We start from the raw sequence: 136,790 nt of genomic DNA on the forward strand, positions 1-136,790 counted from the left end.
GATCCGTTTCAAGGCTCTCACAAGCAGCCCCAAATGCATCAGTTTAACCCCAATGCATTCTGAATGTATGTGGATACATTCAGAATGCATTTGCAAGCAGCGTTTTTGTGTCCATATGGCCTTGCGGAGCCAAACTGATCTGTACTGACTTACAATGTAAGTAAATGGGGATGGATCCCTTTGTATTGACAAAAAATCGTGCAATTGTAAACGGATCCGTCCCCCATTGACTTTCAATGTAAGTCAGGACGGATCCGTATTGGGACTTAGAAATTCAAATCTAATACAAATGAATCGATTCTAAACGGATGCATTGTTTTGTATTATCGGTGCCGATCCGTCCTGTACAAGTACAGGACAGATCCGCACGAACGCAAGTGTGAAAGTAGCCTTAGGGGGGATGTTTACATGGGATTGTGCGTTGGAAGTGGCTGGGGAGGAGGTGATGTTTTTTACATGGGACTGTATGGTGAAGGGAGGATTATAACTGCAGGGGGCACTGCAGATCCAGTGGACATTATAGGCAGTCTTATTACTACTGGGGGCTCTATAGGAGGGTCTTATAGATCCGCCTTGTTTCTACTAAGCGCACTATGGGGGCCGTATTACTACTAAGGGGTCTGTAGGGAGCTTTATTGCCACTGGGGTAACAATAGGGGGTCTTATTTCTACTGGGGACTCTGTGAGGGTATTATTAATATGGGAGGGCTCTTCTAATAATGGGGGCATTGTTGAGGAGCATTATCACGGTTGGGGCAGTGTTACTAATGAGGGCATTCTAGAAGGGAATTACTATTGGTGGGACTATGAGGAGCACTATTACTATGGGGGGCAGTAATGTTTCTTCAGGATAGTATTTGGGGGTATTGGGGGGGGCAGGGGCGTAAATAAAGGCTCATGGGCCCCAGTGCAAGAGTTCAGCTTGGACCCCACTTCCCTCAGTGCTTTGTGTGTCTTTTTATGTGGCACAAGGGTCTTTGGGACTGCTACCTCTGCACCCCCTATAGCTACACTCCTGGGGGGCACAGCAAGCAGCAGGATAACACTGTGGGGACTCCAGTTGGGGGATAATGATAGAATGTGAGGAAGCTAAGATGTCTGTGTGTCACACTCTGCAGAGACGAGGCGGCTGAGAGAAATTGTCCAGACCGAGTGGAGAAGATGATGAGAGAGAAGATCTACAGAGAAGATGTTGACAGAGAGGAGACATCACCTGGAGGCCCTGGATGTGACAGGTAAGTGCTGCTGTATAGCAAGTACAGAAAAGTGCGGGGGGGGGCAACATATTTATTGGGGCTTGTACCCCGGATCCTTTGAGATGATGCACGAAAAAGCGTGCAAACAGTTTGCTGAAGACAAGCAGACTAAGGACATGGATTACTGGAACCATGTCTTGTGGTCTGATGAGACCAACATAAACTTATTTGGTTCAGATGGTGTCAAGCGTGTGTGGCAACAACCAGGTGAAGAGTACAAGGACAAGTGTGTCTTGCCTACAGTCAGGCATGGTGGTGGGAGTGCTATGGTTTGGGACTGCATGAATGCTGCGAGGAGCTACAGTTCATTGAGGGAATCATGAATGCCAACATATACTGTGACATACTGAAGCAGAGCATGTCTGGCCGAGTATGTCTCCAGACCTAAACCCTATTGAGCATCTGTGGGGCATCCTCAAATTGAAGGTGTAGGAGTGCAAGGTCTCTAACATCCACCAGCTCCGTGATGCTGTCATGAGGAGTGGAAGAGGAATCCAGTGACAACCTGTGAAGCCCTAGTGAACTCCAAGCAAAAGAGAGTTAACGCAGTGCTGGAAAATAATTGTGGCCACACAAAATATTGACACTTTGGGCACAATTTGGCCATTTTCCCTTAGGGGTGTACTCACTTTTGTTGCCAGCAGTTTAGCAATTAAAGGCTGTGAGTTGAGTTATTTTCAGGGCACACCAGATGTATACTGTTATACAAGATATACACTGACTACTTTGTGGAAGGCTGAAATCTGTTTCGTTTTTCATACACATTGTTGTTCACGTCTTCAGGAGAGGTAAATAATCTGCAACAATGCTCCACAAGGGCTCCTCGAGCGGCGGTCACATACTTCCGGCTCCTTGAGTCGGCGTGCGTTCCAGCGTGGAACGCACGCCGATACACATTCCTGGTCAAAGCAATTTTTTCATTTTTTTTTGTCTCTTTTCTTTTTCTCTTCCCACCTCCCTCCCGAGGCGGCAGGGGGGCAGGGTCCGGCCCGCGGGTTCCCCCCTCCACAAGGCCTCCCCCGTCCTGTCTTTTGCTTGGGGCACCGCTGCAGCCTGGCGTGCGTTCCAGCATGGAGCGAGCGCCGGAAATCCGCCACCAGGCATGGGCTCCGGGTCACGTGGTCGGCGTGCGCTCCAGCTTGGAGCGCACGCCAGAATCCCTCTGCCAGGCCTGGGCCTGGTCACGTGTTCAGCGTGCGTTCCAGCTTGGAGCGCACGCCGGAATCCCTCCGCCAGGCCTGGGCCCTGGTCACGTGTTCCACTCTGGAACGCATGCCGGAATCTTCATTCAGGCCCGGCGGACTTAATCGACATGGCGGCTCCAGTGCGGTGGCTCCAGCGTTGGTAAATTCTGTCCCCACTGGGTCCCTCCCCTTCTGGAAACACACGCCGATTCTTGCCCCACACCCAGGTCTCCCGCCCCACTTACTACTCAGGACGGGTGGTCCCCGTCCCCCAGTCTGCCAGTCCACATGGTCACCCCCCTGCACATTCCATTACGAACCAGGCCAGAGTGGTACGCACGTCAAAACAGGCCATACGAAGTTAGTAGGGGTATCTAGCCCCTGGGCAACAACGGCCCACGTCTACAAACAGCCGCCCAAAAAAAAAGAAAAAAAAAACCCTCAGCAGGATTATCCAACAACAAGCCATCTCATACGCACTCCTGCCGTGCCATGCAGCGCTAGGTGGGAGGATGACAAAGTCATCCTCGGTCCCTCATTTAGGGGGAGGGCTCCTGGGTCCCCGCTGGGCTGGAAGGGCGCTAGTTTCAGTGCGGTGATCAAAGAGAGCTGGGGGTCTCACCACGAGTAGGCTAGGTCATTATCACACGCCATACCGATCAGCGGTCACTAAACGCTCACTGCAGTCATCTATTCTATGGTGGCGACAGTGCCATGTGTTATATGTACAGTACAGACCAAAAGTTTGGACACACCTTCTCATTTAAAGAGTTTTCTTTATTTTCATGACTATGAAAATTGTAGATTCACACTGAAGGCATCAAAACTGTGAATTAACACATGTGGAATTATATAAATAACAAAAAAGTGTGAAATAACTGAAAATATGTCATATTCTAGGTTCTTCAAAATAGCCACCATTTGCTTTGATTACTGCGTTGCACACTCTTGGCATTCTCTTGATGAGCTTCAAGAGGTAGTCATCTGAAATGGTCTTCCAACAGTCTTGAAGGAGTTCCCAGAGATGCTTTGCACTTGTTAGCCCTTTTGCCTTCACTCTGCGGTCCAGCTCACCCTAAACCATCTCGATTGGGTTCAGGTCCGGTGACTGTGGAAGCCAGGTCATCTGGCGCAGCACCCTTATCACTCTCCTTCATGGTTAAATAGCCCTTACTCAGCCTGGAGGTGTGTTTGGGGTCATTGTCCTGTTGAAAAATAAATTTTGGTCCAAATAAATGCAGATGGAATAGCATGCCGCTGCAAGATGCTGTGGTAGCCATGCTGGTTCAGTATGCCTTCAATATTGAATAAATCCTCGACAGTGTCACCAGCAAAGCACCCCCACACCATCACACCTCCTCCTCCATGCTTCACGGTGGGAACTAGGCATGTAGAGTCCATCCGTTCACCTTTTCCGCATCGCACAAAGACGCGGTGGTTGGAACCAAAGATCTCAAATTTGGACTCATCAGACCAAAGCACAGCTTTCCACTGGTCTAATGTCCATTCCTTGTGTTCTTTAGCCCAAACAAGTCTCTTCTGCTTGTTGCCTGTCCTTAGCAGTGGTTTCCTAGCAGATATTCTACAATGAAGACCTGATTCACACAGTCTCCTCTTAACAGTTGTTCTAGAGATGTGTCTGCTGCTAGAACTCTGTGTGGCATTGACCTGGTCTCTAATCTGAGCTGCTGTTAACTTGCGATTTCTGAGGCTGGTGACTCGGATGAACTTATCCTCTGCAGCAGAGGTGACTCTTGGTCTTCCTTTCCTGGGGCGGTCCTCATGTGAGCCAGTTTCTTTGTAGCGCTTGATGGTTTTTGTGACTGCACTTGGGGACACTTTCAAAGTTTTCCCAATTTTTCGGACTGACTGACCTTCATTTCTTAAAGTAATGATGGCCACTCGTTTTTCTTTACTTAGCTGCTTTTTTCTTGCCATAATACAAATTCTAACAGTCTATTCAGTAGGACTATCGGCTGTGTATCCACCTGACTTCTCCACAACCCAACTGATGGTCCCAACCTCATTTATAAGGCAAGAAATCCCACTTATTAAACCTGACAGGGAACACCTGTGAAGTGAAAACCATTTCAGGTGACTACCTCTTGAAGCTCATCAAGAGAATGCCAAGAGTGTGCAAAGCAGTAATCAAAGCAAAAGGTGGCTACTTTAAAGAATCTAGAATATGATATATTTTCAGTTATTTCACACTTTTTTGTTATGTATATAATTCCACATGTGTTAATTCATAGTTTTGATGCCTTCAGTGTGAATCTACAATTTTCATAGTCATGAAAATAAAGAAAACTCTTTGTAATGAGAAGGTGTGTCCAAACTTTTGGTCTGTACTGTATGTGCTTTCACATTATATGCTGTTGTCTCCTCTACTGGTTCGCCCAGGCTCTCATCTACCTCTGTCTCCTGGATCGCCCAGGCTCACACCTATTTCTGCCTCCTGGATCGCCCAGGCTCATACCTACCTCTGCCTCCTGGATCGCCAAGGCACGCACCTACCTCTGTCCCCTGGTTTGCCCAGTCTCATACCTACCTCTGCCTCCTGGATCGCCCAGGCACGCACCTACCTCTGTCTCCTGGTTCGCCCAGGCTCACACCTACCTCTGTCTCCTGGTTCACCCGGGCCTTTCATCCTCCTCAGTTATGTTCTCTTTTCCTTCGAACCTTATGTATTTGTCCTCTCAGAAACGTGTCCTGACCGTTCACTTGCACGACATTTTGGACCAAGGTCAGGTGACCCAAGACATCAGTACAGGTAGTAGCCTCTAAGCCCAGGTACGTTACCCGACTCAAGCCTTCTCGTAGGCACCAGTCGTACTACATTCCGATCACATATAGTTATTCGGGACCATTTCTTTCTTTACAGGTTAAGCATGTCACATGCTTCAGACGTGGAGGACACCATGTCACTCCCTGGAACGTCCGTCTCAGGCCAGCCGGGCAACACGTCCCTGAGAAGCTGGACGGTTCCCAGGCTCATCGCCGAACTCAATAAGAGGGGCATCCCTCACCCGGCCTCTGCCCGCAAAGCAGAATTGTACAAGCGGTCGATGACCACCCGGGTCTGTCAGGCGTCCAGCAGGGCACCACGGACACTCAACAGTCATTGAGGCACCTGCAAGCCACCATTGACTCCTTGGTCGGCATGGTGACTGATGCTCAGTCCAGGGTTTCGGTACTGGAGTCACGGGCCCCGGCCCCCCCCAGGCGCCCTACCCTCCGGCCGAGTCCGTTGTTCCTCAGACGGCCTCTGTAGGTATGGCCATTTTCACTCCCCGGGTGGCCCCGGCTCATTTCATCCCGGATGGTATTAAAAAGGATATTCTGGCGGGAAAGGATGTGAACCTGGCGTCCATCCTTATCGCCTCACAAGACCTCCCTGAGAACAGGGTCATCAACTGTGGTGACGTCTCCCTTGTCCTGAGGGCCAAGGATGCAAGGCTGAACCGAAAGCTCACCATCCCGGAATTTGTTTTGGCATTTAGCCTGTTCAGGGATATCGTGTGCTCAGCCCAGCCTAGAAGAAGGGAGGAATTAGATTCCTACCTCTATCTGGTCACCGATCTGGGGCATAAGTACGGTGGCGCGTCATTCTATGACTATCACCGCTCCTTCTCGGCTAAGGCTGCGACTGCCCTGGCTCAATTCCAGTTCGTCACCAACTGGGCAAATCTAGATATGGAGTTGTTCTGCCACCACTTCGCGGGTCTCAGGGCCTCATCTTGCTCAGGGTGCCAGTCCAGCTTCCATTCCTTGGACTGGTGTCCGAACGCTGTCAACCCTGTCCAGGATAGGTCCCTGCCCGGTCCTTCAGGTCTCCAACTGGGTGCCCCCGGAGTGGACAAACTGGGCAGGCCCATCATGTACCTGGGCAAGAGCCAGATCTGCAACAATTTTAACATAAACGGTTGCGGCTTCAATAGTTGCAGGGCCCTCCATATCTGCTCGCTGTGTTTCAGGGCTCACCCGCGTCCCGCCTGTCCCAAGAGGTTTGCGAGGCAACTATGACTATCCAACATTGACCTCGACCTCCTTGGAATCCTTCTGCAGGGCCACCCCGACAGGGGGTTTGTGCAATTCTTGCTGTCCGGCTTTGCAGAGGGCTTTCACATGGGCCTCATCGCCCTGTCGCAGACAGGTCGGCTTCTGAGGACTCGGCAGAGGTTGAGGAGTTGCTCCAGTCAGAAGTCGAGAAGGGTTTCCTAATCGGGCCACTTGAGTCAATACCGTTTCCTTCCTGGCGCATCAACCCCATTGGCCTGGTGTCCAAGAAAAATTCAAATAAAGAGGTTAATATATTACTTGTCCGCGCCTCATGCCTCTGCCGTCCCCAGTCTCAACTTGCTCATTCCATCCGAGGAGTTCTCCATTAAATATTCCTCTATAGACGAGGCGATTAAAGACATAGTAAAATCCAGCAGGGGTTCCTGGTTGGCAAAGGCGGACATCTCGGACGCCTTCAAGCTCCTCCCTGTTAAACTGCACTTATGGGGTTACTACGGGCTTAGATGGGCCAATCGCTATTATTTCACGAACAGGCTCACGTTTGGGTCAAAGAGTAGCTCATGGTTGTTCGACCAATTTGCCAAGGCCCTGCACTGGATCCTCGTCCACCATGGCGGATTTCCCACGGTCATCCACTACCTCGATGACTTCTTGATCATCGAGGGTCCACAAGGAGGCTCTGGCAACCTGGCTACTCTTCTCCAAATTTTTTCCAGCCTGCAGGTCCCGATAGCCCATGCAAAAACTGAGGGCTCCGCCCATAGGGTGACATTCCTTGGCGTCACCCTGGATTCCATCCGGATGGAGGCCAGCCTCCCGGAGGAAAAACTGGCGAGTTGCCGTGTGGAAATTTCCCACGCCATGTCCGTGGGCTATCTGTCCAGGGTTGAGCTCCAATCCCTGCTGGGGCGTTTCAACTTCGCCTCCAGAATTATGCCCCAGGGCACGGCTTTCACCTCCAGGTTGCTCCAGCTGTTGCCTTCGGCTCCTGACCAGAGCAGCATCGTCCACTTGGACAGCCATGCCAGGGCGGACTTGGCCATGTGGTCCCTGTTCCTATCCTCATGGAACGGGATCTCTCTTTTCGTACCATCATGGGCACCGTCATATCCCACCGTTTTCTCGGACGCTGCCGCATCCCAGGGGTATGTCGCTATTTTTGGGTCCCATTGGATGGATGGCCAGTGGCCCGTAGAAATCCAGTCAGTCGCCGAAAATCTGAGCTCGTCTTCCCTCCTGGAGCTTTACCCCATTGTGGCGGCGGCCCAAGTGTGGGGTCATCGGTGGGCAAACACACCGGTGATGTTCATCACTGATAACCAAGCGTTGGTGGACATCATCACAAGAGGTCGGGCTAAATCCCCCAGGATCATGTCCCTCCTGCGCAGACTGGTTTGGCTCTCTCTCACTCATAATTTCCATGTGTTCTGCAGCCACATCCCGGGGGTCGAGAACGTGGCGACAGATGCCCTGTTCCGATTTAATTTCCCCCTCTTTTTTCAGGTGCTGCCAGGAGCGGACCCCTCGGGGTTCCCCCTTCCGGTCTTCCAGTCTCTAGTGATGGACTAGAGTCCCTCCTTGCTCACGCCAGGAACCTGGTTCAGCATTCCCTCTCCTCCAGGCACAACACAGCCAGCTAGGTCAGGGGAAGCGCTTCCCCCTCATCATAGTCTAAGCCTCTCCCATAAGTGGAAGGCTGAAAAGTCAGCCTGAATTTGTGGGAGGGGCATCTTACCTTCTTAAGCTCCAGCCCCCAGCTCCTCAGGGCGCTTCTGTTCATACCCACCCACCCCCCCTGTTCTCAAACACTCCCCTTAGGGTACGCCCACTACTAGGCTTACCCTCGCTCCTGGCTTCTGGCACAACACAGCCAGCTAGGTCAGGGGAAGCTCTTCCCCCTCATCATAGTCTAAGCCTCTCCCATAAATATTATATGAAAGTGTCAGATCTTCAGTGCTGTCCCATGAAAAGATATTATAAAATATGTACAAAAATGTGATCGGTGTACTCACTTTTGTGAGATACTATAAGATTTCTAACAGGAATGTTTTTAGGAATCTGTCCTCAGACTGGTTCATTGTTTCCAGTGGCAACTAGCAGAATAAAGAATTTAACTGAGCTCTACAGGCTCAGGACCAACACAAGACAAGTAATGTAATTTATTTGTAGCAACTATTAATACATTTCTATCTGTATATACACTAAAATGAAGTTACAGATAGTGATGATTACTTTGTCCCTTATTCATGATTTTATGTGAATTACAGATATCTTTGACATTCATATGGACAAATAGTGCAGTGTTTTAGATTACCGAAAAGACGTTACTAGACCTTACTATTGCTAATAGGCTTTAAAAGCCACATGAACCGTTTGCACACTTTTCTGTTTACTTCACAATCCATTAGCAGAATGTCTTCCAACCTGTACATTGCTAACGGTTATTTAAACTTAAATTAACTGATCATTGTTTGGAGAAATACACCCCCCAATCTTAACCAGTGGAATGTGTTTACTCATGTACTCCCCCTCCACAAAATGAACCATCATATGTAAAGTAGCTGCACAACCCATGATGCTTAAATCATATTCTCGTGATATAAACTTTGTTCATTCTTTTGTACCAACAATAATACAAAAGAAATCCATGGATAATAAATCCTTACAGCAAGAAAATGAGGACTGCAAAAAGATTTCCAAACTAAGCAAAACATTTTGGAAACATAATCGGGACCACTTGTGAAGTCTAAACATAACAGTGGTTGAAATAATGGGTGCATTCTGCATGAAAAGGGTGACAGCAGGCGGCACAGGCCAGTCCTAACAATTGTACCTCTGAATTTCTGAAACTCTTTCAGACACACAGCCAAGAGGTTACATATTCCCCAAAGAGTCAGCCTGGAAAGTCAGGCTCAGATTGCAGCAGTAGCTTGTATTCTCCACCCATTCCAGCTCTCAGTCTATTTAACACAGCACAGTTTATGTTTCCTGGCTTTTAGTTCAGAGCAGTGGGAGTTTGCAACCTGCACGAACTCCTCTCAGAATGAATCGCATTGTGCGGCTTGCCTTGACTCTTACACTGCTGACCACATTAGTAACTTCAGCAAGGTATCCCTATCAGAAAGTTTTACAGCACAGCAGGATCAGGGGCAGACAGCATGGGTAAGATTTGTTCTATGTCTACTCTGGTAGAAATTGTATTAACTGCTACCAGAGGCTGCTATGATTGATTAACTGCACTCATATGGAGAATATGTTATTGATAATGACTCTTATGGAATATTTCAATATTGTACTGTAGATTATTCAATGATGTAAAGTATTCATGCTTTTTCCTACCACAGTGTTGTAATATTACTTACTTCCAACTCTTTGTTCATACCATAGGCCCAATGTGTGTGCAGTCCAAAAGGTCATGGGGTCCAACAAGCAGTATTATACTAACTGCAAGCAGTGGTACCAAAGAAAGATATGTGGCAAGTCAACGTAAGTCATCTCATGCAGTGTATTGTCTCTGATCAGTCTGGGTGCACACAAGGGTGCTGTGCTCCTGACAGACTAGTATGTGTATTGTGGGGGAGATGGCTACTGTTTGCTGAGTGCTCAGTGCTAAGGAATTTGGAGACATGCATCCACAAACAACATGTTCATGCTAAAAGCCTCACTGAGGGTCCAACATTGACCTGGTGATAAAAGAGGAGTGAGAGAAGAATGCTACAAATAACACTCTCCTTTGTTTTATTTTAAGGAGTATTCTGATTGTAAAAAATTAGCCCTGTCTACAGGATAGGGGATAACTATTAGATTGGTATGGGTTCCAGTTGTACCCTGTCTTCCGTGGAGTCTTCTAGAATGAACAGAGCAGCATGCACCGGCCGCTCTATTCATTTGTATTTGAGTTCTGCAGATAGCCGAGTACAGCACTCCCATAGAAATAAATGGAGCAGCTCCATTCAATTTGGTGGCCTCCACAGGGTACAGCATCCCCCTTCTCGATATCACAAGGAGTCCCAGTTTGTAGACCCCCACTGATTTAATAGTTATGCCCTATTTTTGGGTAGGGGATAACTTTATATAACCGGTATACCCTTTTAAGCCAGCACCTCCTTGCGGCACAGACTACTGTTACACTGTATACACTAAAGTCTATATATGCAGTGCATCCATAAATTGTGCAGCATTCCAAAGCATTGCTGTCATGATGGCATTTCTCAAATTCCCATAAGGACTGCAAATGGTTTCACATTTTCATGGCTTGTCACAACTGCGTGTCCATCACATGTCCTGGACAGATTTGTATACTATGGAAGCAACCAATGACTGCAGAATTCTTAAAAATTGAGAGAAACGGATAGTGAAAATATATTGGAAAAATTCCATAGCTTTTCATACAAAGAACAACATTTATCTGCTAACACCAGAATTCCGCTATAAAGGTTATTGTGAAGAATTGCATAAATAACAAATCTGTAGTTTTACTGTTCTGTATTACCCAAACCTCTGCTTTCAAATGTTATGTAATGGCACAGAACAGCAGTGGGGAAATCATTGATATTATACGTTATTATTGTATCATAAGTATGAGAGGTTATTTTTCAATATTGTAAAATGCATACATTTATGAAAATACCAATACACCAGATTTACCTGAACGGTAATTTCCATGCAACCCACTAGACATCTTAGAAAGTTGGGACATGGCATGTACTTACTACATGTGCCCTTACCACTTTGCTGTTCCTTAAATGCGAATAACGAACAATACAATGTATAAACAGCCGCATATTAAGCCCCTTACTGATAAACACATCTGGTCACGTGCCCTTCTGTCAGCAGCCATGTTGGGTGGCACTGCTCAGAGTGGAACTTCAGGGCTAAAGCTGTAATAAATATATAATTAACTTATGTATTGCGCTGTTTATAGCATATTTGCTCGGTATATTAAACTGACAACCATTGTGCAACACACCCATATAACCTAACAAGTTGCAACCTAATTAGTTTTAATAGCACATTTTTAGGTTGTATGAGACTGTAAAGCCATTGCTATTTTCTTAACCGTTATTGTTAATAGGTGCAATACTAGACACAGCCCATGAACAAGAGTGGCACTGTTTTAGGAAGAAATCAGGCATGTTTTTAATCTCCTACATCCCCTTGCAGCCCTTGTTCTTGCTTTTATTAGTGATCTACATGGGTTCTCTACATGTGTTCACACTGATAAAAGTGATAAAACATGTTGATGTCAAACTATAGAACCAAGAAATATGTTATATGTCTTTTTTTCTATTCTCCATTGCTCCTTGAAACCTTATAGACTTGATGTCTATAAACAGACAGAGTCAGTTATAGTTAGAAGCCATTTGACTAACTGGTATTCCTTGAGGTTGGGAGGAAACATGAGAACTTAGAGCAAACCCATGAAATTTTAAAGACAGGAAACAAAAACTCCATGTATTTGCCACCCAGAGTTGAAAATGATCCTAAATGACTTGGGGTCAGGTTGCTTTACTGTTGTCTCAAACTGCTGCTTTCATAAACTGAACCATATTCATACAATCACATTGACTTCTGATTGCAAAATCCGACTCATTGCTTTTGCCAGTTTGTGCTATGTATGAAATAACAAGACAAGGGATGCAGAAATAGCAATGCTCTGACATGTTTGTATTAGAATCATTACTAGAGCACCCTCATGATACAGCAGGACAGCCAGGCGGAGAACTCAAACAATAAACTTTCCATGTCTCATGCATACAGTATGCCCGTATAAAAAACTACCATATGCACAATGTACTGGACTGCATTGTGAACTTACATACTCTTTTACTGCATCTTCCCTTACAGTACACACTGTTTGGACACTGTATGACTTTTGATGCACCTTTTTTGTTTTTGTTTCAACACCAGCAATCCTTGTGAACAGTTTAGGGAAGAGAACTGGTACTCATGTAATACCTATACACAGGCTTTACATAGCTCTGTCTGTTTGATTGCAGTTTGTCAGTATCTACTAACCTCTGTTGGAAAAGTTGGGACCCATATAGCATAAAAATCCTGTCACATTTTTATATGGGGGACACAGAGTGAATACAAAATGTTTGCATGTCAAAAGACACTGTGTGGTGCTACACATGGGTATTAAAATTTCCATAATAACGTTACCACTGTATTATGGCTTTACAACAACAGGGCAGTCAGACATTTCAGATTCCATGTAATTTCCATGCACATTTCAGTATAATTCAAGCTACATTAAATGTATTTCCCACTACTATGTACTTTAATGTCAATCATTAAAAATGGGGAAAAAATTCTAAAACTGGTATCATATTGTAGGTGGGTCTAAATTGGCAGCAGGTGGGCCAACACATGTAGGTGGGGTCAGCAAACTATCATTCAAAGCCATATTGGTAAAAGAATAGTGATGGATCAGGAACAATTTTTGGCACGAAGGACAAGTTGGATGCCCCACAGGTCATTAATGCAGCACTCTTTTAAAAACACACGATGATATGGATAATTTGTTTGGACTTTGCGCACAAATCTCCGGTGCACTAAAAGGTACACTTCAGTATTAAAATGCGCCCAGCACAACCAATTCCGTAGTTATTATTCAGTTCTTTCTGTATAAGGGATGAAGTAGTTCTTTAGCCCAGGAAGAGTCAGACACAATGCTGGTTCAAGCTGGAGTCAGTGTAAAAAGCCTTCCAATAGACCCCAGACTCCTTCTTTATTAAGGCAATAGAACGACGCCCAGTGGGAGATGGCTTTACAACTTCAGCCAGTCAGCCCAGAAAGTGCAGGTACATAACAAAAGGACAGGGGAGGGCATCAACATGGCCGAACAGTGCAAAGCACACACCTCATCCCTGTAAAAGGAAACATGAGTCATGTCCATTGTCTGATCAGCCAGGTGGCCGCCCACCCCCCATCACTGTCAGCATGGACCCCATTCAAGACTGCTCAGAGTGACCAATAGCTAGTGAAGATCATTCTACTGGTTCTTATAGATTTGGGACATTGTTATGGACATTGTCAGTATATGGTACGAGTATACTGACAAGGCAGATATGCATGTCTTAAAAGCAGATATGTATCCAGAAAGGGATAGCGAAGGTATAATATATATCTCTCATTATGCAGACTTCACTTCTCTATAATGTGTATAGACATTTGAAGGCAAAAAGCCTAGCGCATTGCACTTAGTGCTCACAAACCGTCAAACGCCCCCCTACACACTGAGAACGTCTCCAAGCCCATAAGAAGGTTTTCATACTGACGTTTTACCCCTAGTCCCGATTCAACCCAAGTACCCTCTACTAGAGCATTCCTCGGTTAAATCCGACACAGGGAGACAGATGACAATGTATAAAACACACATCCTAAGATAAAATGTCTGCATAATTCCATATAATAAAATTTCCACAACACTTCAGGGCAATAAACATCCATTTCATCAGTTTCTTAAAAGACATACAGTTAGGTCCATAAATATTGGGACATCAACACAATTCTAACATTTTTTTTGCTCTATACACCACCACAATGGATTTGAAATGAAACAAACAAGATGTGCTTTAACTGCAGACTGTCAGCTTTAATTTGAGGGTATTTACATCCAAATCAGCTGAACGGTGTAGGAATTACAACAGTTTGCATATGTGCCTCCTACTTGTTATGGGACCAAAAGTAATGGGGCAATTGGCTTCTCAGCTGTTCCATGGCCAGGTGTGTGTTATTTCCTCATTATCCCAATTACAATGAGCAGATAAAAGGTCCAGAGTTCATTTCAAGTGTGCTATTTGCATTTGGAATCTGTTGCTGTCAACTCTCAAGATGAGATCCAAAGAGCTGTCACTATCAGTGAAGCAAACCATCATTAGGCTGAAAAAAAACAAAACAAACCCATCAGAGAGATAGCAAAAACATTTGGCGTGGCCAAAACAACTGTTTGGAACATTCTTAAAAAGAAGGAACGCACCGGTGAGCTCAGCAACACCAAAAGACTCGGAAGACCACGGAAAAGAACCGTGGTGGATGACCAAAGAATTCTTTCCCTGGTGAAGAAAACACCCTTCAAAACAGTTGGCCAGATCAAGAACACTCTCCAGGAGGTGGGTGTATGTGTGTCAAAGTCAACAATCAAGAGAAGACTTCACCAGAGTGAATACAGAGGGTTCACTACAAGATGTAAACCATTGGTGAGCCTCAAAAACAGGAAGGCTAGATTAGAGTTCGCCAAACGAGATCTAAAAAAGCCTTCACAGTTCTGAAAAAACATCCTATGGACAGATGAGACAAAGATCAACTTGTACCAGAGTGATGGGCAGAGAAGAGTATGGAGAAGGAAAGAAACTTCTTATGATCCTAAGCATACCACCTCATCGGTGAAGCATGGTGGTGGTAGTGTCATGGCGTGGGCATGTATGGCTGCCAATGGAACTGGTTCTCTTGTATTTATTGATGATGTGACAGCTGACACAATCAGCAGGATGAATTATGAAGTGGTTCGGGCAATATTATCTGCTCATATTCAGCCAAATGCTTCAGAACTCATTGGACGGCGCTTCACAGTGCAGATGGACAATGGCCCAAAGCATACTGCAAAAGCAACCAAATAGTTTTTTAACGGAAATAAGTGGAATGTTATGCAATGGCCAAGTCAATCACCTGACCTGAATCTGATTGAGCATGCATTTCACTTGCTGAAGACAAAACTGAAGGGAAAATGCCCCAAGAACAAGCAGGAACTGAAGACACTTGCAGTAGAGGCCTGGCAGAGCATCACCAGGGATGAAACCCAGCGTCTGGTGATGTGTATGCGTTCCAGACTTTAGGATATAATTGACTGCAAAGGATTTGCAACCAAGTATTAAAAAGTGAAAGTTTGATTTATGATTATTATTCCGTCCCATTACTTTTGGTTCCTTAACAAGTGGGAGGCACATATGCAAACTGTTGTAATTCCTACACCGTTCACCTGATTTAAAGCACATCTTGTTTGTTTCATTTCAAACCCATTGTGGTGGTGTATAGAGCCCAAAATGTTAGAATTGTGTCAATATCCCAATACTTATGAACCTGGCTGTTTATGCCTGGAGTACCAGAATTATATATCAATGAAAATCTGCCCTACAATGAGTTCTATTTCACATGCACCTAGTAGTAAATATCACTCTATATGTAGCGCAAATCTGGTAACCAATAGGAGGAGTGCTGTTATATCATGTGACCAGGCAGAGGTTGTGATCATTCTTATTGCAGTTGTATATAACTAATGTAATTAATGTCTGTATGGATGAAGAGCGGTATACTGTATGTGATGACACATATTGTACTGGGGTATGGGTCTTCAGAATGCTGAGCTGCTGAATAGTTTTTTGAGAGCAACCAGCCTCATGACCTGACTGGCCCACCTGGATTTCTTCACCCCCATTGTCAATGATTTAATGGAAAGTAATGATAAATACACATTTTGTTAGGGGCTTTACTTTAGATTTCCAAAATCGTTATTTAGTTTATTTAGCTCCTTGATGGTGTCTATCCAAAGAGCTGATCACAATTTTTACATAATGGAAAATGTCTAGGATTTCCTATGGCACTTGAGGCCCACGGATTTTACAGATATAGTTCCCCCTGTTGCCAAAATATATTTGTGTTGTCTGTACCTGAATGTTTTTATTATGTTTTATTATTATTTATTATTTATGGTTTTTTTGGCCAGCATTGACTTCTATTATGACGGAATGAAATACGAAACGCCTCTTATAGGTTTCTATGGTGCATGCCATGTCATAGAATTATGTAATGGTGCTTGGTAGCGGAATTCATAACGGGATTCTTAGATAACCCGAACCTGAAATACGCCGACCTTATAAACACAAGTTTGCTCATCCCTAGTCTTGGGATATATACTATACATAAAGATCATAACGTTCAGTCAGAGCAACCACAAATCATCATAAACAAATAAAGAGGTATTCTAGCTTTATAAACTTTTTTACACTGGGGCAATACATGCTTTCCTAAGTGGCATGTGATCCTGCAGTGACATGCTACTTGGGAACATGTCACCACTGAGACCAATGTTTGGCGGCAGTGACACACGTGACCCTGTTCAGATGTGCACAGGTCTGGGACTGGAAGCATCACTGCAAGAAGCCTCTGAGCTATAGGCTGAGCAGCGGGAGCAGGGGAGTGGATTTCTTTGTTTAGGTAAAGCACAGTACTGGCCAAATGTAAAAAGTGGCCAGAAGCTGGAATACCCCTTAAAGCATTAAAGGGGTATTCCCATTTTAGACAATGGGGGCATATCGCTAGGATGGGTCCCACCACTGGGACCCACACCTATATCGAGAACAGAGCAGGGAGCGCTGTGGCTGGAGGACCCCAGATTTCCAGGGGGCCGTCCACCACCAAGTGCTAATCCCCACCTCTCCCATAGAGGTGAATGGGAGCGTGCCACGCATGCGCGGCCCATGCTCCTATTCATTTCTATGGGGCAGACGGCAATAGCCAAGCCAGCGCTCGGCTATTTTCGGCGGCCCCATAGAAAAGAATGGAGGGCGGCAGTGCTCTCCTTCACTTTCGGGGCCCCGTTCTCGATATAGGTGCGGGTCCCAGAAGTGGGACCTGCACCTATAAGACAATGGGGACATATCCTAGCGATATGCCCCCATTGTCTGAGATGAGAGAACCCCTTTAAGCAAACAAGTTTCAACTAGGACGAACATTTACCCTAACATAATATAAATGGTTACATTTCTGCCTCATGTTACAATTATAGAGAGAAACACAGCATGGTGGCTCAGTGGTTAGCACTGGTGCCTTGCAGCACTGGGGCCCTAGATTCGAATCCTACCATGGACAACATCTGCATGGAGTTTGTATGTTCTCCCTGTGTTTTGCGTGGGTTTCCTCCCACACTCCCAAGATCATTGGGGACAGCGTGATGCTTATGTCTATAAAGCGCTGCAGAATATAGTAACGCTATATAAGCGCATAAATAAATAAGACATTTGACTTGGATGTATCCAATAATATGCTCTGTATTTCAGTAATATACGTTTGATTCCAGTCATCTAATACAAGAAAGGACCATTTTGGGTGCTGGCACATAGCACAGTTGTGATGCAGTTTTTGCATCAACAAACATATTCACAAGACAGTCAAGCCCCCTGTCACCTGGTCCAGGAGGTCATGATGATGTAATCACGACGATCTTGCACCTTAGCACTGCCTCATAGGCCTCAGGCCCATTACTGTTCTGGGGCTCTCTGCTGTGGACCTGTGTCTTAATTATTTCAAGTAACAGTGGCAGCTGCAATGTCTCCACACAATAACATCCACATGGCTTTGATACAGTGACAGTCACAGCTTCCCCACAAAGGGAAAGAGAGAACAAGCAATATAACTGTCATATACAGGATTCTAATGCAATGACTGCTATATTCCCACATAAAGTCAGTAAGAAATAAAACCGTGCAGCTCACCAACATATGGTACAATATTCAGATTAGGTGTTCACATATGTAGTTCTCGTATTTACACGAATAATCACTGGTCTTCTAAATGTGCATTTAATCACCACTTCATAAGTTGCTAGGAGAAACTCCACTCTTTCAATCCTGCTCCAATCCTCCTTATGATGAAAATAGGAATAGCAAATGCAATAGTGAAGCAGCACCAGAACTTGGCCACAAGGGCAATATTTATTATACTCACAGGACAAAAAGATTAAAATCACATTGTCTGAAACCCTCCCAGGTTCGGGATGGCCCAACTCAAGTTTCACATCTGCTTCTTCAGGGGCATAAAATGCATAAAACTCATCCACTCTTAAATATTCACCCCCCTATTTTCTGTTTAACAAGATAGGTTTATACAATATAATAAAACAGTCACATAAAATGTACATCCAAGGATATTATATAACAAAAATAAATCCCCCACAACCATATTAATAATGTATATGGCAAATCATTCCATATACTACTTTTGACCTATAAATCGTTCTTTTTGTATTATTCTGATCACATGACCTAAACCCACTTATAGTAGATAGGATGCCCCACTCAGTGATGTACGACCTCCATAAAGGGAGAACCCTTTTCAACCACGTCATTATGGTCACATGATAGCAACTAGCTAATCATCAACAGAATTCCCACAGCAGAGTTCGTAACAGCAGATATCTAGTTAGACACAGTTCCAGATTCAAACCTATATTCACATACTGAGGGTGACGTGTGACAAGTGTACATATCCCCAAAAAACTCTGTTTAATAACATTAACTTGATTTTAACCTTACCACTTATTTTAACCAGTTCCAGTGCCTGAAACTTCAAACCTTTTGGGGAGCACCTATGGTGATATTTAAAATGGACACTATGGGGCGATTTATCCAACTGTTATAAGGTAGAACTGGCTTAGTTGCCCATAGCAACTAATCAGATTACTCCTTTCATTTTGCAAAGGAGCTGTCCAAACAGGTGGAATCTCAATGGTAACTATGGGCAACTAAGCCAGTTCTACTTTACACCCGCTTGATAAATCACCCCCTATGTGTCTTTGATCCTATCTTGTTTCTTGCTTTCAGTTTATGCAAGGTCCATCCCACGTACTGGAAAGTGGAGACAGCCCCCTCATGTGCACATGTAGTGTGACCGATGACTTGATGCTCACTACCACTGCTGTTAGATTTCACTTGGTTTTATTTTGTATTCTCTCCCCACATGTGCAGTTTCTGCAGCCTTTACTAAAACTGAACCACGTGAATTGACTTTTCTTAATCTGTTCATAATTGGGTCTTAAACAGCTGTGGACAATTTTATCTTTAATATTTAGAGCCCTTGAGTAAATAATCATTGGATTTTCAGGCAACACTTCTATCACAGGGTTATTCTTAGACACTGACCATTTTTTCTTCAGAATCCTTTCTAGTTGGCAACTATTTGAGCTTTACTGTTCTAAAGGAATATTTAAAATGCTCTCCGTTATTCTCACCCTTTCCACCTCCTTCCGTATCACTAATTTGTTTTTCCACATTAGAAATAATTAATTCCAGCTCTCCCTCCTAATAATTCCTTTCCATAAATCTATCTTTTAAATTACGACCCTGTTCTAGAAAAGCCTCCCCATCCTCACAATTCTTGAAGACCCTCTGAAACTGTTCTTTCGAAATATTTTTCAAATGATGACTTGTAATTAGAGATATTTTGAAGATTTGCTGCTTTGCCAAACTTCAACAAGAAATTCTATTTGTTACAAATTACTTCATCACAAATCAGTTTAAATTGTATGGAGCAGCGGGCGCAATGACGGGGAACTGCTGACTCACTTCCTCAGTAAAGGCAAAGCTCCACTCATTATAAATTGAATAATAATAAGTTAATTATTTAAATAAATCATCTAAAGCTAAGCTCATTCCCTATCCATATCAGTAGACAGTCATCGATGCAGTGCCACCTTAAAAAAGGCCATTCTCACCATTCTTTTTCCAAATTTTCCAATCTTGCATATTTTTGTAAAACTGGGGGTGAATTTTGACCCCATCGAAGTCCTAAGCTGAAATAAAATATATCATTGTACCAAAAATTATGTGAAGGAGAAAAATGTAAACATTCTACTAAAAACATTTTGTACTGCAAAAGAAGAAAGAAATAGGTAAAATCTAACAGCAATGGTAGTGAGCTCCAAGTCATCAGTCATATTACATGTGAAGATGCAGGGGTTGTCTACATGCTGGAGAGCCCTTGCAGTCTCTAGTATGTGGGGCGTACCTTGTGTAAGCGGAAAACAAGAATTGAGGAGCACATTTAAATTTAAAGGTATAAAAGTAGTATATGGAATGATAGATCATATACATTATTAATATAGTGTGGGGGGATTTATTTTTGCTAAATTATTTCCTTGGATGTAAGTTTTGTGTGATTTTTGTATTTTACAAACATGTTTTAAACAGAAAGTAGAAGGCTGGATATTTTAGAGTGGATAAATTGTTGTTTTTATGCCCCTGATGAAGCAGATATGAAACTTGAGTTGGGCCATCCAGAAACTGGGAGTGTTTCATACAATTTGATTTTAATCTTTTTATCCTGTGAGTATAATAAATCTTGCCCTTGTTGTCGAGTTCTGGTAGTGCTCGACCAGTAGCAATTTATGAAGTGGCGATAAACTTCATATTAAGACCATTGATTATTTTAAATATCAGATCTACATATCATATTTCCCATGCAATGACAGCCGCAGGCTACAACCCCTCCACTCCATCATGGTCATATACTTTACCGCTTGTTTTTCCTTTTCCAATTCCTATCTGAGAACTGTAGGACATTCAGAGCTTGAAACTGTCCAGTTTGACTCCAGAACTATGGGAACTATGGAATCTATAAAAATACTTTCCCTTTTTATTGAATTTGCTTCTACTTTCTCAATTTACCTTGTACAAGAGGTTTGTGAGAGCACTGATAAAAATATCTCAATAGAAATATCTTTTTTATTTGCAATGTCCCTTTGGAATTGAATTTTTTAAACAAAACCATATTTTCCATTGAAGAAGCAGTTTGATTAATTGCTCAGAAGCTCGTGGGCTGCCAGAATCATTCATTGCTTCATTACTGAAGTAAATCTTGGAACAAAAGGGCACATTTAGTGCATATTTTTATGTGAATCACTTCCAGATGAAGTGGTGACTATATCAAATAAAATTACCATGAATAGACAGATAACAATGTATGGCAACCACATCCTCCCATGCAACCCCACTCCTGCAGCTAGTCAAGATCACTCTTTCAATCCAGTCCAAGCAGCCGCAACAACTGTTTCCTACACTTATGTACTGCATATACAGTAACTATATATATGTCATTATAATACTGTTGTGGGAGACCTGGCAATAAAATCTTTTAGTCCTCCTCCCAGGCTTTCCCCTTCTGAGTTTGGGCCACATAACAGCTGCTTGGCTCATTGGCTATAACACATGTTTAATTACATGCAAATACAAAAGTATTCAGATCCAGGTGCTAATTTGAAAAATGTAGAATGTGACACAACCCCTTTAACTAATATTTACTGCCCAATCCGTGGCAAAGTCACCATGCAGATGCTTTAGCTTGAATCTGTCAGTGGCAAATTTTGCTGAAAAGGTGATTGTGCAGTACATTTGTTTCTTTTTCTCTACATAACGTTGGTAAGTGTTACGTTGTTTTTGTAGGTTTTTTTTTTCAGAAAAAAGAGAAAAAACTTCTTGGCCTTAAAGTTACAATATTCTATTTACGTAGAGAGTCTTTGGGTAGGGAACAGTGTGCCATCTGTACACTCTTGCAAAAATCACTGTACTTCTGATTGGCCTTGACTATTGCCTAAGGATAAAATGTAGAGTTAAAATTACATCTTACTGTCTGTATGCCTATGAATGGAACCCAAATATTCAGACAGAACAGTGTGAGCAGAATTCCAAAGTAGCTTGGGTCATTCTACAAAGGGTGACCTTATTCATTGCCTTATTTAGTTATTGTTCATTTATTTATTTTTTATGGCATCAATACTGCACATACACTTATTGTTTTCCTTTGACTAAATCATTCACAGTTGGTGCCAGTTCTCAGGCTCAACTATACCCATTCCTACCTTGGACACTCATCTGTTAAAGGAGTTGTCAGATATTGATGCCATGTCCTCTGAACAGGTCATCCATATCAAAAGGCATGCAGGTAACATTGTAGAAGACACAGCCCTCGCACAAGTAATGTGGCCCCCTTCAAAGATCTAATTGGCGGGGGTGCCAGGAGTCAGACTCCCACCTATCAGCTTTTTGTAGGGGCTGTGGAGCTTTTGCGAGCACTGCGTTTTCTTCAATGTTTACCTGCATTCTTGCTCTCTCCTCGTCTACATTTCCATGTCAGAATGACATACGTGAATTAAAACATCCTTATATTATCCGTGAAGGACATGTGGTAGGGCCTGTCAGCTTTTACTCTCCGTGTGTCATCCTTAATCCACGGACATTGCACAGATGAAAATTTATTTCATGAGCATTTTCTATCTGGCTTCCATGAAAAATAGACGCAACATGGATATCATCCGTGTTGTCTCTGTGATTTTCCATGGACCCACAGACTTCAATGGAAATATGCTGTCCAGGGCACGGTTGAAAGTAGTGCATGCATCTATGTTTTTTTGCGAACACATGGCATGGCGAAAAATCCCAGAAACGTTGACAAACATATTAAAATAAATGGATCGATGGATGTGGACGAAGCCTTATAAAGGTGGCAGAAGTGTTATTACAGGTGTTTGTCCCATTCGCTTGAATGAGAAAGTAATCAGTAATAAAACTGCACAACTGCGACAATCTAGATGATGTGCGAGATGCAGTGGCCTCTACAAACAGCTGGTCAGCAGGGTTGCCTGGAGTTGGCCCTCCGCCAATATGATATTGATGACCTGTCCTGAAATTAGGCCATCAATATCTGTAGCCCGGAAAACCCATTTAATTACTTTTTGCTTTATAATAGACACCCTTAGAGATGGCCTTGCGGTTTGTCCAGCGGTCGTTTCACGGCAAACTTTGCGTGCTTGCGATTCGCCTAACATGCGAACATATAGAGATATTCGCGGCCACCATATTCTTTTACATTGTCAAGAACTTTGACCCATGACACATCCATCAGGTGGTACAGGACAGCCAATTGAGACATTTCAGCACATGGACACCTTATAAATAAACCTGATATGGCCGCCATTCAGTGTTTTGCCAGTGTAGGGAGAGGTTGCTGTGTGGAGCAGGGGCAGGCTGTTAGGGAAACCAAACACTAGCTAATTGTGCCACAAAAGTCCTTTTAAGGACTAGTATAGGTGTGCTATTGATAGGTGTGATTCACAGAGGTGTGCAATATACTTATAATTTACTTTTATAATGAGTCAAAAACACATAGATCTATATAGTGATCACCTGGAAGTCAGGGGCCTAGGGGCTAGGGGCTTACTAGGGCCATTTTTATATAGGGTAAGGTTCCGGACGGAGTCGCTCTTATCAGGGCCAGAATAGCACCCCCTGTAGGGCAACATCAGGGACAGTTCTTTGCCCACCCTGTCCTTCAATACCACATCATCATCTAGCCCAGGGATAGGTGTTTTTGCTTTCCCTCCTAGATTCATCGATGTGCACTGGAACCCCCTGGATCGTGATAGGATATATGGTTTCTGATTTGGTGCCGCCGAGTTCGTGATTTGGTGCCGCCGAGCACTTGTTATTGCCTACCACCTCTATGCTTTTTGCCTAACTTTAATAATTTCATTTATTTTCATTTTGAAGGATATCTATTCCATTCACACGTCCGCAAAATGGGTCCGCATCCGTTCCACAATTTTTCGGAACAGGTGCAGACCCATTAATTTTCAATGGGGCCGGAATGTGCTGTCCGCATCTGTATTTGCGGATCCGCACTTCCGCATCCATGCTTCCGTTTCCGCCAAAAAATAGAACATGTCCTATTCTTGTCCACAATTGCAGACAAGATTAGGCATTTTCTATTATAGTGCCGGTGTTGTGCGGTCTGCAAATTGCAGAATGCACATTGCCAGTGTCCGTGTTTTGCGGATCCGCAAAGCACTTACGGACGTGTGAATGGACCCTCGTAGTAACATTATTAAAGGTTACGTTTTACCTTCATTTATATTCTAATGGATTGCCTTCCCTGTACAATATTATAATACACTTAGAAAGTATATTATAGTGCATTTGTATTGTGCGGCAGTTGTGTGCGGTTCTGCTGCGATACTGCAGGTATAAAGAGGGACAAGCGTTATTGGAACAAATCATTTCTATTGGTGTGATATATCAGTTGTCCCCCCAAAAAAACTGATTGAAACTGGGTGTTATATACCATTATACTTTCTTTATAGTGCATTTGGGTACTGTATAGTGAATTTGCGCATGCGCGTACGCGAAAATTATATTGCCGATATTTTGCATTGAAAAAAATTATGAATGGAGATCGAATAATACATCTGGTATGTCACTGTCCATGTTGTGGGACTATTTGTTCACTTCACGTAATTATTTCTTGGCTGCAAATATGAGCTGAAGGTTTTTCAGGTTCGCCTGCCGTTAAAATGAATGAGACCCGCCGCAAACTTGCAGTTCACGAACATTTGATCGTGTTCGTGCGATCGTGTTCGCGAACCGTCCCGGAAGATGTTCGTCCATCACTAGACACCCTTATATGTTAAAATAGTAAGTAACAATGATATCCTAAAATAGCACTAAACTAACATAACATCATTCATAGAGTTGCACAAATGGATTCACTCATAGTTTTTTTCTCTTCTTTTTGCATTCTTCCATCTTACTAGAGACATCTTTATGTTTATCATTCTTAATTACGTTTGAAATCTTGAACTTGTCTCTAGGGTCCATTGTCTTGAAATGTGGAAAAGATTTTCAAAATGAGTTACACATGTTTGCATCTTTTGCACAATCTTCTAGAATATACAGTTTGAAGCCAAGCTACATCATGTCCAATAAATCACTATGAGACATCTCATTTATTATTGTGGTATTACACCTTAGGGAAGTGGTAGGTCATCCATAATGTGTCACTTAACAAAGGTTTACAAAAATGTACCTATGTCATGAATTATAGGGCAACTGGTTTTCATCCAGACTAAAATTTACATATAGTTATTGATTCTCTTTGTAGGGGGACTCGCTACTAGTTGGATTTCTGCAAGGAGAATCATAAACTTTTCATGAGCCTGTTTAAATGGCATCTCAGACAGACAATCAGAACCCTGATCTGATGTTTTTGCTCTTCGTCAGTCCAATCTGTGCACACATGAGTGCCTCTGACTTGGCGGATAACTCAAACCATGTTTCAAGGCTCTTAAAAAGAAACCTGTCTCCATGAAATGCAGTGCAATCTGCAGGCAGTAGGCTATAGAGCAGAAGCAACTGAGCATAGTGATATATAGTTTTATAGGGCCATCTAAGGGCGGTATAACTCTGAGAGGGGGCCATCTACGGTGGCAACATTTAGTGAGGTGGTCCACTGAAAGGGGACATAACTCACATCACTGTGTGTGTGGCTATCTAAAGGGGCATACCTATAAAGTGGGTATCAATGCATTTAGGTGCCACCTATGGGGGCAAACTATGAGGTGGGCATAATTGTGTGTGCGGGCCACATAAGGATGCATTACTAAGATGGAATCATCACTGTGTGTGAGAGTTCATAACTGTGTTTGGGGGCACTTAAGGGGCATAGCTTTGTGAGGGGGGCATTTAGGGGGTATAAATGTGTGTGGGTTATATAACAGGGCATAAGTATTGTGTGTGGGTGGGCCCAGGGGTGTATCTATCACAAGGCAAACAAGGCATTTGCCTAGGGCGGCACTTGAAAAGGGGGCGGCAAAATGCCATGTTTGCTTAGTGATAGTTACACAATATGCTAAATATATTTTTTGCCCCTTGTCCGATCCTTCATTATGCGAGCGGCAGCGCCGGCGCCGCATAGTGAAGGAGTTGAAAAACTTACTTCCTCCCCCACCTGACTTCCTCCTGACCTCCCCTGCCTTTTGCGTCCTCACATTGCCGTTGTGACGTCACACGGAGGTGGAGTCACGGGCCGGCAACGCTAGGGTGAGCCTTATCTCCTCCAAGTGCAGAGCGGATCCTGCACACTGTCACCGTGAACACTGAGGCCAGGCCCCGGCCACCAATGCACTGATCACTGAGCCTGCTGTCTTTAAAAACTGTAAGTACTTAAATTACAGTAATTCACAAAAAATCTATTACTTAGTTGTTTTTTGGGGTAAGGGGGTTGGGACCCGTTGGGTGGTTAGAGGGGGGAGAATTAGGGAGGGATTAATACTGTACTAACTCTAGCTGCACATAGTTTTTTTAACAAGGAAGGGGTGGGTCAAATTTATATTAGGGGGGTGCCCGTGTTTAGTCTCGCCTAGGGCAGCACAAAACCAAGATACACCACTGGGTGGGCCATCTAAGGGGGAATAACTTTATGAAGGGGGAATCACTGTGTGTGAGGAGCCACATAAGGGGGCATAACTCTATAAGGGCAGTATCACTTTGTGCATATTGGTGCAATTAAGAGGCATAACTCTGTGTGGAGCCACTTCAGGGGGAATCTTACTGTATGAGGGGCACTTAGAGAGGGCCACTTGAGGCGACATCATACTGTGTGAGAGTCACTTACAGATGCGTTATATTGTGTGAAAACATGGATCATATTCTTTGAGGGTGCAATAAAGGGTACATCATACTGTGTGAGAAGGTGTTTAGAGGACATCACTTGTGTTGGGGGCACTTAAGGGGGGCTCATTTTGTGTCAAGGGCACTTGCATCTCACTGTGACAGGAACACTAAAGGAGCATTATACTGTGTGTGGTCACCAAGGGATCACCCTGCTGTGAGGGGGCGCCTAGAAGCCATGATACTGTGAGGGGGGCAGAAAAGGTGTCCTACTCTGTTGGGGGAGCTAAAGGGATTTCATACTTTCCGAGGGGAACCAAGGGGCACGATTATTGTTAGGTGGCCCTAAGGGCACATTCTTCCTGTTTGTGAACGCACTAAGGGATAAGGTGGGCTTAGAGGTGTGACTTACTGTAAAGAAAAAACTGCTGCATCACTACACACCACTCATGTTGTCTCTCCTTACATTTATTTTTTATTTTTTTTGCGGCTCGGACCTTAACCGTACAGGTATGTGGACCTTAGTATTTGATTACCCCAGACTGTAGTTTAGATATGTTTACCTTACAAATGTGAGTACCTTTACAAATACTTTAATCTTTTATTCCTCTTGATTTGCAGCCTGTATTAAAGCATATAGTTGAATTCACAATTCTCCAGGATCCGAGCCAAAATTTACCGGCATTCCTTGCTATATACATAGAGGATGTTTTGGGTAAATTGTTTGTAAAGGGATATTTCTTTAGACAAGCATTGCTAACATGCAGTATGTAATCATGGATATTTGTCTATCTATCTATCCATCTATAGTATGTATTGTAAAACAGTGTTCAAATATGAACATATATTCAGGTCTATAAAAAATGTCATATTGCTTTCATGATGTTTTATGCAGTTTAATTATTCTTAGGAAAGATATTAGATCAAATTTTTTTCCGTTGTAGATTTTGCTGTAGTCAATGCTCACGTAAATGTGTATGCATTTTACTGTATGTTTAAAGAGTATTATTTCTTCAGAAGAAAATGCACCATCATTTATCATCTGTCTATCAGGTTGCCCTTTCTGCTTGGAAACTTGAAATTATAAAAATGCATGTGTATTAGGCATGCTATAGATTTACACTGGGTCCTGTAGAGCTGAGCTGTCCACCTAGACAATGAAGAGGATTTCTTTATGCAAGCATTTTCCACATGAAATCTTCAATGTCTAGACTAAATGAGTCTGGATTTGTATTTGAGTGTCTATTGTGAAAGTGTGACACATACATTTTTCTGTCTCTACCACAATGACTCAGATTCTAAGAATACTGGTTACGTAATATTTTCATCATTTATGCTAAATGATAAAATCCAATGATATATCAAGCATGATTGTATTCACTTGTATTAACAATTTTCAAAAAATGTTGTACCCATAACATTCAGAGACATATTCCTGTTTAGTTTTAAATAACATTTATACTAAATATATTGTGAGGAACAAATTCCATTAATTTGAAAGGGAACTGCCAGTAGAAATGCTGAATGCCTTTCAGCTATTTACTCTGTCCAATTCTTAGCTGGGAGGGAATGGTATGCTCATGAACAAATTGCTCTACTTAAAGAGGACCTGTCATTCCTCCTAACGTGTCTGTTTTAGTAAATAATGTATTCCACGTCAAATGACAATTCTGTAACATATATTCTTATGACTCTGTTGTACAATTCTTCTACTATTCCTACTAGAAGATTATGAATAAATGTACAATTTGGTGTTGCCAGTTGGAGGTGTGTCCCTTCACAGTCTGTCACTATCCAATCCATTCTGCCAGTGTCAGACTGTACAGAGACGGCCCCAGCTGGTAACACTCAGTTGTACGTTTATTCATAAACATCTAGCAGGAAAAATAAAGAAATGGCACAACTTAGAATTATACGACTAGATACTTTATAATTGCTATTTTGTTAAAATTGTAAGTAGTTATAAAAGCATACATGTCAGAAACAATTGAGCAAATAAATTAATGAATGCACCTTAAAGGGATATTCTGGTTGTAACAAATTATGCTGAATTCACAGGATAGAGGATAACTACTAGATTAGTGGGAGTCCGATCAATAGAACCCACACTGATCATGAGAATGGGGACCCCATACCCTGAAGGACCCCCCAAATGAATTTAGCAGCTACCCCTTAAGGACCCCCCAAATGATGTAGCAGCTACTTGAGCATAAGCACTTCTGCTCCATTAATCTTTATAAGACTGCCATTCATAGCCAAGTTCTTGTACTCAGCTATCACCCCAAATCCCTTAGAGGGAGGGGCTGCAGAATATGAGGCCCCCATCCTTGTGATCATGAGGGTCCTATTTGGTCATCTCTAGAGATGAGCAAATTTCTGATTCTACCGAATCATTCAAAAAATGTACTTCAAGTTTGAGCCATTTCTTCCTAAATCAAAAGGAAAAACTGTTCCATCATGCAGCAAACTAACTGACTGCTGCCGTTTCTGCTACTTGTTGTAGCAGAAACAGCAGTAGAAGGGTGACTTAATTGTGGTGATGGAGTGGAACGGTGCCACATTTAGATTACAAAACAATTTTTACAGCCAGCTGTCCATTACTAGTAATACCACAGAACAGAATTTCATTTTGGTGAAGGTGCAGAACTGCACCACCATTGCCACAACTAAATGGGATGTCAGTGCCTGCAGAGTCAGAAACATGGCCAGGTGGGAGTTGTGCTTGCACACAAGCTAATTGTTGGTCACCAATAGTTTTATCATGGCCACACATTCTGTTATGGATGTCTCACGATGGAGAGGAGGACAAGGAGGAATCTGAGCAGATGAAATAGCTAATGACAAGGACATTGTACTTCTTGGGGATGTGGCCAGAATGGGAGAAAGAGAACAGAACTGTTCCACTTGCTGGCCAGGTCTATTTTCCCACTGGATCCAGAGATGCTGCCTTATTGGTGTCTATGTATTTGTTTGAATGCCAACAGCTTATTTTTATCCACCAGAACATTGCAGTGGCTTTATGTGCTGGCCTTGTGGTGAAAAACTAAAACTCACACAAAGTTATTGTCAGCTGAGCTTGGCCTAGGTTTGGCACATTTGAGCCTGCACCCACAGTATGAGCGACATCACCAGTTTCCGAGCTTACCACAATAGAAGAAGATATGGCCTTGGCAGTTTCTTTGGAGATTTTTGGCATATACAGCTTCTGCTCTTTATTCTTGCCATGTCCATAAAACCCCTCCTCTTATATCACCTACTCCTCTGCACCTTGACCTGGCTTCCAGGTCCTGTCAAACACACAGTCATTTCACACACAATGCCAATCACCCAAAAAGATTAAGAACTTTGAAGTAAGATGCAAATCACATACTTTTATAGCCCAGAGTAAAATAAATGGATATTGGAATCTGTTCATTGCAGTGAGGTCCTTTGTATCTTTCAGAGTCCCCAGCGATTCCTGTAGCAGGTCCAATGTAGTCCTTTAAGACGCATATTGCTCTATTCCACGTTATACACACTACCAGGTTAGCCACACTACCTCGCTTCACTTTCACAAATCTGTTATAATCTAATCAGAGATCGGCAGAGAAAATAGTGCAAACTGCTTCTGCCATGAAAGATGAGAATTATTTATTATACTCACATTTAAAATGCCAAAAAAACGGAAAAAACTGAAGCTCATAAACATCCAATTTATGAAAAAATACTTTGCTACATTAAATAATGTATATAGTACCATTAAAAAAGGAGGGTAGGGAACAGGAAAAACACCATACCGGCATAATACAGACCACTAAATGAGTGGGGTAACGCCATCCCTGCACTCAGACCCTATTATCCTTAGGTGAGTCTCTTGCATTTACGTACTGTGTAGAGTATCAGTCTGTTTATAGGACCCCAGGCTTTATTGTGATTTAGATGGCATATACTCTAGCCATCAGGTGTTTTACACCATAGTGTGTCTTTCATGAGGACTTTTGCAGTCTCTGGCTGTATTGCCATTTGCTGTTTTTTATGTCATTTATTTTTGTGGGCTCATCTTTAAAATCCATTATCATATAACGCAACTGATGAATTTTCTGACTGTATGCACTTTACTTGGATTTAGTAGTCTATATTATGCCGGGATGGTGTTTTTCATGTTCCCTACCCTCCTTTTATAATGGTAATATATACATTATTTAATATGTAACAATAATTATTTTTTTTTTTCATAAATTGGATGTTTATGAGCTTAATTTTTTTTTTCTTTTTGTTTTTTGCTATTTATTTGGTGAGCTCATCCAAGTCACATGTATATTTGGTAGTCCCTATATGTAGCCGCAACACATTAGTGGTCACTGTCTTGGCAGGGACATCCATGGTTGAATTAGTTTTTATACATTTAAAATGACATAATGCTCATAAAATACACCAGTAAAACTGCACTGCTCTGCTTGACCCCTGTTAAAAGCTGTGAATTTTTTAAACCAGTTCATAAGGTCATCTTCTTTGTATGCAATAATAATCTTGCGTCTAGCAGAAGCAAGGGAAATCTGTGGCCAGCTGTTGCTGCTACTGCTGGCCAGATGTGTGGTGTTAACTGTCCTGCTATTGCTGTTTGCACTAATACAGCCACCCACATTCTCAATTGCGGATGTGAAGGCACAGGTCTTTCATTTTCCATTCTGTCATTTACCAGACATTTTATTATGAGGCCTATATAAACAATAACAAGTCACAGATTTAGTACACTGATTATTAAACAGCAACAAAATTGCAAAAGTTTTTTCCTGTAATTAACAGAGGAGTAATCAAACGTCCCCACAAACACACAGGAAACTCTTGTTGACAATTTGCAATGGTATTGTCACGACAGAGGGTAGGGATAAGTGCAGCCCTAACCGTACAACTTGGCGGCAGTCCCTCGCTTAGATACGTGCAGGGGCTAAGAAGATAGAGAAGTACTGTAACAGAGTCAGGCAAGCCAAAGTCAAAGCCAGGAGGTCACGCAGGTACACAGGGAGCAATACAATAACGAGGTCAAAACACAACCCGGAGTCAGAAGCCAAGAGGTCACGTCAATTCCAGGGAGGTTACACTGTCGAGATCAAAATCTGAGCTGAGGTCCAAACACACACAGAAAGGCACAATACAAAATGCTGGTGAGGGTAGCAAGACCAATCACAGGCAACCTGTGGCCAGCAGGCTGCCTGTTTAAATAACCCTTACAGGTGAGTCACGTGACGTGGCGCTGCGGATGAAGAGCACGTGGCTGGCTCCCCTTGACAGGTATATTGACGCAGGAAATGCATTGAGTTAAACTAGTAGATTGACCCAGGAAAATGCATTGAATTAAACTGGTATAGTGATGCACTAGAATATGCTTTATTAAACTGGTGTGCAGTAAATGTGTAGAACTGCACAATTATAAACACAAAAAAACTAAATTGCAACTAGTTTTTAGAAAGAAAAAGGCACAATTGAGCAAATATATGCTGCTGCTGGGAATAGGCCTAAAACACCTACAGTATGACCTGTAAAGGTCACAGGCACAGGTCTTTAACACAGAAAAAAAAAGATCTCAGCTTTCCACTTTCTAACAGTTGTGCTTACTGTAACACACACTCCAAACCAATGACCCTAACTGATGAAACCGTGATTTTTCTATCTATTATTATGCGGACAGCAGAAGCACGGAGCAGTAACATGATTGATAATGCTCCATGTCTCTCTGTGATCTCTTTACTACGAAATCACGGTGACAACTTTATCTCACTGTGATTTCGTAGTAAAGAGATCACAGAGAGGCACGGAGCATTATCAGTCATGTTACTGCTCCGTGCTTCTGCTGTCCGCATCGGGTCTTGGCTATCATTCACGGAGCGGATGTCACGCATGGCATCCGCTCGTGTGAAACAGCCCTAATTCAAATATTGCAACTAAAATGGCAGCACTTCCTGCACTCATTTCCGTACAGTAAATGGAAACTCTGGATGATTTTCGTCTTAAATGATCACAAATAATTATTTGTCACCTGTTTTATAAAAGAAATGCTAGTCTACAATAATCCCCTAAATATTCCCACCCCCAACTGTTCTTGAGTTTGGCTGTCAGAATACATTTGAATTTGAATTAATAATTGCTTACTGTAGTTGCTAATACATGATTAAACTGTTGCATGTAGCAATACTTACAGGAATATAAAGATGAGGGGCACTCTACACCCAGAAGTCCATGAACTGTGATAGATAAGAAATACACCTTTATTAAGCGATAGCAATATTAAAATGCCATATCATAGACTATAAAAATAAATATTAAAATGCATATAAAAATAAACATACCATTTAAAACAACAGCTGACATGCAGTATGACGGCCCCCCCTTTTAGGGATAATTGGTCCTGGCTATATGCAATCAATTGTTACAATATGCAATCACGGACGTCCACTCCTGCACTTTGAGCTTTTTTGTTAAAGGGACACCTGCTCAAAAGTCCAGATGCAATGATCCAATGTGATCCGATATGTCCCAAATCAATCATATATATATCTTATGTCCCAAATCAATCATATATATACCACAAGAACAGTGAGATACATGCAAGCCAGGACTATTGGAAGCATCAGAAACTTATCGCTGGACTAGAAATAATAGATTTATGCACTTCCCAGTCTGGAACCTAGGACTGGTTACGATCCTCCCTGCGTGTGACATACCGCTCCGCCTCTGTCACGGGGGAAGCCACGTGGAGGTGTATTTGACCACGTGGGATGTCGCATACGTCTTTACAGGTCAGAGGAGCAGTATACAACGCAGACGACTGCAGCACCGTGGAGTGGTAAAGTACCGAACCTCTAGTCGTGACAAAGTTTGATTGTATGCACCTAGCAGATTGATTTATGTACTCAGCACCGCATGATTATTGACTGTGTACTATAATAGTACGGATATGAGAGTGTCATGGTCCGACATGTGGAGTGGCAAAGCATTGAACCATTGACCTTTATGTATCCAGCTTGTACCCAGCACGTTTGTGTACTCAGCATATCTAATAATAGGACATGTTCTATCTTTCATCGGAACGGAAATACGGAAACAGAATGCATACGGAGTACATTCAGTTTTTTTTTTTGCGGAACCATTTAAATGAATGGTTCCGTATACGGTCCGTATACGGAACGCAAAAAACGTCCTGTAAACGGAAAAAAAAAAACGGTTGTGTGAAAGAGGCCTAAAAGAGATAGAATAATTCTCATTCATTCCACCAGACATACTTAGTTTTTACTGTTATTGTTTTGAGTATTTTTACTAATCAAACACAAACAATTCTATATCGGTGTTTAGACCAGATGGTACCAATGTATTCATATTGGAGATCCATTTAGTTTCTGATCTGGACATATCGTTAATGAAGTCTCCTCCCCTTCTATTTTTCTTCACCACTTCTAACACACAGAATTTTGATTCTATGAATGTACCCTCATGTTTTTCCTTATAGTGATGCGATAATGGATGTCCCTCAAATTTTCTTTCAACATTATACACGTTCCCCTATTCTTTTTTTCAGCTGTCGTTTTGTGCGCCCAATATAAATGTTATTGCAGGGGTATGTTCTAGCGTATATTACTCCCCATCTCGCGCAGGAGATTAGTTCCTCAATGTATTGTGTATACGATCCCTCTGTATTCTTTATTTGCATCTGGACGCTGCTTCTTTGCGATTTTCAGCACCCTACACATTTTTTACATGGAGGAAAAAACCTTTTAATTGGCTTTCTCTCTTTTGATCTTTGACCTGCATAGTACTAATGGCTGTACATTTATTGGTAGATGCAATTGCATGCGGGAAATTTTTTGCTTGGTATCGAGGGAATGAGTTCTCCTACTTTTTTTATCCTCCTTTAAAGTGCCTCAATACTTACAAACTATTTTCTTAAAGTGCGATAGTTGACTGTTATATGGTATGATGATCGGTGGTATTGTGAAATCCTCCTCTATTTTTTCTTTTTTTCTTTCCCTATCTTCCAGTAACATTTGTCTGTTGATGTGGCCTATTTCTGTTGCATTAATTTCTCCTAATACCTATAAACGCTTCAAACTTATTAAAAAATACAGTTGGTGCAAACTTTAATCCCTTTTTTAGGATACAAATCCTAGTCATTACATGGTTACTTAAATTATAGATTTTTTCACCTAGGGCCTCCTCTGTACACTTCTCTTTTATATGCTGTCTTTTCTTTTTGTTGAGTTTCCCTCCCCAACACCCCCTTTTTGGTTTCCATTTCTTTGCGCCTGAAAAACAACAACTTTTTTTTACTGTCTTTTTGATAATGGATTTCCTTCTACCTCCCTTCTCTTTAGGGCTTTTCTCATTCCTGTTTTCGCCTATCTTTAATTCTTTCTTTGTCCCTCTCACAGTTGTCTCTATGATCACCCATTATGTTTCGTATTTTTCCTATCTACTTTATCCTCTTTTTTTTTTGTTGGCCATTGGTTTGATTTAGTGGACTGAAACGATTTCTAGTGGGTATTTCTGAGTTATGTATTATTACTATTGGTGATATTGGGGCTTTGGGGTCAGGGCCATCTATTCAATCATGTTCACTATGAGTTGAAAAAATTGATGCCTGGTTTTCTTGGTCACTTTTTATATCAGGTACAGTACATACTCATCTAATGTTTCAAACGAGTTGACACTCTCCACAACCTCATTCTCCCCATTTTGTGTCTTCACATTAATCTCGATGGGTAAAAAGTCTCTATTAAATGTCCTCATTTTCTTTTCTTTGATTTCTTTCTCTTTTGCAAGCATTATTCTCCTTATATTTACTACTAGGGGTTTTATACCTAAATGGTCCTTCCAAGGTCTTAGTTTTTCAAAAAGCTCTTGAATCTCTTTATTTAAATGCATTAACCTCTGTTTCCTTTTGTGGATGATGAATACAATTACCCTTTTTGAGAAGTCATGGAACATTTGTTCCCACTCTCTAGTGATGTCCCTGTTCCCCATATCCCCATAGTGTTTTTTCTACTTTTAAACCTTTTGGTATGACATCCCATTCTAAGTATTTATCCAATGTAGTTATTTCCCAAAGGTCCCTCATCTCCATATTTAGTGAATATTCCAATAGTTTCAATGTGTTTGTATTAAATGGAAGATGTGAGTTATAATCCCTATTGTTGGGGTTAACCAATTGATGCCTCCTATATGATCCAAATATGGTTTGAACCCTTTGGATTTGCTCTTTTCTGTCCCACCATAATTCAGACATCTCGTTTAGTATAAAGAGGAGAGGACGAGTCAGAAGTTGCTAGTCTTGGAAATTGCAGTATGATATGATACACCAAAGAGTCCAAAAATAATTTACTGATAACTCCAAATCTTCTGGGATCCTTATTTTTTCATTGCACAGGTATGGGGTTATTGCAGGTAAAGGTTAAGTGCCTAGACTATGGAGTCGCGCCCCAGCAGGTGGCGCGGCTGCTGTTAGTACAGGTTTGTGGTTCGCGCTCGCACGGAGCAGCCAGTGACGTCACTTCTACAACTACTGATGGTTGCAGATACCACAATGCCTATCTACTCATTTCATACAGTACGCTGTCCTTCGTAAGGAAGCTACTTAGTCTTACTCGGCACTTTCCTTATATGTGCTTATTGTGAATCACTTACAGGAATATGATGCATCTTTGACCAAGGACTGAACTTTACTTGACATATTGAAGTAATTTGTTGACACAACTAAAACAGAGTTTTGCCGAGGCATTCTCAACAGAGCTTGGAAAATTCTACTAAGCATTAGGTTAGTTTGCAGTAAACAGACTTTAAGCATGAATAATTCCCTAATATGTAAACTTCAGCAGGGTTTATCTTTCCACCAAATTGTAACAATGTGCTGTAGGCTGTATGCTGGCATTGGTTTACCTTTTAAGTGCCCGTGTACAATGCTGCTTTGCTGAGGGTCCAGAAATCAGACTCCAACCTATCTAGCAGTTATTACCCATCCAGTGGATAGGTCATATTTTTCTATCACGGGAATGCCCCTTTAACAGTTACATTTAGTGCTATTTTGTCTAAAATGTTTGGCATTCCTTTACTTAGTGACTATTATAATAGCAGAAGGTGACTTCTTTTATGGGTTCCTCAAAACAGAGAACAACACATCTAAACATTCTCAGGATATGTTAACAGTGTCACATTGGTGGTATTGGATTCCTGGCACTCCAAAAGGATAGGTGTATGAAGGGGCCAGCAAAAATTTGTGAGACACAGCACTGCACATTTTGTAGTTTCTATGCCTGGTAGTGCAGCTCTTGATAACTCAGTCTCATTCATGTAAATTAGGCCGAATGCACACGAGAGGCAGAGTGCCTGCATGCAATCCATGGCGATAACACCAAATCCACACGGGTGCCACAGGTTGCATGCTTGACGGCCAACAGAAGGTTCACCCAGGTGGGCAGTAAAAGTTATGTACCTTCCCTGCCCATGTTTGCTAGACAACGTGTCTGTGGTGAGATGTATCTTGGCACCAACACTGTGTGTGACGCTGAAACGTGGCCATATAGCTTCGGGATGCACTTCTGGGAGAAATATTTCCTTCCGGGGACCTTCCATTGCGGTATGCCAAAGGCCACAAATTTCCTAAAGGCCTCAGAGTCCACCAGTTTATATGGCAGTAGTTGGCGGGCTAGCAGTTCCGACAAGCCAGAGGTCAGCTGTTGGGCAAAAGGGTTATACGGCGTCATCACCTTTTTACACTCGAACATTTGGGCCACGGAAGCCTGCCTTTTGCCAGATGAACACGACAACGGCACAGTGGAAGGTGGAGGAAAAATTGGAGGTGAGAGAATAAGGAGAAGAGGCAGGACATGGAGCACCGGAGAGTGTGGCTTTGTGGGTTCTGACGGTGTTGCTCCCACTGGGCTCTGTAATTTGAGGCCAGGTGCCTTCTTAAGGTGGTCATCCCTAGTTGAGTGGGCTTACCGCGACTTATGCGTTGACAGCACAGGTTGCAGATGGCAACACTATTGTCAGCAACTGACAAATTAAAAAAAGCCCACACTGCAGAGCGGCTTGTTCCAGATACATTAGCAGTCTGCTTTTTGCCTCCTGTGCACTGTAAGTTTTGCCTGCTTCTCCTCCTTCTCAGGTTGTGCATATAAAGTAGATGTCCTGATATTTATCACTGTTTTCATTTGCAAATAACCACTCACATTTCTGTCTTGACAGTGTAATTGTCTATGAATGCTGCCCTGGATATGAGAAGGTACCTGGAGAGAGAGGCTGTCCAGCAGGTAAAATGGAAAGAAATCATTTTCCGTCTGAATAATGTATTGGTAGTTCTGTCCTAGTCAAGATTTCAGAGGAGAAGAATTTAGGGATTCTAACATGATTCTAGTGTGGTACTGCCATGACCAGGCAGCAGACAGTCGAATGCTTGACTGCATAGCGGGGTATAACCAATAGGACGATGGAGACTGAGATCCAGCTGTATAGAGTTCCAATGAGACCAAATCTGGAGAACGATGTTCAGTTTTGGAGACCCACCTTCCCCAAAAAATTGTTAACCTCTTAATATTTAAAAATAAATAAATGAAAACATTGCAAAAATGTATTTTTTGTTTTCATCACTATATTCTGACCCCCAAAACGTTTTTTTATTTATGTCAACGGAGCTCTGTGTGAGCTCATTTTATGAGGGTTGAGCTGTAGTTTTTATTGATACTACTATTGATTTTAGAGTGTGGTTTTTTTTCTGTTATGGTGCTCAAATAAGTTTATATTTTCATAGTTCAGTCATTTTGGGACATGGTGGCACCAATAAGACCACGCAACAAAAAAACTTTTTGCTACTGGGCAAAAACCATTGTCCTATACTAAATTGAGTGTGCGGATTACAAATCTGAAGCCAGAATTGTGGTAACACATCACAAAATGTTGCTATGCATACTATGCCTCAATGAATTAAGCACTTGGAAAGCATTGAATAATTTTTAACAGAACGAGTTTTACTCCAACAATTACCTGATCTACATCAAAGATTGCGTAGTAAACAGTGTATGAAAGTATAATGGAATAACAAAATTTTAAAAAGTCTTGTTTTTCAGTTTAAAAGTTTTACTTGAGCAAGGCCCAGTACTGTTAAAAGTGCTTCATGCATCTCCTTTTGCATTTGTGAACAGTCATATTATCCTATTGCAAAAACCAACAGTAGTCCCCCATCATGTTGGGATTCTAGCAGAATTGATACCTGTTCTCCATTGTAGAAATATCTTTATGGAACCGCTCCCCATATTCATCACTTACGTGTCCCAAATTGGTTGGGAAACAGTAAAGATGAGAATGTAAGAAATGCACTTTGAATGACATTCGGCAGCCAAGTTGTTCATATGCTGTAAGCATGTTGTCTACTAATTCAGCATAGTTTGCAGCTTGTCTGTTCCCAAGGAAGTTCTGCACTACTAGCACAAATGCATCCCAAGCTGCAGGACGCACTCGCTTTGTCAGATTCTTGCGCTGATCACAAGTAGTACATTTGACACATATGTAGCAGAAATTGTCTGGATTGTTAATACTTTTGCATTTATCCATCTTAAGTTTCAAAACTGATAGCACTATAACAGATCACTTTATCAAAATCTGTCCAGCTTGCCTTATATACTTACTGCTGACATCAGCCTGAGTGCGTACGAACAGGTCTGGACATGTCCATTGGAATATCTCTAATATAATGCATTAATATTATAACTGAATAGGCTTTGCATGTATAACTTAACCCTTTAAGGACCCTCCACTGTACATGTACAGTGGGAGTCCGGTCTCCAAGCATGGCGCCCACTCACATGTGCAGCGAGCGCCATAGCCGCCAGGTTTCTGCTATTTTAAATAGCAGAGACCCGGGGCACATGTATGAAATCAGCCATAAGGCTGATTGCATACATTTTCCCTTTCAGATGCCGTGATCAAATGTGACCACGGCATCCGCGCAGTCCGGAAGTGGAAGTTGCGCACTTTCGCTCTGGTAACAGTGTTCCCCAGCTGAGATCGGGGAACCTATTACATTGATCTAATAGGCTGAAGCCTTAAGCAGGCTTTGGTGCCTATTAGATGACTATACTATTGCACTAGGTGGCAGCATTGTATTGGTATAGTGCAGTGATGGCGAACCTTTTACAGACCGAGTGCCCAAACTGCAACATAAACCCACTTATTTATCGCAAAGTGCCAACACAGCAATTTACCTTGAATACAACAGTCTAATATAGAATATCTTCCATGTACTTTATCATTTATCTACAATAGCCTGCCTACATTCCATGTGCTGCCTGTGCTGTTCATAGCGCACCCTGCGCTGATGACTGACAGGAGAAGTCTAAGGCATATTGGTACACCATAGACTTTTTCCAGGGTGTGGGTGCCCATAGAGAGGGCTCTGAGTGCCACCTCTGGCACCTGTGCCATAGGTTCACCATCACTGGTATAGTGCAAATGAAGTGTTCAATGGTGTCTATATAGACATCAATGAACACAATAGGGAATCTAATGATTTCCAGTTATTGTCACCCAAGGTGACTTAAAAAAAAGTAGAAAAAAAAGTTTTTGCAAATATAAAATAAAAATAAAAAAGTAAAAGTTCAAATCACCCCCCTTTCCTTAAAATAAAAATACTTAAACAATAAAAAAATAAACATAATGGGCATTGCTGTGTGCAAAAATGCCCATACTATTAAAATATAACAATATTAATGGCATACAACAAATGGCGTAACGGGAAAAAATATAAAAGCAGCCAATTTGCCATTTTTTGTCACTTCAACTAACCAATAATTTTTTTTAATGAAAAGTGATCATAAAGTTGCACACACTTCAAATTGGTATCACTGAAAAGAACAGATCGTCCCACAAAAAATTAGCCCTCACACAGTCCCATGCACATAACTTCAAAAAAGTTATAGGGGTCAGAATATGGTTATAAAAATTTCAAAGGTTTAAAAAAAAATCTGTATAATAACGCAAGAAAAAAAGTGTGGTATTGTTGTAACGCTGTAACCGTACTGACCTGAAGAATGAAGATAACAGGTCAATTTTACTGTATAGTGTACAGTGTAAAAAATAAAAACCTTTATCAGAATTGCGTTTTTTCCCAATTCTACCCTATTTAGAATTTTTTTCCCGCTTCCTACTACATGGTATGCACCCATAAACGGTACCAGGCAGATTCCGAGTTCATATTTGGAATCAGCGCTCTCATTTTAGTATAAATAACATTTTTTTCTCTCAGAAGCAAAATCATTGTTGCGTGGTTTAATTTTTTATTTTTTTTTATATGGTGAAAAAGGGGTGATTTTAAAAATTTAAATTAAAATTGCAAACTTTTATTTTAAAGTCCCCCTAAAGGAATTCAGCATGGGATCATCTTATTACTTCTCTTATAGACAGCAATGAATTAACCATTGTTAACAAAAAAAGGCTTCACTCCTTGCTATTCCAACAATAGTTATTATCTGGGATTTGGGTGCAGGGAGGAGTCTTAAACTGGAGACAGTAACACACGTGTAGATGGTACCTGTTTTTATAATGACTGAATTAGCATTGCAGTGTAAGGGAGATTAGTTACGGTATGTCCCTATGGCGAACTGCCACAGGCAGGGCTCCATAGGAACATTGCTATGGCAGGTCTCAGATCCTTGACTGGGTCCCCTCCATTTCAGCGCAGGGAAGCCATTCAAACCCAGGGAGCGCAGTGCTCCCGGGAAAAGAGTTCTCAGATGTTGTAGTGGTAATTGACTATGGCATCTAAGGGGTTAAATGTTTGTAATCTGTGTTGTTGCAAAACATAGATTTTGTCTCCGGATGTCTGCTGTGTAAAGTAGCAGAAAACTGGTGGCTATGGCGTCCCCTCAGCATGTGAGTAGGCACCATCTTTAAAGACTCAACATCTTCTGTACATGTGTGGCAGACTGTCAGTAAGGATTTAAAGAAGGACCACAAAAATGGTGGAAGGTCTTAAAGGGCTTGTGCAAGAATGAGGGAAGGGGGGGGGGGTTGGCAAACCACCCAACTTTACTGGACCTGCAAAGGAAAGATGACTTAGGCTACTTTCACACTAGCGTTCGGCTGTCCGCTCGTGAGCTCCGTTTGAAGGGGCTCACGAGCGGACCCGAACGCTTCCGTGCAGCCCTGATGCAGTCTGAATGGATGCGGATCCGCTCAGACTGCATCAGTCTGGCGGCGTTCAGCCTCCGCTCCGCTCGCCTCCGCACGGACAGGCGGACAGCTGAACGCTGCTTGCCGCGTTCGGGTGTCCGCCTGGCCGTGCGGAGGCGTGCGGATCCGTCCAGACTTACAATGTAAGTCAATGGGGACGGATCCGTTTGAAGATGCCACAATATGGCTCAATCTTCAAGCGGATCCGTCCCCCATTGACTTTACATTGAAAGTCTGGACGGATCCGTACGAGGCTATTTTCACACTTAGCTTTTATATGCCAATATAATGCAGACGGATCCGTTCTGAACGGAGCCTCCGTCTGCATTATTATGATCGGATCCGATCGAACGCTAGTGTGAAAGTAGCCTTACCTGCTTTCCAGCACTGGCTCCCTGCTCGTTCTTCTTCAGGCCTTTGATGTTCTGCTTGGCTCCCTCAATGCATACATCTGGTTTGACATCACCGCAGTCAATCATTGGCCATGGCTGAGACCAGATGCCCTTGCGTAATTTGACAATTTGTCATGACGTAAGTAGAGACGGTCACAGTCATGGCCAGTGATTGGCTGCAGCAATGTCAAACTGGATGTTGACATTGAGGGAGCCTAGCTGGGCATAGCACGCCTGGAGAAAAAAGAAAAAAAAATCGCTACAAAGCTAATCATTACTAGACACTGGAAATTCCCACAGCAACCTCACATTAACAAAGTCATTATGGTGGTTAATAAATGCTACGTGTGCATATGAAAAGATCTTTTCTATACATCACAATTGTAAAAAAATCCTTAACCGTTGGGAACTCTGGATTAATAGCACATGCTACTCTACAAAACTCCTTTCCTACTTGAAGCCATGTTTAAATGTGTTTTTTCATGTTTTGTTTAAATCCATGTATGATGTATCTCCCTCACATTTCGCATTCATTCAGGGATCTAGAAATGCCACTTGGGAAAGTCTGCCAATATTATTATGCTCATAGTCGAAGGTGAAAATCTTTGTTTGTGAATATCTATGTATTTATCCCCTTCAACACCTGTATTTTGATGTGCTGCTGTACTGTGAGCATGATTATTTTTTTGTATAGTATTATCCTTACTTTTTTAATTAAACGTTTAGCCAGCCATATCAACATTGTAGAATTCAATCCTGAATTGTAAGTGCTGTCATTGTAAATCCTTGTCAAGAAACACATAAGAAATTAAAGAAGGATGCTTATCGCCTTACTTACTGTCTAAGGATATGCTGCATTTGTAAGACAACACTTTCCCACAGAAGGCTCATGAGGCTGTAAATCTTTTGAAAAGTTGGGTCTGGGAAATTTTCAGGCAACCAGGTCACGCTTGGCAGAATTTCATTTTTGTCTTTTTCTGATGTTGTAAAGCTGAAACACCAGTCAGCCCAATCAAGAGCTTGTCTCATCCCCGAAAACCCTTTAATGTGTCAGTTGCCCTGGCTGCCAAGAGTCTAGTAGAACAGCTGATTTTTCTGGGGAAGATTCAGCTGGCTAGGAATCTTCTCATCAGGGAGAAATGTATTATTGTATGTCAGTCATTCGTATAAATGATCAACCATGTAATATACATACGTAATATCAGTAGTAGTGTTGTGCGAATCAAAGCCAAATTAATTGATTTCGATACAAATTTCAGGAATAATTATATTTGCTGCGAAGACAAATTTCCTCTCGCTTCGTGGTAACAAATATATTTTTCCTGAAATGGCAGCAAAAAAATATAAAAAAAATAAATACATACCGAACTTCATTAATTTTCTCCTGGAGAGACCATTACCGTCATCTTGATAGAAGATACTACACAAAATCTTCAGTGATGGTATCACTGTGCCCAGCCAGTGTGATGACATGATAACGTCATCATGTCAACGCACGAGATTTCACACAGTGTCTTCAATCAAGATGGCCATGACGGACTCTTCATGAGCAAATGTTTTTATTTTTTTATTTAACTAAGCCCCGTAAGGCCTTAATTTTAATCTCAGATGTCACGATCAGCGATGAATGTGGCATCTGAGGGATTCAATGACAGCGGTGGTGCTTTTTCCCTTCCCAGTCATTGCGCCTGCTACATACAAAGGAATGTGTTTCGTGACAAAGTAGCAGCAGAATTAAATTTATCGTAACTTTGCTCATCACTAGTCAGTAGGTGGGGACGGACATGGACAGTGAGCCCTAACTGGAATCCCACCCACTTTCCCTTCCTACTTGCAGTGCAAGCGGTAAGTCTCAAGTCTGCAACTGGTCGATGTTCCTTACTCTGCTAGGGTGCAAGACAAACAACACCAAGGGACAAAAACAAGACACAAAGACGTACAGAAATGGATCAGAACCAGGAGGACAACAAAGTACCAAATCGAGAGACAAAGTAGTCAAATACGAGATTAAAACCAGATGGGAAACTCAGTTAGAGAGTGGACAAAAGGAGAATCCGAGGTCAAAGCACTATTAATCCAAAATACACTAACAGGAGCAAGGAACACAGCTAACTAGCTGTATTGCCAGGAGGAGATTTAAAGAGGACAGAGCGCCATCTTGGAGTCCCCAGTGCAGAGCATCGCGCTGGGGACTCCAAGATGGCGCTCGGTCCGGATGTCTAGAAGCTCAAGTTCTCATGAATCTGAGCTCCTTTTCCCTGGCTAAGAGCGGGGTGCTGTGATTCGATGCGCTCGCTGCCAGGGAGAGCATAACGTGCCCACCAGAACTTAGAGAACAATGCCTACTATAACTTTAGAGAGCATAGCTGGCGAACGGGCGTCCATTTGAAAAAAAAAAGTGACATCAGTGAGAGCAGGCCCATAAGGTCGCATAAGAATTTAACACACTATTTTCTGATGAAAGGTCCTCTTTAAATAGAGTGCCGAGTCCTTGGATCAGAACCTGATAGGTCCATGGACTCAGCGCAGCCGGTTTGTCACTCAGCCCACCACCCAATCTCTCCCAGTGCATACACGCTGCAGGGAAAAACTGAGAATTGCACTCTGTTGCTAGGGAAGTGACCGCGCCACCAGGGGATGTGGCCTGGCAGCGCGTCTCACACAGCTCTGCCACGCTGGAGCCCGGACAGGTAAGTTCATAACACATATGAGTCGGTTTCCCCAAGTGGGAGACAGCCCCTTCTATGCTGTAAATATAGACATGCATTGTCCTGATCAAACTGTTCCTTTAATCCAACTAAATACATGAAATACATTTCAGTTGCATGCTTATTCACCTGACAGCCATCTCTCCCAACTCTTCCAAAACATGCCTACTGGAATCAGCTGAACGCATAAGTTAACACTCCTGTTTTCTGAGATTTCTGAGTTGTGTTATCTAATCTAAGCAAACACCTTCAATTGCTTTTCAGTGGATTTTGTCTCAAGATAACACGATGAGTAAAGAAATTTGAGTTAAGAGCTGGAGTGCTAACCCTGCTCCATCTGGTATGTGCTGCTATCAGACACCTCTGGTGAGAGGTCTTCAACCAACATTTGCTTAATGTATATGCCCAGCCTTTCAGCAAAGCATCATTTGATTCTAGCACTTAATTGATAAGATAATGTGACTGACATTTTAAAAACATGTTGCAAAATATTGTGCAACCTAACCATTGCATAACATAAAGGACTTTCATAAATATACATATATATGTGGTTAAAGCATTGCTTAGGAGCTACATTTCATAAATAGCTTGAACTAATATTGATGTTGGAATGAAAAGCATTTTAGTGAAATGCAAAACAACTTTCCTCTTTTGGGGGGCATAAAGGGCCTATATGTAAATCTTGGAGCCTGAGGTGAGCAGAGTAAGATCAAAGCAAGCAGACTGAAAACACCATATCACCTATGTTCTCTCAAATTGTTCCTTTTATGTTTTCCACAGCTCTACCTCTTTCAAATATTTATGATACACTGGGAATTGTTGGAGCAGCTACAACACAGTTATATTCAGACAGAGCCAACTTGAGACCCGAAATTGAGGGTCCTGGAAGTTTTACTATTTTTGCACCAAGTAACGAGGCCTGGGCAGCTCTGCCAGCTGTAAGTACAGAAGTCTGTCTCTAGCAAGGATAAAGTATGATTACTATGCAGTAATGAAGAGCAGAAAGATTTCAAAAAACACAAAACATCTGTAGAATCCATATATGACATATTTGTATGTCTTGCAGGAAATATTAGATGCTTTAGTGAGTAATGTTAACATCGAGCTTCTGAATGCATTACGATATCACATGGTGGACAAACGACTTCTCACAGATGAAATGAAGCATGGAGGCACTGTGCAATCAATGTACCAGAACCTGGATATTCATATACATCACTATCCAAATGGAGTAAGTGTTCTTATAACAAAAAAGCTGCATAAATGAAGTTTAACGCTCATTATCAGGAGTGTTTAATATTAAAACTGACCTAGCAACCAAAACTTTCAGCTTTCATTTAAAAATAAATGCTAAATATAAAAAAACACAAAAAAGTAAAAAAAAAACATCCCAGCAATTCCTACCCTAATGTCTCTTGCACACGACCGTATGTCCTTTGCAGTCTGCAAAAAACTGATCCGCAAAAAATACGGATGACGTCCGTGTGCATTCTTTACTTTGTGGAACGGTACTATCCTTGTCCGTAATGTGGACAAGAATAGGACGTTCTATTTTTATTTTTTTACAGAATGGAAATACGGAAACGGAATGCACACGGAGTACCATTCTTTTTTTCACGGACCCATTGAAATGAATGGTTCCGTATACGGTCTGCAAAAAAAACTGAACTGACACGGAAAGAAAATACATTTGTGTACAAGAGGCCTAAGAGACATCTTCTTTGAGTATCCCAAGAGATCAGCCATGTCTTCCCTCCTGCTCCTCACAATCCTGTGTCTGGATGTAAGACAATTGGCTGTAGTAGGTCTTCCCCTCTACCTTGTCTATAGAAGGACAAAAAGATAATTTAAGAGTTGAACCTTTAGCTAAGACCACCTCTCAGCTGATTACCAGGAAAAAACGATTTGTCTTCTGTTCACTTATAAATAGGACAATGACTATCGACATCAGTCAGTGAACAAGAAGGCAATTATTTGGCACTCACACATTGCTTTTGTAACTACTAAAAGGAATATTTAATAAATAGGGTAGTAATATTTTGGTTAGACCACATATAGCTGTACAAACTAGTGACAGCTGCGGGCCACCATTTTTTTTTTTTTGCACCATTAGGAGAGTTGAGGGTCTGTGCTGTGTACTTAAGAAAGCGAACCACAAAAATATGAAAAATTAACTTGTTGATCTTATGTATCACCTTATTTGTATGGTGAAACCAATGTACTTTTATTATCTTACTTATGAAATTTTGTAATTGACTGTCAACTATAAAATGAATGCTTGAAATATTGCATGAATCTTTTGAACAAATGCAATAGGTTCTTCACTGGCCATATGTTTCACATTTATTCCATATGGGTCAGAAGAGGGGTATTTTTCCAAAAGAAGGTTAGCTGGAAAAAAAGAGGCTTAACTGGTAACTGGTAGGATGAAAGATCAGGAGTAATATTAGAAAGTCTTATTCACTGGGCTATGTGAGCAGACTTCCAGCAGATATAAGGCTTCTATTTAAAACCCAGATTTTCATATTCCAATAACCTATGAACAGCAATATCCAGCGGCCTGAAAATTGGCCTGCAGAAAGACATTGGTGAGGTGAACTTCTGGGATAGCTCCAGGCAACTGTTCAGACACATTTAAACAGAGTAATTCAATAATGAAAGAGGATATTTTCCAGGTTTTCTAATAACACGAGCCAAGGAAAACTAAAGGCTGTCTGAAAAGATAGAAGTTAGTTACACATTTCAATGTAGTAAAGTTTAGGTTTTGATAAATAAAATGCAGAAAGTTTTCAGAGCCTCTCACTTTATTGCACATTTTATCATGTTGTGGCCTTGTGCGAAAATGAAATTAAAAAAAATCTGTTTTTCCCATCCATCTGTTCGAAATGTTTGAAATCTTTGCTAATTTATTGAAAAATTAAAACTAAAATATTGCACTGACATAAGTATTCAGCCCCTTTACTCGGTTGAAACACCTTTAGCTGCAATTACAGCCTCCAATCTTCTTGAATATAATGGCACAAGGTTTGCACTCTTGAATTTGAGGATTTTCTGCCATTCTTCTCTGCATATCCGCTCAGGCTTTGTCAGGTTGGATGGGAACCCTCAATGGACAACCAAATTCTGGTCCCTCCAGAGATATTCAATTGGGTTCAAGTCAGGGCTCTTGCTGGAACACTCAGTTGTTCCTAAACCACTCCTGTGTTGTTTTAGCTGTGTGCTTAGGGTCATTGTCTCCAAATTTCAGCCCAGTCTAGGCTCTAGAGCGCTCTGGATCAGCATTTCATTAAGAATATCTCTGTACTTTGTTCCATTAAGCTTCCCCTCAAACCCCTCTCCAGCATGTTGCTGCCACCTCCATGCTTCCCTGTAGGGATGGTATTGGGCAGGTGATGAGCAATGCCTAGTTTCCTCCAGACACGACACTTAGAGTGGCCAGAAAGAGGCTTCTTTCTGGCCACTCTGTCATAAAGCCCAGATTGCTGAAGTGCTGCAGTGATGGTTGACCTTCTAGAAGTTTCTCCTATCTGCAGACAGGATCTTTGGAGCTCAGCAAGAGTGACCATAAGTTTCTTGGTCACCAATCTTACCAAAGCCCTTCTCCTCTGATCACTTTGTTTGGCAGGGCAGCCAGATTTAAGAAGTCTTGGCTGTTCCAAACTTCATTCATTTAAGAATTATAGACCACACTGTGCTCTTGGGAACTTTCAGTGCAGCAGAAAATTGTTTATACCCTTCCCCAGATCTGTGCCTCCACTCATTCCTGCCTCGGAGGTCTACAGGAAGTTATTTTCTCCTCGTGGCTTAATTTTTGCTGTGATATGCTTTTTTCAGTTATGAGACTTCATATAGACTGGTGTGTGTATTTTCAAATCATGTCCAATCAACTGATTTTAGAACCAGTGGATTGCAATCAAGGTGTAGAAACATCTCAAAGATGATCAAGAGAAATGGGAGACCTCCCAGAGTTAAATTTCAAGTGTCATAACAAGGGTCTCGGAATACTTATGATTAGGGATGAGCTGACGAAGTGGAATTCAATCTGAATTTCAGGAAAAATTTGATTTGCATCGAAGCCGAATTTCTGCACGCTTCGTGGTAATATATCGCATTTTTTCCTAAAATGGCTGCTACACGTTTGAGGACATGGGGCAAGGAACTCTAGAAAGGTGGGATCAACCATAATGCCATGCATGCAGCCAATCAGCAGCCAGACAGCCCTGTGATGTCACAGCACTATAAATAGTGTCAGCCATTTAAGATTCTGCCATTTACCAAAGTACTTAGTGCAGGGAGAGACGTCTGCAAGCGCTAGGGACAGTGATTGGAAAGACTTGATTGTGGTGAAAAAACTATTTATAAGTGCAGGGAAAGGATAGGGAGGAATCATTCCACAACATTTATGTAGCTACAGACTGGTTGATAGGAACAATCCTGTTACCCCTTGCTGCACTGACTGGGGATCCAAATTGCCATTATACAGCTTTGTCATCCCAGCAAACCGTTCTTGTTATTGGGGTGCAAGTTTGATACAGCCATTAACAGGGTTTATTACAAGGAAATATTTCTACAGTATGAATTATTTGCTCTTGTGCGGTGCAGTTATATGTTGTAGAGCCCTTTTTGCTGTGTATTAGTGGCAAAAGAAAAATATATTTGACCTTTTGTGGTGCAGTGATATATTCTACAGCCCTGTTTGCTGTGTATTTGTGGCAAAATAAAAATATATTTGCCGTTCAGCGTTGCCCTTATCTGTTAAAAGCCTTTTGTGTTGTGTAAAAATAGAAAGTAGGGCCTAATTGCCATTAAGCGGTGCAGTGATATATTCTATAGCCCTGTTTGCCCTGTATTAGTGACGAAATAAAAAATATTTGATCTAACATTTGATTATTTGATCTAACAGTATGTCAGACAGAGAACTGCCAGGCCCTGCACAGGGGAGTGGCAGAGGCCTAAATGTCTCTGGCACAGGCAGAGGTCGCAGCAGAGTAAGGAGGCGTAGTAGCAAGGGGTCACAGTGAGAGGCCTGAGCTCCCGGTGTCATCAAGCGGTCGCGTCTTGACCAGTAACCCAGCGGTTCTTGAATGGTTGACTCGGTCATTAACTTCGTCCCAAGTGACATCAGACACCCCCAGCCAAGAGTCGGTGGGTTCCTCTGCCACGATGCTCAGTTGGCATGGCCCAGGAGCAAGCGTTGTGCCCCGACCTGTCCTTAACCTTCCTCTGTCATTTTAAGTTCCCTCACTGTGAGAAGTATTATATGCCATATGCTCGGCTCCACTTTACAGCAAGGAAGAGCTACTAGAGGAGAGTCAACAGCTACTGCCCAGCCAAGATCTGGAGGCGACATCCACCACTTCCTCCGCTAGGGGGGAAAGTAGTGATGAGGAGAGTGGCGTGGGAGCTGGTGTTGCAAGCAGGCTCCTGACCCAGAGACGGTTGAGGAGGACATCAGTGACGTGCAGACAGTACTCGAGGATGGCAGCTTGCCCGTGAGCCAGCGGTGAAGCCAGCAAGTCGCTAGCGTGGGCGGCAGGGTGGCAACAGTGGGAGGTCGATAGACAAATGTGCCCAGGGTAGACCACCCACTTCACAGGAGCCTACCTGCCCGGAAAGTAGAGGTGCAGGGGTTCAAGGAGGCAGAGGCAGAGGCAGTAGCAGTCAGTCAGTGCGTAGTGTTGGCGGTGTGGCAGTTTTTTGTTAAGCCGACGGAGGAGGTGAATGTGGCCATATGTAGAATCTGTGGGCAGAGGTAGAAGCATGGCCAGGGTGCCGATGTTGGCACTATGGCCCTGCGTCAACATATGCAGCATCGCCATGAAGTGGCCTGGGAGAACTGTGGCTCTGATGTGGTGGTCAAGCATGCAGCAGCAACCACTGCAGTACCAGCCCTACACACACATGTAGAACAGAAGGTGGGCCAGTCCTTGAGTCTGTCGGTGTCTGCAGCGCCGATGCGTGGAGCTGTAACTACAGTGTGGGACAATACATGTCCTTTACGGCCCACTGTGTCCATGTGATTCCTGCACAGCCACACCAGCAACTTGGCCAGGTGATGCCGCTTGCACCTCCACGTTGCCATGCCTTTGGCCCAGCGACAATGTCCGCCTCTGCCTCTTCCTCCTCCACTGTGTCCTCCTCAGCCTCCACTGCAGGGACAATTCATAGTGCCCCTCCAGCATACCATATGTGGAGGGCACGGCGGTGTCGCGCTGTTCTGCACCTCATTTGCCTGGGCGAACAGAGTCGCACAGGGAAGGAACTGCTCCATGTCCTTCAGCAAGAAATCAAATCCTGGCTTTCTCTGCAGTAATTGAAAATGGGAACTATGGTGACAGACAACAGGAAGAACATGGTGTCGGAGCTGCGTCAAGAAGGGCTGAGCCCTGCGCCCTGCATGGCACATGTGTTCAATCTGGTTGTCAAGTGGTTCCTGAAGTCTTCCACCCGTCTGACATCCTAAAAATGCGCAGGAAACTTTGCATGCACTTCAGCCATTTGTACACCACAAAGCACACCCTCCTTGAGCTGCAGCGGCAGAACAGCATCTCTCAACATAGGCTGATATGCAACATTTCCATGCATTGGAATTCAACCCTCCATATGTGGGACCGACTGTATGAACAGAGAAAGGCCATTAGCGATTTCCTGATGATCCAAGCGGACAGCAGTACTCCCCTGTGTAATTTTTATGTCAGCCAGTGGCAGCTCATGTGTGACACCTGCCATTTGCTTAGGCCCTTTGAGGAGGACACTATTTGTCAGTCACCAGGACTACGGGATGAACAACGTCATTCCACTGCTTCATGTTCCGGGTCAGATGCTGGTAAATCTGGCTGGTCAGGGGACTGGAGACAAAGCGTCTAGATCTCATGGCCACATGAGCCCTGTGGGGCTGAACTGGAGGAGGAGGACATTGGAGCACAAGCTATGTGTAGCTAAATGGGTGGTTTTGCTACACAGGTGACAGGAGTGGAGGAGCTTCTAGAGGAGCTACAGGGTGATGACTGATAAGGAAGATGAGGTAGAGGACCCAGACACACCGTGGCAGTATGCAGTGGAGATGGCGGCAGGGAGTCCCTCCGAGTCACTTGTGCAAATAGCTGACTGCATATTCACTTGTTTGGGTAGTAACAGCTGAATTTTTACCATTAGGCAGAGGGATGACTTCTGGCTTTACACCTTGTTGGACCCTTGCTACCGGTCCAAAATGGGGGCCTTTATTACACCCGCTGAGAGGGAGGACAAACTGAACTACTATAGACACATCCTATGTAATCAGTTGGCAGCTGCCTATCTGCGCCATCATCCATCCTCTCGCAGGTCTGACCTAGCAGCCATGGCAGTGGAATGTAAGCGCAGAGGGCACCCCCGGTGGGGTGGCAGTAGCAGTACTAGCTCTATCAGCAGAAGCCTAAGTCTACAGTCGCTGATGAACAGCTTTCTTCACCTGCCTAGTGTGAAGACGTTGACGTTGAGCAGAACCTGAACCAGTAGGTGGTGGCATACTTGTAGTGCACCCTGCCAGCCGCCAACTGCGTGGAATCAGCTGACAGTGTAAAAGGAGTGCACTTCTTCTTGGCGCTAACATCAACCTGTAAGGCTGAGTTTATACTTGAGTTATTTGGTCAGTTTTGGCCCCATGACTGCCCAAATAAATGAAGTGTGCAGTGATTCTATGAACGATGCCAGTCATCTGCTTGTCATACATACAGTATTATTTCACTAATAAAGCAGACTCCCTATGCGTGTTACTGCAAGGAACAGTGTTCTACACCACTATAAAGGCTCTCTGCAGCCAGGAAATAAATGTTTTTTAATTAATTTCACCGCGAATACCCATATTTTTCACCCTATAAGACGCACCTGCCCATACGACGCACCTAGGTTTTAGAGGAGGAAAATAAGAAAAGAAAAAAATTTGTACCAAAGGTGTGTTAAAATAATGTTGACACATTATGGGGGGGGGGGGGGGTCTGCTACTGACACAATATTATGGGGGGGATCTGCTGTGGTACTTATGGGGGATCTGCTGTGATGTACTGTTATGGGGGGAATCTGCTGTGACACACTGTTATGGGGGAATCTGCTGTGATTCACTGTTATGGGGGAGAATCTGCTGTGACATACTGTTATGGGTGGGAATCTGCTGTTATGGTTTGTTATGAGGGGATCTGTTGTGGCGCACTGTTATGGGGGGGATCTGCTGCTGACACACTTGTGGGAGGGGGATGTAATGGGCTTTTGGGGTCACTTTATTAGGGGGACACTTTTGTCAGTAGTTTAGCTGCACTCCAGAGAATTTTTCACAGCAGCACAGTCACCAGGGGACACAGGTACACAGGAGCAGGCAGGTGGGAAGACATAAGGGCAGAGCAGCCATGTGTGACAGGAAAGCCTGCTCCGGCCCATCATCTCCCTGCTACTGTGCATCTGCCGACTCAGACACATGCTCTCCTACCTCCAGCTGCAGTACATTCCTTCAGCTCCCCCCCCCCTGATGAACTCTCCAGCAGCACATTCCTCTAGCCCCAGTCGAACTGACTCTGCAGACAGAGTAAGGGCTCATTCCCAAGAACGTAAGGGCTCCATGATCGCGTACTCATTCACTTAAATGGGGTCCGCAATCCGCATCCTATGATCCGCACTGCAAAAAAAGTAGTGCATGCACTACTTTTTTGAGGTGCGAAGGCACGGCCAGAAGCACCACGGAAGCACTTCGTAGTGCTTCCGTGGTGTTCCGATCCGTGCTTCCGCACCGCATCTCCAGATTTACAGACCAATTCAAGTGAATGGGTTCACATCCGTGATGCGGAATGCACACGGCTGGTGACCCGTGTATTGGAGAACCGCCGTATGCGGTCCATAGCATGGGCACGGATCCCTTACGTTCGTGGGCATAAGCAAGTCAGTCAAAAGACAGATGTCCGATACATCGCAGGCTGCTATCCCTATTCTGCACAGCCTGCAATGTGCTGGCAACATGCAATGCACCTGCCATTTTTTTTCCCCTGCACTGCATTTGCCCCATAAGATGCATTAACATTTTCCCCCACTTTGGGACAACTGTCTTGGTGCGACTTATGGGGCGAAAATTAAGGTATATTCGATCTAACTGAAATTTTTTTATTTTTTTATTGTCGAACAGGCGTATTGAATTTTTTTTTAAATTCACTCATCTCTACCTATTTTTATTTTTCCTCTTTAACTCCTTCAAGACCAAGCCAGTTTTCACCATAAGGACCTAGCCACATTTTGCTAATCTGACATGTTTCACTTTCTGTGGTAATAACTCTGGAACGCCTTTACTTATATAAGCGATTCTGAGACAGTTTTCTCGTGACATATTGTACTTCATATTAGTGATACATTTGAGTCAATATGTTTCACCTTTATTTTGTAAAATTCCAAAATTTACAGAAAATTTTTTCCAATATTTTTTTATTTTTATGTCTCTGCTTTTAAAGCAGATTGTGATACCTCATACAATAGTTGCTTACTGTACATTTCCCAGTTGTCTACTTCATGTTTCACCTTCATTTTGTAAACTTCATTTTATTTTTTAGGACGTTAGAAGGCTTACAAGTTTAGAACCAATTCTTAAAATTTTTATGAAAGTTTCCAAAACCCACTTTTTAAAGACCAGTTCATTATGAAGTCACTTTCTGGAGCTTACATAGTAGAAACCACACATAAATGGCCCCATTTTAGAAACTACACCGCTCAAGTTATTCAAAACTGATTTTGCAAACGTTGTTAACCCTTTAGGTGTTCCACAGGAATGAAAGGAAAATGGAAGTGAAATTTCAAAATTTCACTTATTTTGCAGATTTTCCATTTAAATTAATTTCCCCTGTAACACAGCAAGGTTTAACAGCCAAAGAAAACTGAATATTTATTACCCTGATTCTGCAGTTTACAGAAACACCCCATATGTGGTCGTAAACTGCTGTATGGGTACATGGCAGGGCGCAGAGGGAAAGGAGCACCATATGGATTTTGGAAGGTAGATATCAGTGGGATAATTTTAAGTTGCCATGTCACATTTGAAGAACCCCTAGAAAATAAACTCCCAAAAAAGTGATCCCGTTTTGTAAACTATGGAATGAGGTAGCAGTTTTATTGGTACTATTTTGGGGTACATATGATTTTTGATTGCTCGATTGTACGCTTTTTGTGAGGTAAGGTAACCATAAAATGGCTGTTGTGGCACAGTTTTCATTTTTTGTTTTTTATAGAGTTCTCCTGACAGGATAGATCATGTGTTGCTTTTATAGAGCAGGTTGATACGGATGCGACAATACCAAATATGTGTATTTTGTTGTTGTTTCAGTTTTACATAATAAAGCATTTTTGAAAGCAAAAATAATTATTTTATTTTTCTGCCGATCGTCTTATGCAGGGGCTTTTTTTTGCAGGAAGAGCTGACATTTTTCTTGGTACCATTTTTGGGTACATAGGATTTTTTGATCATTCAATATGACACATCAACTGAGGGGATATATCATGTGATATTTTTATAGAGCAGGTTTTTACGTAAGTGTCAATACCTAATATGTCTACTTTTTAAAATTTATTTCAGTTTTACACTATATATAAAAACATTTTTGAAGAAAAAAAATTATGTTTTAGTGTCTCCATTTTCTGAAATCCATATTTTTTTTTGCGTTTGTGCGATTGTCCTATGTAGGGGCTCTTTTTTTGGAAGAGATGACCGTTTGATTCGTACTACTTCGGAGTACATATGTCTTTTTATTTATTTTTTTAATTTAATTTTTTTACAAGGTTCACCGTTTTTGTGATTATGTGACATTTTTATAGAGAATGTCGTTACGGATGCAGCAATACCTAACATTCTGTATTGTACTGAATTGAACTGTCAGCGTCTTACACAGTAAGGTCCCTTTCACACGAGCGTGATTTCTGCGTGGGTGCCATGCGTGACGTGAACGCATATCACCCGCACTGAATCCGGCACCATTCATTTCAATGGGGCTGTGTACATGAGCGTTTTTTTTCACGCATCACTTTTGCAATGCTTTGAAATCGCAGCATGTTCTATATTCTACGTTTGTAACGCAGGACAGGCCCCATAGAAGTGAATGGGGCTGCGTGAAAAACGCATTGCATCCGCAAGCAAGTGCGGGTGCGATGCGTTTTTCACTGATGGTTGCTAAGAGACGTTGTTTGTAAACCTTCAGTTTTTTATCACGCGCGTGAAAAACGCATCAAAACGCATTGCACCCGCGCGGAAAAAACTGAACAGCTAAACGCAATCGCAGACAAAACTGACTTGTTTTAGTGCCAAAATCGCAGCATTTTCACTGAACGCACCCTGAACGCATCCGGATCAAATCCGTCACGCCCGTGTGAAACCAGCCTAAGACCCTGACAGTTGCCTAGGAGACCCAGCCCTCAGGCTGGATTTCCTGTTCTTCCATGGCTGGCAGACTCCGTTGCCTGTGGAAGGCATTGGGGCTGCCATGGCAATCATCGTACTCCTGTGAGCACAGCACGGGGGGGGGGGTCGATGGAATCTGAGGGAGCCCCCTCCCTCTGTAAACCATGCACATGCCACTGCCAACGCTGACCGCGGGATGTGAAAGGGTTAATCTGCGATGTCGGCAGATGCAGCAGGTGCCTTGCTATCAGTATCATCCAGACCCGTGCTGCGGATTGGGCGGGTGCAGCTCCTGCACCCGCCCGATCATATTGTATTACATGCATGTGAGGATGCGGCAAGAAGCCACATTCCCTCATGTATATCTACATGAAAATGCATTAAGGGGTTAATAAATTTGATTACATTTATTAAGTTATGATTTTTTTTTTCTCGCTACAGTGGATTGAGTGCAGGAAAACCATTTTTTTTTTATTTTAGCACCATTTAATCCACAACATAACAAAATGTGAAAAAAGTGAGAGTCTGAAGACTTTCCGAATGCATTATAGATTGATCCCTACTCCCCTTAATTTGAGCATAAGAGAAAAAGTGATAAAGATAAACTTGGTGTCCAGCTAGAAAGTTTCCTCTAATGTTATACTTCCGGTTGGATGGCATACTTTCAAGTTTAGTTCCATGTTTGGTTGCCAGAAGTGTCATCATTCAACCTAAGCCAGTCTGATAATTTTGACACATCTTTAGACTTCCTGTCTAGGTTTACACTGTTTACATTTTAGTAAATCTGCCCCAATGGCTTGTTAAATCCAAAATGCATCATTTTCTGATGATTTCATTCTTATTTTCTAACTACTATTTCCTTGTCTACAGATTGTCACAGTAAATTGTGCTAGGCTTATTAAGGCAGACCATCATGCTACAAATGGTGTAGTCCATGTAATTGATAAAGTAATCACAGCAGTCACAAATAACCTTGACCAAGTGGTTGAAACTGAAGAAAGTCTGGAAACATTGAGGGTATGTTCATTTTTATGAGGCATTGCCAGTTACATTTCATAAAACAATATTTGTGGCTTCCTTAACCTCATAAAAGAACTTTACAATTGCCCTAAAGAACAATTATAAGCTATGGCACCATAATCAGTTTCATTTTGCTGACAGTGGTTGTAGATTTTGAGTATTCTGACCACACTAAAGCCTGTTCCATGAATGGACACGTCATACTAATAATTAGTCTGTGGTAGTTCAGCATGAGAACTCATGGGCGCTGTCTGAATGAAAAGCCAAGGAAAGTCCTGGCATCTGGCTTTCACAACTATATCAAACTGTAGTAAAGATGAAAAATGAACATCCTGGTGCAGACGTCCTGTGCATATGCAGAGTGGAGTATTAGCAAATGCTTTACTAAGATCATAAACCACACCTTAATGTGATAATGAACAATGAGCAGTCTGTCTTTTGTCTTGGAACTTGAAAGAAGAATTTTGAGCTAATTATGTAATATAATGTTACATTTGTAGACCGCTGTGGCAGCTTCAGGCCTTGAGACACTGCTACAGTCGGAAGATAAACAGTACACTCTACTTGCTCCCACCAATGAAGCTTTCGAAAAAGTTCCAAAGGAAACTCTGGCCAGAATTCTTGGAGATCCAGAAGCACTTAAAGGCAAGATACCTTCATTTTTTCGCATTAAATAAGCTACTTGATATATTTCTGTTTTTGCATTCCCCCCCAAAATAAATAAAAGCTAATCAATAAATTATATGTAGCCCAAAATGGTACCACCAAAGGCTTAAATTCATCCCACAAAAAAAGAATCCTTCATATGGCCGCAAAATATACTGTAAATAAAAAAAGTTTGGTGTCTTGAAAAGCTGCAACACAAAAATGATGTGGTTCCATGAAACCAGTTTTTTTTTTTATACAAAAGTACTGAAACTTAATAGTATACATATTTGCCACTGCCCCATTTGTAGTTGTTATTGCATTTTTTTTATTTACTCCCAAATATTAAATAAAAGCTAATCAGTAAATTATATGTACAGCACAATGGTGCTGTTGCAATTGAAACTGGCACACAAAAAATGAATACAAAAAAAAATCTGGCTATGAAATTTGACAATGAAAAAGCAACCTTATAATACTCGCAGACTTTTGTGGAGCATTTAAGCCCTGGCCTGGTCATGCTTCAAACTTGTCTGAGAATGCCCACTTATGTGCAGAGCTTACTTAAGCCCCATCCATTTTTTGGGTGGGACCACAAGCATTTTTTCAGGATTGTACCTGAAAATATGGGACTGTTGGCAATAATGTATTACTAGTACATGTAGTGATCACTGTCCTATGTATTTAAGAATAACCTAATCTCTTCACCTTGGTTCCTCTACAAGTCTTCCCATACTTATCAGAGACTCTGGAAAAAAATGACTAGGCTACATGCTCTCTGAATTGTGAAATGGGTAGCAGGTCCACAAACTCTACTAACCTACATGTTTAGCTCCTCTAACATGGATTTATTTTTATTTTTATAATGTATATAAATTCACCTTTCTGTTTTTCTAGACCTTTTACATCACCACCTCTTACACTCTGCCCAGTGCTCAGAAGCAATTATTGCTGGTTCTTCCATTGAAACCATTGAAGGAACTCCACTTGAAGTTGGTTGTCTTGGTGATGAGCTCACTCTTAATGGAAAAGCAATCATTTCTAAGAAAGATATTTTGGCTACTAATGGAGTTGTTCACTTTATTGATGAATTGTTGATTCCAGATTCAGGTATAGTTAATAAGCTAATATATATTTTTGCAAATGATGTTCAATGTAGTCTGACAATGATTATTTCCTAAAGGGAATGTGTCATCAGAAAATGACCTACTGTTTAAATCAGTTTTTATGTTTAATATATTTTTTAAGAATTCTTGATGATATTGTTTTTAGGTTTCCATGCATTCCATATATTTAAACAAAAAAAAAGTATAACCTTGCAGTTTTTGAACTGGCCACTATGTTTAATAATTGGTGACACTTCTTGGTTTATACAGATCACTTTACTGCAGCTAACACATTGTAATCTTGCCTGTAATGAGATCACAGATATGACAGAATCCTCCATCTACAATGGGTAATAGTCAGAGCTTATCTATTCTTCCTTGTACAATGACCTATGCACAGGTCACAGAGCATGCCCATAAAACTCCCCCATGGAAGTCAATAGGGTCCCCACCTGACTATTGTGTCTATGGACCAAGGAGCTGCCGTAAAGCAATTTTTTTTAATGCATTCTAATTGCTGTTAGAACAGCTCAAGCAGGATAGTTCAGCTCAGGCAAGCTCTAACTGTTCAGGAAATATAATGAAATAATCTGCAATCAGAAAATAGAAACTGATTAGAAAAAATGGATATGTGCACTATCTGGTTTTAGACAAGTTTCCTTTAACAGAGGACCAGAGGACCAATGAACATATTATGCCATGGTATACATTATCACTAAAAATTAGTATTAGAAAAGTGTTATGACCGAATATTTGCTTTAATACTCTACACTTCCTTAACCCCTTAAGGACTCAGCCCTGTTTCACCTTTAGGACTTAACCATTTTTTGCAAATCTGACCAGTGTCAGTTTAAGGCCTCATGCACACGACAGTATTTTTTCACGGTCCGCAAAAACGGGGTCCGTAGGTCCGTGATCCGTGACCGTTTTTTCATCCGTGGGTCTTCCTTGATTTTTGGAGGATCCACGGACATGAAAAAAAAGTCGTTTTGGTGTCCGCCTGGCCGTGCGGAGCCAAACGGATCCGTCCTGAATTACAATGCAAGTCAATGGGGACGGATCCGTTTGACGTTGATACAATATGGTGCCATTTCAAACGGATCCGTCCCCATTGACTTTCAATGTAAAGTCTGGAGTTCTTTTATACCATCGGATTGGAGTTTTCTCCAATCCAATGGTATATTTTAACTTGAAGCGTCCCCATCACCATGGGAACGCCTCTATGTTAGAATATACTGTCGGATATGAGCTACATCGTGAAACTCAGATCCGACAGTATATTCTAACACAGAGGCGTCCCCATGGTGATGGGGACGCTTCAGGTTAGAATATACTGGAAAACTGTGTACATGACTGCCCCCTGCTGCCTCCCTCCCTTGTAGTTAACTCATTGGTGTCCAGTGGACCCCCCCTCCCTCCCCTGTAGTTAACTCGTTGGTGGCGAGTGGGCCCTCTCCCCTCCCTCCCCCTCCTAATTAAAATCACCCCCCCTATCATTGGTGGCAGTGGAGAGTACCGATCGGAGTCCCAGTGTAATCGCTGGGGCTCCGATCGGTAACCATGGCAACCGGGACGCTACTGCATTGCGGCGATCGCCGATCCGGGGGGTCACATGACCCCCCGGGGTTGTGACAGGATGCCTGCTGAATGATTTCAGCAGACATCCTGTTCCGATTAATTTCAGCGGACATCCTGTTCCGATTAACCCCCGCCTCACCGCAATGTCGTTTTAAAGTTAGGACGTTCCGGTACGTCCTGGGTCCTTAAGGACTCGGCAAACATGGCATACCGGTATGTCCTAAGTCCCTAAGGGGTTAACTAGCTGAAAATGTGTGTGAGTACATTATCATATTCTAAGGATCATTAAACGCTGCAGTGTGGCTCATACTAAGATATATAATATTATATTTAAAGAGTAAATGAACTTTTAAACAACTGTATTTAGAAATGTTGCAAATGTGGGAAAACATTTTTTCTAATATACAGTGCAGACCAAAAGTTTGGACACACCTTCTCATTCAAAGAGTTTTCTTTATTTTCATGACTATGAAAATTGTAGATTCACACTGAAGGCATCAAAACTATGAATTAACACATGTGGAATTATATACATAACAAAAAAGTGTGAAACAACTGAAAATATGTCATATTCTAGGTTTTTCAAAGTAGCCACCTTTTGCTTTGATTACTGCTTTGCACACTCTTGGCATTCTCTTGATGAGCTTCAAGAGGTAGTCACCTGAAATGGTCTTCCAACAGTCTTGAAGGAGTTCCCAGAGATGCTTAGCATTTGTTGGCCCTTTTGCCTTAACTCTGCGGTCCAGCTCACCCCCAACCATCTCGATTGGGTTCAGGTCCGGTGACTGTGGGGGCCAGGTCATCTGGCGCAGCACCCCATCACTCTCCTTCATGGTCAAATAGCCCTTACACAGCCTGGAGGTGTGTTTGTGGTCATTGTCCTGTTGAAAAATAAATGATGGTCCAACTAAAAGCAAACCGGATGGAATAGCATGCCGCTGCAAGATGGTGTGGTAGCCATGCTGGTTCAGTATGCCTTCAATTTTGATTAAATCCTCAACAGTGTCACCAGTAAAGCACCCCCACACCATCACACCTCCTCCTCCATGTTTCACGGTGGGAACCAGGCATGTAGAGTCCATCCGTTCACCTTTTCTGCGTCGCACAAAGACACGGTGGTTGGAACCAAAGATCTCAAATTTGGACTCATCAGACCAAAGCACAGATTTCCACTGGTCTAATGTCCATTCCTTGTGTTCTTTAGCCCAAACAAGTCTCTTCTGCTTGTTGCCTGTCCTTAGCAGTGGTTTCCTAGCAGATATTCTACCATGAAGGCCTGATTCACACAGTCTCCTCTTAACAGTTGTTCTAGAGATGTGTCTGCTGCTAGAACTCTGTGTGGCATTGACCTGGTCTCTAATCTGAGCTGCTGTTAACCTGCGATTTCTGAGGCTGGTGACTCGGATGAATTTATCCTCCGCAGCAGAAGTGACTCTTGGTCTTCCTTTCCGGCGGCGGTCCGCATGTGAGCCAGTTTCTTTGTAGCGCTTGATGGTTTTTGTGACTGCACTTGGGGACACTTTCAAAGTTTTCCCAATTTTTCGGACTGACTGACCTTCATTTCTTAAAGTAATGATGGCCACTCATTTTTCTTTACTTAGCTGCTTTTTTCTTGCCATGATACAAATTCTAACAGTCTATTCAGTAGTACTATCAGCTGTGTATCCACCTGACTTCTTCACAACGCAACTGATGGTCCCAACCCCATTTATAAGGCAAGAAATCCCACTTATTAAACCTGACAGGGCACACCTGTGAAGTGAAAACCATTTCAGGTGACTACCTCTTGAAGTTCATCAAGAGAATGCCAAGAGTGTGCAAAGCAGTAATCAAAGCAAAAGGTGGCTACTTTGAAGAACCTAGAATATGACATATTTTCAGTTGTTTCACACTTTTTTGTTATGTATATAATTCCACATGTGTTAATTCATAGTTTTGATGCTTTCAGTGTGAATCTACAATTTTCATAGTCATGAAAATAAAGAAAACTCAGAATGAGAAGGTGTGTCTAAACTTTTGGTCTGTACTGTACTTTATTAATGGATTTTGCCTTTTTAATAAAGAAATAGGCAGCTGAGCCTGTCTGAGCCTACTCTGCTACCTGAAAAGCTCTGAATAGCACATTATTACAGGACGGCTTTCAGCTCAGGCAGGAGCCCGCTCAGCTAAATCCTGGCATAGCACATTGTTAAGTGCTGTGCCAGGATTTAGCTAAGATCAAGGAGCAAAGGCATGAGAATCAATCCATATGTTGTGGCCCAATTCCACCAGCACAGTGGAATCTGTACACAGGTGACCCACTGACATGTCAGTGGTGTACAAATGTTGTGATTCTAAAAATCACAAATGTTTAGGAGACCCAAAGTTCAGCTGCCCATTTCTTTAGTTAAAAAAAAGGATTTTTTTTTTTGCTGAAAGGAGTTATCCCATCTTAGACAATGGCGGCATATCGCTAGGATATGCCCCCATTGTCTGATAGGTGCAGGTCCCACCTCTGGGACCCGCAACTTCAAGGAGAACGGAGCAGAGAAAGTTGAGGAGGGCGCACTGCGCATGCACATGGGCAGCCACCCTCCATTCATTTCTATGGAGCATCTGAAAATAGCCGAGCGCTGACTCAGCTATTTCCGTCGGCCCCATAGAAATGAATGGGAGCGGTGGCCGCCCATGTGCGGTGCGCTCCCATTCACTTCAATGGGAGAGGCGGGGAGCTGCGCCTGGTGATGGACGGATCCCAGGGTCCTCCAGCCACAACTCTCTCCGGCTCCGTTCTCCTTGTAGGTGCAGGTCCCAGAGGTGGGACCGCACCTATCAGACAATGGGGGCATATCCTAGTGATATGCCCCCATTGTCTAAGATGGGATAACCCCTTTAACCCCTTAAGGACGTAGGGCATACTGGTACGCCCTATTTCCCGAGTCCTTAAGGCCGGTACGTCCTAACTTTAAATAGAGATTCCGGCGCCACGGGGGTTAATCGCAACGGGATTCCAGGGGGGGGGTCACAATTCCAGGGGGGGGTCATGTAACCTGCGGTTTGCTGCGCTTTCTGCAGTTTCTGATACCCGCGGTCCCTGACTAAAATGCCTAAAATGTCAATTTTGCACCCCCCTCTGCACCCCTGCATGATTTAATGCCGGCGGGCAGTGCGGCAGGCGGGCGGTGCGGCAGGCGGCCGGGCTCACGATCCCCTGCCGCCTCCTCTTGAAAATTTGTTGGCGTCTAGTGGTTATACCAGGGTGTCAGCACATTGCATCTGTGCAGATGTCAGCTGTTTAACCCTTTCCATACCTCGGTCCGTACGGACCGCTGTATGGAAAAGTTTAACTGTCAGGGTCAGGGAGCTCCCTCCCTCTCCCATCGGGGGGCTGCTGTGCCTTTGCAGCCCCCCAATGGAGAGAGAGAGAGAGAGCCCCCTGCCAGCCCCGTCCTCACCCTTCCCCGTCTGCGAAGTTGTGGCAGATGGGTAAGGTTCCCATGGCAACAGGACGTCTTCTCAGGCATCCTGCTGTGCATGGTGCTGAACAGATCTATGCATATAGGCATAGATCTGTTCAGACAAAGTGTAAAGTAAAATACAGTACAGTACCGTACCCTATATAGAGTACTGTTCTGTATTATACAGACAACAGACCCACTGGATCTTCAAGAACAAAGTGGGTCTGGGTCAAAAAAATGTATTTTTGGGGTTTTAAAAATGAAGTCATTGTATAAAACTTACATAAATTAAAAAAATTGTATACATATTAGATATCACCGCGTCCGTGACAACCTGCCCTATAAAATTACCACATGATCTAACCTGTCAGATGAATGTTGTAAATAACAAAAAAAACAAACGTGCCAAAAAAGCTATTTCTTGTTACCTTGCCGCACAAAAAGTGTAATATAGAGCAACCAAAAATCATATGTACCTTAAACTAGTACCAACAATACTGCCACCCTATCACGTAGTTTCTAAAATGGGGTCACTTTTTGGGAGTTTCTACTCTAGGGGTGCACCAGGGGGGCTTCAAATGGGACATGGTGTAAAAAAAAACAGTCCAGCAAAACCTGCCTTCCAAAAACCGTATGGCATTCCTTTCCTTCTGCGCCCTGCCGTGTGCCCGTACAATGGTTTACAACAACATATGGGGTGTTTCTGTAAACTACAGAATCAGGGCCATAAATATTGAGTTTGGTATCGCTGTTAACCCTTGCTTTGTAACTGGAAAAAAATTATTAAAATGGAAAATCTGCGAAAATAGTGAAATTTTGAAATTGAATCTCTATTTTCCATTAATTCTTGTGCAACACCTAAAGGGTTAACATTTGTAAAATCAGTTTTACCTTGAGGGGTGTGGTTTCTTAGATGGGGTCACTTTTATGGAGTTTCTACTCTAGGGGCGCATCAGGGGGGCTTCAAATGGGACATTGTGTCAAAAAAACCAGTCCAGCAAAACCTACCTTCGAAAAACCATATATCATTCCTTTCCTTCTGCGCCCTGCCGGGTGCCCGTACAGCAGTTTATGACCACATATGGTGTGTTTCTGTAAACTACAGAATCAGGGTCATAAATATTGAGTTTGGCTTGACTGTTAACCCTTGCTTTGTAACTGGAAAAAAAATATTAAAATCGAAAATCTGCCCAAAAATTTGAAATTGTATCTCTATTTTCCATTAATTCTTGTGGAACACCTAAAGGGTTAATGACGTTTGTACAATCATTTTTGAATACCTTAAGGGATATAGTTTCTTAGATGGGGTCACTTTTATGGAATTTCTACTCTAGGGATGCATCAGGGGGGCTTCAAATGGGACATGGTGTCCAAAAAATCAGTCCAGCAAAACCTGCCTTTCAAAAAACGTATGGCATTCCTTTCCTTCTGCGCCCTGCCGTGTGCCCGTACAGCGGTTTACGACCACATATGGGGTGTTCCTGTAAACTACAGAATCGGGGCCATAAATATTGAGTTTGTTTTGGCTATATTTCTTGCTTTGTAACTGGAAAAAAAATATTTGTATCTCTATTTTCCATTAATTCTTGTGGAACACCTAAAGGGTTAACAAAGTTTGTAAAACAGTTTTGAATACCTTGAGGGGTGTAGTTTATAGAATGCGGTCATTTTTGGGTGGTTTCTATTATGCAAGCCTTGCAAAGTGACTTCAGACCTGAACTGGTCCCTAAAAATTGTTTTTTTGACATTTTCTGAAAAGCCTTGTAACATCCCCAAAAAATAAAATATCATTCCCAAAATGATCCAAACATGAAGTAGACATATGGGGAATGTAAAGTAATAACTATTTTTGATGTATTACTATGTATTATAGAAGTAGAGAAATTGAAACTTGGAAAATTGCCATAAAAACAAATTGGTAAATTTGGTATTTTTTTTAAATAAAAATTATTATTTTTTTACTTCATTTAACCAGTGTCATGAAATACAATATGTGACGAAAAAACTGTCTTAGAATGGCCTGGATAAGTCAAAGTTTTTTTTTCAAGTTATCAGCACTTAAAGTGACACTGGTCAGATTTGCAAAAAATTGCCAAGTCCTTAAGGTGAAATAGGGCTGAGTCCTTAAGGGGTTAAGGTGAAATAGGGCTGAGTCCTTAAGGGGTTAAAAAGTGCTAAAATGATATGTAATACTAGAGCGCAATGGATGCTTAGTGGTCCCACTGCCAACCAGTGGCTTAGAAGCCATATGTAGCTCACAACCGCCAACTGTGTGGTTCCTAGGCTTGACAACCAGTTCAATTTTAGATATTTTAGATATATTTTATACTAACATGATTTGCACCATTTATTTTGTAACATTTAAGAATTAGTTGAACTATAGATTTTCTGTTATTATTTCTATAACCTGAAAATTTGCATTTTTCTTTTACAGCTAAAACAGTATCTGAATTGGGCAAAGACTCTGTTGTTTCTACAGCTATTGACCTCTTCCTGCAAGCTGGACTTAACTCTCATCTTGCTGTTAATGAACGAGTGACAGTGATAGCTCCACACAACAATGCATTTAAAGGTTTGTTTCCCTTGGTTTGTGGCTCTTAATTTACATTATATTGTTTCATGCTGCTGACTGAAACATTGTGGCTTAAACAAAAGTCTGCCATCAGAAAATTCACAGATAAACCAAGCACAGTGCCTTTTGTAGGGTTAGCTTAGCCGAATGTAATAATATCTTTCACTTAAGACTCAATACAGTCATTTATGACTTGTGTGATAAGCTTCAGTTTTTGGACTGCCATGAGGTTCCGGTAGAGACAGGGGACTAGACGCATTGCAGTGGTGGTAGTGGTAGTAGTAGTAGCACTTGTAGCCATGGTGATTTTGGAAGGGGCTGTGGTATCTGTAACATCAGTGACACTTATGACATCTCTTAGTCTGATAAAAGTGTCTGGGAGGGTTATGACTATGATAATGTTTGTTGGCTAGGACCTGGGAGCCTAATTATAGTTTTAAGAAGGAGGTGACATCAGAGAAGGAGGGTGATGGCAATAAACGGCAGAGGCAACAGACGTCTAAAAAAAAAAAACACTGCTAGTGTCAGATCTACTTCTATCTGATGCAGCTGATACTATGGGCACAGGCTCAAACATGTCAGACCTACGCCAAGCTTGACTGCTGCCAGCTCTATGCGAGTATCTCCTGTAAGGCAGTTTTTCTCCAAAGTTCCAGCAGTCAAAACCAGTTGGGTGAAAATAGGTCATAGGCATTCAAACTGAAAAATAGGTACCATAGCTCTATTACAGCATATGAGGTGGCAGTGGGAAAATAGAACTGGCCAGTATTCAGAACAAGCAGTACAATGTCCTTGTATTCAACATCAGCTGCTTCTTCTCCTGCTCAGACTCCTCCTTCTTGTCCTCCTCTCCATTTGGAGCATCCATAATGTAATGTGTGGGCAGGAGAAAACTATTGACCACAAGCAATTAGCTTGTGTGCATACAGAACTCCCACCTAGCCAAGTTGCTGACAGTGTCATTGCTGCCGTACCACTTAGTTGTGTTAATTTAACAGTTCCACACCTTCACACAAATCTAATTCTGCTCTATGGTGATACTACTTCTGGCCAGCTAACCATTAAAATGGTCTCATACTCCAAATGTTTTAAAGTTCTGCTCCTTCACTAAAATGTAATTCAGCAGGCATTACTACTGATATGAAGAAATAAAGATTTATGCCAGTCAGTGTTGCAATTGGTCTCGTTCTGGTGCAGAGATTCAACCTCCCATAAGCATAAGCACATGTAGTAATTGTAGTCCAGCATGCAAGAGATTCAAACCTTTAATCCTTTATTGCTCAACATTACAAAGTGGTGTACAGTCTATGCCTTTGAGTTATACAACATTACTCATGACATACATTTAGTAGAAAGGTATCCTGTGATTAAGTAGTGTAGCAGCTGACTCTAAATTAATCTAAAAAAAAATGGTATGGGCAGAGCATTCTTTAGCTACACTAAGGAAAAACACTATAAAACCACAATACTGTACAAAACAAACTTGTATAACTATAATACCTATTAGATACTGGATGTCACAGAAACATATTTGTGGGCCAGTGAATTCTGCAATTATAATGCTTTATACAATTATGGTGTATATCATCATTGCAGAATTCCCTGTCCAGAAAGTTAGAGTCAGCAGTGACCCTGCTAAAGCACGGCATACCATTCTACTAAATGTATGTAATGAGTAAAAAAATATAATAAAAATGCATTGACTGTACACCACTGGAGTCTATTTTTAATGTTGAGCAATGAAGGATTTAAGGTTAAAATCTCTTGAGAGCTGGACTATAATTACGACATTACTATTTCTGGACAGCTCGCCATTCAAATTGTCTACATTTCTAAATATTGTGCAATTTCACACCTTTACCCAAACTTAATTCTACTCTATGGCATTAGCACTTCTGGCCAGCTGTCGATTAAAATTATCTAATTTTACAGTTGCATTCACCGGACAGAAAAGAACAAGTGAATGTGGCTGGAGGTATATTAGACAGTTAGTGGATAACAATTTTACTGTAGGCCAGTCGAGTACATGCCCCAAAAGTTATGTATTAACCTGACAGAAAAGAACAAGTGATTATGTGGCTTGAGGTATATTAGTCGGTCAGTGGATAACAATTTTACTGTAGCCCAGTTGAGTATAGGCCCCAAAAATTATGCAATTGCCTGAGAGAAAAGATCAAGTAATTATGTGGCTGGAGGTATATTAGATGGTCAGTGGATAACAATTTTACTGTAGGGCAGTGGAGTACAGGCCCCAAAAATTATGCATTCAACTGAAAGAAAAGAACAAGTAATTATGTGGCTGGAGGTATATTAAGCAGTCCGTGGATAACAATTTTACTGTAGGCCAGTGAAGTACAGGCCCCAAAAATTATGAATTCAACTGAAAGAAAAGAACAAGTGATTATGTGGCTAGAGGTATATTAGCCGGTCAGTGGATAACAATTTTACTATAGGCTAGTGGAGTATAGGTCCCAAAGATTATGAATTTACTGGACAGAAAAGAACAAGAGATTATTTGTCTGGAAGTATATTAGACGGTCAATGGATAGCAATTTTACTGCAGGCCAGGAGTACAGGCCCCAAACATTAGGCATTCACCGGACAGAAAAGAACAAGTGATTATGTGGCTGGAGGTCTATTAAGCGATCAGTGGATAACACTTTTACTGCAGGCCAGTGGAGTACAGGCCCCAAACATTAGGCATTCACCGGACAGAAAATAACAAGTGATTATGTGGCTGGGGGTATATTAGGCGGTCATTGGATATCAATTTTACTGCAGGCCAGTACAAATACATGTCAAATACATATGTTTAAAAGAACTAAAAATATAAAATTTGATTAAAAACATGGCTAACAAAACCCCCCCTCTTGAAAAAAAAAACCAATGGTAATAGGTGAAATTCAATTAAACGTGGTTGTCACAGTTGTTGAATTCCTCTGAGATCCATGCCTCATTCATTTTTAGAAATGTGAGGTAGTCCACACTGTTGGGAGCTAGGCGAGTGCACTTATCGGGCACGATCCCCCCTGCTGTGTTGAACGTCCTTTCCGACAGGACACTCGACGAGGAGCAAGCCAAGAGTTCCATGTCAAATTGGACTACAGGTGTGGCCACAGGTCAAGCCTGCACAACCAGTAGTCCAGGGGTTCCTTGCTTCTCAGAGCGTCCAGTTAACCCAATGTATTCGGACACCTGTCGGTTTAGGCATTCCCTGAGGCTGGATCTGTAGGGCGGCTGTCGATGGGTTGGCTGCCATAATGATCTCATATCTGAAGTGACCAACACATCTTCAAACCACCCTCTTCTTGCAGGCGTGGTAGGATTGGTACCCGCACCTGTTTAGCTGTGGGTGGAAATTCCTCTGTCAGCGCCCGCAACAGCAGAATGAAGCATATCTCGCAGCAAGGCCTGGAAATGCTGCATTCTGACAGCCCTCTGTGATGCTGATAACATGTCTGCCATTTTGTGTTTGTACCAGAGGTCTAAGTACGTTGCCACCCATTACTGGTCCTTGCTGTAATGGAACGCCTAGCACTCCGACTGGGTACCTCCGTCGATAGATGCTCCTAGTGCTTCCAGAGGACTCCAAGCACTCCACTTGACACCGTCAGCACTGCAGACCCCACGAACCACCGAAGCTTGGTGGAGGTCTTGCCGTCTCTTACCCACCCTGGACCTACGACAAGGCTCCAGGCTCCAGTGGGTGAACCTCTCCTACATCCAGAGAGCAGGAACCATGAACAAGCTCTTACAAGAACTTATACTCAGGGGAGTATTGTGATATAGCAATCCCCAAGAGTGTAGTTATCACATTCCCCAAACATAAGCCAAAAACTTCATGAAGGTATAAAAGCAGCTTCTGTTTATTGAGGGCTACCAGCCCGTATTTATGCAGGTCCCCATCTGGTGGCCATGCCCCTAGGGGACCAGAAGGAAAACTGTGACACAGGACAGATATGTAGCAATTCAGTATACACAGACACAACACATTCCCAAAATGCATCATGGTTTCCTCCTCTCTGCCCTGGAGACACACGAGGAGCAATCCCATTATCTCTCAGGACAAAGGGAAATCACTCTACATTCATAGGTTTATAATAGGGAGTAGGATCGATACAGAGGTTTTTTAATTTTTTATTTATTAAGCGCAAAATAAGGAGTAGGGATGAGCGAACCCATGGAAGTTTGGGTTTGCCGGGTTCGGCCGAACGTCAGGTCAAAATTCGGGTTCGGGACCCGAACTTGACCCCAAACCTGAACCCTATTGAAGTTCACTTTATTATTTTCCTTTATAACCTGGCTATAGCGGAAAATAATAGCATACTTAAGAGAGAATGCAAAATAATATGGAAATTTAGGGGTTAATATTTTTTTTTTAAACTACGTACTTCATCCACTTGATCGCGCTGCCACAGTGTTTTCTATCTTCTTTCAGCAGGACCTGCAAAAGGACCTACCATGACTAGGGTTGAGCGAGCTCGAACTGCAAAGTTCGGGTTCATAACGATTTTTGCGAGTTTGGGTACCCGGACCCGATTCCAGACTTTTTCACAGAAGTTTGGGTTCGGGTGATTTTATTATTTTCCATTATAACATGGTTATAACGAAAAATAATTGCATTCTTAAGACAGAATTCTAAATAAAATGGCCATGGAGGGGTTAAAAATAATATAAAAAACTCACCTCACGCACTTGATCGCACAGCCTTGATCGCTCAGGTCTTACTTCTTCACCATGTGGTGAGTGCGGGGACATCACCACAGGTCCTGCTGAATGAACTTAGAATCTTCATTCAGCAGGACCTGCAGTGATGTCACCATGTTATAATGGAAAATAATAAAGTGAAGTTCGGGTCCCCATTGACTTTAATGGGGTCCGGGTTCAGGGTCAAGTTCGGGTCCCGAACCTGAACTCTGACCTGAAGTTCGGCCGATCCTGTTGAACCTGAACTTCCACGGGTTCGCTCATCCCTAGCCATTACGTCACGGCGCTCACCACATGGTGAGTGCAGTGACATCATTGCAGGTCCTTTTATTTTCATTCAGCAGGACCTGCCAAAGTACCTGCAATGACGTCATCACCCCTAAATTGCCATACTCTTTTGCATTCTGTCTTAAGAATGCTATTATTCTTTGCTTTAACCATGTTATAACGGAAAATAATAAAATTACCCGAACCCTGACTGCAGTTCGGGTTCGCTCATCCCTAATAAGGAGCAATTTAATAGTAAGCATAAAGCAATTTTCTACAAATCCCATTCTCCTGGCTGCAGAGTCCTGTAAGTAAATACTTGGGATTGATAGGTTACGGTATATCCAGACTCCAATGTCTGTTGAGGACTCTTTATAATAGTCCTCACCCCCTTTTTGCAATAAGGGTAAATAAATTAAATGAGAAAGAAAAAGTCACAGGTAAAAGGCGGATGCCAGACACTGTAAAGTGATACAATATTCAAAGATTCTGAACAGTAGATACACTATAGCAATGCCCCAATACCACATAGTCTAAAGATAATAGTACTATGCAGTGTCTAAATCCTGCCATGTGAATACCTAGTTACTACAGGCCTTCTGATTGAACAGGATTTTCATTTTTACTACAAGTCTTGGCCAGGGGCGGATTAAGTGCATGATAGGCCCAGGGCTGTCTACCCAACTTGGGCCCCTCCCTCCATTTTAGTTTTTTTTTTTTTTTTTCTTTATGAAGAGACTACGGTGCTTCGCAGCTTCTTCATACAAAAAAATAATAATAATAATACAAAATAAACTAAAAGCTAAATACTCACCTATGTCCAGGGCCAGGGGCTTTCTTGCAGATAGTATGGGCCAGGATAAGGCAGGCGTCACTGTGCTGTGTCCCGGCAAAGGCATGCAATGACGTCATCACGCCCGCCTGTGCTGAGATTTCACTACTGCATAGGCCTCAGGCCTACTAGACCTGAAGCCTATGGCGGTGATCGGTGGCATGGCAGGGAACTATGCCCCGCCTCAGTATGTGGGCGTTCAGGTTGGCGTTGGGCCCCACAGCGATGCTGGGACTGGGGCTGCTGACCTGAATGCCCCTATTGTAATCCGCCATTGGTCTTGGCCTGAACTTAAAAAGGTGTTAAATGTCACTATGTATGTTTCTCGATTCACTTCTGGCTCTCTCTTTTATTCAGCTGGAACTCCAGTGATTGATAGAAACATGAAAAATCTGCTTCAAAATCACATTATAAAAGATCAACTCTCTTCCAAATATCTTTACCACGGGCAAGTTTTAGAAACAGTTGGTGGAAATAAACTTAGAGTGTTTGTTTACCGAAATGTAAGTATTCTGCTTTTATTTTTATGTAGAGTGTACCTGTTTTATGGGATGTCTGTCTGTCTATCAACCTGTCTGTCTATACCTGCTTTACATTTCATGCGTCTATGGGTACAGATTCTAATCAGCCAGTATCACAGCCACCATTTAAAGGGGGGGGGGGGGGGGGTTGTCAGGGCTTTTATTATTGATGACCTATCCTCAACATGTTGTAGTTTGCCTTCCGTCCTGGGATGCGGAGCAAGATGGATCCGGCATGACCTCCAATTTATGTCAATGGAGACAGATCCGTTTTCTCTGACACAATCTGCCACAAAATATTAAACGGATCCGTCCTCAATTGACTTTCAATGGAGTTCATGACGGATCCGTCTTGGCAATGTTAAAGATAATACAACCGGATCCATTCATAAAGGATGCAGATGGTTGTATTATCAGTAACGGAAGCATTTTTGTTGAACTCTGCCAGATCCAGCAAAAACGCTAGTGTGAAAGTAGCCTTAGATAGAGGCATATGGACTGCAATACAAGCTCTGAATGGAAGTAGTGTGATGGACGATTTTGTCATGGTAATCGTATGTCTTCCTGTGAAAAATAAAAGGACATGGAGGTACAGCTAAGTCCCAAAGTATACTATGAACTGGATATTTGTGTAATAGTTCCAAAACTAAAGTAATTCACTCATGTCGGTGGTTTTATTTTGTTACATTCCAATATTTATGAAATATCATTTTTTTAGGCTCTTTGCATTGAAAACAGCTGTATTGATGCACACGATAAAAAAGGAAGATATGGTACTCTGTTTATTGTTGACAAGTTGCTGACTCCTCCATCAGGAAATGTCATGGATGTCCTTAAAGCCGATAGTCGATTCAGGTACTAATTTCTCCATATAACTGGGAGGAGTTTTCGAAAGCCCATCCACACGTAAAATCATTCCAAAATACACCTAAGACTTGTGGATTTTTTTGTGGATTCACCTGTAGCTGGCCTTACCCGTATTAGTATAGATCAGTGCATAATAGAGTTTGATTCTACTTTTCTGGGAAAAATTGTTTTTTTTTTTTGAAAAATTGTGTGGGTTGACGACGGTTGCATTTTTACCAGCTACTGCAATTTAATAATTTCACCTTGCAAAAACAAAGACCAATACTGGGTGATATGTATGGTTGAGAGGTCGGTTGAAGCCATGGAAGTTTATGGATGCAATAATTAGCATTAGCATAGATGGACAAATCCTTGTCTTTAGTGAAGTACGTAACTAAAAATAAGGTATGATCAATCTTCTTTCTTGCTTGACATATTGTACTAGCAAAGCACGTTTTTCATGTCCTTGTAGCATGTTAGTGGCTGCAATCCAGTCTGCTGGACTTACTGAGACACTGAACAGAGAAGGAACGTTCACAGTCTTCGCTCCCACAGATGAAGCATTCCGTGCTCTTCCAAGAGGAGAATTAAACAAACTCTTAGGTAAGTGTACTGTCCACGTGCAGCACAAGGGGACTGGGACTCCGATCTGGGACTCCGATCGGTACTCTCCACTGCCACCAATGATAGGGGGGGGGAGATTTTAATTAGGAGGGGGAGGGAGGGGAGAGGGCCCACTGGCCACCAACGAGTCAACTACAGGGGAGGGAGGGGGGGGCTGGCCACCAACGAGTTAATTACAGGGGAGGGAGTGGGGGCCCACTGGCTACCAACAAGTTAACTACAGGGGAGGAAGGGGGGTCCACTGGCCACCAATAAGTTAACTACAGGGGGGAGGGGGGGCGGCCGCACTGGCCACCAATGAGTTAAAAACAGGGGGGAGTCATGTACACAGTTTTTTTAGTATATTCTAACCTGAAGCGTCCCCATTACCATGGGAACGCCTCTGTGTTAGAATATACTGTCAGATCTGAGTTTCACGATGTAACTCATATCCGACAGTATATTCTAACATAGAGGCGTTCCCATGGTGATGGGGACGCTTCAAGTTAAGATATACCATCGGATTGGAGAAAACTCCGATCCGATGGTATAAAGGGACTCCTGACTTTACATTAAAAGTCAATGGGGGATGGATCCGTTTGCAATTGCACCATATTGTGTCAACGTCAAACGGATCCGTCCCCATTGACTTGCATTGTAATTCAGGACGGATCCGTTTGGCTCCGCACGGCCAGGTGGACACCAAAACGACTTTTTTTTCATGTCCGTGGATCCTCCAAAAATGAAGGAAGACCCACGGATGAAAAAACGGTCACGGATCACGGACCTACAGACCCCGTTTTTGCGGACCGTGAAAAAATACTGTCGTGTGCATGAGGCCTTACTCAGTACTTGCTTGAAGCACCTTTGGCAGCAATTACAGTCTTCACTTGTCTTGGGTATGATGCCACAAGGTTTGTACACCTGGATTTGAGGATTTTTTGCCATTCTTCTCTGCAACCCTCTCAACCTCTGTCAGGTTAGATGGGGACCATGGATGGACAATCATTTTAATGTCTCTTGATTGGGTTTAAGTCAGGGCTCTGGGCAGACCACTCAAAGACATTCATAGAGTTGTCGCTAAGTCACTCCTGTGTTGTCTTGTGCTTAGGTTCATTATTTTGTTGGAAGGTGAACCTTCGGTCTAGTGAAAGGTACAGAGATCTCTGTACTTTGCTCCATTCAACTTTCCATCAACGCCCCCCCCCCCCTCCAGTCTCCTAGTCTCAGTTACTGAAAAACACCCCCACAGCACGATGCTGCCACCATCATACTTCACTGTAGGGATGATATTGGGCAGGTGATGAGCAGTGCCTGGTTTCCTCCTGACATGACTCTTAGGGCTCATGTACATGACCATATGCCCTCCGAGACATACGGTCCGTGAGCGGGCCATATATCCCGGAGTGGCATATATTGTGCGCATAGGAGCATTATAGGTTACTGTGATGCTGTGCGCATCGGGCCACCCGCGGGGCTATTGTCCAGCACTCATAATACGGAGGGCATACGGTCGTGTGCATGAACCCTTGAATGGAGACAAAGAAGTTCAATCTTGGTTTCATTAGACCAGAAAATCTTGTTTCTCACAGTCTGAAAGTACTTTAGGTACTTTGTTGCAAACTAACTCCAGGTAGGTTTTCAGTACAGATTGATGGGGGAATACTTTTTTATTTTAGCACATAACTAAGGTTGAGCGAACCCAAACTGTAAAGTTCGGGTTCGTACCGAACTTTAGGATTTTTGGACACTTTCAGTAAAAGTTCGGGTTTGGTGTTCAGCTATATTTTATGGCGCTTTTTGAAAGGCTGCAGAGCAGCCAATCAACAAGCGTTTAACTCTGTGCCCTTAGAAGCCATCACAACCATGCCTACTAATGGCATGGCTGTGATTGGCCAGTGCAGCATGTGACCCAGCTTCTATATAAGCTGGAGTCACGTAGCGCTGCACGTCACTCTGCTGTTACTAGTGTAGGGAGAGGATGCTGCTGTGAGGGAGAGAATAGGAAAGAATCTTTAATCAGTAGTGCTTGTTAACTCAGCAATCTACCTAGATTTCGTTTTGTGGGTGCAGTGCACAATCTTTTTACCCTGCCCTGAGCCCAGTGACACAGAAAAAGAACTTTTATCCGTCTGTTAGTTAGGTGGGCGGCGGTGGCCATTTTATGCAAGCTCAGTGCACCAGCACAGCATATGTGCTTTTATGACATTCAAATCCAAGCTTGAAATACTGCAATAATAATCTAGGTTTTAAAATACTCTTCATCTGGGGCCTCTTCCGCATTAGTCAGTGTGCAATTTAAGCTAGAAATACAGCTATAATTTTCTGGGTTTTAAAAAACACCCTTTTGGGGCAAAATACAAAATTTTACACCCCTTGCTGCATTTATACGTGTGAAATTCAAGCGTTATATACTGCTGTCATATTCTGTTATTTAAAAAACACCCTTTTTGGGCAAAATACTTAATATTACAGCCTTTGCTGCATCTGGTATTGTTAAAACAAGCTTGTCTTTGTGAGATACACCATTTGCATACTGCTGTGCTATTCTGGTATTAAATAAACACCCATTTTGGGCAAAAATCTTAATTTGCGGCCTTGTCTGCATCTGTACGTGTAAGATACACGCTTTAGATACTGTTGCTCTATTCTGCTATTAAAAAAACACCCATTTAGGGCAAAAATCTTAATTTTGCAGCCTTTGCTGCATCTGTCATTGTGAGATACACCCTTTACATACTGCTGTGCTATTCTGGTATTAAATAAACACCCATTTTGGGCAAACATCTTAATTTGCGGGCTTGTCTGCATCTGTACGTGTGAGATACACGCTTTAGATACTGTTGTGCTATTCTGCTATAAAAAAAACACACATTTTGGGCAAAAACTTAATTTAGCAGCATTTGCTGCATCTGTCATTGTCAGATACACGTGTTAGTTACTGCTGTTCTATTCTGTTATTAAAAAACAGGCAAGATCCTAAATTTGAGAAATATGAGGAGAGCGTCAAATAAAGGACGTGGCCCCAGTCGTGGTGCTGCTGGTGAACTCCTGTTGCAGGGAGAGGACGTGGTTGATCTGTGCCAGTTACACGCACAAGTGAAACACCTTCCTCAAGTGCGAGTAGGCGACAGAACCTTCAGCGGTATTTGTTCGGGCCTAATGCGGCTCTATGATTGGTGAGGCCTGAACAAGTACAGGCGATAGTAGATTGGGTTGCTGACAGTGCCTTCAGAACGTTTACATTGTCTTCCACGCAGTCTCCTGCTGAAAGATCAGAGTTGGCACCTGCAGCCCATGTCCATCAGTCTTTCACGTCACCCCGTTGCAAATCAGCCAAGCAGTCTGAGCCCCAAGTCATGCAGCAGTCTCTTCTGATTTTTGATGACTCTGTTAGCAGGATTTCCCAGGGCCATCCACCTAGCCCTGCCCTAGAAATGGAAGAGATTGAGTGCACCGATGCCCAACCACTTATGTTTTAAAGATGAGTACATAAGAGGACCACCGCAGCACGTCTCGGATGATGACGAAACACAGGTGCCAACTGCTGTTGCTTTTGAAAGTGTGCAGACCGACAAGGAGGGCAGGGGTGAAGACTGGGTGAAAGATGATGTGGAGGATGATGAGGTCCTTGACCCCACATGGAATCAGGGTCATGCGAGTGACCTGTGTAGTTCGGAGGATGAGGAGGTGGTTGCACACAGCCACCAGCACAGCAGAAGAGGGAGCAGGGTGCAAAAGTGGAGCGGCTGTCCCCTAGTGGAGCGGCTGTCCCCTAGACAGTACGCCTGCTACTGCCCACCGCACCAAGGGACCGAACACACCAAAGCCAGCTCCAAGGAGTTCCATGGCGTGGCAGTTCTTCAGACAATGTGCTGACGACAAGACACGAGTGGTTTGCACGCTGTGCAATCAGAGCCTGAAGCGAGGCATAAAACGTTCTCTGAGCACAACCTGCAAGACCAGGCATCTAAGTGCAAAGCACGAGCTGCAGTGGAGTAGACACCTCAAAAACAAAGAAAGGTCTCTGGCTCCTCCTGCTTCCTCTTCTGCTGCAGTCTCGGCCTCTTCATCCACCTCTGGAGTAACAGTGCCGCCTGACACCCCGCAAACAGAGGATCTGCCAGCAACACCAACACCTGGGTCACCAAGCATCTCCACAATGTCCCACGGAAGCGTTCAGCTCTCCATCTCCCAAACACTGGAGTGAAAGAGGAAGTACCCCCATACCCACCTGCGATCCCTAGCCCTGAATGCCAGCATTTCTAAATTACTGGCCTTTGAAATGCTGTCATTCCATCTGGTGGAGACAGAGTTTTAAAAGCCTTATGGCAGTGGCTGTCCCACAGTATGTCATGCCCAGCCACCACTACTTTTCCAGGTGTGCCATCCCTTCCCTGCACAGCCAAGTAGGGGACAAAATCAGGTGTGCACTGTGTACATACATTTCACTAACCTGTATAGACAGGCATACTTTTACATACAAATAAAAGACACTGGGGCCTACTTATACATACATACATACATATATGCAAATGTATTGGATAAATTGGATTTTAAAAAAATGTGACCTATACAATCTCATCTGAAACTGGCCATAAGCACATAATTTACATGCACAAATAAACACACAGTTTTACATATAAATATTTCACTAACATGTATAGACAGGCATACTTTTAGATACAAAAAGACACTGGGGCCTACTTATACGTACATATATGCAAATGTATTGGATAAATTGGATTTTAAAGACATTCCCGGCAAATTCGGGCTATCCTGGGCCAAAAATGGGTGGGACTAATGATAAAATTATCACTTAAAATTATCACAGTAAAATCTGCACTCCAAAATCCATATGTTGCTCCTTCCATTCTGTGCCCTGCCGAGTACCCATACAGCAGTTTACGACCACATATGGGGTGTTTCTGTAAAATGCAGATTCAGGGAAATAAATATTGAGTTTTGTTTTGCTATTAATCCTTTCTGACTTACAGAAAAAAATTGATTTAAAATGGAAAATCTTCAAAAAGAAGTGAAATTTAGAAATTTCTCCTCTATTTTCCTTTATTTTTTGTGGAACACCTAAAGGGTTAACGTTTGTAAAATCATATTTGAATAACTTGAGGGGTATAGTTTCTAAGATGGTCATTTATGGGTGATTTCTATTATATAAACCCCTCAAAGTAACTTCATAACTGAATTAGTCAGTTGTGGCAGACGGGGAAGGTTCCCATGGCAACAGGACGCCTGCTCAGGCGTCCTGCTGTCCATGGTGCTGAACAGATCTATGCTAAAAGTAAAAAAAAAAGTGAAAAAATGTGAAAATCAAAAAACACATTTATCACTGATTAAAAATGAAAAAAAATTCCCTACACATGTTTGGTATTGCCGCGTCCATAACGACCTGATCTATAAAACGGTCATGTTACGTTCCCCGCACGGTGAACGCCATAAAAAAAATAAAATAAAAACTATTAGGAAATTGAAATTTTGCCCACCTTAGTTCCCAAAAAAGGTAATAAAAGTGATCAAAAAAGTCGCATGTACGCCAAAATAGTACCAATCAAACCGCCATATCATCCCGCAAAAATCATACCCTACCCAAGATAATCGCCCAAAAACTGAAAAAACTATGGCTCTCAGACTATGGAAACACTAAAACATGATTTTTTTTGTTTCAAAAATGAAATCATTGTGTAAAACTTAAATAAATTTAAAAAAGTTTACATATTAGGTATCGCCGCGTCTGTATCGACCGGCTCTATAAAAATATCACATGACCTAACCCCTCAGATGACCACCGTAAAAAACTAAAAATAAAAACGGTGTAAAAAAAGCATCTTTTTGTCATCTTACGTCACAATAAAGTGTAATAGCAAGCGATCAAAAAGTCATATGCACCCCAATATAGTGCCAATCAAACCGTCATCTCATCCTGCAAAAAATGAGACCCTACTTAAGATAATCGCCCAAAAACTGAAAAAACTATGGCTCTTAGACTATGGAGACACAAACATTTTTTTTTGTTTTAAAAATGAAATTATTGTGTAAAACTTACATAAATAAAAAGAATTGCATACATATTAGGTATCGCCCCGTCCGTGACAACCTGCTCTATAAAATTACCACATGATCTAACCTGTCAGATAAATGTTGTAAATAACAAAAAAAAGTGCCAAAAAATCTATTTCTTGTTACCTTGCCGCACAAAAAAGTGTAATATAGAGCAACCAAAAATCATATGTACCCTAAACTAGTACCAACAAAACTGCCACCCTATCCCGTAGTTTCTAAAATGCGGTCACTTTTTTGGAGTTTCTACTCTGGGGGTGCATCAGGGGGGGTTCAAATGGGACATGGTGTCAAAAAAAACAGTCCAGCAAAGTCTGCCTTCCAAAAACCGTATGGCATTCCTTTCCTTCTGCACCCTGCCGTGCGCCTGTACAGCGGTTTACGACCACATATGGAGTGTTTCTGTAAACTACAGAATCAGGGCCATAAATAATGAGTTTTGTTTGGCTGTTAACCCTTGCTTTGTAATAGGAAAAAAAAATATTAAAATGGAAAATCTGCCCAAAAAGTGAAATTTTTAAATTGTATCTCAATTTTCCATTAAATTTTGTGCAACACCTAAAGGGTTAACAAAGTTTTTAAAATCAGTTTTGAATACCTTGAGGGGTGTAGTTTCTTAGATGGGGGTCACTTTATGGAGTTTCTACTCTAGGGGTGCATCAGGGGGGGCTTCAAATGGGACATGGTGTCAAAAAACCAGTCCAGCAAAATCTGGCTTTCATACGGCGCACCTTTCACTCTACACCCTGCTGTGTGGCCGTACAGCAGTATACGGCCACATATGGGGTGTTTCTGTAAACTACAGAATCAGGGCCGTAAATAATGAGTTTTGTTTGGCTGTTAACCCTTGCTTTGTAATTGGAAAAAAAAATATTAAAATGGAAAATCTGCCAAAAAAGTGAAATTTTGAAATTTTATCTCTATTTTCCATTAAATCTTGTGCAACACCTAAAGGGTTAACAAAGTTTGTAAAATCAGTTTTGAATACCTTGAGGGGTGTAGTTTCTTAGATGGGGTCACTTTTATGGAGTTTCTACTCTAGGGGTGCATCAGGGGGCTTCAAATGGGACATGGTGTCAAAAAACCAGTCCAGCAAAATCTGGCTTCCAAAAACCATACGGCGCACCTTTCACTCTACGCCCCGCTGTGTGGCCGTACAGTAGTTTACGGCCACATATGGGGTGTTTCTGTAAACGGCAGAGACAGGGCAATAAAGATACAGTCTTGTTTGGCTGTTAACCCTTGCTTTGTTGGTGGAAAAAAATGGGTTAAAATGGAAAATTAGGCAAAAAAATGAAATTCTCAAATTTCATCCCCATTTGCCAATAACTCTTGTGCAACACCTAAAGGGTTAACAAAGTTTGTAAAAATCAGTTTTAAATACCTTGAGGGGTGTAGTTTCTAAAATGGGGTCATTTTTGGGTGGTTTCTATTATGTAAGCCTCACAAAGTGACTTCAGACCTGACCTGGTCCTTAAAAAGTGGCTTTTGGAAATTTTCAGAGAAATTTCAAGATTTGCTTCTAAACTTCAAGGCCTCATGCACACAACCGTTTTTCAGGTCCGCATCCGAGCCACAGTGTTTGCGGCTCGAGAGCGGACCCATTCACTTCAATGGGACCGCAAAAAATGCGGACAGCACTCCGAGGCCCCACAAAAAAAAATATAGCATGTCCTATTCTTATCTGTTTTGCGGACAAGAATAAGCATTTCTACAATGGGTCGCCCATTCCGTAAATTGCGGAAGGCACACGGGCGGCTTCTGTTTTTTCCGAATCTGCGGTTTGCGGACCACAAAACATGGCATGGTCGTGTGCATGAGGCCTAAGCCTTCCTACATAACATAAAATAAAATGACATTCTCAAAAATGATCCAAACATGAAGTAGACATTTGGTGAATATAAAGTAATAACTATTTTTGGAGTTATTACTATCTATTATAAAAGTAGAGAAATGTTTGGTAAATTTGGTATTTTTTATAAATAAAAATGAAATTTTTGGACTCCATTTCACCAATTTTGTCATGAAGTACAATATGTGACGAGAAAAGAATCTCAGAATGGCCTGTATAAGTAAAACCATTTTAAAGTTATTACCACATAAAGTGACACGTCAGATTTGCTAAAAATGGCCTGGTCCTTAACCGTACATGTACAGCACTGGGCGGGTGTTTAAAGATGGCTCCCGCTCCTGCCCTCTGCGGGCGCCATAGCCATGCTTCTTTTAGCAGACACCCGCGGCTAATGTCCGGAGCGTGTATGCAGCAGCCCCTGTCTTTATGAATGACAGGAGGCTGCTGCATAGTATTTCCTTTGGAGCCCTTGCCTGTAATAGGGCTCCATAGGAAACTAGTAAACTAGTGCATTGGAATCTATGATAATGATTGATTGTTATAGTTCCCTATGGGATCTATAAACAAGTGTAAAAGATAAATAAATAAATAAATAAATAAAAAAAATTCAAATCACCCCCCTTTTCCCAAAATGTAAATAAAAGAAAAAATACATATCAGGGTGTTGCAATGTGTGAAAACTCCCATAGTATTAAAATATTTAAATATATTCCCCATACAGCAAACAGTAAAATGGAAAAAAGCGTCCAAATGGCCAATTCACCATTTTTGTTCGCTTCATTTATTGGTCACTTTATCGCACAGTCAGTTTTATCGCACATGGAACTTCGTAAATAAAATACCCCTAAAACTCTGGTGGAATTGCTTTTTTTTATTTTTTTTGCAATTTCACCCCATTTGTAATTTCCCACTACATGATATTCAATATTAAATGGTGGCGTTGGAAAGTAAAACTTGTCCCGCAAAAAACAAGCCCTCATATGGCTATGTGAACAGACAAATAAAAAACTTATGGCTCTGGGAAGGCAGGGAACGCTAAATGAAAACGCCAAAAAAAAAAACTCCGACCCTTAAGGGGTTAAGGTGAAAAATGGCTGGGCCCTTAAGGGGTTAAGGTGAAAAATGGGGTGTTCTGAAGGCGTTAAAATAGATCAAACATTTTTACAAGATACTTTGCATTATATGGATTATAAAGAAAAACAGATTTAATGACTTCCCTGAACTACAACCTACACATTGAGTGCTCTGCCAGATGAGCACTTTACCAGAGTCCTCACTATGTTTCTAAGTAAACATGTATTTATAATTACAATCACATAGGAAACACGAGGGCTTCTGGAAAACATTACAGGAAGCTTCATGGATGTTTAGCACTATGCATCTGTGTATGATCTCAGCTTTTTATTTGCTTTGCGGCAATGTTCACAAATTCAAATACACACAAAAGAAATTCTGTTGGATAAGAAAGCACCTATATATGTTCCATAGGCACTGTTATTGAATTGAATGAATATTGTTCAATTTCTCAAATGCTAGACAAAACCTTAAAAGTCCAGGAAAATAGACACCGGACCTGTGCATTACTGGTAGTCGATTAGTGGTAATGGCTACATTGATAGTGTTATCTATCACCCTAATAATGAAGGACAAGGCAAACACATAATTTTCATGGGCACAAGTGATGGAATTATTGGAAATATCTCATGAATAATTCCCTTTCCTGCCCAAGCTCTGCACTGCTCATAACATCCAGCTTGTCTTTATGTTGTTATCAAATATATTGTGTGTATTTATAAAAAAATAAAACATACATACATTTCCTATGCAGATAAGTATAAGTAAAAGCCATCTACCATACTTACACGCCAGCCATAGTATTTCATTTACTAGAAATACTAAGGATAAGGATACCTTCTCTATTTATTCAAACTTAGGAATTGATCCCAGGCAAGGAGAATTTTTTTTTTTTATATACAATAGATGGTACACAGGGGTGTAACTACCATAGCGGCAGACCATGCAACTGCTATGGGGCCCAGGGCAAGAGGGGGCCCAGTCTTGGTTGGGATTATCTCCTCTTCTACTGGAGGTGAACACTTTTTCAGGACTCAACCTTCTAAAGGAACAACATTTAGCAAATAAGGCAGTGGAAAATTGGCCCAATGGTCACTGAAAACGGTTTAGACATAAACCCTTCTGTCCTGTGTGAGGGGCCTGGTTTGATCCTTGCTTTGGGGCCCTTACTTCTCTGTGTATGCCACTGATGGTATATGCCTGTATTTTCTATTGTATTCATCTGTTGTTAACATTCTACCATAGGCTGGCTTTTAATCTAAAAAAAATCTATTTTAAAACACGTATTGTAGCAATAAAATCCATGGTCTGTGATTCTATACAATAGATATTACAAAAATACAAATTACAGGACAGCCATCTTCTCCGAAACACATTAGGTGCCATGATCATGGATTGCAAAGAAGAAAGTTATTGGTAGTTGATAAAATAATTACACCCCACTCCCATCTCCCTTTTCATTTATTTATTTTCCTTTTTGCTACTTTTAGATATCAGTATTTGATGATACATTAGTGTATGATATAATAATAATGAAGACTTTCTATTTCCTGTTTTAATTATATAAAATGCAAACTTACATGCTCTTCATGTTATAAGGTAATGCAAAAGAACTATCTAACCTTCTCAAGTATCACATTGGTGACGAGATTCTGGTTAGTGGGTCTGTCAGTCAACTCGTAAGAATGAAGTCACTTCAGGGAGAAAAACTGGAAGCTATGTCTGTAAGTAGCTACCCTAATGTTGAATCTCTTTATATTTTACTACAGTCTATGCATGAGGGTATATGAAATTGCATATATACATGGTCTTTCATGTGCTTGTGATTTTGAAATCACAAATATCCAACAACCTCTTCAGATTTCTGTGGTCTCAAAATCGTGACCATATATATTATTTAATACAGTGGTGCTTGAAAGTTTGTGATTGCTACAGAATTTGCTATATTTCTGAATAAACCTACATCAGATTTTCATAGTGAGTGGCAAAAGTATGTGAACCTTTGCTTTCAGCATCTGCCATACCCAACATGTGCAGCAATAAATGTAACTAAATATTTCCGTTGATTATTCCTGCCCATCGGCTTGGAGGAATTATAGCCCATTCCTCTATATAAGTCAGCCTCAACTGTGTCATGTTGGTGTGTTTCCTGTCATGAACTGCTCACTTAAGGTCCTTCCACAACATTTTGATTGGATTAAAGGTCAAAGGAGGACTAGTGATGAGCAAAGTTATGAAAAATTAGATTCAACTGCTTTGCCAAATTTCACTAAGAAATTTGATTTGTGATGCAATATTTTGTCACAAAGTGCATTCCTTTGTATGTAGCAAGTGAAATGAAGATGTAACAGCGATTAAACTCCTCCGATGCCGCGTTCAACGCTGGTTGTGGCATCCGATGCTACAATTGTGGGCTTTCAGGGGTTAATCCAGTAAAAAAGAAAAAAATACATACTCAACTCATCCACTTGCTCACAGAGAGGCCGTTGCGGCCATCTTGATTAAAGACACAGCGTGATTTTGTGCGGTACTTCAACCAAGATGGCGGTGACTGCCTCTTTTTTTTTTTGCCGCCACTTCAAGAAATATAGATTTGTTAACACGAAGCGTGAGGAAACTCGACTTCGTGGTGAATCAAATTTTTCCTGAAATTTATATCGAAGTCAATTTGTTTGGCTTTGATTCGTTCAACACTAGTCAGGACTTTGTCTTGGCCATTCCAAAACATTAACTATAGCCTTTATCCATTCTTTGGCAGAGCAACTTGTGTGTTAAAAGAGTTGGTTCACTTCAGCAAATTGCATTTAGCCTGTAGACAAAATTAGAACAAGGCACTTACAAATGTATTGCTATTGCCCACATTGCCTCATTATACACTGCTCGTTTCCATAGTTACGACCACCCTGCAAACCATGATACCACCACCATCATGATTCACAGGTGGGGAGAGGTTTTTATGCCAGAATGCAGTGTTTTCCTTTTTCCAAATATAATGCATTTAATTTAAACCCCCAAAAATTATTTTGAGCTTGTCCAAATGATCTTTAGCAAACCGCAGACAGGCAGCGATGCTCTTTTTGAGGAGCAGCACCTTTCTCCTTGCAGTCCTGATTTGCACACCATCGATGTTCAGTGTCCTACAGATGGAATCATGAACATTAACATTAGCTAATGTGAGAAAGGTCTTTAGTTGCTTAGAGGTTACCTAGGGTTTCTTTGTGACCTCTTGGACTATTACACGCCTTGCTTTTGGTGCGATCCTTGTTCGTCGACCACTTCTGGGGACGGTAATAATGGTCTTGAATTTCCCCCTTTTGTACACAATCAGACTTTGATAGATCTCTGTTCTTTAAATACAACAGGTTGCCTACTCATACCTGATTGTCATCCAATTGATTGAAAACTCCTGATACTAATTACACCTTCAAATAACCTGCTAATCCTAAATTTTTACATACTTTTGCCACTCACAGAAGTGTGATATTGGATCATTTCCTTAAATAAATAAATGAACAGTCAAATATTTTCACTTATTTGTTTAATTTGGTTATCTATATCTACTGTTAGGACTTGTGTGAAAATCTAATGCAGTTTTTGGTCAAATTTATGCAGAAATGTAGAAAATACTGAAGGGGGCACAAACCTTCAAACCCCATGGAATACCTATACCCCCATAGGTTAATACTATTGAAAATTATACATGATTGCCACAAAATTGAAGAGTGCGATAGTTTCCATGTGTCATATTTATATAGAGCCTAGACCTTAAAGAAAATACTGTAAGTCATCCGTGTTATGGTGCACTAACTAATGGCAAAATATACTGTGACAGATTCCCTGAGCAAAATGTTGGGTCACTTACTTAAACTGACCTATTTATTTTGCTAAAATTTGTATTTGATTAAAGGAGAAAAAATGTCAATTAATGGTGGATGTGTGTGTGGGGGGGGGGGGGGGGTTTATGGGGAGCCAGTACTTTGTGAACTCAAAGGCACATGCAAAAGTATTTAGCGGCTCCAGCACTGGCCTATTCAAGCAAGTGACGCAGCATTTTGTTAAAGGGACTAGTCACTAGCTTTTGCTGCCTTCAGAAAAATAATCAAGGGAATATAAAGATTAACAAAATTATAATTTATGTTGCAGAAAAACTCCACTTTATTTGTGAATAAGGCACCTGTTTCTGAAGCAGATATGATGGCCACAAATGGTGTAGTCCACGCTATCAGCACTGTCTTACAACCAGGTAAGATGATGCAGTCTAACTTTGCAACCTTCAATGCATCAAAAGCGTATCTCCAGGAATAATGATTTTTTTTTGCAAGTGCCCCCAGCCTGCCTCCATAAACAGAAGATTCCTACTTATCCCTGCCTCTCTGGTCCTCTGTGCTACCTCCCATATGTCCATGTTCTGGACCCTGTGCAGTGTTTACATCCACCCCAGCGTGGGCCTGGCTTCAGAGGTGACGTGTGGAAGGCAGCATGGAGGACTGGAACAATGGGAGCAGGTAAGTATGAATCTTCTGTTTATGGAGGCAGGCTGGGGGCACTTGCAAAAAAAATGTATTACCGGAGAACTGTCCTGAGCCCTTCATACAAATGTATGGTTCAGCTGAGCATGCACATGAAAACTACCAAAACAACATGGACTGAATGCTCATTCTTTAAGCAATTTTCATGAATCATTAGTAGGAGATGCTCCATAAATAAATACATTTTCAGTCTAGAAGTGTACATGGAATACGGATGAGCCACGAATGGCAAGAAAAAGACACACTGACGACACATAGATCCTTCATGGATAAACTACTGACCCTCCTGTTACAGAAGTCCTAACAGACACAGATATGTGAAAAGGGCCTTATATTATTATTATTATTATTATTATTATTATATATTATTTTATGAATTATTAAAGCACCATTCATTCCATGGCGATGTATATAAGAAGAGGGGTGAACATACATAATATATAAACCTAAACAGTTTAAAAGGGTTTTCCAACATTTTAATAATGATGGCTAGTATTGAGCAAATCGAAGTTCAGGAAGTGGACTTTAATCCAAATTTGAGGAAAAATTTGATTTGTTGCAAAGCCGAATTGCCTCGAGCTTCGTGGTAACGAATCGATTTTCTCTGAAATGACGCTAAAAAAAATAATTCATACTTACCTCATCCATTTGAACGTGAAGAGGCCACAGTGGAAATCTAGCTTGAAGATCCTGCTTGAAATTTCGTGTGCAGTGACACATGACATCACCATGCTGGCTGGCGTGATTACGTCATCACGCGCCAGGCAAGACTTTGCTGGATCTTCACGATCAAATGGATAAGCAAGTATAATTATTTATTTTTTATTGCAATTAGACACACCCCTGTTAAAATGTCAGGTTTCTGTGCTGTAAAAAAATTAAGACAAAGATAAATCATTTCAGAGCTTTTCCCACCTCTAATTTGACCTATAAACTGTACCACTCAATTGAAAAACAAACTGAAATATTTTAGGTGGAGGGAAGAAAACAAAAAAACGAAAAAATATGGTTGCATAAGTGTGGGATGTAGCTGTGCTCAGAATTAAGAAATCACATTCAAAATCATGTTAAATAGGAGTCAGCATACACCTGCCATCATTTAAAGTGCCTCTGATTAACCCCAAATAAAGTTCAGCTGCTCTAGTTGGTCTTTCCTGAAATGTACTTAGTCGTATCCCGCAGCAAAAGCTATGCTCCACAGAGAGCTTACAAAGCATCAGAGGGATCTCATTGATATAGGGTATCAGTCAGGAGAAGGGTACAAAAGAATTTCCAAGGCATTAGATATACCATGGAACACAGTGAAGACAATCATCAAGTGGAAAAAATATGGCACAACAGTGACATTACCAAGAACTGGACGTCCTTCCAAAATTGATGAAAAGACGAGAAGAAAACTGGTCTGGGAGGCTACCAAGAGGCCTACAGCAACATTAAAGGAGCTGCAGAAATGTCTGGCAAGTACTAGCTGTGTGGTACATGTGACAACAATCTCCCATATTCTTCATATGTCTGGGCTATGGGGTAGAGCGGCAAGACGAAAACCTTTTCTTACGAAGAAAAACATCCAAGCCAGGCTACATTTTGCAAAAACACATATGAAGTCTCCCAAAAGCATGTGGGAAAAGGTGTTATGGTCTGATGAAACCAAGGTTGAACTTTTTGGCCATAATTCCAAAAGATATGTTTGGTGCAAAAACAACACTGCACATCACCAAAAGAACACCATACCCACAGTGAAGCATGGTGGTGGCAGCATCATGCTTTGGGGCTGTTTTTCTTCAGCTGGAACTGGGGCCTTAGTTAAGCTAAAGGAAATTGCTTCACCAGAAGAAGATTAAAGTTTTGAAATGGCCCAGCCAGAGCCCAGACCTGAATTCAATTGAAAATCTGTGGGGTGATCTGAAGAGGGCTGTGCACAGGAGACACCCTCGCAATCTGACACATTTGGAGTATTTTTGAAATAAAGAGTGGGCAAATCTTACCAAGTCAAAATGTGCCATGCTGATAGACTCATACCCAAATGCTGTAATAAAATCAAAAGGTGCTTCAACAAAGTATTAGTTTAGGGGGGGGGCACACTTATGCAACCATATTATTTTATTTTTATATTTTTTCTTCACTGTACCTAAAATATTTCAGTATGTTTTTCAATTGAGTTGTACAGTTTATAGGTCACATTAAAATGTGGAAAAAGTTCAGAAATAATTTATCTTTGTCTCATTTTCTTTACATCACAGAAACCTGACATTTTGTGGGGTGTGTAGACTTTTTATATCCACTGTAATTCAGCATGAAAATTAAATAACTTTTGATATTTACTTTTTGTTATTTACTTCATTTAATAATGCTACCATGGAGCTCAATCTATATAGTGATTAGTGATGATCGAGCATGCTCGGCTGAACACCAGTTCCGCTTGAGCATCTCGATGCTCGGCACATGGCGGTATTCGGCTGAATACCGCATGTGCACGAGCGTAATGCTCAAGTCTCCACCCCGCACGTTTCTTGGCTGCTATGCAGCTAATAAACGTGCAGGTAAGTACTACCCTCACTGTAATGCCGTAGCCATGTTGGCTGCTGGCATTACAGTGATTGGCTGGCTGGAACATGTCATCGGGTGCCGTATAGCATGTTCGGCTCATCCGTAGTCAGGGAGAGCTGTGCTGAGAAAAAAAGACAGACAGTGTAGGTAGTGATTTAAGAATATTTTTTACCACAAAAACTTTTCAGATACCCAAAAGTCCTTTTAAGGACTGTTGTGTGTGGCAGCAGCAATCTATATTTCCATTTCGTCCACCATGACGGCATAACCTGGAGATTGACGCCTTGTCACAGATATTTTTGGGATGCGCACACTTTGCACTGGAGATGCGGCGCAGGTAATCTCACTGTGCACAGCGGACACAGTCTATTGAAAACTGCTTAACCTGGAGATTGACGCCTTGTCACAGATATTTTTGGGATGCGTACACTCTACACTAGAGATGTGGCGCAGCTAATATCGCTGTCTGCAGCGGCCTAACTATTGTATGCTATTTAGCGCAGGATGCGCTAAAAATAGATATTGCTGCCACACACAATAGTCCTTAGAAGGACTTTTGGGTCTGCAAAGTTTTAGCAATTTAGTGCAGGTTGCACAAAAAAAAAAAGTAATTAGACTTACTGGTAATTCTGTTTTCTTGAATCCACCATGATGGCTTTACCTAGAGATTGACTCCTTGACCTCTGTAGGGGCAGGAACACAGAGAGTTTAAAAGGCCACCACCCACTGTCACCCTCAGTGTTTTCCTGTCCCTACGGGGGCACCTCACAGAGAGACCTCCTGTGGGAGGTGAAGAACATCACCCTTTGTTTTTATTTTAAATACCTTACGGGATTTGTAGCCCTTTCCCTCTGCCCTCCGACGGCTCCTTCCAAAGCTGGGCAGAGGAAGACGTAATGGAGCTGCATCTCGTTCCTGTCCAGCAGGGGCCTGAATCTCTCCTCATGCGCAGGGTCCCCCTTCCCTCTATTGGGAAGCTGACTTCGCACCACAGAGCACGCTGCATGCAGACCCTGGTTTTTGAAACGGCAGCGCTGCGCTCTGTTCGGGACCGGCAGGAGGCTGAGGGGGCGGAGCTAAGAACCCAGGCCTGTGCGCAGTGATGACATCAGATGCCGCACTGGCGTTTAGATGCAGCAGTTTGAAGGGACCACTGCTGCCTCCAGAGTGAAGTTCCTGCTCCAGATGTGCTCGTGGTGGAAATGATCTCCTCTCAGATCAGAGGGAATAAAAATCTTTCTGTACTTACACGACTTCCTTATTCTGGGAAACTCAGAGTCAGAGGCATCTAGTCACACCAGTTACCTGATTCGCGGAATTTCAGACTTGGGCTGGGTAATAAATCAGAAAAAATCTTCTCTGGTCCCATCCACCAAGATGAAATTCCTGGGTGTACTAGATTTGACTCAGACGTCGTCTCTTCCTCAAGAAAAACTGATAGCCTTCAGTGAAAAAACAAAAAAATTTTCATCTGCAATGCCATGAGTCTCTTGGGGATGATGACCTCCTGCATCACATCAGTATTGTGGTCCCACGCTCATACCAGGATACCCAATTGTGGATCCAGAAGAATTGGGACAAATATCAGTCCTCTAGAAAAAAAACGATATCCATCCCCATTTACGTAAAATCAGATTTGAATTGGTGGACGGAAAAGAGGAATCTGTCAAGGGGCGTACCCTGGAAAAAAAACTCGGACATCCAGGTGTTCAGAGATGCAAGCTGCACAGGATGGCGGGCAAGGGTGGGATCCTCAAACTACCAAGGCAGATGGTCAGACAACATAAAAATAAGATCTTCAAACTACCGAGAGCTGAGGGAGATCTGGGAGACTCTAAAAGCATCCCAGAAAGTGGTACTCGGAAAACACCTGAAGATACTTTCAGACGTGACAGCAGTAGCATACTTAAAGCACCAGGGAGGCACGAGATTGCCTAAAAGACCTGGCGGAGAAAATATTCTTTTGGACAGAAAATAATGTGCTCTCCATCACAGCAATCCATCTAAAAGGTACAGAAAATATACAAGCAGACTTCCTCAGCAGGAATACCATGGACCCAGGGGAATGGTCCCTAAGTCCAGAGATGTTCCGACAGATCTCCAGAAGGTGGGAAACCCCTCAAATAGACCTCTTCGCATCAAAAACAAACGCAAAGGTAGGACTCTTTTGCTCCCTAAACCCCAGGGAAAGGCCTTGGGCGGTGGACGCCTTCTCGATCGGGTGGACCTAGGATCTCGCCTATGCTTTTCGTCCTTGGGCGTTAATTTCCCGGGTACTACAATAGATAAGGTCTGATCCAGTAACAGATCCTAGTGGTCCCATACTGGACGGAAATAAACTGGTTTCCAATCTTTAACGAATTAGCGCTGGAGGAACCATGGAGAATTCCCCTCCAGGAGGACATTCTATCATAGAGTCCGATCTTCCATCAGAATCCGGGCCTGTTCAAATTCTCAGCATGGATCCTGAGCGTGAGGTATTAAAAAGCAGGGGTCTTTCCGAAAAGGTTATCAATACCCTCAAATCCAACAGGAAAAAGGTCCCCTCCGTGATATATCTCAAAATCTGGAAAAAATACTGCAGCTGGCTGGGTCAGAACTCTCCAGTAAATTCTCCCTCAAGCATCGAAAAGATTCTTGATTTTCTCCAGGGGCTGGATTTGGGTCTGAGACCCAGTACGCTTAAAGTACAGATCTCTGCCTTAGGGGTATGCTATGATACAGACCTGGCCAGCCATAGATGGGTAAGAAGATTTGTAAGAGACGCTTCTGGATTAAGACCATCTATAACCCCAGGGACCCCTCAGTGGGACTTAAACCTGGTCCTGAAAGGCTTAATGAAACCGCCCTTTACCCCTGTGCAGGACATTTCAGTCAAGCACCTGACACTCAAGGCTGGTTTCTTAATAGCCATAACATCAGCTAGACGTCTAGGAGAGATGCAGGCGCTTTCATGTCGGGAACCCTATCTTTCTATTTTTTCGGATAAAATAGTGTTACGGTTGGATCCAGGATTTCTTCCAAAAGTCGTTTCAGACTTTCATAGAGACCAGGAGATTGTCCTTCCGTCATTCCCTAAAGATGTGACGAGTGCATCTGAGGATCAATACCAACTCCTGGATGTCCAGGATACTGTCATACAATACCTATCGGCAACAAAGGAATTCAGGAAAGTGGACAATCTTCTTGTTCAGCTTGCTGGTCCAAACAAAGGGAAGAAGGCATCCAAGGCCTCAATTGGGCGCTGGATCAAATCCATTATATCCTGCTGCTACCAGATGTCGGGTCTTAATAGTCCTACAGATATAAGTGCCCATTCCACAAGAGCTATGGCCTCCTCATGGGCAGAAAAAGGAGGTGTTTCCTTAGATAAAATCTGTAAAGCAGCCACCTGGTCCAGTATTAATACATTTATTAAACACTATCGTATTAATGTTTCGGCTTCTGCCAACTTGACCTTCATGCAGTTACCCACCCTACTAAGTAATCTGGTAATTCTCCAGGTTAAGCCGTCATGGTGGACGAAATGGAAAAAACATAATTAGACTTACTGGTAATTCTGTTTCCTTGAGTCCACCATGACAGCTCATATATTATATATATACACACTCTATATATATATATATATATATATATATATATATATATATACACATATACACACATACATATAATTAAGACTGCACCCACTTGATCATTTGGAAGCACTGAGGGTGAGAGTGGGTGGTGGCCTTTTAAACTCTGTGTTCCTGCCCCTACAGAGGTCAAGGGGTCAATCTCTACGTTAAGCCGTCATGATGGACTCAAGAAAACAGAATGACCATTACAATTATGTTTTTTTTTGTTTATTTTTTGCGCAACCTGCGCTAAATTGCTAAAACTTTACAGGCCCAGAAATCCTTCTAAGGACTATTGTGTGTGGCAGCAATATCTATTTTTAGCGCATCCTGCGCTAAATAGCATACAATAGTTAGGCTGCAGCAGACAGCGACATTAGCTGCGCCACATCTCCTGTGTAAAGTGTGCGCATTCAAAAAATATCTGTGACATACAGTGTACTTTGTCAATAGACGGTGTCCGCTTCTGACAGTGACTTAACCAGTGCCACACCTGAAGTGTAACGTGTGCGTTTCAAAATTTTCTTTTTTGCGTAAACGCTGCATACATGACATTACCGGTGGTACCTCTCCTGAATAACGTTTCCTCATCCCAAATACTTGTGACATTCCCTGTAATTTTTCATTAGCCCCTGGTGACAGCATTGACATTACCAGCGGGATATCTCCTGTGTGACGTTTCCACATATCAAATACCTTTTTAAATTTGTTTGTGCATGTACCAATCCTACGCTACTGTACGTGTGACAGACTTTCAATCATATACATAGTAACATAGTATATAAGGCCAAAAAAAGACATTTCCGGTACAAAGGCGTGGTTTATGCTGTATTTAAACAGAAGGGCGCACCATAGGGTAATGACGTTTGAAATTCACAACTCAAAATACAGATGCAAGGCTCACCTAGATAGGTTGTGCTGTCTGTAGGCACAACACTAGTAGACGCACATCAAAATTGATGCTCATTTACTGGTTGGTCTGCAGCCACGGGTGGAGGGTCTTCTTTGCAGAGATGCCTGGGGTCCCCAAGAAGATACAGAGTTCCAAAGGAGAAAGTTTCCCATGGCGCAAACGACCAGCCATAATTCAAAGCAGATCTTGGTTCAGGATTAATTAAATTATTGCAGCAGTACAACGCGTTTCGGGGATTTACCCCCCTTCATCAGGTAAAAATAAGCTGTACATACATATCAGGACACTAACAAACATTTATAAAGGATAAAAAATGCCTAAAAGGGGTCAAAGGGTGAAGGGGGGTGGCATAAAGGGTTATTGATGTCACCCCACGACAATAAAACTTGCAGATTTTATAAAAAATTTAGTGTTGCAATGTAAGGATGACCACAAGAAAGATGGGTTAAATGGGAACTCTTATGTGGAAAAAATGTGTTAAATAAAGTGGAGGGGCTCATCCGGAGCTTTCAGCGGTGCTCCTTGAGCGCTGAAAAATAACAAACTCAGTCACATGACCGGCCTCCCGATCATGTGATCGGGGCTGGCATGTGTGAGAGTCGTTGCCCTGCAACGGGGACACTGGGGGCTGCAGAGAATTGGAGAAGGTGGTGTCCCGCTGCCAAGCAACCAGGGCTGATGTACAGGCGGCCCCAGAAGTTGTGCGGCTTCGGGACACCACAGACTGTAGGCTGTGCATAAGAATGAGAAGCGGCCAACGTTAAGCAGCAACTAGGAATCAAGGGTGGTCCAGGCTGTGCCGAGGCATTAGGGCACTGGGGGAAGCATAAAGGACTGATATAAAGGAAAACAAGGGGGGAGGGGGTTAAACGGAGGGATGTGACCCACTTTGAAGAAAAAGAGGGGCGCTCAAAATGCAGAGGATGGCAAAAAAATATATAATAATAATTTTAAAAAAATTATATGGGCATGATAAGGCACATGAATAAAAAAGTATAAAAAAGAACACGTGCGCAAAGATGCAAATAATTCTGAACATGAATAAAAGTGATACATGGGATGTGGAAAAAGCACATGGTTAAAAAGCGACTGACAGCAAAAAAATTTATGAATGAATGGATAGCGAATAAATAATAAGTGAATTATAAAATTAATGATAAAAGATGAATAATAAAACATGAAGGGATGAGTGTTCCGCTGGGACAAGCAAATGTATTACTGTAGGCAATAGAACATTTAAGCAATTGTTCCCCAAAAAATGAAAAAATTATAATATATAAGTATAAAAATAAATGCAAAGAAAAAAAATATTTTGGGGACATGGATGTGAATGGGACTAAAAAATTACGGCAGGTGGTTAGAGATGCCTGGTCCAGTAAAGCGAAAAAATACAGAAGAGGGTGCAGAGGAGGCAAAAGCAAAAAGAAAATTTAGTACATGTGAAATCACAGGAACAAGAAATAACCTATCCACATAAAAACTTAATCCAGAAGAAACCTCCCTGTTATCAAGAGGCCTCTCCTTCTGCCCATCTTCTAATACCAAGGGCTTTGACCTATTTCTGGATATACACAATTTTGTCAGAAAATTAACGCTCAAGAAAAACTTCAGTATTTTGGAGAAATCGAACAAGCCAAACACTGGAGGTAAATCAGAGGATGTACCCACTTCAGAAGCAATGCAGTACGTCTCTACTTGTTTAAAACCTCCCTCTAACTTTTACCCCACTCATCACAAAGGTAATTTCATAGATACCTTCTACAATTTAGTCATGGAGGATTTCCGCTCAATCTATCAGAAACAGATTCTGAACTATAATCTTAACCCCAAAGAAACACTGGCTATACTATTACCTCCCTCTAAGCGAGGATCCATGAGCACAAATTAGCTTTCAAGTCACTTATTGAATCTGCTAAACACATACTTACCAAAAAAGAACAAGAATACATTTTCAATTCTGATCCTATCACCCACCCAAAATTCATAGGAATATCACAAAACCCCCAGGCCGTCCAAAAATTTCTGGGATATCCTCTTTGACATGCAATCTGTCCCATTATGTAGATGTCCTTCTACATAAATACATTACCAACCTACCTTCATACCTTTAAAGACTCCACTTCCCTAATTCAATCACTGAAGGGTATAAGGATAGGAAGAAACCTGTGTTTGGGTAGCCCTGGATGTCACAGCTCTGTATTCAAATATTGATCACGAGTTACAGATGGAACATGGTTAGCACTCCGGCTCTTAACTCAAATTTCTTAACTCATCGCGTTATCTTGAGACAAAAACCATTGAAAAGCAATTGAAGGTGTTTGCTTAGATTAGCTAACACAACTCCGAAATCTCAGAAAAAAAGGAGTGTTAACTCTGCTCCATCCGTAGATATTAATTGCACCAAGCAATTTTTTGACAACGATCCATCAATACCTGATGGACCAGAAATTATTTATTTTGGAGTCCATCAGATTCATTCTCATACATAATATGTTTTGTTTTGAGGACAAGCTATACCTCCAGACTAAAGGAACCGCGATGGGTAAGCGATTTGCACCCAACTTTGCAAACCTCTTTATGGGGGCATTTGAGGACAAATTCATCTACAGGTCCACATTCTGGACAAAAAAATATAGTTTTTTATAGCGATGATCTACTATTGATTTGGAATGGGGACAAAGATTCTATTGAGAACTTCCTGAGACATCTTAACACCTCTAAATGGGGCATAACTTTTTCCGGAACACCGCTCAAAAGTGGAATTCCTCGATCTTGAATTAAACAGTATTAATAATAAAATAGAAACCCGCAACTTCTTTAAAAAAGTGGACTGCAATAGTTATCTAGATTATTCCAGCTCACACTACAAAAAGTGGAAGACCAACCTCCCCTTTGGACAATTCAAGAAATTAAGATGGAACTGCTCTTTGGATGAAGACTTAATCTCACAAAGCGAGATAATTTGCACAAGATTCTTAAAGAAAGTATATCCTCGAGAGATTATTGTAGCAGCCTTTTAACAGAGCTAGAACCCTTACACAAGAGAACTGTCTGTCCATAAATAAAAAGAATGAAAATGAAGATAATCAGAAAACGGACGAGGACCAAAAGAGGAAACGGAGCAACAATTTTATTACGACATATAGTAGCAACCATAACGATGTCAGAGGTATCCTGTCTAAGTATTGGCACATCCTCAGAAAAGATCCGTATATAGGGAAATCACTCCCCACTCGCCCCCCTATAACCTATAGAAGAGCAAAGACATTGAAGAACCTGCTAGCTCCTAGCAAGCTACGGGCGCATACAGAAACAGCAGGAACCTCCAAAATAGTATCCCTCTCCAAACCAACGGGAAGTTTCAGGTGTGACCAACCTAAGTGCCTCTGTTGCTCCTCCATACGTATTACCCCCTCATTTCACAGCAATACCACCGGTGAAACTTTCATTATCAAACAATATTTAGATTGTGGATCTAAGAACGTCATCTACCCACTAGAATGTTCCTGTGGCTTACAAAATGTGGAACACACCATACAAACTTTATGCAACAGGCTCAATAAACATTGATCAAACATCAAGAAGAAATTCCTGCAACACAGCGTCTCAAGACATGTTACAGATCGCCACGAGGGCACCTTTTCAGATATTACCATCATACCCAATGAGCAGGTAAATACAGACTGCCGTAACATTATGCAGACAATCAAAAGGCGCCAGATGTTCTGGATCTACAAACTGAATTGCCTGAATCCCCATGGACTAAATGAGGCATTCGAAATTAATCTCTAACCACCCGCCATAATCTTTTAGTCCCATTCACATCCATGTCCCAAAAATATATATAAAAAAAAAAATCTTTGCATTTATTTATATATTATTATTATTATTTTGTATTTATTTATTTTTTGGGAACAATTGCTTAAATGTTCTATTGCCTACAGTAATACATTTGCTTTTCCCAGCGGAACACTCATCCCTTCATGTTTTATCATTCATCTTTTATCATTAATTTTATCATTCACTTATTATTTATTCGCTATCCATTAATACATTTTTTAGCTGTCAGTCGCTTTTTAACCATGTGCTTTCCCCACATCCCATGTATCACTTTTATTCATGTTCAGAATTAGTTGTTTCTTTTAGCACGTGTTCTTTTTTATACTTTATTCATGTGCCTTATCATGCCTATATAATTATTTTTAATACATTTTTTTTTTGTCATCCTCTGCATTTTGAGCGCCCCTCTTTTTCTTCCAAGTGGGTCAGATCCCTCCGTTTACCCCCCTCCCCCCTTGTTCTCCTTTATATCAGTCCTTTATGCTTCCCCCAGTGCCCTAATGCCTCGGCACAGCCTGGACCGCCCTTGATTCCTGGTTGGGTGGCAACGGGACGTCTCTTCAACCACACCCCCCTTCCCCTGCTGCTTAACGTTGCCCGCTTCTCATTCTTATGCACAGCCTACAGTCTGTGGTGTCCCGAAGCCGCGCAACTTCTGGGGCTGCCTGTACATCAGCCCTAGTTGCTTGGCAGTGGGACACCATCCCCTCTGATTCTCCGGCCCCCAGCTTTCCTGGGGGCCGGTTATGTGACTGAGTTTGTTCTCTTTCAGCGCTCACAGAGCACCGCTAAAGCTCCGGACAAGCCCCTCCACTTCATTTAACACATTTTTTCCACATTTACCCCATCTTCCTTCACAGGGTCATCCTTACATTGCAACACTGAATTTTTTATAAAGGTTTTATTGTCATGGGGTGAGATCCATCACCCTTTATGCCAACCCTCCTTTACCCTTTGACCTGTTTAGGCATTTTTTTTCCCCTTTATAAATGTTTGTTAGTGTCCTGATATGTATGTGCAGCTTATTTTTACCTGATGAAGGGGAGTAAATCCCTGAAACGCGTTGTACTGCTGCAATAATTAAATCAATACTGAACCAAGATCTGCTTTTCTGGTCCTTTGCGCAGTGGGAAACATTCTCCTCTGAAAAAAGACATTTGTCCATCCAGTTTGGCCTGTTATCCTGCAAGTTGATCCAGAGGAAGGCAAAAAAATATATAAGTTAGAAGCCAATTTTCCCCACTTAAGGGGGAAAAAAATCCTTCCCGGCTCCATTCAGGCAATTAGATAACTCCCTAGATCACCTACCCAATCCATCTCTAGTAGCCATAGCCGGTAATATTATTACACTCCAGAAATACATTCATGCCCAGCTTGAACTATTTTAGTAAACTTATCATCACCCCCTCATCAGGCAGAGAGTTCCATAGTCTCACTGCTCTTAACGTAAATAATCCTCTTCTATGTTTGTGTACAAACCTTCTTTCCTCCAGACACAGAGGATGTCCCCTCGTCACAGTCACAGTCCTGGGGATAAACAGATGATGGGATAGATCTCTGTACTGACCCCTGATATATTTATATATAGTAATTAAATCTCCCCTCAGTCGTCTTTTTTCTAATGTGAATAACCCTAATTTTAATAATCTTTCAGGGTACTGTAATTCCCTCATTCCCGTAATTACTTTAGTTGCCCTCCTCTGAACCCTCTCCAGCTCTGCTACGGCATGTCTGCCTTGTTCACAGGAGCTCAGAACTATACACAGTACTCCATGTGTGCTCTGACTAGTGATTTGTAAAGTGGCAGGACCATGTTCTCATCATGGGTATCTATGCCCCTTTTGATGCAATCCATTATCTTATTGGCCTTGGCAGCAGCTGCCTGACACTGTTTTTTTACAGCTTAGTTCACTAAAATTCCTAGGTCCTTTTTCATGTCAGTGTTACCCAGTGTTTTACCATTTAGTATGTACGGGTGACTTGCATTATTCCTACCCATGTGCATAACCTTACATTTGTCAGTGTTAAACCTCATCTGCCACTTCTCTGCCCGAACCTCCAATCTATCCAGATACATTTGTAGCAGTATAATGTCCTCTTCCTTGTCAATTACTTTACACAGTTTAGTATCATCAGCAATTTTTTTTTTTCCTGAGTTAAGTCTTCTACAAGAATATTAATAAATATATTGAAGAGGATAGGGCCCAGTACTGACCCCTGAGGTACTCCACTAGAGAAAGTGACACAATCTGAGTGTGTACCATTAATAACCACCCTCTCTTTTCTATTACTGAGCCATTTACTTACCCACATACAGACATTTTCTCACAGTCCGAGTATTCTCATTTTATATACTAACCTTTTATTTCATTGAGGTGCCCTAAGATAGCATCTTTTAGAAAACCTTCAAATAGTTTACCCACAACAAATGTTAAACTTACCAGCCTATAGTTTCCGGGCTCTGTTTTTTTACCCTTTTTGAATATTGGCACCACATTTGCTATGCGCCAATCTTGTGGCACACTCCCTGTGGGTATAGAGTCCTTAAATATCAGAAATAAGGGTCTGGCTATATGATTACTTAATTCTCTTAGGATACGGGGGTGTATGCTATCCAGTCCTGGCCATTTGTCTATTTTAATCTTTTTAAGATGCTGCTGTACTTCTTCCTGGGTCAGACAGGACACTTTTAATGGGGAATTTACTTTTACATTCTGCATTTCATCTGACAGTTTATTTTCTTCAGTGAAAAAAATATTTTATAGCTTTGCTTTCTCCTCATCACTCTCTGCAACTCCCCCCTCATCACTCTGTAAAGGGCCGACACTTTTAGATTTATACTTTTTACCATTTATATAATTTAAGCACATTTTAGGGTTAGTTTTACTCTCTTTGGCAATTAATCTCTCGGTGTCTAGTTTCGCCGTTATTATTTGTTTTTTACATATTCTATTTTTTTCCTTATAGTTTTTCAGTGCTTCCTCACTACCCTCCTGTTTCAGTGATCTAAATGCTTTCTTTTTGTCATGTATTGCCTTCTTTACAGTTCTATTTCTAACATTTAATATGAAGAAGGTGAGCCGTAAAGGACGTGGCAGTGGCCGTGATGCTGATGGTGCAAGCAGAGGCCATGGCCCTGGGTCCGGAGAAACTGTGCCTGCTGCCAGAGCACAAGAAAAATAATCATCCACTATACCTAGCTTTATGTCCCAGTTTGCAGGGTGGTGCAAGACACCACTCTTGAAGTCAGACCAGTGTGGCCAGGTGTTCAGTTAGATTGCAGCAGATAATGCTTACAGTTGGTTAAGCACCACCCTGTCTTCCACCAAGTCCCGTCTCAGTAGCCAAGAGTCTGCTCAACCCAATCCTCACCCTGATCCTCCTTCCTTGCACCATGGAGACTTTGGGCAAACAAGTGATCCTATACTCAGATATTCCGAGGAGCTCTTTTCAGTGCCATTCCTTGATTTGGCCCTCTCGCCAAGCACGCTTGAAGATGGACTGATCTTGTGCTGATTACCAAACTCTTGAGCATCCACAATCACAAGAAGATGACGGTGGGTAACGGAAATTATTGTTTAATGAGGTGGATGACGATGAGACACAGTTGCCAAAAACTCAACAGCAATTACTGTCTCAAGAGGTTGATGAAGAGGATGAGACAGAGTTATCAATCACTGAAGTAGTGGTTAGGTCAACAAGTCAGGAGGATAAGCAGAGTGAGGAAGTGGAAGAGGAGGTGGTGGACGATGAAGTCACAGACCCAACCTGGGAAGGTGGAAAGCCAAATGAAGACAGCATTACAGAGAGGGAGTGATCTGCTGCACCGCAACAGGCTGGAAGAGGCAGTGGGGTGCCAAAAGGGAGAGGGCGGGCCCCACCAAACAGGCTCGCAACTGTTCCACGGAGCACCCCCTTGTGGAAATCTCCCTTGCCAAGGGGTAGGTGTTCCGCAGTATGGCGCTTTTTTGAGGAAAGCGCAGACGACAAAAGAGTAGTAGTTTGCAACCTGTGCCGTACCAAAATGAGCCGGGGCGTGAACACTAGCAACCTCACCACCACCAGCATGATCCGCCACATGGCATTCAAGCACCTTAATAGGTGGGACGAATGCCTGGGTCCACAATCTGTGTCTGCGGGTCACACCACTGCCTCCTTGTCATGGTCTTACCTCCTTGCTGTTCCCTTCGTTTGACATGTGCTGGCGGCCATCTTGGTTTCTGGGTTTTCTTGTAGCCTCCCACCCTGCGGCTCCTCCTTCCCACTGGGAGGAGCTGGATGCCCAGCTCATATATATAGGAGGTCTGTGGCTTCAGTTCCTTGCTTGGTCCTCCTGTGTTCACATGCTTCCAAGACTGCTGCTGCTTCTGGTTCCTGATCCTGGCCTCGTCTGGCTACCCCGTTGGTTCCTGATTCCGGCTTCGTCTGACTACCCCGTTGGTTCCTAATTCCGGCTTCGTCTGACTACCCCGTTGGTTCCTGTTCCTGGCTTCGTCTGACTACCCTTCTGGTTCCTGACCTCTGTCTCCGCAAGACCCTGCTTCGGTTTAGCCATCCGTTCGGACTTTGCTTACGGCTTGCTCTTCAATAAAACCTTCTTATTTTCCACTTATCTCTTGTTGTACGTCTGGTTCATGGTTCCATGACATTAGGACCAAGCCATGAATTCTGACGGTACAGGGCCACCCTCGCTACCTACGCTGGTTGCCAGACTTGATCAGCAGGATCACCTGTTGGGTCGGTTCGCTGTGGCGTTGCAAACCCTGCTTGAACGCACGGCTCATTTAGCTTCCGTTGCCGATGGGTCGGTTGTCGCTCCTGGGCCCGCTCCTACTGCCGCTCCGGTTGTTGCGCCAGAGTCTACCCTGACACCTGTTGCTGCGCCTGTGGTGTTTCAGGGTATGACCGGTTCTGCCCCCCTTCCACAGCGCTTTGGGGGAGAGCCAACTCAGTGCCGAGGTTTCCTTAACCAGGTGGGCATTTACTTCGAGTTGCTGCCACATGCCTTTCCTACTGAGAGATCAAGGGTGGGCTTCTTGATCTCGCTGCTCTCGGACAAGGCCTTGGCCTGGGCCAGCCCTTTATGGGAGAACAACAATCCGGTGGTTGCCGAGTTTTCCGGTTTTGTTGCTTCTCTTCGGAAGGTATTCGATGTGCCGGCTCGTGCTGCCTCTGCTGCGAAGCTCCTTATGTCCATCAGACAGGGTTCACGATCCGTAGCTGAATACGCCATTGAGTTTCGTACCCTGGCAGCAGAGGTGGGCTGGAATAATGAGGCTCTGGTCGCTGCTTTCTCTCATGGTCTCTCGGATGCCTTGAAGGATGAGGTTGCAGCTAAGGACCTACCAGTGGAGCTCGAGTCTCTTATTTCTTTCCTGATTTTGATTGACACCAGACTCAGGGAGAGACCTTCCTTTAAGGAGAGCCTGCGGAGGTCTCCTAACAGATTGGCGCCTACGTTTGCTGTCCCACCCGTGCCTCCCTCTCCTCCCACGCCTCCTGGGGATGACTTGTCTGGGGGTGAACCCATGCAGCGGGGGTTTGCTCGCCTGTCTGAGGGGGAGAGGGTACTCCGGAGACGCGAGGGCCGATGCATGTACTGTGGTCTCGGTGGGCATTTTCGGTTGGCATGTCCGAACCGTCCGGGAGAACGCTCGCACCTGAGGTCCTGTCGGGGGCAGATCTTGGGTGGAGTCTCCTCGTCCCCGGTTTCCCGTGTTGACAAACCACTGATCACGGTTGTCCTCTCCTGGGTCGGGGGCTCGGTGACGACCCAGGCGTTGGTGGACTCTGGTGCTGGTGGTTTGTTCATTGATAGAGTGTTCGTTGCCGCCAATTCCATTCCTCTGCAGCCTCGAGGTTCCCCACTGGCTCTTGAGGCGATAGACGGCAGACCCCTTCTGCCGCCACACGTGACTCATGAGACCCTTCCAGTGGGGATAGCCATTGGTGCCGTTCACAGAGAGTCGGTCTGTCTCCAGGTTATTTCGTCTCCACACTACTCGGTGGTCTTGGGGTACCCCTGGCTCCAGAAGCATAATCCGACTTTCGATTGGAGATCGGTCGAGATCCTCTCGTGGTCACCGCAGTGTGGGGCTAGTTGCATCCATGGGCCTGTCAAGTTGCTGTGTACTTCCTCGGACTCTCTGTTGCCTCCTGAATACGAAGAGTACCGGGATGTATTCGATAAGGTGCGCGCGGTTGCCCTACCTCCGCACCGCCCATACGATTGTGCCATAGAGTTACAATCCGGTGCCGTTCCTCCTCGTGGCAAAGTCTATCCACTGTCGGTAGCGGAGAATGAGGCCATGGAGGAGTACGTGAGGGAGGCGCTTTCACGCGGACACATTCGCAAATCCTCGTCCCCGGCAGGGGCTGGATTTTTCTTTGTGAAAAAGAAGGGCGGCGAGTTGAGGCCTTGCATCGATTACAGGGGTCTCAATCGCATCACGATCAAGAACGCTTACCCGATACCCTTGATTTCCGAGCTGTTCGATCGCCTCAAAGGGGCCACGGTCTTTACCAAACTCGACCTGAGGGCGGCATATAACCTGGTAAGGATCAAGGCGGGCGATGAGTGGAAGACCGCGTTTAACACCAGGACCGGTCATTATGAATCCTTGGTTATGCCCTTTGGGTTGTGCAATGCGCCCGCAGTCTTCCAGGAATTCATCAACGATGTTTTCCGTGACCTGTTGCAGCAGTGTGTGGTGGTCTATTTGGATGACATCTTGGTATATTCTGCATCCATGGAGGCCCACATTCTGGATGTCAGACGAGTGTTGCAACGCTTACGAGAGAACAAGCTGTTCGGTAAGCTTGAGAAATGCGAATTTCACCGATCCCAGGTAACCTTCTTAGGTTACATCATTTCCGCTGAGGGGTTCTCCATGGATCCTGAGAAGGTTTCGGCTGTCTTACAGTGGCCCCAGCCCAGTGGGCTTCGTGCCCTGCAGCACTTTTTGGGCTTCGCCAATTATTATCGGAAGTTCATCAGGGACTTTTCCATGCTAGCCAAGCCTCTCACGGATCTGACCAGGAAGGGCAGTAATCCTCAGGTCTGGCCGCTCGAGGCCATCCGAGCTTTTGAGGCTCTAAAGTCCGCCTTTGTGTCGGCTCCGATTCTGTCGCATCCCAACCCTGGGTTGCCTTTTGTCCTCGAGGTGGACGCGTCTGAGACGGGAGTAGGCGCCCTCCTGTCTCAGCGTAGAACACCAGAGGGTCCTCTGCTTCCTTGTGGGTTTTACTCCCGGAAACTGTCTTCCGCGGAGTGCAACTATCAGATTGGTGACAGGGAGTTATTGGCCATCGTGCAGGCCCTTAAAGAATGGAGGCACTTGCTCGAGGGCTCGGTGGTTCCGGTTCTCATCCTGACGGACCACAAGAATCTGACCTACCTCTCTGAGGCCAAGAGATTGACACCACGTCAGGCCAGATGGGCTCTGTTCTTGTCACGTTTTAATTACGTGGTCTCCTACCTACCCGGCTCCAAGAACATCAGAGCGGATGCCTTATCACGGCAGTACTCCGAGCTGTCCGGGGAGGAGTCGATTCCGACTACGGTCATACCCCCGAATCAGATCCTGGCCGCTATTCGCACCAGCCTGACTTCTCCTCTGGGTGAGCAGATTTTGGCGGCTCAATCTGATGCTCCCTCTGGGAGACCCAACGGCAGATGTTTTGTGCCTGAGGAGTTGCGCACTCGGTTGTTGCGAACCTACCATAACTCCAAGGCCGCGGGGCACCCTGGAAAGAATCAGCTGTCCTGGGCGGTTTCACGTCTGTTCTGGTGGCCTTCTCTACGTTCCGACATCGCCGCATATGTAGCGGCATGCTCCGTTTGTGCCCAGAGTAAGTCCCCTCGGCACCTTCCGTTGGGCCTTTTGCAACCCATAGCCACCGGGGAGCGTCCATGGTCACACCTGGGGATGGATTTCATTGTGGACCTCCCTGCATCCCGAGGCCATACGGTCATTCTCATGATTGTGGATCGGTTTTCCAAAATGTGCCACTGTGTTCCTCTCAAGAAGTTACCCTCTGCACAAGAGTTGGCCTCGATTTTTGCCAGGGAGGTCTTCCGGTTGCACGGTTTGCCCAAGGAGATTGTGTCGGATCGGGGGAGTCAGTTTGTGTCCAGGTTCTGGCGCGCCTTTTGCTCCCAGTTGGGGATTCATCTCTCTTTCTCCTCGGCCTACCACCCTCAGTCCAATGGGGCCGCAGAACGATCCAATCAGGCCTTGGAGCAATTCCTTCGTTGCTATGTCTCCGATCACCAAGACAATTGGGTTGACCTCCTGCCTTGGGCTGAGTTTGCCAGGAACACGGCGGTGAACTCTTCCTCTGGGACGTCTCCCTTCATGGCCAATTATGGGTTCCAACCTGCCGTGTTACCGGAGGTATTCTCTCCCCAGGATATTCCGGCTGTGGAGGATCACCTTTCCGTCCTACGTGCTTCTTGGGTACAGATCCAGAGGTCCCTTGAGGTCTCTGCGCAGCGCCAGAAACTCCAGGCTGATCGCAGACGAGCGCCCGCTCCTTCCTACCAGGTCGGAGACCGCGTATGGTTGTCCACCCGCAACCTCAACCTTCGAGTGCCCACTCCCAAGCTGGCGCCTCGCTTTGTTGGTCCCTTCCGAGTGCTTCGCAGGGTAAACCCGGTAGCCTATGCCCTTGCGCTTCCTCCTGGCATGCGGATCTCCAACGTGTTTCATGTCTCCCTGTTGAAGCCACTGGTGTGTAATCGTTTCACTTCCTCGATTCCTCGGCCTCGTCCGGTCCAAGTGGGCAATCGTGAGGAGTATGAGGTGAGCAATATCCTGGACTCACGCCTGGTCCGCGGCCGGGTGCAGTTTTTGGTCCATTGGCGTGGTTATGGTCCAGAGGAGCGTTCCTGGGTTCCCTCCGCAGATGTCCATGCTCCTGCTTTGCTCCGAGCCTTCCACGCACGCTTCCCTCAGAAACCGTTCCTTACTCCGCGGAGGAGGGGCCCTTGAGGGGGAGGTACTGTCATGGTCTTACCTCCTTGCTGTTCCCTTCGTTTGACATGTGCTGGCGGCCATCTTGGTTTCTGGGTTTTCTTGTAGCCTCCCACCCTGCGGCTCCTCCTTCCCACTGGGAGGAGCTGGATGCCCAGCTCATATATATAGGAGGTCTGTGGCTTCAGTTCCTTGCTTGGTCCTCCTGTGTTCACATGCTTCCAAGACTGCTGCTGCTTCTGGTTCCTGATCCTGGCCTCGTCTGACTACCCCGTTGGTTCCTGATTCCGGCTTCGTCTGACTACCCCGTTGGTTCCTGATTCCGGCTTCGTCTGACTACCCCGTTGGTTCCTGTTCCTGGCTTCGTCTGACTACCCTTCTGGTTCCTGACCTCTGTCTCCGCAAGACCCTGCTTCGGTTTAGCCATCCGTTCGGACTTTGCTTACGGCTTGCTCTTCAATAAAACCTTCTTATTTTCCACTTATCTCTTGTTGTACGTCTGGTTCATGGTTCCATGACACTCCTCTTCCCCTGTGTTATGTGCTGGCCAATCCCCTGTCGAACGCGCAGGCCCAGATGCCTCCCGCCCTGTACCTGGACCTTCACAAGCACCATCAGCAACCACATCCACTTCCGTGTCCCAGTGCAGTGTACAAATGTCCTTACCCCAGGCATTTGAACACAAGCGCAAATACCCAGCCACCCACCCACAGGCCAGAGCACTAAATATGCAGCTTTCCAAATTATTGGCCCTGGAAATGTTGCCATTTAGGCTTGTAGACTCTGAGGCCTTCCACAGCCTGATGTTGGCAGCCATCCCGCTTTACGCTGCCCCCACTCTACACAATTTTTCAAGGTGTGCCGTGCCCGCCTTGCACCAACATGTGTCCCGTAACATCACACGTGCCCTGATCAACACAGTTACTGGGAAGGTCCACTTAACCATGGACACAGTGCATTCAGCCAGGGACGCTACATTTCCTTGATGGCACACTGGGTGAATGTTGTGGAGGCCGGGAGCAAGTCGTACCCTGGGATGGCACAGGTGCTACCGACACCAAGGATTGTGGGCCCTAATTCCAACAGGGTTCCTACGTTAGTGGCTCCAACCCCCACTTCTCCTCCTCCGCCTCCTCCTCCACTTTCACCTCCAAATTATCTGTGTGCAGCACCAGTCAGTCATCAGTCAGTAGCTGGAAGCAGTGTAGCACTGCAGTGGGGAAGCGGCAACAAGCCTAGCTGAAGCTGATATGCTTAGGGGACAAACAGCACACTGCTGCAGAGCTGTGGCAGGACTTAAGAGACCAGACTGAGCTGTGGCTCTCTCCACTCAACCTAGAACCAGGCATGGCTGTGTCTGATAATGGCCGTAACTTGGTTGCGGCTTTGGAGCTCAGCAAGCTCACACACATCCCATGCCTAGCCCACGTCTTAAAATTAGTGGTTCAGTGGTTTCTCAAAACCTACCCCAATTTGCCTGAGCTACTGGAGAAGGTGTGCCGCGTGTGTGCACATTTCCAAAAGTAATGTGTTTTTCCACATGTTGGCCAGGCTTTGTGAGCAGCAGTGGGCAGTAGTGGAATACCAGCTGCAACATCGTCAGCGCCTTTCTAGTCAGCTTTTGCTATTCACAAGTGAGGCATGGGCATGGATGTCTTACCTCTGTGAGGTTTTAAGAAACTTTGAGGAATCAACAAAGATGGTGAGTGGCGATAACGCTATTATCAGCGTAACCTTCCCACTTCTGTGTCTACTCAATGACTCACTGCTCACAATTAAGGATGACACATTGCATGTGGACGAGGTGGAAATGGGGTGAAGACATTACACAGGGTGGTAGCCAGACCACCTTCAGTTTGTCTTCTCAGCGCAAATTGGCTGATAAAGTGGAGGAGGAGGAGCAGGAGACAGTTGCCTCCGCTACAGAGGGTAATACCCATGGACGTTTAATTCCATCTGTTCAGCATGGGTGGTCAGAAGAGGAGGAAGAGGATGCGGAGATTGAGAGTAATCCTCCTGATGAAGACAGGAAAGACTTGCCTGTTGGTACTCTGGCACACATGGCTGACTTCATGTTAGGCTGCCTTTTCCGTGACCCCGCACAAACATTTTAGCCAACACGAATTACTGTTTGTTCACCCTTCTCGACCCCCGCTACAAAGAGAACTTCTCATCTCTCATTCCTCTGGTGGAGAGGACAAGCAAAACAGTGCGATACCAGATGATTCTTGTTGAGAAATTGATCCAAAATCTGACAATGCTGGCAGAGTACGTAGATCCTTGGCCAACTGAGGAGGGGAGACCAGGGGAACACACAGCAGTTCCTACAGAGGCAGGGCAACACTCTCCAAAGCCTGGGACAGTTTCATGACACCCTGCAAGCACCCTCACCCTGATGCACAGCTTAGTGTTACAAGGAGGGAAACATTTTGGAAGATGGTGAAGGAGTACATAGCAGATTGTTTCAGCGTCCTCAATGATCCCTCAGTGCCTTACAACTACTGTCAAGCTGGACACGTAGCACGAACTGGCATTCTACGCCTTGGAGGTGCTGGCCTGCCCTGCTGCCAGCATTTTGTCTGAGCGGGTATTTAGTGCTGCTGGTGGCATTATAACAGATAAGCATATCCACCTGGCAACTGAAAATGCAGACAGGTTTACTCTTAAAAAATTAACAATGTCTGGATTGACCATGACTTCTCGGCTCCACTAGAGGAAAGCTGATGAACATAAAGGCACTTTAAATGTGTTGTTTATAATGTACTGTGTTCCCATTCACCCCTTCCACCACAAACAAGGGTACATGGTTGAATCTTCCTTTTCTCATCCTCCTTCTCCTCTTTCATCATATCAACATGCTTATTTGTCGCATATAATGCCCTTGCATATATGCCCTTCGCATATATGGTTTTACAGGGTCAGCTCAGCTGCGGGCCCTCGCATATAATTTATTACAGGGTTAGCTCACCAGCAGGCCCTCACCTACAATGTTTTACAGAGTCAGCTCAACTGCAGGCCCTTGCATATAATGTTTTAGAGGGTCAGCTCACCTGCAGGCCCTCACCTACAACCTTTTAAAGGGTCAGCTCACTAGCAGGCCCTCAACCCAAAAATATTTTACTGGATCAGCTCAACTGCTGGCCCGCACCTAATTATACCTAATAGGTAATTTGCGTGCATGCTGCATTGCTTGGATGTGGTAGACGTAGCCATTTTCTCAGGCTCCTTCTCCGGAATCAAACACTGATTCACCGTTACCTGTGGTCACTATGTTTTACGCTGAAAATAACATCAATATTTGATAGGGCAGACATCCAAATTGATTGTCGCTGGCACAGGGACATGTAATCAGTCACAGGTTGTCTAGAGTCACCAAAGTGGCAGCAGGCCCTCGCCCATAATGTTTTAGATGGTCACATCAGCAGGCCCTTGCTCCAAATGTTTTTGAGGGTCACCAGCAGGCCATCAATCATAATTTTTCAAGGCTGGGTATGATGCCCTCCTTTATGTGTAACAAAGGGTGTATTGGAGTGTCGGTTCCTTGTAATTTTTGGCAGCCCTTTCACTTAGTGCATAGGCTTTATGAGTGTAGGAGTCCCACTACCTGAACAATTGTCCCACAATGTGAATGAGGCCCTCCTTTATGTGATATACAGGCTATATCGGAGTGCCTCTTCCTTGAAATTGTTGGCAGCACTTGCCCTTTATATACAAGTAGATATACAGGAGAGAATGTTTCCTAACAATTTTTCTCTAAAATCGAGTTTATCTTCGGTTTTGTGCGTATTATAGTCATTCTGTAAAATTGGAGTACTACTCGGACAACATCGTTCCCAGCAGCTACCTGGGAGTCCAAGATGCGTCCAGACATCTTCCCCATGCTGTTCTCAAACCATTTCGGTGGTGTTTCTATCCATTTCTGACCTTTTCCTATGAACCAGGCACCCTCCCCTGCCTGGTTTAATGCTTAGGTTCTCCCATTGACTTACATTATATCTACCGAGCATCCCGATGTGTTTGGCCAGAGCACCCGAGCACTTTGGTGCTCGATCAACACTAATAGTGATGTGCATGGTCTACTACTGAGCCAAATGAGCTCTATCTTTCATCTGGCACTAGCCAAATCTTCTTTTAGAAGCTGTGATAATGACAGGGAGAGAGCTGCAGCAGAAAGGACCTCCTGGCTGAGCTGCCATTCTGAAGACAATCTAACAGAACAATTGGCACAATGAAACTCTGTATTTGAGGTACATGGCTGGTTCTGGCATGGTTAGGAAACGATTGGTCTGCTTATTGTACGGTTATTTGGGCACTGTTTAGCTTGTAAAAGTGTGTAATGATTTTATTTTTCCAGCCAAATCCCAAGAAAGAGGAGATCTCTCAGATTCTGGGCTTGATATCCTGAGACAAGCTGCTGCCTATTCAATAGTAAGTAAATGAGCTAAGTAACAGTTTGGTATACACAAACCTCAAAACAGAGTCATGAGGTCCTCTGCCAGTTTCCCCCCATTTCCCCTTGAAATAACTAATGCAAAGAAAAATTGCTCCACTGATACTTTCTGCTGCTAGAGATTGCATTAAAGGGTTTATCCAGGAATTTATATTGATGCCCTATCCTCTGGATAGGTCATCAATATCAGATCAGTGGGGATCTGACACCTGGAACCACTGCCAATCAGCTGTTAAAGAGGTTGGCACTCCAAGAGCAATGTGGCCTCTTCCTTGTGCCAGTGACGTCACTGTACATCAGTCACATGGCCTAGTTGTAGCTCAGCCCCATTCACGTCAAGTCAATGCAATAGCAAGCACTGCTGCTATACAATGTACGGCACTGCGCTTGGAAAGCTAGAAATCTTCAGATAGCTTTTGCCTTGAGAGCCTTTAGTTATTTAGACAAAATAGCAAGTTTATACACTTTATAGGTAGGCAGTCTTGTAGGGCTCCTCCAAGAATAGATTTAAATCTGTCTGTGTTTATTTAGAAAACCTTAGTAACAGTGTGGGGTCTCATTCTCTCACTGCCTGGTGTATTAAATACTAAAGACCCCAGCTGAAAGAAGTATGAATAAGGTTGTGTATAGCATGCTTAAGAGTCCTCATGGCAAAGCACCCCATGCATTGTTGCAGAGTTTGAACATCTACATCGTCAAAGCACTAAGAACAAAGCTATTATTGATCTTACAAATCCTTTACCAGACCAGAATCATGGAATCATCAATCACTTGACAGAATATCATTGGTTCAAATAATCCTATTCACAAAAATATATTCTTTTCTTTAGGTGATTCCAAGACATAATCGATTAAGTAAGTATGTTGTTAGATTCATCTTGCATTAACAATACATGGTGCATGATAAACTACTACACAGGTCTTAGTCTAGTGGAAGCACACTGTATATCAGTCTGAGAACTTGAGAATTGTCCCAGATACAAATGTCTAGCATAGGAGTCATGCTATCTTTGCATTGTCTATCTGAAGCAGTGGACTCTTGAGCATCAGCAACAGAACAGGACCAACTGACTTTTTTGGCCAAATCACAGATTAAAACTAGAACTATGTAGTTGACATAGCTGTCATACTGTACAGTAGGTCAGATGTATAGCTTCCAGCTTATGGAAACTTTTTATTCCATTGGAAAAAGGTCTATTTTTCAAATTGAGGATTTTTTTAAAAATATATTTTAATGCCTTTGTCTTCTTACATCACAAAAATGTAAATACCAAGCGATCAAAAAGACATGTACCCCAAAATAGTTCCAATCAAACTGTCATCTCAGCCCGCAAATAATGAGCTCCTACACAAGTCGATAGACAGAAAAATAAAATAAATGAATGTAGCTTTCAGAAAATCAAGACAAACATTTTTGTTTTCAAAAAATGCTTTATTATGTAAAACTGAAACAAAAATATAAAAATTCACATATTTGGTATTGTCTTGTCCATATCAACCTGCTCTATAAAAACAACACATGATCTAACCTGTCAGGAGAACTCTGTAAAAAAAACTAAAAATAAAAAAACTGCCACAGCAACTATTTTGTGGTTACCTTGCCTCACAAAAAGACAAAAAGTGTAATATCAATCAATCAAAAATCATATGTACCCCAAAATAGCACCAATAAGGGCTCATGCACATGACAGTATATATTTTGCGTTCCGCAAAACATGGATCAGCATAAAATACAGATGACATCCATGTGCATTCCGTATTTTGTGGCAAGGAATAGCTGGCCACTAATAGATCAGTCCTTTCTTTGTCCGTTATGCGGACAATAATAGGACATATTCAATTTTTTTGCGGAACAGACAAAGGAGTAACTTCCATTTTTTTTGTGGAACCATTAAAATGAATGATAAAAAAAAAAGGATACGGAAAGAAAATATGTTCGTGTGCATGAGCCCTTAAACTGTCACCTCATCCCATAGTTTCCAAAATGAAGTCACTTTTTGGGAGTTTCTACTGTAGGGGTGCATCAGGGGGTCTTCAAATGTGACATAGCACCTAAAAACCAGTCCAGCAAATTCCGTCCTCCAAAAACCATCTGGCGTTCCTTTCCTTTTTAACCCTGCTGTGCACCCATACAGCAGTTTATGACCACATATGGGGTATTTCTGTAAACTGTATAATCAGGGTAATAAACATTGAGTTTTTTTGGGCTTTTAACCCTTGATGTGTTACAGAATAAAAATGGAAAATCTGCAAAAAAAAAAAGCTAATCTTGAAATTTCACCTTCATTTTCCTTTAACCACTTCCGCCCCGCTAGGTGAAACCCCCTTCATGACCAGAGCACTTTTTACACTTCGGCACTACACTCCTTTCACCGTTTATCGCTCGGTCATGCAACTTACCACCCAAATGAATTTTACCTCCTTTTCTTCTCACTAATGGAGCTTTCATTTGGTGGTATTTTATTGCTGCTGACATTTTTTACTTTTTTTGTTATTAATCAAAATGTAACGATTTTTTTGCAAAAAAATGACATTTTTCACTTTCAGCTGTAAAATTTTGCAAAAAAAACGACATCCATATATAAATTTTTCGCCAAATTTATTGTTCTACATGTCTTTGATAAAAAAAAAATGTTTGGGCAAAAAAAAAAATGGTTTGGGTAAAAGTTATAGCATTTACAAACTATGGTACAAAAATGTGAATTTCCGCTTTTTGAAACAGCTCTGACTTTCTGAGCACCTGTCATGATTCCTGAGGTTCTACAATGCCCAAACAGTAGAAAACCCCCACAAATGACCCCATTTCGGAAAGTAGACACCCTAAGGTATTCGCTGATGGGCATAGTGAGTTCATAGAACTTTTTATTTTTTGTCACAAGTTAGCGGAAAATGATGATGATTTTATTTTTTTTATTTTTTCTTACAAAGTCTCATATTCCACTAACTTGCGACAAAAAATAAAAAATTCTAGGAACTCACCATGCCCCTCACAGAATACCTTGGGGTGTCTTCTTTCCAAAATGGGGTCACTTGTGGGGTAGTTATACTGCCCTGGCAATTTAGGGGCCCAAATGTGTGAGAAGAACTTTGCAATCAAAATGTGTAAAAAATGACCGGTGAAATCCAAAAGGTGCACTTTGGAATATGTGCCCCTTTGCCCACCTTGGCAGCAAAAAAGTGTGACACATCTGGTATCGCCGTACTCAGGAGAAGTTGGGGAATGTGTTTTGGGGTGTCATTTTACATATACCCATGCTGGGTGAGAAAAATATCTTGGTCAAATGCCAACTTTGTATAAAAAAATGGGAAAAGCTGTCTTTTGCCAAGATATTTCATTACATGGGGCCAAACCCAGAGGGCACAGACACAGATCCCCCGATGGTAGGGATGACCTTAGCCGAGGCTCGCTGGTTGCACCTCCAGAATGGTCCTGGTGCACTTGGCAACCTACCTGCACACACAAACAAATACTGGAACCCGAACAACAGCACAGGACCAATAAGACAGGACAAACAGGAACCAGTACACAAGCAGCTGCCTGGACTCCATGTAGACACACACATGGTGGTCACAGGCAGAGCTGCACACAGACTCAATGTCCTCCCTCCGGAGAACCCAGGAGCCCTCTCACAAAGGCATAGGCAGGAAAAGCAGATGCCTGTTCCCCATGTGTAGTTAGTCCATGGGTGAACAGACAGACCTGCACACAAACTTAATGTTCTCCCTCCTGAGAACCCTGGAGCCCATTAAGGCATGGGCAAACCAGACAGGAACAGAATCAGTAAGCACTGCCAGGCTAGACATGAATAACAGATGCATGTTCACATCCAGACCAATACAATTAACCCCATATGAACCAAACAGGGAGGGGAGCCTGCACAAATAAAAAGTGAACACACAGGCTGCAGTTACTGGATGTTGCTCCTTGCAACCACCACTACCAGTACACCAGAGCACAAACAACCCGTGTCACAGTGACCACAATGTGACACTTATCAGAGCAGAGACAACTAGGAGGGGAGCAAGCATACACTAGGAGTAGTACACACACAGGATGCCTCAAGTACACATAGGTCATACCAACTAGTCTGCCCAAGAGCTACTAAAGCGAGCAACACGGCAACCCATGTCACAGTGAACTACACTGTGACAGTGGGTTTGGAAATTTCCTTTAAAAGTTTCAAAATTCCTCCTAAAATTCAAAGCCTTCTAACATCCTAAAAACTAAAATTACATTTTACAAAATGATGCCAATATAAAGTAGACATATGTTGAATCTTACGTAATAAATATTTTATGAGGTATCACTATCTTTCTTAAAAGCAAAGAAATCCAAATGTAGAAAAGTGATTTTTTTTCAAACTTTTCCTTAAATTTGGTATTTTTTATAAATAAAGGTTAAACATATTGACTCAAAGTTACCACTAACATGAAGTACAATATGTCACGAGAAAACAATCTCAGAATCACTTGGATAAATAAAAGCATTCCAGAGTTATTACCACATAGTGAAACATGTCAGATTTGCAAAATGTGGCCTGGTCCTAACTTGCTTGGTTTTGAAGGGGTTGAAGAATTATTGAAAAGTCTTTATACAACACATTTTGTTTTGTAGCATCTGCTTGAACTTTGGGTGTTAGTTTCATTTTTTCTAAATTTAGCATGTTCCGATAAAATGTGAGAAGACTATCCATGTTCAAGATGTTACAAATTAAAATACTATCAATAAACACTTGGAAAAAATATATTAAAACAATTTATAGTATTTTTTTTAAGTGTTTAAAAACACCATTGCAAAGTCTCAAATCGTGAACAGAACATGCAGAGATTCTTCTGATCATGTCAGTTATGTTTCAGATAAATGATATTCTTAATTTCTCCTATTCAAAGTTAATAACTTTGGGCATTGGGGTATTTTTAGGTGTACAATATTATTAAGACTTTCTTCTTGTGTCTTTCAGCACCTGCATATAGCAGGTTATTATCAAGACTGAAGCCAAAATCTTCAGAGTGAAAATCAGGCAGCAGCCATCATCATTAGTGCCTCCGTGGTGTCTTTTTAACGTGTTTCACATTTTGTAATTTTGCTTTGTAAAATGATTTTGTATATGTTCCCATAAAACATTGATAATTTTTTTCAACATGTTTTAGCTATTATTCTTGCTTCAGGCACTTGTTCACATTAACATAAGAAAAAAGGCTTGTTGACAATAAAACATTTATTCCTGAGACATTTGGTCTATGTACTCCAGCCAATGAGCACTGAGGTCTTGTTCATTGAATTAAAATCTGTAAAATTACTTGATTATATTCAATGCATGTCAACGTGGCCTTCAGCAACAACACTTTTCTAGCACCCTTGTCAGTGTGATTGCCAAGATTGTTTGGGGCCCCTGGGGGAATATCCTAGAGCTATGCAATTTATGTCTGCCCTAGGACAAATTAAATCAGTAAATTCAGTAAAGAAAAAAAATAATACTGAGACATGACTGTGTGAGGATGCTATACAAATTAAATCCCAATCAAAAATTGAAATAAATAAAGATTGATAAGTACACAATAACTGAAATCTTCGCAAGACTTTTGACTCCTAGCCTGTGTTCACATGTGTGGATAACTAATCCGGTTGTATGATTCCGGCTGGCGGTTGAACCAAAAACTGTTGTATGCAATGTTTTTGAATGGCCAAAACCCAGCAGTAATGCCGGAAATCGGCTGGATCACCACCGGACATCATTACAGTCAATGGGGAAATCAGGTAGGCTGCACTCTCCAGGAACAGACTGCCGGATCTGCTGCCAAGGATGTGAATGTGGCCTTATAGCCCATAGCAATATTAGCTTAGATGGGTTTGTGTATTATGTATGTTTATACACGTGTCATGTCAGTGTTATGATATATTGTTGAGTCATTGGGTAACCAGTACCGCATGGTTCTATTAGAACGCTAACAGTTGACATGATTGTTTCTCTATTTGTTCATTTACCATGAAATCATTTTTATTTCATGTTTTCTGCCTTCAACATTTGACTGACAGAGCATTCATTACAACACACATCCACTATACCCGCAATGTAAAAAAAAATAAACAGCACCTTTTGACAAGTGTTTTCTTGGTGTGTGTTTTTTTTTTTCCTTGGAGACAGGTACACGGAAATAAAAGCTCATCTCCACCAAGGATTGGGCATGCTGCACTTCATCTGCTGGCTGAAGAAATTCAGGAGAAAACCATACACATTAGACAAATATTTGAACCTGCCAGTTTTGGCCAATAACTAATATCTATGCCCAGTTTAAATTGTTAACAATTAAAAACTCAGCTCCTCCAGGATGTGTCCTTCAGCTTTTGTAGTAAGGCTAGTTTCACATCTGTGACAGAGTTCTCTGGCCAGTTGTTCTGGCACTGCCGCCTGCCCAACCGGACTATAATGGGGTCTGGTAGAGATCCGGTTACAGCCTGGCAAATATGATCAAAATCATCTGGACAAAACTGGCCTATTCCCTAAATTGTCTGCCGTAACAGCTGGCCACAGATGTGAAAGTAGCCTAAGGGTATGGCCATACTTGGATGATATTCAGCTGCAGATTTTGTTTCTGCAAATTTGACTGTGGATCTGTTGCAGGCTTTGCAGTGGATTTTATATTTCGCAAAGCAGTGGATATCTGCAGCATAAATTGACATGCCTTGGATTTAAAATGTACACCACGGATCAATTTCCACTGTGAATTTTTTTATTTTGCAGTGCATGAATGAGATTGGATAATATCTCATCCACTTTGCTGGTACTGTATAATACCACAGATTAGCTGTATGCAAATCTATGGTGACAGATCTGCAGCATATCCATCCAATTTGGATATACCCTAAAAGCATGTACACATGTGGCAGAGAAGCAACAAACCTATGTTGTATTATAGTACCAGTGAAGTGGATACAATTTTCTGAAATTGACCTAGATTTTAAATCCACAAGTCAATTTATATTATGAATTTCTGCTATAGATTTTATCCTTTGCAATGCAAAAGGTAAAATCTGCGGCAAATGTGCAGCATTCCCACATTGAAATCTGCACTGTTTTGTACATTTTTAAACTAAAAGCTATTTCAGCTAGATACTAGATGTGTGACCATATCTTAAATATTTCCTCTTATCTGAAGAAATAAGCATCTTGAAACGAGGAATATGCAATATACAGTAAATGAAAATGCCCAGATCTTCTGAGGGAAGGGATAAAGAATATACCATGTTAATCTTATTTAGGGTCCATTCACACGTCCGCAACTGTCTTGCAGTCCGCAAATTGCGGATCGGCAAAACACGGATACCGGACATGTGCGTTCCACATTTTGCGGACCGCACATGGCCAGCACTATAATAGAAAGGGGCGATACCGAAGTGTGCATACCATTGTTTTATGCGGTTTATCACAGATACTGTTGTAAGTACAATAAATCTTTGCACGTGACGGTGGCAGTCTGGGCTTCACTATTGTTGCGACCTTTAATTACCCACAGGAGTGTTGGAGAGAGGAGGGATCCTCGGGTATACCCGGTGCCTTTTATAACCCGTACCAAGAAGGGAGGAGGTGTATCAAGCAGCGCGGTTTTCCACTTTCTTGATTTACTATAATAGAAATCCCTATTCTTGTCCGTGGCTGCAGACAAGAATAGGACATGTTCTATTTTTTTGCGGAGCCGCGGAACAGAAGTGCGGATGCGGACAGCTCACGGCCCCATTAAAAATGAATGGGTCCGCACCCGTACCACAAAATTGTGAAACGGATGCAGACCCATTTTGCGGACGTGTGAATGCTGCCTTAGACCAGTGATGGCTAACCTTGGCACTCCAACTGTGGTGAAACTACGACTCCCAGCATGCTCCATTTATTTCTATAAAGTTCTGAGAGCAGCCAAGCAAGGGGGGCATCTTGGGAGTTGTAGTTTTACCACAGCTGGAGTGCCAAGGTTAGCCATCACTGATTTTCAGTGATATATTTTTTTTTTTCATAAGGGCTCTTTCACACTTGCGTTGTCCGGATCCGTCGTGTACTCCACTTGCCAGAATTGCGCGAGTGAACTGAAAGCATTTGAAGACGGATCCATCTTCAAAATGCGTTCAGTGTTACTATGGCAGCCAGGACCCAATTAAAGTCCTGGTTGCCATAGTAGTAGTGGGGAGCGGGGGAGCAGTATACTTACCGTCCTGCGGCTCCCGGGGCGCTCCAGAATGATGTCAGAGCGTCCCATGCGCATGGATGACGTGCCATGCGATCACGTCATCCATGCGCGTGGGGCGCCCTGACGTCACTCTGGAGCGCCCCGGGAGCCGCACAGACGGTAAGTATGCTGCTCCCCCGCTCCCCACTACACTTTACCATGGCTGCCAGGACTTTAGCGTCCCGGCAGCCATGGTAACCATTCAGAAAAATCTAAACGTCGGATCTGGCAATGCGGCGAAACGACGTTTAGCTTAAGGCCGGATCCGGATTAATGCCTTTCAATGGGCATTAATTCCGGATCCGGCCTTGCGGCGGAGGTATTTTCTCCGGCCAAAAAACGTTCCAATCCTGAACTGAAGACATCCTGATGCATCCTGAACTGATTTCTCTCCATTCAGAATGCATTAGGATAAAACTGATCAGGATTCTTCCGGCATAGAGCCCCGACGACGGAACTCTATGCCGGAAGAAAAGAACGCAAGTGTGAAAAAGCCCTAACTCGGTCAACCCCTTTAACATCAACCTAACTAGTGTCTGGCTAGTGTTCACACTACCATCATGGCTCCTTGTTATCACAGATGACCTGTCCACATTATTGATGCTTTATATGCTTTATATGACAGATATGGTAGGAATGATACTGCTGAAACATACCTTTCTTCCCCTGATCTAGTGCTGCATTTAAGATTAATGTGTTTTTAAAAATATGCATATTAAGACATACAGTAAGGTCCATAAATATTGGGACATCGACACAATTCTAACATTTTTGGCTCTATACACCACCACAATGGAATTGAAATGAAACTAACAAGATGTGCTTTAACTGCAGACTGTCAGCGTCAATTTGAGGGTATTTACATCCAAATCAGGTGAATGGTGTAGGAATTACAACAGTTTGCATATGTGCCTCCTACTTGTTAAGGGACCAAAAGTAATGGGACATTAAAAGGGGGGAGTGGTTAATGGGGAGAAGGCCCCAGCAAATGTGAAGTAATGTTAATAATCAAAATGTAAATTTTTGGACATGTTGCAGAAGTCGTTGGTGGTGTGGTGAGGCCAGGGTTATATGAAACATATATACCAATCAAGAGAACTGCTCCTAGGCATGGAGCGCTCATACTGGAAGAGAGATCACATGATCGGAGCCCGTTCATATGATCGCGACTCGCCGGCAACACATAGCGAGCCGGGTTGCTGAGCAACCAGGACGCTAGTGGCCGCTCTGATGTACTGCGAACACTAGCGCAGCAGAGAAGGAACAGGAAAAGATACAGGGGGAGGGGTAGGGTGGAGACTGCCGAGAGGGAAAGTGTGTGATGTAATGATGACAAAGGGGGACAGGTCAAAGGCTAGGGGGGATGCAATAATGATAATGCAAACTAGGGATTAACAATAATAATGCTGAAAAAAATTAGCAATGAATAGATAAATAGTGGGGAAGGAATGATTAGCAATTAATCAGGGGGACACAATAATAATGAAATAATGAGAAGCAATAAAAGCAATAATCATAGGTGAAATTATGATACATAAGCAAGATTGATAATGAATAAATAGTGGGGAATTTAATATATATATATATACACTCACCTAAAGAATTATTAGGAACACCTGTTCTATTTCTCATTAATGCGATTATCTAGTCAACCAATCACATGGTAGTTGCTTCAATGCATGTAGGGTTGTGGTCCTGGTCAAGATAATCTCCTGAACTCCAAACTGAATGTCAGAATGGGAAAGAAAGGTGATTTAAGCCATTTTGAGCGTGGCATGATTGTTGGTGCCAGACGGGCCGGTCTGAGTATTTCACAATCTGCCCAGTTACTGGGATTTTCACGCACAACCATTTCTAGGGTTTACAAAGAATGGTATGAAAAGGGAAAAACATCCAGTACGCGGCAGTCCTGTGGGCGAAAATGCCTTGTTGATGCTAGAGGTCAGAGGAGAATGGGCCGACTGATTCAAGCTGATAGAAGAGCAACGTTGACTGAAATAACCACTCGTTACAACCGAGGTATGCAGCAAAGTATTTGTGAAGCCACAACACGCACAACCTTGAGGCGGATGGGCTACAACAGCAGAAGACCCCACCGGGTACCACTCATCTCCACTACAAATAGGAAAAAGAGGCTACAATTTGCACGAGCTCCCCAAAATTGGACTGTTGAAGACTGGAAAAATGTTGCCTGGTCTGATGAGTCTTGATTTCTGTTGCGACAATCAAATGGTAGAGTCCGAATTTGGTGTAAACAGAATGAGAATATGTATCCATCATGCCTTGTTACCACTGTGCAGGCTGGTGGTGGTGGTGTAATGGTGTGGGGGATGTTTTCTGGGCACACTTTAGGCCCCTTAGTGCCAATTGGCCATCGTTTAAATGCCACCGGCTACCTGAGCATTGTTTCTGACCATCCCTTCATGACCACCTCCTCTGATGGCTACTTCCAGCAGGAAAATGCACCATGTCACAAAGCTCAAATCATTTCAAATTTGTTTCTTGAACATGACAATGAGTTCACTGTACTAAAATGGCCCCCACAGTCACCAGATCTCAACCCAATAGAACTGGAACCACCAGGGTCCTCCTCCCCCCAATCGGGCTGCAGTTCACTGCTGCCAAAGAGAATCTGTGCTCCCAACATCCACAGTCACCTCAATATAAGAGCCTCTGGGGATCCTACACGAGGTAAACCCCCATACAAGCCGCCTCAGACAACCGCCAGGTGGTACATGTGAAGATATGTGAAGAGATGAATTCATTGATTGATTAATAGACAAATTTAATTCTAATAAATAAATAATTAATGATGATAACTTATTGAAAATTAATATCAAAAATTAAAAAATTAAAAATATAAGGCACCAAACTAGATGCGTATACTAATCCAAATGGCGGTGGTATATACTTGTTAAAATAATGCAATACAATAAAACTAAAAACTTGGAGCAACTGAGGCTGAAATAGGGAACGTCGCACTAAGCTCGGGGTATTTCAGAGATTTATTTCAAAGGCCTCGTTAAGACCAAATGGGTTGAGACAGTTAAGTTTGTATATCCTAAACATCTCACGTCTTTTTATCGTCTGCGTAACATTATGGCAATCAGAACCGATTTGTTCAATGGGCATAATGGAAAAACCGGTGGCAAGACCCTCATGGCGAATAGTTGCGTGTCTAGACATGCTGTGCTGTAAGAAACCCTTTTTGATGTTTGACTGGTGTTTATTGAGCCTATTGCGTAAGGTTTGGATTCTCCGCCCCACATACTGAAGACCACATGGGCATTCTAGCAGATAGATGATCCACAGTCCAGATGTTGTCTAATAGAGAAATTTCCTCCATTAGATCTACTTTGAAAGGAAGTTGAAGCCCATATAGCAGTACAGCAGAGACATTTAGGCTGGTTACACCTGAAACTACCAGGTGGTTCAGAATGATGTGTTCTAGTGGGGGGAAGTTTATAATCGAGTCTGTCGGCACGCAGTTTACTAGGAGCTAATACATTTTTTTAAGTTTTAGCTCTCCCAAACGTCAGGGAAGGGTGGATCGGTAGTGATTTTGATAAAAATTGGTCACTTTTGAGGATATGCCAGTGTTTGGATAGGATGTTCCTAATATGCAGATCCATCATCAAATCGTGATTACGGTATATGTCTTGAAAAGCTTTCACTAGTGTTGTGCCTACAGGTAGCACAACCACCATAAGGTGAGCCTTGTATTGGAACCATCTATTTTACATGTATACAAATGGTATTACCCTATGGTGCTCCCTGTTTTATCTTTAATAGCATAAAGTAAATCCTGTGGATTTAAAATCACTGATGAGGTGGTATGCTTAGGATCATGAGCAGTTTCTTTCCTTCTCCATACTCTTCTCTTCCCATCTGGTACAAGTTGATCTTGGTCTCATCTGTCCATAGGATGTTGCTCCAGAACTGTGAAGGCTTTTTTATATGTTGTTTGACAAACTCTAATCTGGCCTTCCTGTTTTTGAGGCTCACCAATGGTTTACATCTTGTGGTGAACCCTCTGTATTCACTCTGGTGAAGTCTTGTCTTGATTGTTGACTTTGACACAAAAATGGGGCCCCAGCAAATTGAACTAGAAGACAGTAATAAAGAAGATAATGTGAAACAAATTATCAATCTGTCTGGACTTGTTATGACTACAGCACAGAAGTCTTTACTTGCTAGGGGCCTAACTTTTTCGCCAGTACCACAAAGTGACAAATTCCTGTGGGTCAAAGACATCAATTTATTCGCACGTAAATTGGCCTTATTTAAAGTCCACAAACAGGCCGAGTGGGATGTGAGGAAGACATCTGAAAATGAAAAGAGATGTGTTCAAGATCTTGAAGATCTTTTGAAGGAAAATGAGGGTCACCTGGTACCTCTAGACCCTCCTTTTTCCACTTTAAAACCTAAATCTAAAATTACACCGTCCTTTTCGCAATTTACAGAAATTGACACCTTTGTAAATCTCGTCACACGAGACATAAAATCCCTCAGAATGAGAAAAGATCATATCGAGCAGAATCTGAACCCCCAAGAAATACTAGCTCTTGAAGAACTAAGGAAAAATGAAGAAATTGTCATTAAACCAAGTGACAAAGGGGGCAATATAGTCATCCAAAATCGTGATGACTATATTGATATGGTACAGAGACTTCTGAGGGATAATAAGACCTATAAAATTCTTGCGAGCGATCCAACAAAAGTATACACGTCAGAACTGAAAATACTCCTCTCTGACGCGAGAGAGAGACATCTCATCACAAAGGATGAATTCCAATATCTGTTTAGGAAAGACCCCACAATCCCCACATTTTACGCACTTCCCAAAGTGCATAAGGACAAAATACCAGTCCCAGGTAGGCCTATTGTATCGGGTAATGACAATCTAACTCAAGGCATTAGTGAATATGTTGATCAAATCTTGAGACCCTTTGTGACCAGTCTCCCATCCTATATCAGGGACACTAAGGACCTTCTCCTGAAGATCAATGATATCATTCTAACACCTAATACTGTCCTGGCTAGCTTGGATGTAGAATCTTTATACAGTAACATACAACACCCATTAGGTCTAAAAGCCACAAATAATTTTTTAAGCACAAAAAGTACTAATTTCACAGAGCATAATCACTTGGTATTATCTATGTTAGAATTTATTTTAGAGCACAATTATTTTATTTTTCAGGGCAAAATATATCAACAAATTAACGGTACCGCTATGGGTACGTCATGTGCACCAACTTACGCAAATTTATTTTTAGGGTGGTGGGAGGATAATTTGGTTTTCACGGATGGGATGTCGTCATATACCTGCCACATTATATTTTGGGGCAGGTATATCGACGACATACTCATCTTTTGGGAAGGAGACAAGTCACTTTTTCACGATTTTACCCAAGCCTTAAATGATAATAGCATAGGAATGAAATTTACGTATGAGCTTCAGGAGAGGGAATTAGTGTTCCTTGATTTGAGAATTAAAATCGCTGAGGATGGACATTTGAGCACTGAGATTTATAGGAAGCCGACCTCTACCAACAGTTATTTACATTGGTCCAGTTGGCATCCAACACCCCTCAAAAGGGGAATACCTACTGGACAATATCTGAGGGCTCGCCGAAACTGTTCGGATGAAGCCTCCTTTATGAAGGAAAGTGGCCTTTTATGGGAGAGATTCAAGAAAAGGGGATACCCTACAGCACCTCTAAAAAAGGCCTATAATAGGGCAAAAATCACGGATAGAGGTGATCTCCTGAAGTCTCCCCCAATGAAAAAGAATGAGATCATTAGGTGCATAGGAACCTTTGATGGTTACAATAAAGAGATTTATCGTATTCTGGATAAATACTGGCATATTATCCAGACAGAGAGAGATCTAAAAACAGTACTTACCCCACATCCAAGTATCACCTACAGGAGAGGTCCAAATCTGAAGGACCAGTTAGTCCATAGCCACCTGAAAGATAAAGGAAAGGAAATGGAAAATACGTCACTGAAAGCAAAATATAGTGGCTCGACCCCATGTGGAGATTGCTCCTTTTGTAAATACATTCCACGTATAAGAAAGTTTACAAACCCAGGCGACAAGAAAGAATACACCATTAGGGAACTAATTACATGTAAGACCATGGGAGTTGTATATATAGCATCATGCTCTTGTCCCCTATTATATGTTGGTAAGACCACGCAGGAGCTAAGACGTCGCATTTCGGGCCACCTTAGTTCCATTGAGACTGATAAAGACACCCCAATTGCCAGACACATCAAATATGTACATGAAAATAAAAAATCAGTACTGCGGTTTTGGGGAATAGAAAAAATAAATCTAGGTCCTAGAGGTGGAAATTTGGACCGAAAACTCCTACAGTGCGAAGCACGATGGATAGATAGATTAAATACGATGAGTCCAAATGGTTTAAATGAGGGTTTTTCCTTTACAGCATTCATATAAATATGGGTATAACAATAAATTTTCTTTCCCATGAAATATGATTAAAAATTGACAATGGCTTTATAAAAAGAGAGAATAGATATTAAATATTACTACTGATAGTAGTCTTAAGATAGTGATTGAATTGATATAAACTATCGATGAAGCTCTCTGGCAATTTACTAACATCAAGAAGATATGTAATATAATATAAATAATAACAACAAATAATAATAAATAATAATAAAAAATGAAAAATCAAAAATGACAGATAATATGAATACATCAATAATTAAAAACAGGAATAACAGTTGGGATAATGGGGGTACTAATATCCGGAATGATATAAAAATATATATGTGAAGAACTATAGGATGGTTATGAAAGATTGGTCCCTTTGACCTATTTACTCATGGAATAGGGTGAATGTAGATTGGGACAGGGCAAATGAAATTCAACATCAGTATAGATAATATCATCCTGATTTGACAAAATCAGAGGTTTAGATAATACTGTGAATAAAATCAGCGGTTTAGATAATACTGCGAATAAATCCCAGCATGTAAATATCCCTAAGTGGATGATCCCTCACTGGGACCGTTTGTACATATATATGTCCATATATATTTTTCATGTGTTTCCTCTCTTTAATATACATATCCATGTATATTCTTCACATACATATCCCTTCTCTATGATAACGGAAAAATATAGGACGGGTCATAAAATAAAAATGTAAATAAAAATTGGGTATTCTATTATATACAGTTATAGAATAGGGCTAATGAAAATTAATATTATCATAGATAAAATCATCTTGATCTGATTTAATCAGCGGTCCAGTTAATACTATATATAGTTATGGAATAGGGCTAATGAAAATTAATATTATCATAGATAAAAACATCCTGATCTGATTAAATCAGCGGTCTAGTTAATACTAATAGCATGCATTTTAGCATGTAATAACTTGGAGTATATGCTCCCTTACCAGGACCCCTGTATACATACCCATGAACTAATATTGGTCTATGGGATTTAAAGGATCGTATGTATATAAAAGATAGACCAAGTACCTTAAGTCCTGGAGCATGCGCAATAATGATCGGCAACCAGAGGACTAGTTAACAAAGTCTGGACGCAAGCGCATAGTTCCACCTTCTGCCCTATGATCGGGTGACGCCATAGAGAAGCGACTACACCCGGATTGGCCCCCATAGACGCTGACACCACGAGCGGGACTATAAAGTCATAAGCATTACAGACGCTCGTGTTGCCTGTAGCTCCATCCCCCTGAAGAAGCCGCCAGAAGCGGTGAAACATGTTGGGGGAGCTGCGTCGTAATAAATTTTAATTATTATACCAGGGAGAGGTATCCGGAGCACTGTGAACTGCAGACGCAGTTGCTGTGGATCGTTATCATGAGGGCATAGATGTAGCGATTTGTGCAGCAAACAGATACTAGTTTAAAGAAAATAGTAGGAAGTTACTTAATGACTAATGACACTAGTTCAAAACGGCACATCGCATACATTGTATGAGTGAGTGTTTATCAATGATATAAGTTTGAAACAGCTGACAATTTACAAAGTTTGAATGAGAGTTTAGTTTGGTGGCAGATAATACCACTATACGATCAAGAGTGAAGATATGCCAGAGGCAAACTTTTGAGCTATATCTCTTCAAAAATTAAAATAAAGAAATAACAAACATCACTCCTAAACAGGAAAAATCCTGTACAGATATTGACATAGAGTCAAAATTACCCCGTGAATACTCTCCTATGGCATATACTTTTAATGACTCTCAATAGAGTTTTTTCTTGTTTTTTGTTTTTGGTGATATAAATGGTTATTAATTATAAATAATAAAAGTTACCTTTTAAAATTTTGACCTGAAACAGGTACTATTGGTCTTATGACTATTGGAAAAGTAATTTTGATTTCCTGGGTCTAGTGGATTTTTTGTAAAAATACTATTAATTGGAGGTTATCCCTCTATTTGAGAAAATCCCCAATGAGAGCGAAGATCGAGCATATATAATATATGGCCATATATTTAAACGTATGGTCAGGAAACTGGCTGTCAATCTAATGCTAGCAAGTGGAAATACCCCCCATCTCATTTTCTTTATAATAAAAACCACTACTGGATATGGCTGGTTTTCTAAAGCAGAAATTAAATTTGGAAAATCTATCAATTGAAGCGAGTCAGGTTTTCTCGAGTACTAATATCCCTTTGAATCAGACTGATATAAATATCGCTTTCAGAAATCTGAATCAGACCTATAGCCAGCATATTAGATCCTGGTGGGAAATAGCCAGTTTTGAAAGATATATACAGCAAGGGATTGTATATAGGGGCCTGCGTATCCCTCTGAGACCCAATTCACATTTGGAGGACATACAGTTTACTAAAGGATGGGAACTCCTCCTAACAGACTGCTCTCTGAGACTAATGAATTACCTCTTTGAATATGAAAAAAGCCGTTTTTCCAAGTTGGACGCTCAATTAGAGAAAGAAATAAAGGAGATACAAGACTTTAGCCAAAATCCAGACTTTGAAAACCTAGAACAAAAAATTAAGAAAAATATAGACCTCCTACAAAACGAAATTAAGGAGCGTAAACATAAAAAATATATAAGAGATCGTCACGATTTTGATAATAACAGGGTGTATATCTGGAAAAATAGGAATAACACCAGAAATACCTATCAGAGGTATACCGAGAACTCTGACACTGATACGTCGGGGACTGAAGGCTCGGTTCGGAGTCTGAGCTCCCAAAACATCAGGACAGGAACTAAACGTAAAACTAAAAAAGGTAGATATCAACCCCCTAATAAAGCGACTCAAGAAAAGAGAGAAACCTTTAAAACATGTCCCCCAGAATTGGGCAAACAGACAAATATATATCCAACTGGAATAAATACCAGTGTCAATACCAATCCACATACTGGTATGCCTTCTACATCGGCATTTCCCTTTTCATTTGGATATCAGACGAATACAGGGACCAATCTAGGGACAAGTCAATCCAGCAGTCAAGCAACCATCATGCAGACCAATGCACCTATAGCCCCCCTTTTTTTAGGGCAGGTAGGGACTCAATCAAGGGATCGGGAAAAATGGGGCCCCAGGAAATTGAACTAGAAGACAGTAATAAAGAAGATAATGTGAAACAAATTATCAATCTGTCTGGACTTGTTATGACTACAGCACAGAAGTCTTTACTTGCTAGGGGCCTAACTTTTTCGCCAGTACCACAAAGTGACAAATTCCTGTGGGTCAAAGACATCAATTTATTCGCACGTAAATTGGCCTTATTTAAAGTCCACAAACAGGCCGAGTGGGATGTGAGGAAGACATCTGAAAATGAAAAGAGATGTGTTCAAGATCTTGAAGATCTTTTGAAGGAAAATGAGGGTCACCTGGTACCTCTAGACCCTCCTTTTTCCACTTTAAAACCTAAATCTAAAATTACACCGTCCTTTTCGCAATTTACAGAAATTGACACTTTTGTAAATCTCGTCACACGAGACATAAAATCCCTCAGAATGAGAAAAGATCATATCGAGCAGAATCTGAACCCCCAAGAAATACTAGCTCTTGAAGAACTAAGGAAAAATGAAGAAATTGTCATTAAACCAAGTGACAAAGGGGGCAATATAGTCATCCAAAATCGTGATGACTATATTGATATGGTACAGAGACTTCTGAGGGATAATAAGACCTATAAAATTCTTGCGAGCGATCCAACAAAAGTATACACGTCAGAACTGAAAATACTCCTCTCTGACGCGAGAGAGAGACATCTCATCACAAAGGATGAATTCCAATATCTGTTTAGGAAAGACCCCACAATCCCCACATTTTACGCACTTCCCAAAGTGCATAAGGACAAAATACCAGTCCCAGGTAGGCCTATTGTATCGGGTAATGACAATCTAACTCAAGGCATTAGTGAATATGTTGATCAAATCTTGAGACCCTTTGTGACCAGTCTCCCATCCTATATCAGGGACACTAAGGACCTTCTCCTGAAGATCAATGATATCATTCTAACACCTAATACTGTCCTGGCTAGCTTGGATGTAGAATCTTTATACAGTAACATACAACACCCATTAGGTCTAAAAGCCACAAATAATTTTTTAAGCACAAAAAGTACTAATTTCACAGAGCATAATCACTTGGTATTATCTATGTTAGAATTTATTTTAGAGCACAATTATTTTATTTTTCAGGGCAAAATATATCAACAAATTAACGGTACCGCTATGGGTACGTCATGTGCACCAACTTACGCAAATTTATTTTTAGGGTGGTGGGAGGATAATTTGGTTTTCACGGATGGGATGTCGTCATATACCTGCCACATTATATTTTGGGGCAGGTATATCGACGACATACTCATCTTTTGGGAAGGAGACAAGTCACTTTTTCACGATTTTACCCAAGCCTTAAATGATAATAGCATAGGAATGAAATTTACGTATGAGCTTCAGGAGAGGGAATTAGTGTTCCTTGATTTGAGAATTAAAATCGCTGAGGATGGACATTTGAGCACTGAGATTTATAGGAAGCCGACCTCTACCAACAGTTATTTACATTGGTCCAGTTGGCATCCAACACCCCTCAAAAGGGGAATACCTACTGGACAATATCTGAGGGCTCGCCGAAACTGTTCGGATGAAGCCTCCTTTATGAAGGAAAGTGGCCTTTTATGGGAGAGATTCAAGAAAAGGGGATACCCTACAGCACCTCTAAAAAAGGCCTATAATAGGGCAAAAATCACGGATAGAGGTGATCTCCTGAAGTCTCCCCCAATGAAAAAGAATGAGATCATTAGGTGCATAGGAACCTTTGATGGTTACAATAAAGAGATTTATCGTATTCTGGATAAATACTGGCATATTATCCAGACAGAGAGAGATCTAAAAACAGTACTTACCCCACATCCAAGTATCACCTACAGGAGAGGTCCAAATCTGAAGGACCAGTTAGTCCATAGCCACCTGAAAGATAAAGGAAAGGAAATGGAAAATACGTCACTGAAAGCAAAATATAGTGGCTCGACCCCATGTGGAGATTGCTCCTTTTGTAAATACATTCCACGTATAAGAAAGTTTACAAACCCAGGCGACAAGAAAGAATACACCATTAGGGAACTAATTACATGTAAGACCATGGGAGTTGTATATATAGCATCATGCTCTTGTCCCCTATTATATGTTGGTAAGACCACGCAGGAGCTAAGACGTCGCATTTCGGGCCACCTTAGTTCCATTGAGACTGATAAAGACACCCCAATTGCCAGACACATCAAATATGTACATGAAAATAAAAAATCAGTACTGCGGTTTTGGGGAATAGAAAAAATAAATCTAGGTCCTAGAGGTGGAAATTTGGACCGAAAACTCCTACAGTGCGAAGCACGATGGATAGATAGATTAAATACGATGAGTCCAAATGGTTTAAATGAGGGTTTTTCCTTTACAGCATTCATATAAATATGGGTATAACAATAAATTTTCTTTCCCATGAAATATGATTAAAAATTGACAATGGCTTTATAAAAAGAGAGAATAGATATTAAATATTACTACTGATAGTAGTCTTAAGATAGTGATTGAATTGATATAAACTATCGATGAAGCTCTCTGGCAATTTACTAACATCAAGAAGATATGTAATATAATATAAATAATAACAACAAATAATAATAAATAATAATAAAAAATGAAAAATCAAAAATGACAGATAATATGAATACATCAATAATTAAAAACAGGAATAACAGTTGGGATAATGGGGGTACTAATATCCGGAATGATATAAAAATATATATGTGAAGAACTATAGGATGGTTATGAAAGATTGGTCCCTTTGACCTATTTACTCATGGAATAGGGTGAATGTAGATTGGGACAGGGCAAATGAAATTCAACATCAGTATAGATAATATCATCCTGATTTGACAAAATCAGAGGTTTAGATAATACTGTGAATAAAATCAGCGGTTTAGATAATACTGCGAATAAATCCCAGCATGTAAATATCCCTAAGTGGATGATCCCTCACTGGGACCGTTTGTACATATATATGTCCATATATATTTTTCATGTGTTTCCTCTCTTTAATATACATATCCATGTATATTCTTCACATACATATCCCTTCTCTATGATAACGGAAAAATATAGGACGGGTCATAAAATAAAAATGTAAATAAAAATTGGGTATTCTATTATATACAGTTATAGAATAGGGCTAATGAAAATTAATATTATCATAGATAAAATCATCTTGATCTGATTTAATCAGCGGTCCAGTTAATACTATATATAGTTATGGAATAGGGCTAATGAAAATTAATATTATCATAGATAAAAACATCCTGATCTGATTAAATCAGCGGTCTAGTTAATACTAATAGCATGCATTTTAGCATGTAATAACTTGGAGTATATGCTCCCTTACCAGGACCCCTGTATACATACCCATGAACTAATATTGGTCTATGGGATTTAAAGGATCGTATGTATATAAAAGATAGACCAAGTACCTTAAGTCCTGGAGCATGCGCAATAATGATCGGCAACCAGAGGACTAGTTAACAAAGTCTGGACGCAAGCGCATAGTTCCACCTTCTGCCCTATGATCGGGTGACGCCATAGAGAAGCGACTACACCCGGATTGGCCCCCATAGACGCTGACACCACGAGCGGGACTATAAAGTCATAAGCATTACAGACGCTCGTGTTGCCTGTAGCTCCATCCCCCTGAAGAAGCCGCCAGAAGCGGTGAAACATGTTGGGGGAGCTGCGTCGTAATAAATTTTAATTATTATACCAGGGAGAGGTATCCGGAGCACTGTGAACTGCAGACGCAGTTGCTGTGGATCGTTATCATGAGGGCATAGATGTAGCGATTTGTGCAGCAAACAGATACTAGTTTAAAGAAAATAGTAGGAAGTTACTTAATGACTAATGACACTAGTTCAAAACGGCACATCGCATACATTGTATGAGTGAGTGTTTATCAATGATATAAGTTTGAAACAGCTGACAATTTACAAAGTTTGAATGAGAGTTTAGTTTGGTGGCAGATAATACCACTATACGACCAAGAGTGAAGATATGCCAGAGGCAAACTTTTAGTCAAATCTGTTTTTATTGTTTTCAGGAAACATAGCTTACACATATCATATGCATATCACTTACATCATGCATAAACAGCACAGAACAGATGATAGAGCACAAATAGCCACATAATTATAATCTAGACATTTGGCTTCCAGGGAATGAACCCGACAATACAGGTAAGTGGACCATTGAAATCTCGCACGGCGATTCAGCAGTTCCATAGATGCATACTTAAGTACAGAAGAGACACACATAAACAACATCAACAAATGTGGGTCCTGTCTACCCCCACCCCCCCCTATTCCCTTCTCTTTTCCAACACCCTAAGGTGTGTTCAAGACAACTAATTCACTCAGGGTTGTTTAGGAATATCCAAGTTATCTCCATCCCTCTTCCTCACATATTTCAACCATGGATCCCAAACCCGTAGATATCTTTCCCTAGTATGATATGTCCAACCCACTAATTCCTCCATTCTACATATATCCGCCATTTTGTCATGCCACATCTCTAAGGACGGTGGCTCTTCATCTCTCCATTTTACAGGCACCAATAATTTGGCTGCCGTTATCATGCATGTCGGTAAACACGCCTTGCCCGGCCTGAAGCCCTCCGTGGGTAGCCATAGTAAGACCAGTTTCGGTGAGAGCCGTAGGTTGATATAACAAACCTGATTAATCATTTTTTCGATACCCTCCCAAAATTTCTTCAGCTTCGGGCAAAACCACCAAATATGTGATAGCGTTCCTCTACCTTCCCCACACCTCCAACACAGATCATCCTGTCTCAATCCTACTTGAAATAACCACTCAGGTGTTCTGTACCACCTAGTGAGTATTTTGAGTGAATTCTCCTGAATTAAAATGCACTTTGAGAAACCATGTGAGTGTGCCAGTAGATATCTCTTTTCCGAGTCCTCAAGCACACAACTCAGTTCTTTCTCCCAAGCTTCCACATAAGAAGGAAAGCTATCACATCTTTCCCTCATCAGCTGTTTATAGATAAGTGAAATGCATTTCGGGGGAAATTTGGGAAGCAACGTGTACGTTTCTAGCCAGGTAGGTTCCTCCAGAGGTACAAACTTAGATTTTTTAAATTTGGCACAAGTGTTCTCAAAATCCTGTCCCTGAAGGAAATCCCACTTTAAACTATTATTTCCACTAAGGGAGGTATAATATCCATGCTGGGCAGTAGATTTCACTAAATCTCCCACTACCACTCCCTGCAACGTTTTCCAAATGGGGCTGATCTCAACATGAGATGAGCTCAATATCTGAGGCAGCATTCTAAGTGGCGTTAGAGGAGATAGCTTTCCCTTCCCCATATTAAGTGCTTTTGTCTTATTACAGGCTATAACAGTCCCCTGTGTAAGGACACTAAGTATTTCGTTTTTATCTGGCTTTTTAAAGGGGAACCACAGCATATAATCTGCTGAGTAATCTAAGAGAGTGAGTTCCATGTCTACATGCATAGACAAGGGCCCCGGTCTCGCCAGTGCTACCCACCTCTCCAAATGAATTGCCTGGATGTACTGTTCTATCCCTGGGAGTGAGATACCACCTTGTTTCTTTCTTCTGGTTAGCAACTCGAAGGGGAGTCTAGCCTTTTTGTTTGCCCAGATGTACCTCCCTATCGCCAATCTAAGTTTGGCGATATAATTGGCTGGCAAGTGCAGAGGCAGAGATCTAAGGGTATATAATAGTTGGGGAAGCACATATGCCGTAACTACATTCTTCCTACCTAACCAGGACAAATATGGCAATGAGTTTTTGGATAAGAAGGCTTCAATCTTTTTCAGCAGAGGAGGGAAGTTTAATCTGAACAGCAGTCTCGGATCTTTAGATACATGGACACCAAGATATTTAATAGAGGTCGGGGGCCACTTAAAGGGAGTCATACTTTTAAGTCTGTCCTGCTGTGTGTTTGAGAGAGATACCCCTAGTGCTTCCGATTTATCTAGATTAATCTTAAAATTTGATAACGTCCCGAACTGTTGAAAGATATTCAGGACTTCAGGCATAGCATTCAGGGGGTCAGTAAGTATGAGAAGTAAATCATCAGCAAAAGCTGCCATTCTATGAGTAAATGTTCCTAACTGCAATCCCCGGACAGCCGAGCTTTGCCTAAATTTAAGGAGTAAAGTCTCCAGGGTAAGAATAAAAAGTGTAGGGGATAATGGGCAACCCTGAAGAGGCAAACTTTTGAGCTATATCTCTTCAAAAATTAAAATAAAGAAATAACAAACATCACTCCTAAACAGGAAAAATCCTGTACAGATATTGACATAGAGTCAAAATTACCCCGTGAATACTCTCCTATGGCATATACTTTTAATGACTCTCAATAGAGTTTTTTCTTGTTTTTTGTTTTTGGTGATATAAATGGTTATTAATTATAAATAATAAAAGTTACCTTTTAAAATTTTGACCTGAAACAGGTACTATTGGTCTTATGACTATTGGAAAAGTAATTTTGATTTCCTGGGTCTAGTGGATTTTTTGTAAAAATTGACTCTGACACACATACACCTGCCTCCTGGACAGTGTTCTTGATCTGGCCAACTGTTGTAAAGGGTGTTTTCTTCACCAGGGAAATAATTATT

General features: G+C 42.3%; 1 protein-coding gene across 1 annotated transcript; it reads left to right on the forward strand.

Annotated features, from left to right (window-relative positions):
- Window positions 1-9,406: 9,406 nt before the first annotated feature.
- TGFBI (transforming growth factor beta induced) lies at window positions 9,407-118,483 on the forward strand. The gene is made up of 17 exons (XM_044280857.1): window positions 9,407-9,622; window positions 9,848-9,946; window positions 37,891-37,955; window positions 45,749-45,906; window positions 46,035-46,199; window positions 57,240-57,386; window positions 57,890-58,034; window positions 58,932-59,144; window positions 66,590-66,727; window positions 72,891-73,036; window positions 73,773-73,909; window positions 74,373-74,503; window positions 85,104-85,228; window positions 87,648-87,747; window positions 112,280-112,353; window positions 113,206-113,230; window positions 117,337-118,483. The coding sequence occupies exons 1-17, from the start codon at window positions 9,504-9,506 to the stop codon at window positions 117,387-117,389; spliced, it is 2,040 nt and encodes a 679-aa protein (XP_044136792.1). The 5' UTR covers window positions 9,407-9,503; the 3' UTR covers window positions 117,390-118,483.
- The last annotated feature ends 18,307 nt before the right edge of the window (window positions 118,484-136,790 follow it).

The sequence above is a fragment of the Bufo gargarizans genome, chromosome 2, assembly GCF_014858855.1.
Source record: "Bufo gargarizans isolate SCDJY-AF-19 chromosome 2, ASM1485885v1, whole genome shotgun sequence".
Taxonomy (NCBI): Eukaryota; Metazoa; Chordata; class Amphibia; order Anura; family Bufonidae; genus Bufo; species Bufo gargarizans.

Excerpts from the sequence above, each read along its gene's own strand:
- TGFBI (XM_044280857.1), top strand. The coding sequence starts at position 9,504 with ATGAATCGCATTGTGCGGCTTGCCTTGACTCTTACACTGCTGACCACA. Across the intron at positions 85,229-87,647 it reads AAAAACTGGAAGCTATGTCT|AAAAACTCCACTTTATTTGT; the intron begins GTAAGTAGCTAC and ends TTTATGTTGCAG. Across the intron at positions 112,354-113,205 it reads AAGCTGCTGCCTATTCAATA|GTGATTCCAAGACATAATCG; the intron begins GTAAGTAAATGA and ends TCTTTTCTTTAG.